Source organism: Neodiprion virginianus, chromosome 4, assembly GCF_021901495.1.
Source record: "Neodiprion virginianus isolate iyNeoVirg1 chromosome 4, iyNeoVirg1.1, whole genome shotgun sequence".
Taxonomy (NCBI): Eukaryota; Metazoa; Arthropoda; class Insecta; order Hymenoptera; family Diprionidae; genus Neodiprion; species Neodiprion virginianus.
In genome coordinates this window covers 3,258,208-3,402,386 of record NC_060880.1, presented here as the reverse complement: position 1 = coordinate 3,402,386, position 144,179 = coordinate 3,258,208, and the positions used below count along the sequence as shown (strand labels likewise).

General features: G+C 40.6%; 4 protein-coding genes and 1 long non-coding RNA gene across 6 annotated transcripts; all 5 read left to right on the top strand.

Moving 5' to 3' along the window:
* Positions 1-42,056: 42,056 nt before the first annotated feature.
* LOC124302418 (uncharacterized) lies at positions 42,057-46,474 on the top strand. Its single transcript, XR_006907706.1, has 2 exons — positions 42,057-43,523; positions 45,449-46,474. It is a non-coding gene; the product is annotated as an uncharacterized LOC124302418 (long non-coding RNA).
* Positions 46,475-54,456: 7,982 nt separating this feature from the next.
* LOC124302261 (uncharacterized) lies at positions 54,457-62,027 on the top strand. Its single transcript, XM_046758211.1, has 8 exons — positions 54,457-54,635; positions 54,842-55,038; positions 55,106-55,297; positions 55,384-55,644; positions 55,870-55,923; positions 56,008-61,532; positions 61,625-61,747; positions 61,828-62,027. The coding sequence occupies exons 1-8, from the start codon at positions 54,616-54,618 to the stop codon at positions 61,891-61,893; spliced, it is 6,438 nt and encodes a 2,145-aa protein (XP_046614167.1). The 5' UTR covers positions 54,457-54,615; the 3' UTR covers positions 61,894-62,027.
* A 185-nt stretch (positions 62,028-62,212) lies between these two features.
* Positions 62,213-64,673, top strand: LOC124302263 (tubulin--tyrosine ligase-like protein 12). Its single transcript, XM_046758212.1, has one exon. The coding sequence runs from the start codon at positions 62,546-62,548 to the stop codon at positions 64,394-64,396; it is 1,851 nt and encodes a 616-aa protein (XP_046614168.1). The 5' UTR covers positions 62,213-62,545; the 3' UTR covers positions 64,397-64,673.
* A 1,802-nt stretch (positions 64,674-66,475) lies between these two features.
* On the top strand, positions 66,476-132,553 carry LOC124302016 (uncharacterized). Its single transcript, XM_046757754.1, has 8 exons — positions 66,476-66,541; positions 117,694-117,994; positions 118,526-118,620; positions 126,331-126,437; positions 126,652-126,941; positions 127,039-127,216; positions 128,068-128,237; positions 128,453-132,553. Exons 1-8 carry the CDS (start codon positions 66,495-66,497, stop codon positions 132,551-132,553), a joined length of 5,289 nt encoding a protein of 1,762 aa, XP_046613710.1. The 5' UTR covers positions 66,476-66,494.
* A 1,154-nt stretch (positions 132,554-133,707) lies between these two features.
* On the top strand, positions 133,708-139,026 carry LOC124302506 (L-threonine ammonia-lyase-like). 2 transcript variants are annotated; one of them, XM_046758749.1, is made up of 6 exons: positions 133,708-133,745; positions 136,228-136,347; positions 136,453-136,811; positions 136,891-137,053; positions 137,374-137,666; positions 138,214-139,026. In XM_046758749.1, exons 1-6 carry the CDS (start codon positions 133,710-133,712, stop codon positions 138,578-138,580), a joined length of 1,338 nt encoding a protein of 445 aa, XP_046614705.1. In that variant the 5' UTR covers positions 133,708-133,709; the 3' UTR covers positions 138,581-139,026. The 2 variants fall into 2 exon arrangements, with proteins under 2 accessions (XP_046614705.1, XP_046614704.1); XM_046758748.1 differs by lacking the exon at positions 133,708-133,745 and adding an exon at positions 134,231-134,531.
* The last annotated feature ends 5,153 nt before the right edge of the window (positions 139,027-144,179 follow it).

Below are 144,179 nucleotides of genomic sequence, written 5' to 3'. Positions count from 1 at the left end.
ATATAAATATCTGCAGAGCAGATCGATATCGGGTGATCAAGTTTTTGCGGTTTATACCTCTGGCCAATAATAAACGGGAAATCGAATTATAAATGTCAACAGACGTTTCTTATTGTTAAACCGTCGTATAGGGGGGGGGGGGGGGGGGAGAATATCAATATAATCTAGCGTCCAATTATCGTCAAGCGACGTTCGTTTGTTCGACGCGCGCGATAAATCAAACATAATTACGTAAGTAGATCGTTGTTTCTCGGTCACATCGTTTGTCAATGATGATTCTCCATGTGTGCGTGTGCTGTGCGGATTTTAGAAAGTACATTATACATAACTGTCTAATCAGGCCTTAGGAATCGATGCAGGGAGAAGTAAGAAATCGCGAGGTATAGAAAAAGTGGAAATAAAAAATTGAAAGAGCACGAAGATCGGACGGAGCGTAATGAATGAAACACTTTATTACCTGCACAAATGTATGTAAATGTATGTATTATATATATAGCGTATAGATTATACATACCTGTTTATAATCATGTAAACGAACGCGATTAGACACGTTGATCGATTTACGTACGTATTTACACGCATACACGCATACGGAACGTGATGACGACGATGATGACTGGCTAAATTCAATTTCCTGCAACGCGTAACGCCGTTTCGCCTTTCTTTTCCGATGTCATTCGATATCTTCCAATCGATTCTTATATACCCGTGTATAATATTCCATCTTTATTCTATAATACAGTCTTAACTTTCAATTTGAATCGCGTCGTCGATGCGGCTAATTGGGAATCTTTGAAAATAATTCTCTCGAGAACCTTATAAAATTCATATAAAAAAAATAAAAAAAAACATCATCTTCCCAGCTTCATTTCTCTTGTAAAAGAAGCAGTAAAATTTACCCGCTGTCGTCACGTTTCAATGGTACATATAACAATATCTTACATGTACATATAGTAAAAGCTTGACGAGTCACGTTACAACGTTTATTTTAAAACAAAGTCTAAAATAAAAAGAACATTCATTTACCACTCATTTAATTCTTTCTCCTCCTTCATTGATTCTCTACTCGGTACTCGGATATTATTTATTCTACTTTCTCTCCGTTGCTCTTCTCACCGTGATATTTCTCTTCATTTCTTTCTCTCTCTCTCTCTCTCTCTTTCTTTCTCTCTTTCTCTCTCACGTCGAACAAAAGCCGACCTTTCGTCGCGCATACAAGAACACACGCATAGCCTCCTCCGCGAGTTGCGGTCATTCTATTATCACATTTGGCCATCGAGTCGCAGAGGGACTAATTAAATTATCCCCGCGTCCAACGTCGCGAGTTATACGCACACGAACGTATTACTGTATAGCAGTCGAAAGGAACCCCTTATTGTCTTTCAATGGGCAGTCGCAGGTATTTCCTTTTTTCCCTTTTTCCCTGCGACGCAATTTTTTTTTTTTTACAACAATCGAACCGATCGATTCGATTAAAAGAAAAATGAAGCATAATTTACAGGGTAAGAGAAGTTGAGAAAGAAGCAAAAACAAAACGTCGAACTTTTCGCCAGCATTTATTCGCTACCTTGTTGCACACGTTTTCTATTCATTCAGCTCATTAATTGTTATCGCGAGATCATTAGTTTTTTTTTATTTTTTTTTTTCTTCACGTCGCTCTTTTAGACCCGCAAAATTTTTACGTTCCTTTTTTTTTATTTTTTTTTTTTTTATTTCCCGTTGTTTCACAACCGCAACGTCACCAATTTTCTCTCATTTCTCGCCGTCGCCTAATTAATAATCATGCTCTTTGTACGATCGCTGCAAAATATCTATTACAGTATACTTATCGTACCCATAATAATATACTGTCGATCATTCGGAGTTTATTTAACACGCGACACGATGTCTGTTTGCAATGTAATTAATTCACGTATATTGCAGCGTTATGCTAAAAATGGGCACATGTGTGTATCTTACACATGCACGCGCGTGTACGCGTGTGTGGCAACGTCGTTATGACGACTCGAGGAGACCGGGTATATTATTTTCACGTGCTGCTGCAGGTTGATTAATGTGGCGCCATGCGAGGACAGAGAAATTATACACACGCGTAACGGCATGTGTGTGCGCACGTACGTACGTTTATTAAGTTTCTTCGTCGTTTCGAAAGTCCCAGCGATTTAACTAATTAGTGTGTTAATTTAATGTCGCACCGTTATACACGCACGCACGCACACACACATATATATATACACACACGCGTGTATATACCGAGGCGTTTTATTGTATATGTATTTGAAATATTCCGGGAGCTCTTTGGAATCGTGCATATATATATATGCCTATATTATGAACACTGATAATTATTGTGGTAGCTATACAGTGAGGTTGTTCAATAATTATATATATATATATATTTTTTTATATCATGAAAAGTTTTCTTCCTTTCTTATGCGTATATTTATTATTACGCGTACGTATGTTATAATTTTGACACCTGTAGATGCGAGGAATTTTGAAGTCGACCAAAATGGTTGTATTATCGTGTTACGTCGATGAAGTAGCTGGAAGACAGAATGATGGGGAAAAAATGGAAATTTTGAAGAAGAAGAAGAAGAAGACAAAAAAAGGAGGAAATTTAATAAATAAAACGTCGCGACCTGTCGCCATCGCGGTTTTTTATATTTACTTATTACATCGCTACTACAAACGCGATATAAAGCAAAATTTTTGAACACGGTAAAAGAAATCTTCTTCACATTTGCACAGAAATTACGCGTGTGAACTTGGCAGCTTGTAATATAACCGCAGTGATTCTTACGGCATTCAATACAGTTCTACGGTACCTGATATTTTGTTAAAAAAAAAAGAAGCAGCTCGTATTCACGATTACGACAATAGTTGAGACCATTGCAGTCCCGTAAATCAATGTATAAATATTCGTAAACAATTTTGAAACAATAAATCTAGATAATCGTGAGATGGTGATGCAAAAATGCGCGTTCTGCACTTTACGGAGATTTTATATGACAATTTAAATAATAGTTCTCCTCACTGAGAGAAATTTTTAGTTCCGGTTAACGCTCAGTCTTTAACTATTTTCATTTTTTACCACAATCGAAAAATATAGTTCTGGGTAGAAAATGAAAATTCGTTTTCCAGCTGTTACCGGAAAGTCTAGTATGCGTTGCTATTCTTTCTCATTACGATCGCTGTTGCTAGATTTTCTTGCAACTGTTGCGATAATTTAACGCTTGTGCAACGATAAATTGGCGTTAAAGCCTTGTTTAATTAAAAAAGTATAGTAAACCTCAGAAACTGATTTTTCGTTGCAATAACCAAAAAAGGATCGACGATGGCGCAAAATGGTTAGGCGTACCTCGTTTTTCGTAGTTCCAACAATATTCGAACAGTTTTTTTAACGATACCTGTTTTGCTGAAATTTGCTAGTTACTATAACAAATGAAATTTTTGTCAGTGCTGCAGAAAGGGTGAGAAGAGTTTCGAACTTCAGCCTTTTCTAGATAGTTTTAAAAAAGAAAAGTAAAAATTTTCAAGTTTGTGAATAGATTGTGCGGTAAAGCAACGGATGACCGTGAAATGCAGTCCTATATATAATAATACGTGATATAATTCTGGTATTCCTTCGTGAGTTTGAAATCGAGTTCTGGTCTCTCGTAATGTTTGAATAATTATTAACAATTTTTTTTTTATCAACATCCCAAGTGGTATACCACTCCGGTAATGACACACCTTGTTTTTACTTAAATCATGGTCCTCGCCAACAGAGAGAGAGAGAGAGAGAGAGATTGTCAATTTTATTTTAATTTTTTTTTACTTTTACCTTGCGTTCTGCTTTCTACTGTAGAACTATATTATTTATTGTTACTTTTACGTAGGCGTTCGAAAATCGTGATTGGCGAACTATTTATAAAATTATCTAATACGCCGATTTCAAATACTTCCATTTTTCGTTCCAGTTATATACAATGTAATTATCGTTGCATTATCTCGTTTCTAATTATGTCCTAAATAATCTCATGCACATATATATATTAACATCAGGGGAAAAATCATTATTTCGCAATTTAAAATTACTCTGAAAAAGGTGACGTTTTTCAAATGAGAGCAGGCTTTGTTTATCATGCTTTACAAGATATATAGCTGATCTTAAAAGATGCCAAGCAACGATTTTTTTTCTAAACATGCATGTTTACGGCAACGTTACTAACTTCATTCTCATATATATACATGTGTGCGTGTGTGTGTGTATTTATTTCCATTCCGCAGTTTAAATCGATATTAACGATCACTCTCAGGTTATTATAATGTAGAATTCGAAATATTTAAATCACATTTTGTACGCAAGTACCTAAACATAAACTCTTTTACATCTTCTTCATAATGGCAAAGTTATAGTGGATTTTATATTATACACCGATTCCGAATTGTCCAACTTGATCTCCTCTTTAGCAGAATTCTTTTTTTCCGTTTCTTTTCTTCGTCTGTAGATTTCTCGTCGTCGCGTGGTAATTTTTCGTTTCTCTTTCACGTCCGTACATAATATTTCCTTAACAATTTTTATATATGTATATACACACACATATCTCTGAACATCGACGTTAGTTTTCTCTTATAATTCCTGCAAGCGAGAAGGCAGCAGAAGAAGAAGAAGAAGAAGAAGAAAAAGAAGAAGAAAAAGAAATGAGAGGATAGAAAAATGTGCTTTTATATAATCACCGCGCCGGGCTGAATCTCCTCTTCCTCCTCCTCTCTTCCTCCTCTATCGCGGTATTAATACCGGGCAATAAATAAGAAGGAACGTCGCGCATCGCGGAGAGGAGAGGAGAGGAGAGGAGAGGAGAGGAGAGGAAATGGGTGGGTACTAACCGGGATTCCGAAACGTTGGCACGCCGGTCTCTCCTCTCCTTCTCTCCTCCTCTCATTCTCTCCTCCTCTCCTTCTCTCCTCCTCTCATTCTCTCTGCCCGTATGCCGCTGCACACGTACCATAAGTTTCTACCTTATAACCCCACCGGCATATATCTTCTCTCTTAAGTATTCAAATAGTTGCTTATGTATACCTATAATGCCGTAGTTTACATGCAGGTGTCGTCATGTATGAGAGAAAGTGAGAGAGAGAAGGCGCATAAAAATCCTCCACGCTTACAAAATATCGTGTGTGTGTGTGTGTGTATATATATATATATATATATATATATATATATATAAATAAATAAATAAATAAATAATAAAGGGACCGCGTTCGTTTATAATAATTGCAGCGATAAAATAAAATAATGTGGCATGGAATTAAACAGCAGCAGCAGCAGAAGTTTGGATTACGAAGTCGTTTCGTGCGGTGCAGTTCGGAGATAAAATGGATAAAGGGGATGCAGGACTGTCTGTTCACATCTTACCGGGCAGCATTAGATTAAGGATTGATTTTCTAATACTGTCAGGTAAAGATGTCGTCAGAAATCCGATTTCAACGCTGTCGTCTCGATAATTAATTATATCATCGATTACGTTGCAATACACCTGCCTTAAATATGCAGTATAACATTTCACGGTGAACACACGTAAGTGCAACGAGAAAATATATCGCCGACGATGATGATGATGATGATGATGATGATGATGATTTATGAAAACTCGTTTCTCTACCGCGTAAAGAGAAATGCTAAAAGCCTGTGGATGTATGGAATTTCTCTTTTGAAATAACGAAAGATTTTGGATGAAACGTGCGTAAAGAATTTGTGATAACATTTAACCGAATCATTGATATCCGTAAACAGAAAATATATGTGCAAACACATGTATTCACGAATCGAAAATGGACGCAATTTATTTTTAGCGACGTGTCGCCAGTTATTTGGAGTGAAAAACAGGCGAACAAATCATTGTAAATTTTTGTGGGTGTATCATATTTATAGATCTGTATGTATAAAAATCCGTGCTGATATAAAATGTGATGTTTATCGTCGTTGGAAGAAGAATCTATGATACTTGTATATGCGTCGTTGATTCTACTGAAATAATTAATTAAAATCGCGGTTTATTACATTCGAAAAACAGGGCGACAAATATTCGATTGTCTAATTGATTGTAAAAAAAATAAGGAGGAGAGGGGGTGAAACATAAAAAACAACAACAACAACAACAAAAATAATAATAATAATAATAATAATAATAATAATAATAAACACTACGCAGAATTGTTTTTACACAATTGTTATAATATATATCCGATCGAAGAATTGCTGGGAAAATAAAAAATTGCAACGGTGAAAATGCTCAACTTTTTTTCTTTTTTTTTCTTTCTTTCTTTATCGTTGATTTTTATCATTGACGTTTTTTATCGATCAGCCGAACGCAGGCAACTAATTGATACGTGTCACATACCAATAAAGTTGTTGTTTCATATTTTTCTTCATCTCTTGGTATATTTTATAATGTTTGAAATTTCGTACCGATCGGATTACCGTTTCCCTTAATTTCTATCAACATTATATACAACGTATGTTATAAATGCTGTTTTGATCAGCGATCCGAGTGACGTATGAAAAAGACCGCTTTTTAATTTTCTCAACTTTATTTTTTCGGTCTTTAGCTTTGGGATCGTTTTGTTATAATTATTATACACAGCCTACACGGTAAAAGGAAGACCTTATACTTTGACTTTGTTAAATCTCAATTTGAACGATGAATATAAATATCTAGAAAAGATAATTAATCTCGACGCTCGTATAATAAGACGAGATCTCAGCTGCCGTATTACGCCCAAAGGAATGTGAATTATATTATACTTATCTCGCGTGAAGCGTCGCGTTGGTCTTACCTAACGGCTAACATCTAAGACGATGCTTTTTGTTTGTTTTTTTTTTTTTTTTATATATTTTTTTGTAGAAACGAGACGGAAACTCTCTACATAGAATATTTAGTTCAACTAAAGGAGTGCATAAAAATTAATAACATATAATATGTCGAGTCTGCGTTTGTAACGAGTTTCGTAAGTTTTGTGCTTTACAGTTATTACCTGCACTGAGAAAAATTTTATTTGTTACAGTAACTAGAAAAATTGAGTAAAACAGGTATGGTTAAAAAAACTTTTCGAATTACGCAAAAACGAGGTACGCTTAAACATTTTGATCTTTCGCCGATCCTTTTTTGGTTATTGCAACGCAAAATCAGTTTAGGAGGTTTACTCTACTTTTTTAGTTAAACAAGGCTTTAGCGTCGATTTATCGTTGCACGAGCGTTAAATTTTTGCAACAGTCGCGAGAAAATATAGTAACAATAATCGTAATGAGAAAGAATAGCAACGGATACCAGACTTTCCGGTAACAGCTGGAAAACTAATTTTCATTTTTTACCTACAACTATAATTTTCGATTGTGATAAATAATGAAAATAGTTGAGGATCGAGCGGTAAATGGAATTAAAAATTTCCATCTGTGTACACGCGTTATATTATTATGTAGTGAAGAATTGATAAGTAAGAAGGCAGCTTTATTGTATACAACATGACATACCTGTACGTTTATTATGTAATTGAAGAAAGCGGCATTAGCGATAAGTAGGTGTATAAAATTGTTATTATTATCGTCATAAAAACACCTCGTTATCAGTCTCAAGCATTGTGAAATTATACCGAACAATCACGGAGTCTTGACGATAGAATTAAAAGATTTTTTTCCTGCTAGTCATTTATCACCACGAAACGTGCGGTAAATAATTCGAAAATCGCTGGGTCGTTTGTGTTTTGTTATTTACCGGGAAAACCGGGAAAACTCGGGGAATTTCTAAAATGAGACGGGAATTTTGAATTTCTTGATGAAATAAATTCCTTCTTATACCTACCGTAATTGATACGAAACCTCCTTTCGTTTTTTTTTCTTACCGAAAATCGCTGGCTGTTGTTTGTAAATTAATAGTCGGACGGTAAATTAATTACAAGGTAATATTTAATATATTAGTATTAATGTGCAAAAAAATTGTCATTAATCAGCGGCATATGTCTTGGAAGGTTGCTGAAAACCTGGAATAGTCGGCTTCCAAAAAGCGTACGAATCCTGTTAAAATACGGAATAATCTTGACTCTGTGTATAACTATAGTTGTAATAAATATCCGTCGAGTCTAATTCGATTATTGAAATAATATTAATAACAACAACAACAATAATAATAATAAGAACGAAAGAAAACGAAGGGGAGAAAAATAAGAATAGAAAATTGGTCAATTAGCCGCTTATTCAATCGTCGTCGGCCGTGCAGCGACCGTCAAATCGAGCCAATAATAGAATTATAATACGCGCTGCCACCTTACCGCTATATATACATGTCTTTATATATATATATATATAGAGACGCATTGAACATATATATCCGTGTACGTATATAGATTACAGAACACCGCGTTGGTGATCCAGTGACGAAACATGATCAGCGTTTTCACAATCAGTTCCGCGCCGTCGATTCCGATCTTGTATCGATCCTATCCGATCGATCCGAAGCAGGGATTGATTGAGAAAAATTGTCTCGGAATTTTTTTTTTTTTTTTTTTTTTTTTTTTAATTTCTACAAAAATTTTTTTACCACGCGTTACCTCTTCTTATTAATAACGCTATTCTTTGAGACCACGAGTCCATCCGTCGAATCAGAGCCAATGCTGTTGTTACAATTACGGTAAATTATGATCCAGTTTTTCGTCAGTTTGTACGTTGACTCAATTTTTGTCATTTTGTAAGAGGGAGAATTTTTTTTTTTTTTTTCCCCCCGTATAATTTGAATAAAATTGGTTGAGAAAAGAGAAAGAAAAAAAATGAAAAAAAAAAAAACGAACGGACGAAACGAGACAAAAAAATGGGGAAAAAATTGAAAACCGCGAAAACCGCGAATTTTTTTATTTGACAGAACAGTGCTTCGATTAGAAAAGAAAAGAATGTGGCGTTATTAATTTGAAAACCGTGAAGAAGATATTTTTAAAAACAAAAGGATGAAAAAAAAAAAAAAAATCACACAACAAGAAATTGAAAACACGAAAGTTGACTGACTGCCGCTTGCTTCGCGCTAGGTCTGAGGAGGATATCTGCCACGCCGACAACAAACAGACGGCAGCTGCCTCTTCCTACTTTTCCTCTTTTTCCTCTTTTTCCTCCTCCTTCATCTTTTCTTTCTTTTCTTTCTTTTCCTTATTTTCCTCCACCGTTAACGAACGAACGAACGAACGAACGTGGAGAGCAAGGGAACGAACAGAAACGAAGCGCTCTGTTTAATTTAAAACTTTTTCTACCGTTAGCTGTATATGTGTGTATACATATATATACATATATGTATATATATATTTATACATGCGTATTTTATACATTTAGTGTATGTATATACCTTGCACTACCACACGTACTTAACATTCGTCGCCCGGACGACGACGACGATGACGAGGATCGCTACCGACTATCTGCTAGCGTCGCGATCAAGATGGCTGACAACACGCACATATGCATACATTCATATATGTACATGTGTATTATACATATATATATATATATATGTATGCCGCGACGTCTGGACCGAATATCTCTTCTCACTTCTTTCTGCTCGAATGCGATTAGATGTATGTATTATAATGTTGTATTGTATATTGTGTACACATGGTGCAGATAATTTTTGAAATACGCTGTGCACGATTGTGATGTGATTTTTTTTTTCTTTTTTTTTTCTTTTTTTTTACGAATATAGCGTAATTTGTCGTCGCAGAATTATGGTAATGCTAGTTTCACGCTTTGATTAATATTTTGTATGTATAATTAATTGCATGTAATTATACGATTATGAAAATTATAATGTTTTTCTGTCTGTCTTGTACTGATGTGAGAGAGATTTTTAGTACCGGTTACCGCTCGGACCTTGACTATTTTCATTTTTTACCACAATCGACAAAATATTGTTTCAGGTGGAAAATGAAAATTAGTTTTCTAGCTGTTACCGGAAAGTCTAGAATCCGTTATTCTTTCTCAATACGATTATTGTTACTAGATTTTCTTGCAACTGTTGCGAAAATTTAACGCTTGTGCGAGAATAAATTGACGTTAAAGCCTTGTTTAATTAAAAAAGTAGAGTAAACCTCGGAAACTGATTTTGCGTTGCAATTACCAAAAAAGGATCGACGATGGCGCAAAATTGTTAGGCGTAGCTCGTTTTTCCAAATTTCAACAATATTGAAATAGTTTTTTTTAACGATGCCTGTTTTACTCAATTTTTCTAGTTACTGTAAGAAATTAAATTTTTGTCAGTTCGAGCACGGAGTTGAAATTCCGAATTTAAAAAGTTACGAGTTTAATGCTGGCGAAACTTGGAATAAAACAAATACGTACTTCCACTTTTTATCCTACGACGATTCTGTATTTCCGCTTATCCTACATCTGGAATTTTACCATTTGATATTTTGAATTTTATATAAATATATATATATACACCTATTTCCATGCTTTCTATATTCTTAAACTTCATCATTCATTCATACATTAATTACAGTTCTTCATCCATTCGTAGAAATGTAAATCTAACGCCAAATCTTTTAAACTCTGGTGTTTTTCGCCAACGAATTTTTATCATTTTTTCCTCCTCTTCCGTCTCACATTGAGAAAAGGAAAAAAAAAAGATACAAAAATTAACGAGTGAATAAATAAATAAATGTATACACATTTGTTTATACCTGCCATGCGTAAATGTACGATAATGTAATAATACGTGATGCGTGTAAGGTACGAATGTAACGCAGTAAAAATTCTCAAGTTCAAGTTGCAGGTTTGTCGATGTATAATTTATGTACAAAAATAGATCTAGTTTGAAATTTTCTATTGTTTGTTCGGTTTCAACCGCCAGCGACAGCTGCTAAAGAACTTGCGACGCAGATGATACCAACACCTTATTATTTTAAACATTAATACCTGCCATACCTGTTTTCTGCAAATGTCGATTGCTGTTTCTAAAAATACAAGTTTTATTAACCCTACAAATCGCGTAATATTACGCGTATAGTCGAGTTCGTTGTCTAATGCACGTTAATTAATTGTAAATTGTGGTTTTTTTTTTTTTCTCACGTCATGTCAAATTTTCATTTCTTCCGCGTGAGTAATAAAAGAAAACTTAGTTTTATAAGATGAAGTTTGTTTTCGTAGGAACTAGAACGATATATTGTACATTTACTGTAAATAACAATTAAACAAACTTCACTTTTATTACCAAAAATAATAATTAATCACGGGTGAAGAATTAAAAAAAAATTCTCTCCAGTTTATACTTAAATGAATAAATTTTGATTCTACACATCGAATGATAATCAAAATCTTCATTCGTTACTCACAAAGTTTGCTTTTACTTATATAGTTTATTTTTTTTTTACATTGATAAATACGAAAGCAAACTTTACAAGTAACAAATGAATATTTTGGTTATTTTCCGATGTATAGAATGAAAATTTTATTATTTAAATATCTCGGAAAAATTTTGTACTCCGATTTCTGTCGTCGCAAAATTTTACAAAAATAAAATCATAGCTCGTATATTTACACACACACACACACACGCAAATATACGAAATAGAAAAATTAATTCGGAAAGCTTTGAAATTTTTTTCCACTCGTAAGAATTAATCTCGTTTCTTCCTCAACGTTACACTTTTTATCTCCATGCACCAAGATTTTAATTGACTCCGTCTCTTATATTATACTCCGTCATAATGGTGCGGGTATAAACGACCGAGGTCCACTACAGTCGAGATCCGGAGTACGTGCGACGTGTACGTACTTCCGGAGTCGAGCTGGCTGCTCTGGTAGGACAATTAATTGACGTGAGAATAGCCTCGGAACGTCGGAATCATTCGTCCGGTGCATCGCGTTATAATACCCACGACGCAGGCCTGCGAGATATAATTTTTAAGTTGACCTTAAAGTAATAATGCTTCGTTTTTTTATTTTTTTCATTTCATTTTATTTATTTATTTTTTTTTTTCGACCGTACGTCGAGATTTAGTTTTTGTCGAAAGATACGAATGTTTACACAGATTTTCTGAACAAATTTTTAGTTATTCAAATGAAATATAATTAGTTTTAAACAATACTGAAAAGAGATTAAATAAATCAAAGAGACTTCTGTTCAAGCTTTTGTTTTCACCCTTTTACTTACGTAGCACTGAATATTGTTAAAATCACCGTAAATAAAAACTAGTGATTGTGGATAGATATTTAAATGTAAACACTGGAAATTGTGGGGGGGGGGGGGGTGAGAAAAATTGTAGCAAACGTTTATCAATGGTTCTTTCTTCTCGTCGACGACGTTTAGTTTAGAATTAGTTATAGCAAGCAAAAAATTTTTTTTGTTTTTTTTTTTATTTTCACCACGTACACTTTTCCAATTTATACCAGATTTCATTGAATCAAATTTCAACCATCTCGCAGAGATAAACGATCGCTTACAAAAATTCTCTCCGTAATAATAAAAGTAGGTAAAAAGAAACTTTGTCAAATTTTATTCCCTCGCACTGTTCTGAAGTAATGTTAATTATAAAATTTCTACAGGATCGTAGAGAACAAAAGAAAAAAATGAAAAAATTAACGGTAATATTCGACCAAGCTTATTATTATTACGGAAAGTGCATTTTTAATATCTCGGTGAATATCAATTTCGATATTACGTGGGATGTAAATACTTGTTTTTTTATTTCATCACTCCGCAATAATCATAATACTAATAACAACAACAACAACAACAACAACAACGACAGTAACGATGATCAATTTTTTTTTTTTAATTCTTCACATTCATTAATTTTTCTATATCTCGTTTATTTTTATATTAATGAATTTTTGCGCACTCTCTTTTCAAGTGCTTTGACGCTGATCGCCAACTATCTCGCACTGGCGGTCTAATTAAGACTAAATTACTACATCATCATCACGAACGCATTTTAATTCACTCGCAGTCTCTGACCAACTAATTGCAACTTTTTACATAATTCGTCCTGCAAATTTTTGCTCTCGACTATGTAACGTTCGTTTACGTTTATGTATCAACGTGCGATTTTTTTTTTACAGCCTTTGTTTTTCTTAGATCCAAAATCCGCGATCATTTGCATTTTTTTTTTTTTTTTATATAATTTTCACCATCGAATCCCGCTTTGGGGTTTGATTTTCTTTTCGCTTGACAAAAAAAAAAAAAAAAATCGTCCGTCAGAAATTTTCTCTCCTAGCTGATATTCCGATATTCGGAGAGAAAACCAATCGACTGTAGAAATTTCGTTGACAGTAATTAACACATGCAAATACGCAAAATAGAGGCACAGGTAGAGAGAGAGAGAGAGAGAGAGAGAGAGAGGAAATAGAAACTAGTGAAAGCGGGTGTATATTATGCATGGTGTATTTATAATTCATATATACGTATAAATTCATACGATATTATATAACGTAGACGTAGAATTTGAATTCTTATACGTATATCTGCTAAACAGGCACAAGTTGGGCGGGAATACATTAAATGTCAAATATTGACGTAGCTGCGTTTTACCGCAGTTATTATACCTATAGGCTTTAATATATACACACATATATATATATATATATGTGTACGTATACTGGTTTGAAAAATTTTTCAATAACGATTGCGAAATTCATTCGATCTCTCTGCGCTCGGCAGCAGCAGCAACAGCAGTTTGTTCTTCGATTGCAAAATATACCCTATAACGTACGTACCCAGACGTATAAAGTATTATAAAGAATTTTGCTGCCGTCGAAGATCCTCAATCGTCCCGAATAATTTACTATAAAAAATAATTTACACAATACAACGCGGTGCGGTTATTTAGAAAATTTCGTCACTCGCGTAATTGTTTTCAAATTTTATTATCACTGAATAGCTTGTGAATGGATAGATGCACGGTCTGCGATTTACGTTGAAACGCGGAGATCAAACGGTGAAGATGATGATGATGGTGATTATGGTTATGACGATAATGATGACGATTATTCATTACGAAGTAACCGAACCTGACGTCTGCAGATGCAGTTGTGAAAGTAACAACTTTCGCGAATTATAGGCACACATGAGTATATATGTATATGTATATATATATACAGAAAGAGAGAGAGAGAGAGAGAGAGAGAGAGAGAGAGAGAGAGAGAGAGAGAGAGAGAGAGAGAGAGAGAGAGAGAGAGAGAGAGAGAGAGAGAGAGAGAGAGAGAGAGAGAGAGAGAGAGAGAGAGAGAGAGAGAGAGAGAGAGAGAAGATCGTAACTATACACAAGTGGTTGAATTGCTTTTCACCGCTATAAGACAGATATAAGAAAAATTGAAAAAAATGTCTTGAAAAAAAAAAAAAAGTGAAAAGTCAACCGAGCGCGATCTTTCACATAATTTAAAATGCTTGTCTTTAAGACACAATCTTTCCTTTAACCCTTAAAGAAACTTTTTAAGGGTTGACACGGTGGAAAATCGCAATTTATTTCTTTTCCGAAACGCCATAATATACACGTGTATGTATGTAAAACAAAAAAAACGGTGAATTTGAAGAGAGAAGATAAGAGAAGGATAAGCACAAAGAAAAACGATTTTAGCTGCAATTCTTTTTGCTAATATTTTACACACGTACGCGTATAATGTACTCATAATACGCTTAGCGCTCTGCTTGCACGTGTTTGAGAAGGAATAAGAGAGAGAGAGAGAGAGAGACAGAGAGGGGGAGAGAGGGATGGAATCCAGAAAGAGAAAGATGCGTGTTTGAGAGGGTGGCGTATGCGCTCAGTTTTTCTTATTCCATTCCCGCTGCCCGATCCTCTCTCTCCCTTTTTCCCTACTTCTTTCGCTCTATTCCCTAGGGAAACATGTGGAAGCCACATGCTTGCAAGCTCCGGGGGTCTGCCCACCCCCCGCTGCTAAGAAACCAGCATATTCTTCCTTCGTCCTGTTACAATATCCTTGACGGGCGTTTTGTACTGAAATTCAAATTTTATGCCGACGGAATTGGCTAGTCGAGTTTCAACACTGTTGTCGGTATTTTTTTACTTTCTTGCGGTTTACGCGTTTCAGATATATTGCGAAAATTGGGAAATTACGATTTTAATGAAATTTTAATCATTGCGATAATCCTACTCATTTCACCCTCGTCGTTTGTTTCATATTACACGGTTTACTAAATTTGAGACAATTTTTAAGTAGCGACATAATACTTTTTTCTTCCTGAACACGAATCGCTCCAATAACGTTACGTTGCGTAAATTGAACATGAATGAAATCGCGAGGTTGAATAATACCTGAAATTGAGTCTCGTCGATGTTTTATACAGCGTATTATTTATCGAACAAAGTACATTTTTTTTTTCTATCTTTTAGAACGATGTGTCGAAGAATATCAATTATTCGTTAACACGAACGAAACTTTGCTGCCTTTCAGGCTTTCCAAAACTCGTTTCAGTTTATCGGATGATGTAGGACAGGAAATCGATCGTAATCGTGAACGCAGATAATTGAGAAATCTGTATACATTCAAATGTGAAAATTGTAATTTGTTATTCTTAGTTCGTTGATTAGTTTTCAAATTCATTCGGAATATGAGAAGCGCCGCCGTCGTACAGACCGAAAAAAAAAACAAAGCAAAGTTAACTCCTGCGAAAGAAAGAAAACGAATTTTTTGACGAATAATAATTTTTGTACGAACAAATTCAAATAAAAACTTTAATATTTTCCGTATTTACACGACGATTTTCAGAAATTCTATATTACATAATTATACAAACACAATCGAATGTGCAAAAGTTCAAGCATAATTATTTTATATTCATTGAAATCGATTTAAATTTCGTATAGAAAACTGTTCTTGATTGTTGATTAACTTTGTGAAGAGAGAGAGAGAGAGAAAAAGACGAAAAAAATTCATCGACTCCGTTTCTAATTCATTATTTTTATATATTATATTTTTATATATTAATTGTGCAGCGCACGTCCGTGCGTGAAGAAAAAATAAATGCAAATGAATAAATAAATAAAAAACACTCGACGTATCTCGCGGATCGATCGAAATAAGCTCGAATCGTGTGCCTGGCATTTTTCTCTCGGGTAATTTACTCGTCGAGTCTCCTTTCCCGACGTCGTACACAGATTATACACGTGTGCTTTTACAATACGCGTGTATTTAGCCGTGGGTGTGTATAATGTGGGACCTCCTCCGCCTCCTTCGCGTCGAGACGTCGACGTCGCGACATTTTACGAGTCGCGGAAGAGGAAAGCAACCGTGGACGCAGCCAGCCGGGCAGACCAGGAATCGTTGCTATTTTTACACGGTCTTATTGTTGAATCGGCAATCCTCCGCAGCCTCTGTGGTTATTTTTAATATCAAAAAATGTCTGTAAAAGTTGTGCAAGACGTTGGGGGGGGACATAAATTGTTGCAAAAACCAGAAAAAAAAGGATTTCTTGTTATCGTTCTCTTAAAAAAATTGAAGAAACAAATGCAGCAAGAAAAAATAATAGATCGAAGTTCGCAACGTTAACGTAACGATTTATTTTTAGGAAAAGTCATTGTTTCGCAATTGTTAGGATCGTCTGAAAAATTGAGTAATCTATTTTTAAATAGCAAAACATAGAACAATGATTCAAGTTTGATTATTTCCTTACGTTAACGTTGCCGACTTCAATTTGGTCAAAAAAAAATAAAAAATTCCTCGGAAAACAATCGCCTTGACATGTATAAAAAACGGCACTCGTGGATTTCTTTTCAATTATCCGTATTTAATTCGCAGATAATATGATGTACAAATTATACGGTACGTAACAAGTATATAGAATTAATCTAGATATGAAAATAATAATTAATATAGAGATTTGGGGTTATATCATAACCGTGAGAAACGCTAATTGCATAAAAAAAAAAAAAAAAAAATTCTATATTATTCGAGAGCCTGATTTGGCAAACAATTATCATTGGCGCAAATTCGATGAATTTTTTATTTTTACGCCCTGTCGAGTAAGGTGGTCGTAACGTAAGTTTAAAAAATTTATTAATTGGATACGTATTACATGTATGTACGTACATACATGATCATATTAATACATGTATATATATTCTCGTCAGAGATCTTTTATAATGCCAGAAGTCACGCGTCTGCTAGCTTCTTATTTATATATATATATATATATATATATATATATATGTATGCGCACATTATAGGCAAGAAATACATAGTGTCTCTTTGAAATACAGTTTACCGAAGCTAAGCAATGTCAGAAAATAAATAATTATCGTCCCGCGACGAACGCCATCTTTTTCACCGTGTATTCATTGTGTGATATGCGATGTGTGCAGCCATCAATTTTACACACATTTGAATCACGATCTGCATAATCGACGAATTAATGAGAATCCACGAAACTCGTCGCTGTACATCACGTGAGATGATCGCGAAATTTCACAGCGCGATTATTATACGTAGGTTGGTTATAAGCCGAAACTCCTGTGTAAGAAATAATTGGGGGGAAAAAGAAAATAAACAAATAAATGAAAAAGAAGAAACAAAAACGCCGATACGCAGGGACCGGAATTCAAATTTACGTTGGTAGTTAATCTCACGCCTCGAATTCGCCACCATTAAATGCCAGATTAAATCGAGACGAATTTCGGGAAACTTTGACCGTTTCACCTCAAACTTTACAGTTGTTTCTGCTTTTTATCTTTTTCCTTTTTTTTTTTTCTTTTTTTCTTTCATCTAGATATCCGTGACATTAAATAATTCCGGATAGGATTTTTAGTCTTGTGTAATGTTGTCGATTTTGAAGAGAATAATAACGAAAGGATAAAGAAGAGAAGAAAAAAAGAAAAATTTATAAAGGTGATGAATGAAAAAAAAAAAAAAAAAAATCTCGGGGAAAATTGTCTAGAATTTAGACTTTGGATGGATATTAAATTTATGTGCATACCGTGGCGAGGATTTCAACTGAGGAATTCGTATTTAACGAAGTGCCCGGAAAGACTCGAAATAGAAGAGAGAGAGAGAGAGAGAAGGAGAGTAATTAGTAGTTTCTAATATGAGAAAAGGATCGAGGTCTTCCTCGGTCCGACGCCGGGCAGAGAAGGTGCCGGCTTCGTACAATGTTGCCCTAAGTATTTTATATACAGTCTGTGGAGTTGTTTGACCAGCTGCTCAACGATTCCTCTCAAATATATATCCTCTCCTCTCCTCTCCTCTCCTCCTTCCGACGTTATAAAGAACCCCGTCCACAGTCCGCAGGACGGCATGTGCTGCAGCTATTAAGAGAGCCGAATCGAATAATACCGAATATTCTCCTTCGAAATTCATTCCGATAATTAAAACTATTTATACCTGGAAGTATTTATTGCCTAACCTTAGAAATGAAAAAGTATATTGATAATATTAGACGAAATGTAACGGGAAGTATTACATCGAATTATTAACAATGCCGTGATAACTTGGGCTGCAATAATTACTTTTGCAATTTTTACTTGGGCAAAAAATTTGTTAAAAAAACACGATACGAATTACAATTTTCGTTCGCAATTCAAAGAAAAAAAATACCAATTTTAATTGTAATTTGTAATTGGGCAAGAAAACGATACTGTTAATTTTGTAATTTTCACCTGGATGAACGAAATGATATTAATTGTTTTTCAATTCGCAATTGAGTGAAAAAAACGATACTAAATACAAATTCAAATATTTTGTCTTCTTCTATTTACAAATTAAGATTGTAGTTGATACCTTTATTTTTACCTAATTACAAATTGAAGAAGTAATTAGAATCGTTTATTTCGCCCAATTAGAAATTACAAAAGTAAGCAGAATCGTTTTTTTCTAACTACAATTGTAATTTGTAATCAGAAGAAGAACTTCGCTGAGTTACAAATCACTTCAGAAACTTTCTAATTTTATTTTTACTTTAATAATTTTACTAATTTTATAAACCACAAAATCCTTTATTAATTTGTAATCAGACTGTGATTAATTACAGAAAATATTCAGTGGTGCTCAACACCGGCCATAAGACAAGAATCGAGGCTTTCAATATTCCGGTTAATTTTCCAATACAAGAAAAAGTCGGTATTTTTACCGAATTTCCATCGACATTCCTTTATCGTGCACTGTTTGAACATAAAAAGATACGTCGATGATGAACCGAAATGACAAAGGCAGCAGGATTTGTCCAACTTGTCGCGCTGATCGAGAACTTTGCGTCATAAAGTACAACCTAACTAACAATAAGTAAGTAAGTAAGCAAGTAAGTAACCGAGTGAGTGAAAACCGAATGACACTTGTATTTGATTAACAGATGTCGCAGCATCTGCGGCTTATCGTTATGCGGCATGTTTCTAATCGCGAAATAAGACCGAGCCTGGTTTCGTGTGCACCGTTTCAAAAATAAAAAAAAAATAAAAAATCAAAAAAAAAAGACGAAATAATCGATCAATGTTTTTGGGCTCGATTAATCGACGCATGGATTATTATTAGTGGCAATTGCTAGCATCAAGGTACCTCGTATCTATAATTCGATTCCTGTCCTCGTGATCCTGAATCTTTTCTCGAATCATAAATACGTACAACTTGTCGCTCACTTTTTCCACGTATCTTTCGGTTTTTTTTTTTTTATTTTTTTACCCCTTTTGTCTTTTCAAAGCGTGTCTTTTTACACTTTGGAGCTGCCGCTGCTGCGCTACAGTCGCGATCGAGGAGGAGGCGAAACGTTGGCTGGACCGAATAGCGCGCCGTCTAAATATAGATGACACTTGTTTCGAGTAAATCAAGTCGGCCAAAGTCGAAGAGAGGAAAAAATTCAGTCGAATGAAGAAAGTAAAGGAGGATAAAGGACGCGTTGAACGGGAATGAAATCGCGTTTTACGCCTTTTTTCGACCAAGGATTTTGTACGGATAGAGAAAGAAAGGAACACAAAATGTGAAAGAAAAAAATGAAAAAGAAAGAAGGAAGGAAGGAAGGAAGAAGAGAACGAGACAGTTTTTAAAAGAATACGGTATTATGTATTTAACAACTGTACGCGAAGTGAAACATTTTTTCTTTTTTTTCTCTTTCGAATTGTTTCTGATGACGATAAGCTACTTTTGTCCAATTCGAACAGCGTCTCGCGTTATCGCGTTATCGTAAAAATTGATCAAACATTTGAAATTCTCTTTGATGCTTGTACGCTTATAAAATCAATCGCCAATTTCAACGATCGGCAATTGTTTGAACGGACGAATAAGGAGAGAGTGAGAGAAAAAGGAAGAAAAGAAAACGTAGCCAACGGTCTAAAAGGTTCGAATGTGTCAGACGACGAACGAATCGATCAAACAAGTGTTTGGTCACAATATTCTGCGTCCTTGGAGCCACGTGTCACGTGGAGAGAAAGGAAGAAAGAAAGAAAGCCAGGAAAAATGTATAAGGAAACGAAGCCAGAGAGAGAGAATGAGGAGATGTGGTGAAAATAATTGTTCCTCGACGAAGATCAATCACAATTCTAAGCAAAGCAGTTGCATATTTGTACGGATCAAATCAAGAAATATGAACCGGATAGTTGGAACAAAGTTATTGTGTCCGGTGAAAAATCCGTAACAAATTCAAGTAAATTTCCAAAACGTTTCCAGGGTGCAAAAAAAATTGAAGGATAGTTTCCGAGACTTTTGAAGGACGAGAAAAATTTTAGGACATTTTCAGGACCAAATGAACACCATGAATTCAAAAAACAGACTGTCCAGTCCATGGATGAAATTGAGATGTTGAACGGCTTGGGGGAGGATCGGTTTTTCGCTCTAAAAAATTAGATCGTACTTTTATATCACCGTGACGAATTTTCTACCGTTATTTTCATATCTCCCATGCATTATTTTACCCAAGCCAGCGTGATACCTCACCAGCTTTTTCTCGTGTCCTAAGAATAATCGGAATACCTATAAGCGGCTCGTCGTCCACGCCAGTCGCATTCTTGACTTGACTCTCAACCAAGTCCTGCAGTGTAATATACACACGTAGTTTATCCGAAGGCAAAGTGCACGCGTGTATTCGTAAGGGAATTTTTACGTGTGAAACTTTGGTTTGAACCTCGGTGGCGACGCCGACTAGAGTCACTCGCTCACTTTTACACTTAACCGTTATGCCTCGTGCATGCATGTTCTTTATGTACTTACACACATACGTAGATATTACGCCTCGCACGGATCGTGCCTAACTTTTGGCCAACTGTTAAAAAATAGGAAAATATAAACGGGATGGATGGAAAAGACAAGTGGATAACAGCGTTCTTCGGTTACGCAAATAGCGTCGAGTCTGTGACGTTCGTACCTGAAATTGTAATGTCGTATCTACCGAATATTGCATTCGATTTAGGAAAATATCTGCTGGACGTATTGTAACGGGACAATATATTGAAACTCGAAAATCGTCCGCGCATGCGCCAAATAGTTCAATCTCATTGGTCGGCGAAATCTTCCCGCAGCGATATTCTTGTCCGCGATGCAGGCGTGCCAACCTAAGCAAAATGTGTACGTTTGAATTTTCAAAGAGCGTAAGCGTTAAATTCCGATCGTTCTTTGAAGAATCGACTTTCCGACCCGACAACAAAACGCTTCCCAAACCTTTCCGAGTCGCTGCCTCGATTATTTGAGATTCTAACTTCGAAAATTCGTATCTACCACATCGCCGGCAGAAACAGTTTGGCAGCCGAAAACTCGGGATGGCAAGCCTGCGCGAAGAGCCGATAAAACTCGCGCATGCGCGGTTGATTTTCAAGTTTCAAGAGATTGAATGTATATGAAGCATGGTATTTTACATACTCGGTAATAGGTGAAGATATTGAATTCCGGAACTGCTGAACAGTCAAATAGTCGACTTTTCGAATGTCGTATTCGTGTTTTTTTCGAAAATTTACGAAATCCCGAAACCCCAACTAAGCAGAATTGAAAAAATTCATCTAACAGCTGGCATTACGTTTGTGAAGTGACACGAGAGCGCGGACGTGAGTTTGGAAGACGATTTAACGCAAGAACGTCTCGAAGAAATTGAACACACGGGAAAAAAGATTTACCGTTTAAGTGTAATTAAAAATATATTCCCTGTTCCTTCGTCCACTTTTTTTTTTCTTTGATGACACATAGACGATTGTCTTATACAACGAAATAATCTCAAATAAAAGAAGCATCGAGTTGACGAATTTCACAAATTCCAAATTTTCCGGAGCCTCGGTATTTCGTCCTTTCGGTATTCTGGCCCTTCCGCATTTTGCGAATCGAGATTTCACCTTTTCTGAACCTTGATGTTCGACAAATAATTTCTTTGATTTTCCACCCGTTCAAAGTATCAGTCGCTCTCTATTTCGAATTACGCAACTTTCGTATCTCTATATCTTCACAATCTGCGCTTTTTTCCAAACGGACTGTGCTCAAAACACTTTTTCACTGTTAAATGAGCTTTCGCGACGATAATTATTCTACCGACAATCCAAATTTCGGCAAACTCGTCATTCCTTATTTTAAAATTCGACTTGTTGGTCTTTCGGGGTTTTGACCCCAACCGACTCGCAGGATGGCGAGCTGTTAGTCCTGCGGGGCCTCGAGGGAGCGGTTGCCATGCGAGGACTCGCTCGTGTCGAGGACCTATCGTGCAGGACACGAGGCGAGCGACCGCGCCCTGTACTAGACTGTTGGTAATTGATTGAGGCCGCACCCTGTAGGGTGTTAGCTCGCGTTCACGAGCGAGCCTCGAGGGCAAAAGCCCGTATAAAATGTTGGGAAACACCCTTAGCCGGTATATTTTACCACAGTGTTATAGACTGATCGGTTCTTTGCTGCTGCCGACGTTCGTCACACCGCCAAAAACTAACCTGGAAACTGACGACGAGACGAAATTTTAACCCGACAATATTTTTCTAAAAATCTCCCAATGACGAGCTTTTTTTTTTATTGAATTTACTCTCAGTAATAACAACGTACCCACTTTTACACTGTTGAAACAGAAAAAAATTAATAAATTAGCGGTATGGACTGGTATGGAATATTTTTTTTTACGTCAATCCAACACCATTCACAAAAAAATTTTCTACAGTACCTAAGTAAAGTGTACCAGTTATTGAGACTGTATCAATTGTCGACCTTTTTTGGTTGCATCTGTTTGATCCTTAGTTCTAAAATGACCGGAAAACTAAATTTGCAGTGTCTAAATCTCGAGCAATTGGTTTTATTAATCGCGAAATTCGCGGCTCTTGCCTTGAATTTATAATATTCGAAAATAAAAAGGTTCAATATAATTGGGTACGAACGTGTCGATAACCGGTAGACCTTACCTCAGTTCACACCGGCAACTATTGGTCAATTTTTGACATCGCCAATTTTTCACACTCTACGTATAAAACGCAGAGGTATGTACGCGTAAAAATACCCATACAGATACCCGGCCTGTCTGTACGGTTATGGATATTATATCAGTGCGATTTATAACGCCACAGCTATGCCATTGGCTGTAAAAGCTGCGCACTCGCACCTCGTGAAGAGAGGATTGGAGTGTAGGTGTGTGGCTTTATCTGCACACTGCACAAGCCACCCTTTTCTCTCTCTCCCTCTCTCTCTCTACACCTTTCTTCCTTTTTCTCTCTCTCCTCTACCTCCACCTGTACAGCTTCAGCTCTAACTTGCGCACCTCGGGTCGGGTTGGTTGGACAGTCACGCTACATGGTGTGATAGCGCAGCATTAAACAACCCCCTGGCCAGCGGCATGGCACCCCGGGCGAGCTGAGTCAAGGTACTGCCTTCGAGATCTCAGATAGAGGCCATCCGATGCCCGTAACTAAATATAACGAGTCTGCTGGCCGAAGGTATATATGATGACTCCTTGATTAGTTACCCTTCGAAGAGCGAGGCTTGTCCGAATTTCTAGAGACGCTGTTCGATTATGTTTGCGATATTTCCCAGGTACGCTTGACTGATAATGAAACTCTTCGCACTTTACGCTCCTCTCTTGAGAGCGAAATTCAATCACTTTGTCCGGAAGTCTGTTGAATGAGCGAAAAGAAAATTGTTTGTTTTTTTTTTACACTCGATGCCTTGTACCGAAAGAAACTTCCATGCGAACACAACCAACGTCCGATCCTCGTCATTTTTGGATTTTTTTCAACATTTTTTCAGCAATTCTCTCAGCTCTGAAACAGTACCCTGAATTTTTTTTTGTTTTTTTTTTTTTGAGCTTCTTTATTCGACAGGTTTATTATTTGTAAACTGTGTTACTGATTTTGAAAAGGACCTTTCTTAAAATTCTCAAAAACTAGATTTTCTATTCAAAACATTTTAAGACCTGTTTCGAGATAGGCCGATTTTTCTTTCCATTCTATTTTCAGAGCTTGTAATTTTTTTGACAAACTGAAACATTGTTTAAACGGTTTGATAATTCTCAAAAAATTCTTACGACTTCTATTTTTACTTAAAACATTACTACACCTGTTTCATTATGAAGTTGATGAAAAAAAAGTTAAACGTACAAAAAAAAAAAAAAATAAAATAAAATCGGTCCACGATGGTACCGGTCGAGAAATGTGCTAAGGGAAGAATAGAAGTTTTAGGAATTTTTACGGGAATTTTGAGACTGTTCAAAGAGAATTTAAAAAAATGTCCATTTCAAAGTCAATTTCAATATTTATAAATAATTGAGCAATCGAATAAAAAATGTGAGTTGGGACAATTGCAGAAAATCTTTTAAACAAAATTAGAAATGTTTAGGGTCAGACGTTGGTCGTGTTCGCATGGAATTCCCCCATACATAGTTTTTTGTGCGTGTTTCGTAAATATATAATACGGCTATACCGTATAGAAACGGGAAGTTGAAGTTAGTAACGTCAACGTAACGGAGCATTGAGCAAAAAATCACTAATTAGCAACTTGAGAATAACTCTGAAGGTGTCAAGTTTTTAGAACGTTAGATTTGCATGATCTTCTTTTTTGCTTCAGACCCTCGTGAAATTAAAAAATACCGTTTTTCCCTGCAAATCGGATTGAAGAAATATGTTCTTACAATATATCGCAAGAATCAGGGAACTTGGAAGACTTAAATTTATTTCTATAACGTTTTCATCTATGCTACACGTAACAGTGACGAAAACAGGTGTTGAAAATAGTACTTGACATGTTTTCGATCCTCAATTTTTACGATATACACATTTTCTCGTCCCAACGTAGGAAAAATAAAAATTTTGCACAAAATTAGCGTAGGTACCGTAAAAACACTTTGAATTTAAACGCATCGGCAATGTTACGTATTTGTTGTCTATAATTCATGAACTTTGAGTGATACGTACATGCGTGCATACATCCCTAGATCATGACTTGCAACAATATTATCTGGAACAATATACAGTAACGCAGGTATATACATATTATACATATTTATATACGTACGTATACATACGCGCGACAAGTTCCGTGTGCCAACGGAAGATTGACCTTTGACCCGAGACTTTGCTCCTCGGCCGTGGACAGACTGCATCAAAGATTGGATGAAACGGTGAAGAAACATGACCTGCGCAGGCTAGAAGAATACCTCCCAGATTATCTAATTTTCTTTTCAAATGTACAACACAATATTCAGATCGTAAATGGTATAGATTACTCAATATAATTTATGTAAAAACGGCAGAAAAGAGGGTCTGACGGATAATTATCCGCTCGTTGGACGGTCGAGGCTACGAGATCACGATAAAATGATTTTACAGTCGCTGCCACCGATGTCGATGATACTTGAAGTGCGGACGCGGTTGCAGCTCGATAGTCTGCCGCACGTGGTGCGGTGTAAAATGGAGATTTATACACTGTTATATATTATACGACCGGCAGGCAATCGTCTTCGGGCGGAAAAGAATAACAACGCTACCGGAAATCTCCATACGACTTAAGGCTGACCCTTGGGGCGCCCCTGACTTGACTTCAATAAATTATATGGTCGAAACAAATGGCCGGGACCGAGTACCAGCGGCACTTTTGAAACGATTATTCCGTTCCTTTTCAACTCGCAATCATGTATCGGGTGGTAAGATTGCGTGGTATCGATGATCGATCATCTTACAACTAGTCCTAATCACCTACCTTGACTTCCTTCGACGATGGAAGAAGTGCGGACCTTGCGAATGACTCGATTGAAGGAGTCTTCGGAAATCAGTCACGGTTCAAATCAAAGACACGGAATTGTTCTCCAGGTAGTCGATATGCGAGGGGGTCAAGTTTGGGAGAGGCTGAAGTTGGTAACGTCAGGAGAAAAATGGTGAGTGTACAATTTCCGAATGACTTTCAAGGAGTTGGCTTTTCAGACGATCGTAAAGATGCGAAGTAACGATTTTTTGTAAACATGCATCGCTGGAGTAACGTTAACAACTTCACATTCGTAAGTCAGATTGGAAGCTGATCGGAAAAAGATGACGCGAGTGTTTCTCCGAAGATCCGACTTCTCTCGCTGCGGACACAAATCGAGGATAAGACCGACAACGTCCACTTCCCATGTCGCCGATGAATTCAAGAGAAACGTGTAAATCGCGTCCTTGGATAGTCGAGTCGTCGGATTTACGACGTCCGGATGCAGCATTCCACACACACACACATATATATATATATATATATATATATATATATATATGTATATCGCATAACCGATAACCAATCGTATGAGATACGATAACATCCACGTCTGTAATCGATGCGACAGTGTGCCAGACGCATGAAGAAGAAGAAGAAGAAGAAGAAGAAGAAGAAGAAGAAAAGTGGGTAAGTTTCCGAGTCCGGATACTCCGAGAAGAAGAGACACGTAACGTGGTCGTCGAAGCAGATCCTGAACTAACCATTCCGCAGGAGATAGCGAACGATCAGGCAGAGATAAAGGAAATGACCCAAGCCAAGGGAGAGAGAGATGAGCATACCTGCACGCACTGCACATGGACAAGAGGCGCACTGCGGTTGTTTGTCAGAGTCTTTTAACAGATTAGATACGTCCCATGCCTATTTAAATACATGTTAGGTTGGTATGCGGTTTGCGGATCACCCGTCAGGCTCTCTTATCTTGCGTATACACTTACCTACCTACCTACCTACCTACCTACCTACCTACCTTACGTATCCAACCATCCGCTCCAATGACGTCTGACTGACCGTGCGCCTACCGCATACTCGCTGCGGGCTTCGGACTAACGAACCTGAGAATGAGATGTGAAATCGAACGAGATCCTCCGGCCACCTTCGTTTTTGCAACCGTGTTACACCTACCGGCTTTTGCGGACAGTTGACAGCACACGGCGCACTTGCGTCGAGCCATTTTTTTTCCCTCTTTTCTTTTTTTCTTTTTTATTTATTTTTTTTATTTGCAGGGTTTCTACCGGGCCGGTCACACATCCGTAAAATCTGGAGAACCTGGAAACGTCGGGGTATTCAAAACGGGTCGTGGAAAAAACTAGAAATATCAGTTTTATGTCATAGTTGTTAGAAGTGATTTTTTGAGGCAACAAGTTTACTTTTATTCAATTCGTTTCTTTTTTTTTATGCCTTTTTTTTTTTTTGTTTCAATTATTATTGTTTCGGAATTGAAATTTATACCCACCTTCTCTCACATTCGTATTTTATTTTGTTTTTTACTTTCTTACCCTGAACGCAAATTTCACCGCGCTAAAGTTGTGAAGTTGTAAATTGATTTTCGATATTAAATAACCGTACTGATATAAAAAAAAGAAAAAAATCTAGCATATAATTCGTTCGATTTCGCTCCGAGATTATTGATTCTGTTTCATCATAAAAACAATTCTTATACATATCTACCGTAAAATGTATTTAAAAAAAAAAAACACTCTATTGATGTCGATGAAAAAATAACTACATCAAATTTCGCCGAATACGGATGAAGCGGGTATGGTTTTTTTTTAAGAAATTTTCTTTTTCTTAATATCGAAAAAAATGTACAAAGTTCTTCACCATTTTCAATCGATTTGAAAAGAAAAATTGATGTCGAAAATTTGAATACTTTTTAATCTTCGTTATAAAAAAAAAACAAATCCTTGTAACTCATAAATACCTTAATAGATTCAATAGTCTAGTGCAGTATATCCGGAATGAATTTTCTTCTCTTATTCCATTGCAAATCAGGAACTGAATAATAGTAAAATTTTCATGAGAATCCCGATTGATATCGAGAAAGATTTTATTACGGGAAAGAAGATTCTTTACTCTTTTCTCTTTCTTTTTTCTTTTCTTTTTTTTTCACACATCTGAAATTAATTTTTTTCCGCATCATGTACTCGCACTGTACATATCTATGTGTATACATATGTAACATCATATTATCACACGTTACGTGTTACGTATTCCGTTATGTGACATCAGACATAGGGTACGTCTGAGAAAAAAAGAAAAGGAAAGAAAAAAAAAAATAAACCACCGCATTACAATATATGTATGTCACAAAAATACATCGGAATGAATGTGTTGTTCATTGTATATACGGTATATTTATCCGACCTATCTCGATCTCGGTGATCGATAGATCTCGTCTGGATCCTGTCCCTCACATGTGAAGAGATACCCACAGCCTTACGTCTGATCGAATTTGTCACTCGAGTGCTTCCAGGAGTCATGCACGCGCTTTACTCCCATACCCACGCATCTCGATCGGCGTCCCCGATTCTGTACGAAAATCTCCATCGTCATTTTATTCCGCTTATTGGTTATGCACTGAAAACTGCATACGTCACTGCATAGGATGAAAAATCCATTTTTTGTACACACGTTATGCGTGGGAAATTTTTACCCGATGATGTGAGAAAAAATCACTAATAATTGTTGGGCCATTATTACGGTTGATATTGTTTTTTTTTTTTTTTTTTTTGTTTGTAATCGTGTTTTAAATTTCCGTGTTTATTAATAGAGATAATCGTGATATATTTATAATACTTATGAAAATTGCGTAGTTTGAGTGAACGAAAAATGGGGCGATACTATTCATCGTCATAAAAAAAAAAAGAAAAAAAAAAACGGAAGAATCTGTCGGTCCGTCCGACAAACTTGCGCGCGATGATCTTGAAAATTCTCAAACCGATCATACTTCGCAGCGAAGTGAAAAGCTTTTTGTAGAAAAATTAGAAAAAAATAATTTTAAAGAAGTAAAAAAAGAATTATCTCTCAACGATGATACAATTATTATTTTACATGTGTTGCGGTTAAACGCACGCTGATGCATGAATGAGTCGACTCATTGTCAGTGCACAAGATTCTCAGCGATGTCATACACATGTACGTATAACGGACTGACGGACAAAAAGAGGGTATAAAGAAATTGGAAGAAAGAGCTGCAGTATTAAGCCTCATCTGCAACTCTCGAGAGAAGCCGTCGCGTTACTTGCACCAGAGTTTAACACACGGCACACACTCCCAACTTTTTGCCCGAGGACCGAGGCTCTCGTCTTTCATCGAATCGGCCTGCTCGGAGTCTTTTCGAGATGCACGCAGACACAGAAGTCGTTTTTTAGGCCTCGGTTCCGAGCTGCAGGCAAAAAATGTTCATTTTTTTGTAATTAATTTTTTTCATCATTTTGCCGAACGGAGGCGGGGTCGAAGTTTCGAATTTGAAAAGTTTTGTAATTCGGAATTTCAACCCCCCTCCCCCTTCTTACCGAATACATATCATACTTTTCGGCTTTTTGGAACAGACGGTGATCTTCCGCATGGTTCGTCGGTGTTTTAAACGCCTAAACCGGCACTGGGCAGCGGTTAACCAATGGGAAGCGCCATAGGGGAAGGTCCGATTCATGCAAGTCAAAATAAAAATAAATTAACATTCCATGGAGATAAAAATCAGGTTTAACCATAGCCATGGCGGCTGCTGCTCACTCGAGGAATTCTCTCGTCGACTTTGCCTTCTCAAACTTGGATACGACCGACTCGACTCGACTCGATTTCACGATATACGTATTCGAACGCGTACAGACCGAGTCCCGACGTGTAAGATGTCGTCTAATTAGCATTGCATTTATGGAAAATCAACCTCCACCAATATCAACCATATGTAGGGTATACATACACACACACATATATATATATATATATTTATACCCACCTTTACTTACATATTGTAAAGCAGCTATACACAGTGTCCGTAAACTCGGGTTCTGTTGCCTCAAGATTTATTACAGATGCGATCAGATTTATCGCCGGATGTATATTTTGCTTTTTGAATTTTCAGGTTTGTATGGTTTGTTTTTTTTTTCAATTTTTTATTGTCCACTTCTTAGGTTTATTCACCGCATCTGTAATGTTCTCAGATCCGTTCGTCTCGTTATCCGTTTGACACCGGAAAAATTAGTCCAGTATTAAAATTAGTTTATACATATAGGTAATATAAATTTTATTTTCCATATCGATTCGTATACGAATAAATATCCGTTTTTACTTCACGCAAAGACGTTTTCATTGTCGTACAGTCAATAATTTCACAATGTATAATCAATGAAAATCGGAAGAAATTGTTTACCCCTTTGTAGAAGTAACGAGAAGTTTTTTTTTTTTATTTGTGCAAAGTACTTTTCCTCTTTTTCTCTTAAAAAAAAAAAAAAAAATAAAAAATTGATGCAGTGCAGCTGAGAAATTATTACAATTGTAATACACTCGAGGGGATTCATATTTCTCTCTCATTTGTCAATATACAATTTGTGACATCTGTAAGGTTAATAGGAATAGTGGTGTTATACGTATCGATTTGATATACGATGTGTAATAAATTGAAACCGAAGTGACCGCGAAGGGCTGACAATTGAATAATGTATCGCGTGCGTTATTATTCTTGAAGTATTTTATAATTCACGATGCACGTCTGCAGTAAACCGAGCTGCAGCAGCTGCAGCATGCGGTTCGAAATATGTATAGGATGGAAATTGTTTCACCATATAGAATAAGCATTTCATACGTTTTTTTTTTTATCTATTTTTAATAACTTACCTTTGTTCTCATTTTTTTCCCCCCCACCTTATGTGACTCGTTGAAATTCGTTTGCATATTTACAGTCGAGAGGTCGGAAGAAGTACGTTTAACATCCCCAATAATAATAATAATTGAACAAAGTTGTTGAAAGTTTAAACGAACCGTGTACAAAAGTGCGTTTTTTTCTGATCGTTTCTTTTTATTCTAAATGTTTTCAATCCCGGAGATCCTTCTCGATTTCTTTCTCTATTGCACTTTTCCTTACTTGTCAAACACGTAACTTCAGAGAGTCCAGAAACAGCGCCATCTTTGTTCAATCGAGTAAATATAGCGTTTTGTAATTTTCGTCAGTCGGTCCTCGGACTAGTGTAATAACTAAACACATGCGTACCGTATACATATATAACAGCGTACACGTACGTGACTAACGTACATACCTGTACCAATCCGTGTAAAACAAAAATAGGATGGAGATGAGAGAGGAAACAATAATATTCCTGCGAAACGCGTTTCGTCGGATTTCTGTAATCCGGGTTAAAAATTAACGTACAATATTTTATTTAAGGTGTTTCAATAGTTGTGGATAAAAGTTCCTACCCTTCATGATAATAATAATAATAATAGTAATAATAATATCATCGCGAAACGTTGCTTAGATTATTGGGAATGGATCAATGAATAATTGGATATAATTATTGGTAAATTTTAAGCGGTTTCTTGTGTTGAAATTTTGTAAAAAAAAGAAGCCTGTCGTATACTTTTCATCTCGTTTGACGATCTCGTGGTCGGACGATCGTGCATTGCAAAGGATAGTGCACGCACGCGTTGGCGAATGTTACGACGATACAGCCTCGAAAGCCCGATTGAACAGAGTGTCGGTCTTTATCCAATCAGTTCAATGCCTGCCCGCGTTCTCTTCAATTTAGCGATTATTTATAATCTGCCACGGAGCCAATTTTACCCGCGAGTCACTGTCACCTCCTAGTCCTAGAGAGCCAGAAGTATTCCTCTCGAGAAACTGATTCTCGTTAAAAAAGACACTTTTTTTTAACGATCCGATCATTCTTTCCCGCTCCTTGCATGTTGCGTAATTTTTTGCTTCTTTTTTTCTTGCGATGATAAACGAGTCTTAGAATCTGCCTAATTTTTGCCGATTCGTAATACGAATAGATCATTTTGCGGTTGGATTTTTCACTACAGATCGGATCAAGAAAAATTTACATGTAACGCCGAGGCGCTGGAAAAGTGAGAGATCTCTTAACGTTTTTACATTTCGGCGCTGCAGACATTGTATGCATGTATGGGGACGGACGACTGCGAACCGGTTTCAAGTTGTTACTTTGCTCGCGATTGGTATCCCTATACCCAGAGTTCACCGACCTTTCGACCGAATTCTTCCGATTCTGCACCTCCGAAGTTCCGAACTCCCGGATCGGCTGGTTAACGCGTTTCCGGTATGACTGGAACACTCTTTTATTCCATACCCAACACATTCCTCGAACCTCGATTGCAATTCATGCCCGATTTGCGGACAGATTTCTTGATACCGATTTACGATTATTTCTAGATTGTTGGTTGTATCTGAATTTAAATTTTTCGGTACGGTTTGAGGTCTACAAATAGATCGGTATGACTAAAAAGCTCCCTTATTCCATCCCCAGCACATTCTTCGAGCCTCGTCCAATTCACGCCCGATTTTCGCTCACATTTCTTGATAACGATTAACGATTATTTCTAGATCGTTAGTCGTATCTGAACTTAAATTTATCGGCATGTTTTTTAAGTCTGTACATCGATCGAAGATCGGTATAATAATCGAAATCGGTAAATTTTAGATACCGATTTTCACCGCTAATTCTCTTTACCTAATCGTCGTGCATGAAAATGGAGACAAATATGATCGCGATAATCGGGCGACTCGAATCGTAGATCGAGATCGGATGGAAGAGGGGAAAAAGTATAGCATTACGCGCGTGTGAGGATCGGTTCCGAAGTGTGTGCAGGGTGGCGATGTCGGATGGATATAAGGCGGGGAGGTGTTACCTCGGTTCTTGGGTTGCCGATCGGCGTTATGATACGCCGGTATGATTATCGTCGTCCATACATGTGTACAACGCGGGTGAGTATTCGGATGGGATGGAGGTTCGCCAGGGATCGGGGAGAGGCGAATGCATGATGAGAGGAGAGGAGAGGAGAGTGTCTTGAGTACGAGAGACGGCCAACCGAGAGTCGAAGGGCTGACCAACCGGTCTCGCGATCGCGGTCCATGGCTGGTTTACTCAGTCAACGAACTCTCCAGCTTCACGTGACACTGACCCCACACCCAGGGTAAACGTCCCCATACACCATCCTCACTCGAGGATTATTAATTTGGCGCCATATCGTGCTCGACTGATGAAAAGTTTTTCAAAAAAAGCTCACCGATTTCCGCAGAACCGATCAGTTTTTAATTTCCCACTTCGAGCCTTCGATCGTTGGCTGCAAATAGTCATGTGTAGAAGATTCAGCCTCCGCTGCAGGATTGAAAATAACTTTCAATTTTCCACCACAGTTCTTGATACCGATTAACGATTATTTCTAGATCGTTAGGTATATCTGAACTCAAGTTTGTCAGTATATTTCCGTGTCTGTAAATCGATCGAAAATAGGTATATAAATCGAAATCGGCAACCTTCAGATACCGATTAAGGTAAAAAAAAAAAAAAAAACAAGTTTTAGAAAAACTTCTGAAATTTCGTGTGCAGGTAGAAAAAAAAATTTACTACTAACCGATTTCTCGATTTCTCTTCTTTCTTAATTTCTTTTTCCCAATACTTTTGTTCGTTCTCTGATCTTGACCTCATCAAAGCCATGTGATGATGACGACGGTATTGAAAATTATTGCGCACAAATCGTCATGCAACAAGTGCAATATTTTAATAATCGTTATGTAAGGAGGTTACAAAATTGAATCTGACACGGTATAGCAAAAACTTGAAGCAACTTAATACGGCGTGCAGATTAATCGTAACAAGCGAGTCACGACGATGAGAACGACGACGACGTCGACGACGACGATGATGATGATGATGATGACGATGATGATTTTTCTTACTCTTCCTCTTTTTCCTCTCCTCTCCTGCCTCTGGGTGAGAATCGAGTCGAGTTTAATATCCACCTGCGAAGATCGAAGGGCGGCAACGCGTTTACGCCGCGGACGAGCAACTTCGCTCTAAACAAGTTTGCGCGTATTTTTCATTTTGCAATACGCCGCGTACGTAACGCAGAAATCTATGCACCTTCAACGCGAATAGGTATAACGTAATATTTGCGGCTCGGCGATGCCGCGAGGAGGTTGGAAAACTCGATAAATTATGTTAATTAAAATTATAAATAACCGGTAATTATATAACTGAACGGCGTCGCATATCCGTCTCATGTGAAACCTCAGCGAATTTAGCCTCGGGCTTAGCGCCATTATCACGATCAGCATTAGGTATCCTCATTACATTTAATTTTGATTTTAACGGGAATATCTCGATATCTGTTATTGGTCCAAAGTTGGTACTTTGAGTTTTCGAATTCACCGTTCTTTGGCGGTTTATGCAGCAAGAAATTTAACGGAATTACCTAATTACTAACCAAGCTGTACGTTTTCATAGACCGAATTTGACACTCGTAATCCTGTAACGGTGTTTTTTTTTTTTTTTTTTGTTTTTTTTTTCTTCCTATTTTTGGAGTTAATTGTTTTTTCTTGTGGGCTTATTTTCGGAATTCCTGTCCTTGTTAAGATAGTGAATGTTAGAAATCGGTTATACTCGGCGTTATTTGAGGCATCGTCAATTAAGATCAAGTTCATCAAGATTTCTGCATATCTGCGTACAAGAAATTATATATTATATTATACTCGATGGATATTTTTTTGCAAGATATTTTTATTCAGGTGAAAATCACGTACGTGTAATAATAATAATAATAATAATAGTATGTTATAAGCAGTTATTACAGAGTTTTAAATGGGCTTAAAATTGGCAATGTTTCAGCTCTCGAATATCATTTACGGGTGTATAGGTATATACGTACACGCATATTATGATAACAACAATGCTTTCCACTCGCAATTTGAAGAATTTTCCATACAAATTCGACATACGACGAGATGTACACAAGGACTGACGTTTCACGTCGAAAAAAAATCGCATAAAAATGAATAAAACAGTGAAGAAAAAATGGCGTACGACGGATTAAATTTGGGGGCAACTTTTACATCGTAATTACGTACGTATGTATGATTATTTTTTATGTCCTTATATTGTTGTATTTTTTTTTTTTTTTTTGAGCAAAAAAAAAATTGAAAGCAAAAACTACCCCAACATACGCAGTGAAAATAAAAACAACTCGGATTTTCCCGTTACATTTTCTTGAACACCTGTAAAATTTTCCGTTCGATAGAAAATCTCACGGCCCGATCGCTGCAGAGGGTTGATGAATATTGGAAAGGGCGGGAATTAATGATATCCAGTCGAAGCGATACGCATCGAGGGTCGTCAAAGGTAAGAGGTCGAAGGTGAAGTCGGTTCGGGTCGCCCAAGGGCCTCGGTAAAATGCAAATGAAGTTATACCGGCGCATTATTCCTGGCCCGGCTACGCCTGGTCGATACTTATTCGCCACATACGGAACAGGTTCGCGAGCCTTTCGAGCCCTCAGCCTTTGGGCCGAAGGCCAAGGAACGGAAGGGAAGGGAACGGAACGGTCAGCGATGGCCAAAGTGGGACGCACGCAACCCGTCGTCCAGCTCTTATCAGGGCAGCGACTCGCCCCCCCCCCCCCCCCCCCTAGATTTCTCACTAATCACCGTCCCGACGTTTATTTTTTTTATTTATATCATCCCCCCCCCCGTTTTTGTATACCGAGAGTTACCGGTGGTTATTGCTTTTTTTTCCTTTGTATCACTATAACGCGAAGAAATCTCTGAGATATATATTTTTTCGCTAATTTCCAACTTCCCGTTTCACCGTTTTCATGGCAATCACCCCGAAACTGAAAAGTTGAGTTTTCACTAGATCTCAACGTTTTGAAGTTTGGAGAATCATATCCAATCGTTTTCAGACGGACGTCTCTGTCTGTGTGTATGCGCGTGTATGTTTGTGATAAATTTTTTTTGACCGACGATAACTTGTTTGACATAATTGTTATCTGAATCGACGCGGTTTTTTTAAACTTAAAACCGATTAGATTTTGACTTTGATCTGTTCGGTACTTTTTTAATTATTTAAATATCAAAATTTCAAAAAAATCGATGAATGGATTTGAATGAAAATTTGTACCGCGATGTTTTTTTGGTCGATAATCACGAATCTAAGGTCAGATTTGATCCAAGGACTTTGAAATCGTTAGCCACGAATCTGAATATATAGTTCGAAATTCGAATTGGATATTTTTTTTTTTTTCTTTTTCTCTGTCTACTTGAAATTCGCAGTGCGAGAACGGAAAGTTCTAGGACTTGCTCATGGCCAGTCAAAAGCCGCTGGTTTTATATGTAATACAAATGTTGTAGGTATGTTAAATATCGTTCACACCGTTATATCTGGCAGATTGTTTGAAAATAATTCGATGGTTTTTCGTAGTTTTGTAATAAGAAATATGTTAAAAATAATAAATAAAGAAAGTGTTTGACACAACTTGCCGAATTGCATCCATATCGTTGGCGATCAAAAAATAGCAATAACGCAGAATTTACTGTCGAGAAGAAAGAAAATCTGTTTCAGTGAGTTTGTGGAAAATGTGCGTCTTCGGGATAAAATCCCGATCGATATCGATAAGTTTTTGTTTACAATTTCAGTACTCTTTGTTTTCGTATTTTTTAAAGATATCAAATTTACGTAGCTTACGAACAAAGTAATTTGATAAATTCTCGATGCGGGATTATCCGCAGGTGATAAAATTGTGAAGAAAAAAAGTAAATAAACTTATTTTCTGACCAATCTTCTTAAATCCGGCTTTAAGAAGACGGCAATTATTTTCCAGAGCTTCTGAAATTGAACATATCGAAGCGTGGGCATTAAACTAGCCGATATAAACGTGCGTTCTTTTTTTTTTTTTTTTTACTTATCCCGAAAGCAGGGTGAAGGCTCGATTTAATTCGGAGTCTGACAGCGCGTTGCATATACATATAAGGAGTGATTGATTATATTCCGTGCACACATGTTAATAAAAACACGATTGTGAAACCATCGGAGTAATGGGTCCCTGTGTATACATATATTATGTAAAATTGTAACCGTATACAACGCGATTACATGGGATTGGCTGTCAACATTGTGAAGTGTACGATAGGTTGCACCCATGTTATAGAATCTGCCCGATTCCCTCGCCGATCGCCGTTCTGTAAACAATAAATCCATTAAAGTATTAACGGTAAACCGAGGTATTCCATTATCTGGTAGTTGAAGGCGGGCGGCTTTGACCAGCCGAAAAAAATGTCCCATTATCGAAAAACCATCGTTATTCTGGCACTGAATCCAATACCGGTACCCATTTATCTCGTCTAGCCTCTCTAGAAGATCTGATTCGAAAGTGAGAATAATTTTCGACCATGCGACTTGTGCAATTATTCCTATAACATACGATTTTCGAAATTTTAACGTCTTTGAGCCAGTTGTAAAAAATGTTTTTGCAGTGACAAAGTACAAGTGTCTTGAAAAAGAGCAAAATGTGTATACAAAAAGCACTTTTCCGAACCGCCCTGATATATTCAATAATAATAAAAATAATAATAATAATTTGCACTTTGAGTGAGACGAAAAAGTATCTAAGATAAAAATCAACATTACGCATCCGGGTTTTTATTATGTGCACAAAATGCAGTAAATTTCGGATTACAGTTGGGTTGGTATTTGTGTATGTTGTTTTATTGTTTTCTAAGCCCTTCTTTTTTGCCGGTAAAATGTTCAATTAATTTAATTAACATCCGCGGTTCAGCGAATAACTTAATTCCGTACATTGTATCGACTTTTTGCAGCTGTTACCAACCACGCGATATAACCTACACGCGTGATATAGGTATACATGTGCAGATACGTACGAGGCCGATGTTTCTCGTGTATTACATGCATACAGACAATTTTACTTTCCCGCTGCAGGCCTAAGGCTCAGAATGCTAACCAACAAGCTGCCATCCCAATTTCACTCTTCGCATAATGAAGGGTATCAACTTGTACCGACATGAATGAATATTATTATGAAATAAATAAATATATATATATATATAATGTATATGCTGACGTGTTTCTACGCTTCAGTTATGAAATTTCTGCAGGTCAATCGACAATGATACAATATATTATACACATATATATATATATACCTAATGTATAACGTTGATAACGAAATGAAATTTGAAAGTAAAGAAAATTGAGCGAAGGGTGTAAGGATTGTGAGAAATTATAAAATGCTACAGTGAATTCTTAGAGACGTGTCGATATATAAAAATAGTAATAATAATAATTGATGTTAGTATTATTATATTCTGCGGTTTGTGGGTTCGCTGATTACGAATCCGAAATCAGATTTCGAAAATTCAAGATGGCTGATTCGATACATTGAACGAAAATTCGAACTTTGATTGTATCCGGTCAAAAAACTTTATGCAGGGGTTTTCGGGCTCGTTGATTGGATTGGCCGTACGATATTTTCAAAATCTGATCTCAGATTCGTAATCAGCGACCTCAAAAACTCCTGGACAGCGTTTTTTCTACGGATTCGATCGAGTTGGAAATTTTGAATCTTTCAAATTCGATATCAGATTCGTAATCACCGACCTCGGACTTGTAATTTATTGAAATAATAATAAAAATTCATAAAAATAAGAATAATCCTTGCTGCAGGTTAATACCTACATGATATTGAAAAGTTTCGACTCGCGTTGCAGCCGGTATAAAGTATAAACCATAAAATATTCGGGGTAACGCGCGCGGCGTTTCCTCCGTAGGTTTTTTCAACCAAAGGAAGCAAAGGTTAATCAGGCACCGACTGTCATTGTGAGTATGCAGAATAGCGTAAGAGTCGCGAGGGCACCTTGTAAATATTCATTTTTTAACGCGGAAACGCGATGATCCGATGGCCCAGCTGGTGACTCGGCTATAGTTGATCATGCCGGTATTTTTACGGGGTAAGGTAGAGAAAAATTTTCAGCGTCAAAAATCGCCAGTATTTACCCTAACTTTGCCGATGTTCTAAAACATTTGAACAATCAATTTTAGTCTGGAAAGCTGAGAGAGCTTTCTCTGCTACCCTTAAACAATGCCTACAGAAATTTTTTATTCATTATATTTTGATTTTGATTTTTTTCAAATCTTTCATCAGGTTCCTTCGGAGGGATTATTAATCCAAGATCGAGGGGATTGGCAAAAACGCGACGTCGAAAAAAAAAAAAAAGAAAAGAAAAAAAAAGACGTCTCACCACGATAGCTATAGTTATTATTCTAGGGATAAAATGGTTTCAACCGCGAATTAAAAATGGCGTTGCGAAAATTCCTCAGGTCCGCCCTCGTTGCCGGGGGTAACGGGTTTTGCGACGGCTCGTTCGAGCGGTAGGGAAAGGAAAGGAAAGGGGAATTGGGGGCGCAATGCGCCACTCGCGATTTCTCCCGCCATAATGCACATCCGCAATAATCCGCCGCCTGCACGCGAACCCTCGAATTGTGCACGCCTTGTACATACGGTATACCAACACGCAATTCCGCAAGGTGCATACAAGTAATGCAGCTCATGGCCGAAGGGGCGACTCGAACCCTGCTATTTTTTGCCCTTTCATTTTAATTCCTCTTTCCCTTCACTCTGTTATACATATGTACCTACTTCCTTTTCGCTTTTGCCATGCGAAACATAGCGTACAACACGTGTCTAAATATATATAATATATATAAAATTATACATATATGTATACACATGTGTGTGTGTGCGAGCGAGTAAGGCTGCAGGCAGCCCTTTTTGCCCGTGCAGTTGAAATTGCACCGCGTTGGCTAGTCGCTCGTTGCAACGGATCCGGACGGACGCGTTTCCTATCCGTTCCGTTTGTCGTTTGCAAAATAAAAAAAAAAAAAAATTTGCTCCAACTATTTTTATAAATTGTTTTGTTTTTGATTTTTTTTTTCTCTCTCCCTCTCTCTTTTTTTTTTATAATCTTCTCATCGCACACTCGGTATCCTCAGTTTCACTTACGTTAGATCACGTTGTTGTTTAACGATATACTGTAAGCATATATTTGTCAACAAAGAGGAGGGATCCCGCAACTACATATATCCGGAATCGGAGAGGAGATGATATTTTACATAAATATCGATTCGGAAGACAAATATAATGCGCGTATTATATAAGTATTATAATAATATGATTTGAATGAGTTACGCTCTAATCACGTAAGTTGAAATTTTTTCTACTTATTTTATTTATTTATTATCTACTTTTTTTTTGTAGAATTTCACACTTGTTCAGCAATCATTAATTTATGATCGTGAATACATATGTATATTTTTTTTTTAATTTGTCATTGGCGGAAGACTTTTTGTACCGCGTTTGTTCGACAGGTTTGTTGCTGATTGTATTTTGCTATATGCGGAATTATGGTGAATTTTTTTTTTTATCTTGCGTTACCGGATCTTAACACTTTGTTGCGAATTGATTTTATTATGTTAATATAAGAAATTCTGCTAATTATAATTTCACACAAACAACAAACTTGCACGGTTTAAATTCGTTGGATTTCGTCTTCCAAAAGAAGAAAAAAAAACCAAAGTAAAAGAAAAAAAAAATATTGAGCTTAAGTTTATCCTCTTTTCTTCATTGGCTTTTTCTTCCTCTACTTCGACGAAATTAACGCTCGTTTTTCGTAGCTTGTCGAATGCGTCAGGTCCTTTTCTAGTAAGTAAAGTAGTAGACAAGCATTCAAAGTTGAACAACAATGTCGAAAAAAAATACGAACTAACATCAGAGCTAGGTAAAAAGGTTCGGATAATTCAACCTCTACACATGTGTCGTATATTATAAAAGTATAAATTGCGTTTTCGTTTAAAGAAATGATAAATAAACGAATGAAAAATTTCTTCACCGTTACGGTGAAATGAATGAGAACTTAATTCATTCAATTCAGTTTATATATTCACTGTTCACGCTACGAGACTTGACTTCTGACGGCTTTTTGACCCGTCGCGTCGGTAACTATACAATATTCTATTTGCACGGGAATTCGAGTACCGGAGGATGTTCAATTTGTTATAAGAAACACCATTTCTTACCCTTTTGTAATCACCTCTGTTGGGCACCCGGTTAATTCTTTTCTTCTTATATTCTTCTCATTTATCAAACACTCAGGGACACTTGCGATATATATATTTTTTTCTCTGTATCTATTTTCTTTCATCTCGATCGTCGTTCTTTACCTTTATTCACTCTTCTGTGAGAACGTGTCAAAAGCAAGCTGTAGCTGCTTTTGTATACGTGTATTATTATCACTGTTATTATATACTTTTTACTTTCTTTCAGTCTTTTTTATCCTCTCGTTTACTTAAACGACAATTTTTATTTTCTCTTCCCTCTGCAGGCCGCAAAAAGAAAGTCGTAATCTCAGATATTACGGAAAATTGAAGTGAAAAATTGTACCAGGCGCTGTACAAGGCCAGATAAATATTGTCAATAAATTAACAATAAGACTTCAATTGACACGGAATTTAAGGTATACAAAAATTTTACTGATGATATTAATTTTCATTGCATTCGTTTTTTTTCTATAATTACATGAAAGAAATCAGAAAAAGTTTTGACAGGATATTAATTTCTATCGTTCTTATTTTTTTTTCTTTTCATTTCTACGGTCAAAAGTTTCGACGATTATGTTTCACACGTATGTGTAAAAGTAGCCTCATTTATGCAGAAGTAATTTGCGTATAAAATTTTAACCATGCATATATATCGCTTATGAGAAACTTTCCGGAGTTTCTTTATTTCACGAACCATGTTATGATGTATTTTAATTAAGACTGGTATTACGCAGCCTGATTACGGTCTTAAACAAGATAAGAAGATCTACGTTCAGTTATACATACACCGAATACGGTGAGTTAATTACTATTTTATAACATACGATACGGTGATAATTTTCAAAACTTGTGATATCGTTGAACCAAGTGTTCGATCAATGATGAAATAAAATTGACGAGAAGAGAAGAAACAGAAAAAAAAAATGTATAACCGTTTGAAAGTCCGTTGTAAGAAATAAAACCGATATAAATTATACGATTAGAAGTCGAAACGATTGTCGGATAGAGTTGGAAAAAGTTGAAAAATAAAAGTAGGAAATGTATATAAATCAGTAACGAACTTGATGATACTAGGAAAATAAAAAATCATTAGCCCTAAATCATCGAAATGTTAATTAATTATCTGCGCAATATAGTTTCAATTACCTACACTTGTACGTATATTCGTGTCACGAGAGAATTTTATGGCCGATGGCATTTTTAATTGTTTGTTTTATACGTGTAAATGCCACGAGATAAATATATTCTGGTCGATGGCACATTTTATTTCTTTATTTGTTTCTTACTCTGTTTCGTACAATATCTAGAACCGTGCCACGAGTAACGATGCAATTGGTCGATGGCAATGCGTTGAGCGATTGAGTTTCTGCATGTTAGAAAATGGCTAAAAAGAATTTAAAAAAACACTGATTCCAACCCTCTGCCGACACGATTTTCACGATACCGTAAAGAAAAAAAAAAAAAAGAAAAGAACAATAATTAAACACTAGTAATAAAATTAGAAATATGAACTACAATTTCTACAGTAGTTTCTTATACGTATTTAAATATTCAGTCACCGATTTTTTTGACTCGTGGCTAATTATTATGTAACGAAGAACGAACGCTTTATCCTCTATTTTCTTTACGTCACATGAGTGGCGACACTCGAATTAATAATGTGTGCCAATCAAAGGAAGCCGGTATTTCTCATAAACGATAACTCTTCACTCCAGTAGATGGAGTTATTTTTAACGTTTTGCGAAAAGTATACGTAATCGCGTATTCGTATATTGTGCATACAAATAGGGTATTTATTTTATTTCATTTTGTTTCCTCTTATTTTATTTCATTTTTTCCATCAGAATTTCGAGATAAGGTTGGGTCAAGTCTGCAAGCTATGCTGCTTGTAATACATTTAATATGTGTAACGTAATACGTAAGAAATATGCTGTAATACCACGAGATTGATATCCGCGAGTCGATGGCGCAATTTCTTCACTCCTATTCGTTGGAAATAATAATCTTTCAAGATTTCTTGCTCTCGTCATGATTTAATATGCTTTAGGAAAAAAAAAATCCTCAGATGTAGGTTACGTGAATAATTCATAATTAGTTCTTACGAATTACGAGGAGCATGCAATTTCTGTTATGTGGTATTTAGCCAGTTGATAAATTTTTATTCTCAAACTAACGAAATTTCTTCTTTCTTCTTTCTCGATTTCATGCACCAATCATACCGTCGACGAGTTGATCGATACGATTCTTGATGGAGACGATAGAAATTATGGTAAGCCTTAAATAAATATTAAGCCGAGTCCAAATCGTGGCAGTAGACATATAATTCCGATTCTACGTACAGATTCCGATACCGACATCTTACCGACATTTTTAGCCGCTTTACAGGTCAGACAAACCCTTTTTTCAAACGCACATTATCCTCGCACTGTTCAACTTTATCGATCATCGGTAAAATGTCGGTATCGGAATCTGTACGTAGAATCGGCATTAACATATCTACTACTCGTGGATTTATCCTTTGGATAACGATTGCAATGATCCACCGACGTGTAGAAATTGCGATACTGTAATAAATGAGATCGATTTTCAAATGAAATATGTTGAAATGAAAGTTTTTCGAGACGCAGAACGAGATGAGAGATTTTGCGCTATTTACGAGTATCCGTGATGCCGCATGCGCGAGCTTCTAGATCCCCTGTAATCTCCGTAAGTTGGCAAGGGTTATCGGGTGATACGAAAGGGCGACGCGGGTCTTTGGAAGCCAGCGAGTAAACAGCCTATCTCATTATTATAACCACTCGGATAACAACTCTTATTTTATACGTATATTATATAGTTTATGTAAGCTGTCATCTCTCGGACCAATTAAAAATTTTTGATCTATACGTGTAATTATAACGTGTTTATGCGTACGATTATACGTGAGACTAGATGTGGATCGCATGGATATTAATTCGAATTTATGTACTCGGAGCCAATTATTATTGAGACGCACGGCTGTTATTCTTTCTCTAGGCGTTTCAATCTTGAATCTTATCCCTTGCTTCAACTTTCATTGTGAATAATAACGAAACTCACCGATTATTATTCAATGAAGATGATGAGGTGCTGTAGAGAAAAAATCAAGGCAAAACTCAAAATAGAGCTAGAGAGAAAAAGAGAGAGAATTAAGGATAGAAATGGCATTGAATAAATTCCGTAAAATATATAAATTGAAGAAGATTAATTGGAAAGATAATTTTAATTACAGTGGTTACAGTGGCTTAATATGTTTTTTTTTTTTTTGTACTCCAACTCAAAAATACAGTTTTAGATACAGGGTGAAAATTAATCACCAGTATGTACACCTAACTATATTTCCTCCAAATTCGAACAATATTTAAGCCGTTATTGTTACGATGCCCGTTTTAGTGGAATTTTAAAAATAATGATCAGTCGCCATCCTACAGATGGTCGATAAATCATTGAATTCAAAATTCATTACGCAGTATTGATCGAAAATGACTCAACTATGAAGACAAATTTAATCGCGTTAAAAGAACGCCCTGTATATATACAGAATAATTATCTAACAGCTGATTGGTCCGCCGTCTGTTACAATGTAATGCGCATGCGCCAAGATCCAAGAGCAGTTGTTTGCCAGGGTGACCAACCATCGTGAACATGACCTCAAAAATTTTGAATTTAACGGTTTGCGTATGCGCAATACGTTGTAGCAGACGACGTACTCTGCATACAATACCTCGTTCATAGGTTACAATTAACCCATTCGCTTTATTGCACACTATAGTCTACGATCTCGATTTTCGTTACTTACAATTTTCGCGAGAAATACCGCACGCATCAAACAGGGGTAAACTTGTCTAACAAATCAAGTGCGACTATTTATATCGCAGAATTGTTCTCGCAATGGGAGAAAAGCGCAGATTTCGAAAAAGAAAAACTCAATTTATAAAACATGCCCAAAACATCTCAATATCGTGCAAAAAGTATTTCTTTACTCAAACAAAGGAATCCCGAGTCAGTATTTTCGTATCAAATTGAACGGTTTAGCAACAAGTTTATCACACAATCATCGAACCATACAGATATACGTACAACTTATTCGACGTTTTACGCAAGGAACTTTTCGCTGAAGGTAAAAAAGGTAACGATTTTTTAACAAGACAAATTTTTTTTTTTTTAAACCAACAGCTTTTCGAAGAGCGTGAAAAGCCGAGGGGGAACGCGACGCCGGGGATAAAACAGCGGCGGTAATTCCGGATGAAGCCGGTGCGGAGCACCTGCCAGATCATCCGGACATTTCGACGGGTGGTTGCAGCTTGGATGCAGCCGGCGCAACGACTCTCTTCTCTCCGAGGAGATGCTGGTGCAGCTGAGCAGCTAAGATGTGACGTCACGGTGGCCGCCCGGTCTCGGGACTAATATGGCAAACCGGTCAACCGGTCTGACGATCCCCGGTTTCGAACCAGCTCCTCCTTCACCGTCTGCCGGATAACTGTTCAAAAAGATCGGAACCATCGCGCGGCATCGCCTGCTTGCTCTTTAACGTCAATTTTATTTTTACTTTTACGTAATAATTGCTCGATTTCGGGTTTGTTGCTAGACATCGCATCCTGAGTCGTGAAATGTTACACGATCGAAGGATGCCTACGACATTTTTTATCTTAACAATTATCTTTTTCTTCTTTCAACAAAAAATTTCCTCGATCATTTTTCGTTACATGGTTTTCGAGTCTTACTAGTTCAACCGTTGTTACAGTATAATTAATTACTAGTGCGGTATTGTTCAGCCGGAATTGGAATTACCACTTTTCTCAGACTCATTTTTTTTTTTTTTTTTTTGAATATAATTGAAACACCTTTGGCTGGCAATTGTTCATTAATATTACATTTTGTATTTCTTCTCGTAGGAGGTAGAATGTATAATGAGCTCCGTTTTTTTTTGCATAGTCTCAAGAACTGTAATAAAATTTGAAGCCAGATATCTTGAGTCTGAAAATTCGATTATCAATATTTCGGAAAATAATCACAATACGTGACTGGGAAAATGTTTACACATTGTACATATAATATTTTCACTATTTTTTATTCAAAATTGATTCAGACCGTTTCCATTCACGGATAACACTGTTGTAATAATTTATTTATAAATAACCTAGAACCTCAAGTTACAAGTACGAGGGAATAAAATGTTAATAAATTTGAAGAAAAACCGAAGCAATCGGTTATTTTCAATTCTTTCGTTGTCCATCTTTGTTAAGCCGATGAATAATTTCTTCTCCCGCAGAGTTAATCATTGGCTCATGCTCTGCCAAGTTGGCAATAAGGATACGGAGGCCAGGATAACGTCTCGTTGGGACGTTGATCCCTGCGGAGAAAAAACATATTGTACACACGTGGGTACACACGTATAGCTATAAAGAGGTGTGCCTAAGGTAGTTGCATTTTCATTCACGCTGCGTCTCGGACGACGGGTTGAATAATTTTTTTTTTTTTTTTTACTTCACATGTTTGTTTTTTTCAAATTCATCTTTTCTTTACATAAGTGAAAAGAACTAAGGCACGAGAGAAAAGCGCGATGAAGAAGAAGGGGCTTGCAAATTTCAACGTACGACAATCCCAATCATGCTGATAAACGGCACCGTATCGAAATATTGCGCAGTATTCGCGGATAAAACGGAATTTCGTTTCTCGAGTTATAGAAACTTGAATCTCCCCTATTTTTATGGAACGAAAATTGCCGAACGGAATATACTGAAATCTGATATCGAAAATGCATTATTATTATCCAAGATGTAATTTATCGATTGAAAAAACATTTCATTGTTCTAGAAGTAAACTTAATTATATAATTTTTTTTTTTCTATCATCCCTGGTACAGGGTAACGGGTTATATTCAGCTTCAACTCCATGATGCGAATTTCCGCCATCTTCCGGGATCCGGAGGGTTGGTCCATAGGGATGCTGTGCGATCCTCCCCGCCTTCTCTTTGATTGGAGAGCTGCGAGGGGATCAGAATATGGAGTCCCTGCTTCATCCTTCTCAATTCCAGTACAGTCACTGTATACGGCACATGCGTACGGGAAATTGTAAGGACGAAATGGAGAGAAAAAAAAATGGCGAGATTCGGTCGAAGTGAAATTTCGATGCAATTTTGGAAAATTCTCTGCCACGTTGGAACGAAAAAAAAAAAATTCACAGCGGCAACTGTTCAGAGAATTCTGGAAAACCTGGAATTGTCATGGTACAAAAAATGGTCGCAAATTCTGGAATAGTCAGAAAAATGTCAGAGATTTTTGCGGAAAGTTAGAAAATCGTATACTATATATTTTTCTCGTATAAACATGTCCCACAATTTTTTTCTTTTTTTTTCTTCAAGTTTTAGGTACATTAAATCGGATACAAATTTTTTACCATCGCCGGAAGGTTGTCTTCAAACTTTGAATATTCCTAAATATTACCTTACTTCGTACTTTTTTTTTCAATTTTCTATTACCAATTCATCCGAATTGGTGAGGGAAAATAACAAGATTTTTTTTGTGGAAACCTTGGAAAAGTCACGGAATTTCGTGGTGGAGATTTAGTGGCTACCGTGAAAAACCATTGTATACCTGCATCCCCGATGTTTCTTATCTTTTACCCATGAATCCGAAGGCAGTTATTTAGTCGTCGAATTTCCCCAGGCACGAATGTGTATATGTGTGTATAACACACACGATATCACGCGATCTCATTTAGACCATCGGGAAACCACACAACGCCTACATAAACGTTCAAATTATTGGATGGTTATATCAGGGGCGTAATAAATGTGGTGTTGCAATAGTTTCGCTCTTTTATTCTCTTCCGTGCAAGTTGCGAGCCGACTATTAAGGATTATAATTATGTGTTTCAATCGTCCGACTGAAGAGTTAGGAAAAGAGATGAAAATCTGTTTGGAAAATCTCCAGTAGTGTGATTTAAAAATCACAGTTTCGCATTACAACTGTATAATACGGTGTAACGGATGTAAGATATTTTCAATGACTTTTGAAAGAATTTTTGAAGATCTGAGTCTGGAAATATTGGAACGGGGTTAAACGGAAAGTCTTAGTTTAATCGTTTTGAACTTTCTAATTGCATAAAACATTTTCACAAACTGTGAGTTTCTCGTCTTATGCTATTCGAATTTCTTCACATTTGTGTAGTACTGGTTGAAAAGTCGTTAATTAATTTCTATGCATTCATAATAACACATTATTAATCTTTGACTCAAGCGCTTTAAGCACGAGAATCGTTTCGATTGTTTCTTATCTTTTCTTTTTTCAAACCTTCGAATCTATTTGAAATACTTTAAGAAATGACGATACGATCGTGCCGTCGTTAGAAAGTGGATTTCGCTCATCTATGACCAAACGAATATCGCACAGAGTTTTAATCTACATATTTCTCCGCGAGGTGGGGTTTGAGGTTATGTGTTTCAAACAACTCGATTACCGCCGTATGCGTCAATTTATCGTTCCCAGCTGACCAGAGTCCACTTCCTATCCCCTGAACGACCACATGCCAAGATATTTAGAATCTAAACCGATCTTTTACGAGAAAATTAACGATTCCAGAGGGAAATTGAGATAGGAATTGTGGTTTTAGGCGGCAAACATTGAACAGGAAAGAGGCGATAAGGATTGGACGATACGCCACTGCAATTGGAAGAAACGAGGGAGTCGTTTCGACTCGTTAACGAATCGAATAAGGAGCGTCGACGTCGGTTGCGACTAGACGAGGACGAGGCTGTCGCAGGGCGCGGCTTCGCTTCCTTCGGACCGTTTCAGGATCAATACCTCAGCCACCGTTCCAAGGCTCCGCGAGTCTCGCCCCGAATCAGCTCCGAACCTACAGCCGGCTAATACCATTCGTTAGAGGAGTTGTAACCCCTTTAGAAAAAAAAAAATAAAATAAAAATGTTATCGCCGTTTCTGATCCGTATTGCCGGTTCGTTTCCGATTCGTAATGCCCGTTTACGCCTCGGGGAAACCCTCCAGTGACTTTGTCACAGTTAGCGATAGCCACTTGGCTAAGAATAATCGATGCAAAAAAAAAAAAAAAATAATCGAACATGACTTGATAGAATCGGTAAAAATCAATCGATTAATCGGTCATTTCGTATTTTTGTGAAACGGTGAATTTGAAACCAAAACAGTTTTTTCATCACTTGCAGTTTCGTTTAAAATTTTTTTTCAATTTCGATTGTGAGGAAAAATGATCGAGTCGGTCGATTAATCGAGTTTGAAAAATTATCGAATATACTCGATTGATTGGGAAAAATAATCGATTTAATTGAAATCCGATTATTTTTAGTCATTATTAACCGTCACCCGAGTATCTAAAGCTCGCTGAAATCGGCTTAAAAGTTCGGTTTACCGACTTCGGACTGTAGTGAGATACAATTCGGAGAACGCATTGCTTAGGACGTTGGTAATTATCAGGTCGTTAGTCAGACAGGAAACCAATTACCTATTATCCAGTCGACTAAACCACTGGTGAAAATAATATCTACGTCGAACTAATGAGAAAAATTGCAGGTCGTAGAAAAATCTGGAAAATAGCAGAAAATCTGAAATAAAAGCGTCAAAGATTGGAAAGAATCGTGAAAAATTATAAAAATCTACGACTTTCTACGAAGTATCATAAAAATGACATATTGGGCAGTAGATTGAATTTTTTTTGGTTCTTCCGTTGAATTTGGTAGACAACTACCAGAATTAACGGAAAATTGTTAATATCTACGACAACATTCCATTGGCAAACCTGGTGAAAATAATTTCCATGCAGCTTTAATTGATCGTTTTTCCAATTACTCGATCAATCGACGGTTTAGATTTATCCTTCTTTCGATTAATAGATCAATCGAAGTTGCATCATAATAATTCTGCGGGTCAATCGGTACGTGGATCGAAACTGTCGATTCATCGACTAATTGGAAAAACTCAATTCATCGATTAATCGATCGAATCTCACAATACTAGTCAAACGAAAATACAGTTCAGTCCCTTTTTCGTAAAACGAAAATTCCATTCTCTGCAGTCGTGAAATTTTTTAAATACCGCGCAATGATTCCATGATTATTAATTAATTACAGGTTTATTCGATCCGTTGCGTCTGTGATAATCTTACTAGAATTCATTCAATCTCGAAACAATTATTTGATTCGATTTCGGTATTTGAAAAGGAAAAACATTGGTGTGTATCCTCAAAAAAAAAAAAATTGAAAATCTACTTTTGGTCATACAAATACAGCTCCACGAGTGATGTATCAAATGACTCTACGAACGTCTACGTACGACACGAGTATTGCAACAATTTTTGTATCGTTGTTTCATTGTACAAGATTAGAAACGCCAACTGTAAAACCACGTAGAAAAACACACAGACGGACATTATTACGTCCATATACATGACATTATAGGCATACTTCGTATGTTTTCAGACGTACGTTGAGGTGTGCAGTGTGTCGACGGAGCGTCTGTGCTATGCGAGATAAGAACGCGTGCGCGTGTTTCCGTCGCCGGAAGCGCAATCTCAAATAATATAATGAATACGTACAAGCTACGCCCCTGAATATTTTCCACCAGCTCTCTCGGGAGGCGTAGAATTAAAGAGGGAAGTTACATGAAAGGGCTTTAAGTGCGATTTGAGAATAAAACAAAAATAAACGAAAAAAAAAACAACAAACAAATAGATGAAAATAAATAAATAAAAAGTTGGAAAACATTGTCTCTGGCACTCGCGTATTTTCTAATGAATTTCCATTCCTACGCTTGAATACATCCCTATGATTAATAGACGCCGTTTAATTATCAGCTAATTAGTCAACCCTCCGGTAATGCGTTCTCTGCATTTATAGGTATAACGTAACTACCTGCGAAGATTAATTGGTATCTGGTTGTGTGGCATGACATCGTCGCGTTAACGTTGTGTATTTTTTTTTTTTTTTTGTTTTTTACTTCTATTCTTTTCCCTCTTTTTGTGTGGACACGTAAACTCTTTTCGTTATCTCTCATTTTCCAAATCGAGCAATAAAATATTGGGAACGAACGGTCAATGTGTAGTTACGTGAAAAAGAAAGAACGAAAAAAAAAGGAAACAAAAAAAGTGAAATCCAGTGATTATTATTTTACAACATATCGAGAACACGTTAATTTACTATACCTGTACTACGTACGAAAATGCTGAATATTTTTCATCGATTTCCCACCGAGTTATATTTGCACCTGCACGACACGCGCGTATTAATAGCCGCAGGTGATTTCTTTCTTCGTTTTACAAAGTCGAGTACGTTCAGTTTTATAAAATTAACGTCTTCGGTGATAAAAAATTCATGCAAGTATTTTCATTATAATTCCTTGGGATATAAATACGCGATCGAGGTAGAAATTTTGTGTTTCAATATTAAGAATATAAAAATATATTAATGAAAATTTAATACACCTACGTCAAAGATTTTCCACCTAACAGATGATTCGATTCGATTCGATATTCTATAATTGATCAGCGTATAGGTACATACGCGACGATCTGAAACGCAAACGGTACGAATAAATCGGCCGACACCGATTCAACGTGAAAAGATTGACGAAGAAAGAAAAAGAAAATAATAATGAATAACACGTTGAAATATCTCGTTTTTTACGTATACAAAAGTCGTACTTTGTAGCCTACGCTGCCTCCGCACTTTGCCCGATGCAGCCAGCGTGTTCGTCAACAGCCGACAGTGTGCAGTTGGCTATTTTTATTTCAAACAGAGTCCGCGATGGAAAAGCGAGACTCTCTCTATAAACGGGAGACGATTCATTGATCCGAACAAAGATAATCGTGTGATACGTGATACACGACACGCATCAGCGATACGTGTCCACTGCGTATGACAGAAAACCAGTCGAACGACGTGATAATTCGTTTATCAATAATGCAATTTCATTTCGCAAAAACGCTGCCCCGACGACACTGGAACATGGATAATAATTGCATGTGCGTGAAAAATACGACGATTACAGTGGCAACCGATGATCGCTCGATCTCGATCACAAGTTTAAACCTTCTCTATCATCCTTCTCTCAGAATTCCGTTCCAGCATCGATCGGGTGTGATTATATTCGCGTCGAAGTTAATTTGCATCTTGATTACTAGCTTGTTCGGAGGACGGAGAGTTGCGTATATATATATATATATATATATATATATATATATATATATATAAATATATACAGGTATATAATACAGCTACCGAGTAATAAAATTCTCGCAAGCTGGTTCGAGGAAATAAAATAAAAGATCGTATCTTCTTCTTCTTCTTCTTCTTCTTCTTCGTCTTCTTTTTCTTTTTCTACTTCTTCTTCTCTCCTTTCTCCTCGACGAATTCGTTCGTGTGGTGAGAACCATAAGCAGGTGTATGTATATGCAACATATACGAAAGTTGCATGTAAGTATAGATTTGGCAACGCTGCGGGGCGCATATTTCACTGTCAGAGTGTTTACAATAAAATTAACTCCTACTCGCAAAGAATAAATGGAATATGCGTTTAGCATGACAAAAAGGCTGCCGATGGAAGCCTTGAGAATGCCGAGCCTCCAGTTTAATGTACATTCGTGCATATTATACCTACACAACACACAATGTTATAATCCTGTACGTATCGGTGTGTGTGTGTGTGTGTGTGTGTGCGGATTCGAACGGTCGTCACACTTGCGAAAGTAAAAAGTTTACGGAGATTTCTCAATTGGAGAAAAAAACACGCGAATTGACCAACGAACAACGAGGCGAAATTGATTTTTTAGCAAATTCTGAAACGCGTTCCTCGTCTAAATTAATTTATTATAACACACACGACTACGTTTTTGTCACAATTATGCATAACTGTACAACAATAATGTAGAATATGTATGCGCACGTTGTGCCTGCAATTTCACAACGTTTGATTAATTGCTCTTAGCTTTTATACACGAATACGTACATTATATCTTATATATATACATATATATAAGCCGTATATATGATATTCGCATTCCCGTTATTCCCTCCGTCGGACGAATTTATCGCATGCGGTGCGCGATGTGCGAAAAAAGCTGAAACAAGAACGAGAATTACTAAAGAGAGAGCAAAAAAATAAAAATTAAAAATGGATAAACCGCGTTAGTATCGTATCGAAGAAGTTTATTATTACTGCTTGTGGAACGCTGACAATGTGATTTGTTTTTTATTTTGCAATATCGGTATACGGCTACGAGATTGTGTATATTCAATATATTAACAGTTTTAGGCACGGATAATATTTCTGTATTTTGCGCGTAATATTTGTTGATGAATATTTATGCCGCCGTTTTTTTATTTTTATGTTTTCTCATTCGGACTTGCAAAGTATCAGCTTCTTTGTACTTGTACAACGCATGTAATTGCAATTGTATTTGTGATTCACCATCTCGATTATATGCGTTTCGCATACACGATTAATCGCTTTGTTTTTAATACAGCTGCATTCGCAAACTTCCGCATGTTGTTTATCGCATGAGATGTAAAAAGAGAGAGAGAGAGAGAGAGAGAGAGCGAGTGAGAGAGAGAGAGAAATGGAATAGTTTGCCGTTGACTGTGTGCAGAAAGCGAAGTCGTCGATGTGCAACATTGTAGCATATGCCATGTACTATAATTGAACGAGGAAGAATTTATCTCAACCAATCTGTATAATTGGATGCTTGCATTTATCCAATTTAACAGTGATTCTCGGTAAATTGAAGAACACGGTTTGTTAAGGCCGTTGAATTTTCCATTCGAAAATTGATCCGTTGACACGGAGTTTGGGAAGAAAATTTGATTCAACGAAGAGTAGGAATAAATAATTATCGCAGTATAGTAATATTGTACTCGTTTGAATTCTAATTTGAATTGCTCAATTTTCACTAAACGTTGTTATGAATATGTTGCAAGGTTCAACGATTCGCGTAAAGACTCGAATCACGTTCTTTTAGTCTCACCGGACAATGTCCAACGCGTTATATAACTCGAATATCGCAGGTTTAATTTAAAAAGAATGTTAGTTCGTTATTCATTGTTAAGGAGCAGCACCAGTCAAGCTGAAATTTGAATTAACAGTTTCAGCGCCATTGCTCGACACCTCGATTAATGCAATCCGAGAATAAAGTCGGTAAGGTAGATCCCGGCATATCGAGAGGAGCAGAAAAGAAACGGAAGAAAATGTCAATACATGCGACATGATCAACCCAAACCAGCCCCGGAACAATGTCTCGCCAAAAAATAATCGATAGAAATGATATTTTAAACGGTGAAGGTTGATTGGTAGATATAATGATAGCGAGGTAGTTGAATTATGCCAAGAAAGGAGAACACGTAAGTTGTATTTACTATTCGCCTAACCTCAAAACACTTTGGCATCAATTCTTCGGCTGGATAATTACGAACTTTATGCAAGTTGGAAACTTTCGTTAAAAATTCGCCCACCACAAATTTTCAACGGTATCATTCACTCGATTCACAAACGGTAATTGAGCATTATTGGTGTCATTTTTTTTCATACGCATCATCGGCAAAATCAGCAAGGCGAGAACATGGGAGAGGGACAGGAGAGAGCGTATGAACACTTACTTCAAAACACTTGGCGATCTTTTGCCGCCTCATCAGGATGGCAGGAAACGGAACAAAGTCGATATTCTAACTCACGCGGCAAAATATATAAAAGAACTTCATGGGCGGATGGAGGAATTGTTTCACGCTCATGCCTCGGACGTACACAGTGAGTCGACGGTTATAGCTTTGGGTCTTCTCATCTCTTTAATTTGTTCTTGTTTACTTTCTCGTAGAAGAGGAGCTCGTGCGTCTGAAAAAACTTGTCACTCAACTATTTTCACGCACCCAACTGCTTTCCACGTTGCTGAAAGAGGCTGGGATATCTATTCCAGCTGAGCCGGCCATCGAAAAGGTATCGGCGTTCAAATGGGTGAACAGAATTGGTGCCGAGGACATTGAGAAACTTTTTCCAAGGGTAGAAGAAAGTGAGTAATCTTTTACTACATTTGTCGTGAATTTCAGAATGAAAATTGAAGATATTTTTGATCTCTGTTTGTCGTTTTTCTTACAGAAAAACGCTCCAAGAAAAAGAAAGAAAAAATTGCCAGAAACAAAGTGCCTTCTAAACGGAAATCTATCGTTTCATCCCAGTCAAAGTCGAAAATTGCATCAAACGATAATGCGGCATCAAAAAATACTGATCATAAAATTGAGGATCAAGAGAATCGTTTGAATACCTCTAACAAGGATAGTAAACGGGCCGATGATGAGGTGGACAGTGACGCTCCAGATGGGGGACCAAAAACGAACGTTCCTGCCACCACCAGTTCAAGTGAGTAGGTATGACGATGATGAGAGAATTACGGGAGTTGATTCTACATATCAATGTCCAATCACCTGATATATTATCGCTTGGTCAGACTGTGATTCACGGGACGGATGTAAAGGCGGATTATAAAAAAAAAATGAATTTTTAAGATTATTAAAAAGAACATTACATTGAATAATTTTCAGACTTGCCCAATCATTCTTTTTTACTCTATTCGTCTCTCATTAGGTCAGAGTACAGAGGCTAATAATACTCCTCCGAAGCGTCGTAACAATAATTCTGGTAAGTATAGTTTGTTTAAATCATGCTTTCATATTAGGGACAAAATTTTGTATATGGTGTAGCAGTAGTTTTTATCTGTTACAGGAGCAAAAAAAGTAGGTTCACACAAAACGGTGAAAAGAAAAACCAAGACGAACCAGCAGAACAAAATTATCAATCAACCTGTAGCGAACATAACTTCTGGAACGCTCATACTGTCTCGCGGAAAAATAATGCCGGTTGTAACACCCATAACTCCACTGGCATCAAACATAATTGTCAACGGTCAATCGCAATCGACGAATCCGATTATTTTGAGCAATGCGCAACCAAATCAAATGATCGTTATGCAACATCTACCAAATCCTGCTCATAATTCAGTCATTCCTGTGTGTAATCAGACTCTTATCAATGCCGTTCAAAAAGTTACGTTGAATCCTGTTCCCAGCATTCAAACCAACATCATCGTTAGTTCCCAAGATTGGGTTTCGAACGTTAAGAGCATAATTCATGCAACGAAAATCAGTGGAAGAAAAAGCATTTTACCCAAGGGCAAAGAAATTACGAAAACAACGATGACTTATAAGGTTCCTATTCCAGCCGTTCACAAAGAGAAATCAGACAGATCTAAGGATGTCGTAAATCGGAAAGATGCAGAAGCGAAAACGAAGATCAAAAATGCTGCCAAGGGTGCTAAAAACCAGCAAAGTTCTAGTAAATCCGTTAACGTTGAGGAAACTTCGAAGGCGAATACGAAAAATCACAATTCTACTAACACCAACAAAGAATTGTCTGGATCAATTCCGTTGAAACGTATTTTGAATACGAAATCTACGAACCAAGATGAGCCTGATAGTAAGAAATTAAAAAGCGTAGATGGTTCCGACGATATGAGCCAAGACGAAAATAACATGCAAACTAAGAATTCACAAGTGAACAACTCAGTTTCTACTTGTGAATCTATTGAGAGTCTTCAACATGTTGTACAAAAAATAGGCACTGAAATGACCGATGGACTTGCAAAAGATGACACGCCTACATTTGAAATCCACACTAATAAATCTAATTTAAATACAAATAGCGAATCACCGAATAATTCTAGTAAACATGAATATCTCCCATTGTCTTCCACCAATGAAAATTCCAGTACTTTAGAAACAGCTGAACCCAGCGTTTTATCAGCCTGCTCAAATTCAGGCTCGTTAACCGCTTTGAAAGAAGCTGATAGTGCAATCATAAAATCAACAGATTCATTGAATGCTGCAAGCTTAGGAGAAGCGCAAATTTCAACCCGGAATTGCCCGATGCCCAGTTTGAACGATGTTATAGCGGCGACCAGATTCTCTGAAGGAATGACGGTATCTACAGATTCTTCTGCGACGAGGAATGAAAAGCTCGAAGTATCGCCAACAAATGTAGGGGCGTCTGGATCCGCTGTCGCGATATCATCAACTGGATGCGAAGGGAGTGAAAGGAAAGGAGCTGAAAAAGAAGAAACAGTTTCTGAAAATGTGAAGTCTGTCTGCAATCTTGGTACCAGATTCGATAGTCTACTTCAAGCGAATGTTAAGAGACCAGATATGGTTGAAAGCATCCCGACTCTAGAAGCTAGCAAAATTATATTGAATCTTGATACCAACACTACGACGACCTTGAAACCAGAAGCAAATTCAATTCCCAAGTCCATCAACGCAGCTCTGTTAAACGAGGACGACAACTTGCAAGCAAATAAAATTGGTAGTTTTGCTAAAGACGAGGGACTAAAATCCCTGTCATACAGTGCTGACAATAGTTTCATTCCAATCAGTAGAACGGAAGCGCTGCACTCGGACTTGTCTAACGACATATTCGCGTCATTGCAAGTTCCATCAAGTTCTCATCATCCAGAATCTATATCTCCAACTGCGGCATTTCTGATGGCTTTTCCTCTCGTTTCGAGTCTAAACGGAAAGACTGAAGTGCTGGAAGAAGAAATGAAAGAAGACTTTAAAGATCGTAGTCAGACACCACCGATGCTTTTGCAAATCGGTGCCATGGAGCCTAATAGCTTCAAGCTCAAGACGAGTGCGGCTATTGTGTTGAAAGAAGGCGCAACTAATGCACAACATGAAGTCATAGAGGGTGAGAAGAAAATTGTGAGTTCGCATGTCGTATCTCAGCAGGCAACAAGCACCATGCAAAAGTCGATGACTGAGAATAACAAGGAGGTGGGGAATTCGTCAAAAATTACTAATGAACAACCTGATGTTAAAGAGAGTCAGAATCTTGGCGGAAATTTGGAGACGCATGATAAGAGAACGCCTCAATCGATGGAAGTTGAGCTGCCAAAGTCAATGCCGAAAATTATACGCACCGAGAATGTTAAGGAGCAGTATAAAATCGTCCAGACATCGATACCGTTATCTTTAACAACTCCTGTCGAGATGAATAACACCTTTGCATATACATCCCCGACTTCAACGACAGTTTCCTACAGTGCTGCATCGGCGATAACAACTTGCGCACCTGCTCAAATTCAATCTTCCCCTGTCGTTCACCATAATAGATCTGTGACAAAGAATACACAAAATATCATTGTACCTGTTGTAGCTAGCGCTAGTTCTGTGTCGGATTCTTCGACTAATTTGGCCGAAGGAATTAATTCGAGATTTCAAGTGCCTGCGGAATCTCATACCTCGATTCCTGTTTCTCGGTCAAAATACGATTTACGTCCGCAATATACGGCGACGCAAAATTTCATACCAAATTATACCAATCTGAGTAGGAATATGGAACTACCCCAATATACTCCGCCAACGTTTACCAGTTCCGTTCATAAAACACCCCAGAATTCGCTGGGTAATGTGTGCGGAATTACAAATGTTTCGCAAACGTTGACGCAGTGTCACGTTATGCCTAAAAATCATACGTCCTCTCAAAATCTGCACATAAATTACCCTGTTCATAACAAAGAATCGCATGTTGCTACGAGCACAGATCAAACTCAAAACTTGAGCGACTCTCTACGATCGAAACAACAAAATCAAGATCACAGACACGAGACCTATCACACAAAAAAAGTTGAGACAGAAAACTTTGGACAAAATTTTTCATTCACCAAAGATAACAACGTGGTCAATCCGCAAAATCAAACAGTTCAGGGTAATTCGAATGCAGTGATGTTCCAAGATAAACACTCAACTACTCAGACTTACATGCCTTACAGTAAGGATTCGAAGAAAATTACTGGCAGCATGGTTCCGACTGTGTCTAGTGGGAAACTAATTTTGGAAAATACGGTTCATTACCCACAAAATTCTATGGTTGTAGCGTCGAACTACGAGCAAAGCACTGTTACGGATAATAATATGAAATCAACGACAACGGTTGCGCACAATTCATCAAACTTTAGTATATTGTCATGGACAACGTTTTCTCCTGCCGGAGGGAATAATAATACAATGCATTATGAACAGGGTCAAGTACCAGCTGATACTACAGAGAATAAAACGATATGCGAAAATTTTGGCTACGTTCCACTGCATAAGGAGAATGTTGGCTTTACTAACATGCTGCCTGAGTTTTCAAATGACGCTGGATTGAACGTGAACAAATTGGGAAACAAGCCGATGGTTCAGGCGCAAAAACAGCCATTCATCGATCAACCAAAGTCTCAGAACATTCAAACAACATTGGCTCTGCAGAAGCAGAATCAAAATCCGTCTGCGGATTACAAATTTAGTAACGAGAATAAAACAAAAGCTAAGTACACGATCGAAAATAATTCTATGCAGTCCATTTATGCTAACATGGAACAACAGGCGAAACATCAAACGATACCTAACAAACAGGAGAAGTCAAACTATCCGATGCCTAGTTATAATCCGCAAGTATTATTTAATGTTCCAGACACCATGCCTCAAGTGAAGTACTCTACCGAAAACTACACTGGGGCCAACTTTAAGTACACAGAAAAACCCCAGCAGAATCAAAAATATCAGCCAGCTGGTCAGAGCCATGCTGTTCCTGCCCCATTGGAACAAACAAATTCAATTTACAAGCAGAGTCAGAATGGTAATAAGTCGAAAGCACAGCAAATCCGGCCTCCAGTTAATTGGATGATGACACCAGAAATAAAACACAACACCAATATATCGGATATAATTTTGCCACCAATAGGAAAAGAGCTTGAATATTGTCAGAACAATTTGTTTGCCCAAAATACGAGCTACAATCAAGGTGCTACCAATCAGTTTTACAACAACTACGACGTAACTCACAGCTTTCCTAACATACCCGTCTTGCAAAACGAACCAAGGAAGGTTGACACTTTTTATTCGGAAGATCAACCCTTCTCATGGTCACCTAATAAAAATACGCACGTTCCAGAGCAGACCCAGACCGTTAAACCTATCGATCAGCATATCGTACCATCTACGCTGCCAACTTTGGTAGGTGATTTAGCGTTGGGTACAAATATACCTGAGAAGCAAAATTTCCTTTTTGGGCAGATGCCAGCCAGGCTTCCAACCGAACACAATAAAGATCTGCTGAAAGAGAAGGAGTCGAATGCTACTCGTGAATTCCATACTATATTGAATCCTCAAAACGGGCAGCAGGTGCCACAGGGAACCTTTTTGTCCGTGAGTCAGCTGGTAGAGCACGAGAAGGCTGAGAAATCTCAGCAAGCTAGAAAACATCAAAGAAAGAGCACGAGTCCTCGCGGTAACGGTAAACGCCAATTGGACATTAGAAAGCAAGGACCGAGCGATCAACTGCATCACGAAGATCCAAAATCTAGCGTTCAAACTTTCTCCGAGCAAAATTATCAGCAAAAGTATCATCAGAACGATGCTCACTGGAGGAATCGAAATTGCAAGAGTAATTATACAGCTGAGGCATTAATCGGGACCAACACGAACGTGCAGGACGATAATCAGCAGGATAAACACGCGTCTATAAAGTTCACTCCGAACTATGCTCAAAATAAATTCTCAGGCGCATTACCCACTGACACTATGATGCCGATTAATTACTTCTCAAATGCCGATGATGGCAGTAATTATGGTCAAACTAATCAGAACTTCAACTCGTATGCTTATTCTTCGAACGCAAACATTTATCCAACAACTAATTTCATAACTAGTATATCAAATACGCCGTCTAGCTACATGATGCCTCTGCACGAGAATTCGGACTACTTGGAACCAAATTCATTCCTACTGCCAAATGCCTCCGCTTCTAACACCCTAAAGTCCCAGCACTATACAAGCAAGCATCAGAACTGCGATAAACGGTCGTATTCTACTCCCAAAAGAAGCAAACGAAAACCGGAAATAACACAGAATATAGAGTTTCCAATGCCTGGAATTAATTCACCGCTGGAGGATTATCACCCCTCATTCTTGTCGCACGCTAACTTGTACCAAAATCCACCCCAAGCAAATATATACCCAAAAGCTGTGAATACTAATTTGCCTGGATTGCCAATGCCTGGGAACCAGAACGCTATTGGCTCTGGTGAATTACCAATGAATTCGAATACCGCAAGAGGAACCACCTCCAACAGTCCCATGGTTATGGCACATCCGTCTGGCACTAGCCTTACCAATTTCAACTTGAGCACAATCTTTCCCGAGATCAATGACAAGGTATGCAATCAATAGAGAGATTCCTCATTCACTTGCTTATTTATATTTGCTCAGTTTCACTCGTTCAGCGTTACATTTTCCCTGTTTTTTAGGTTCAGGTTGCAGGGTATAAACCGCCAAATAGTATGCTGCCTGGTTTAACGCAGCCAACTGGCCACACGTCAAATTATACTCAAAGATCAAACTACTCTAATTCGCTGGGCCATGTTCCCCAGGTATAAGATTACCTTTTGAGACATATCTCTTGGCTCTTCCTTTACCCTCTTGGTTCTAATACCGACTCTTTTATTTCCAGGTTTCTGAATCAGCTCAGTTCCCCAACAACATGACACCCTCGTCGAGTGTGCACTACAAAAATTGATACGTAATTAATTGATTGTGCGTATGGAACTTGGGAATGTGAATACGCGGACTAATTTTTAACAGAAGCAATAATCCTGTTACTTTTGTACAAATGTATATATCTATATATTATATAAACTTAGAATATAAGAACAATAATTTGGAAAAGAAGAGTTAAAGCGGAACCCCGAACGGTGTTAAACAACAACGAAAATACGTCTATTATTTTATACCAATAACAAAAATACTCCTGAGGCTTAAAACGTGTTTTCAAATTCAAAATTAAATTCTCCTGTTCCATAAATCGACGTTTGAATTCACCAACGGAAATCCATTTTCAAATTGCGCGCGTCTCGCAAACGGACGATTCTACTCCACTGTTAGTATGTGTTATTCGTATATCTAAAAGCACGTGAGCTTAACAGACGACGCGAAGTCACGTGATATTTTCAGCCGGCAGCTGGGTGTTATCATTACATTACCTAGCGCGCTTGAGGCCGGTAAAAATACAGCAGAAATAGAAACTAGTTAAGGTGTTTTTCAAACCGGGTAAAGAGTGTAAACAGTCCTAAATGAAGACACACCCTAACCACTGAGTTCCACCACCATCCATACTTCGTTAAAAATAAAAAGAACCTAATCAAGGAAAGAAAATAAGGTAAAGCCAAGTCATGGATGGCATTGGTCTGTATCACACATTTCTACAGATCCACCGACCCCAGCTACAATCTTCAGGAGTACCGGAAGTATTCTGGGAAATATTGTTCAAGAAGCTGAAAGGCCAGGTCTTCGACTCTGGGATGATATTTCAGCTGGCGAGAATCGACTACGAGGAAATTGAGCGACCTCCGACAGAGCCGGTCTGGAAGTTGTTCGTGTCCTCGGAGAGCACCGTTTCGGCTAATAATCCGGAGAACATTTACCTGATCGATCATGCGTGGACTTATAGTACCGACTCAGCCAGACAGAATCTGCTTCAAGTTCCTGGTTTGCTGGATCGAATGTGTACTCTGATGGGCCTGGATGCAGACGAGTCTGTCAATAACGAAGAAAAGACGGAATACGTCCTGCGTGAGATGTGGCGATACAATCAAACCTATGCTCTGCGAGACGCAGCCAGTGTCGAAGACCGCATGCCCGTTTGGTACATCATGGACGAGGTTGGATCTGCCATCAACCATTCTGATCAACCCAATTTTCGCACTGTTCCATTTCTCCACGTTCCAGAAGGTGTTACTTACACGCTTTTATATCCGCTTAGGGATGTGGAACCGGATGAAGAGGTCACCAGAGATTTCGTCGAGGGACAGACTAACGATTCGATCACTAAACGTGCCCTGCTTCTACCGTGGCGGAAGGACGATAGCTTCGTTGACGAGGATTTCACTCATATAGAACCTGGCGATGATTATTTCCTCGAAGGACATGTCAGGGAGACTCTGGCGGAGGTCAATACTGCGCCTCAGCTAAACCCAGGAGAAAGAATCAGGGTCTATTCACAGTACAATCTTGTCAAAGAGTTTCTGACCAATCCTTTGTTCGAGATAGTGGACAGTGAGCAAGACGCCAATGTTTTATGGCTCACTTCTCACTTCAAAGAGTACAACGAGCTTAGCACCGATGCTCCTAATGTATTTGTTAACCAATTTCCGTTCGAAAATGTTATTACTATCAAGGACCTGCTGTGCGTTGTCTGCAGAAGACAGGCAGACGCCAAGAAGTGCGACTTTGATACACTTGAAACTTATCCGATATGGTTGCCGACTACTTATAACTTGAGAACTGAATTAGTCAAGTTCGTTTCTTACTTCGAAAGGAGACAAGCCAAGGGACTGGACAATCACTGGATCTGTAAGCCTTGGAATTTGGCCAGGGGTCTGGACACTCATATAACGAATAACTTGTATCAGATATTGCGGCTTCCCAGCACCGGTCCAAAAATAGCCCAAAAGTATATATCGGATCCAGTTTTATACTCCCGACCTGAAATAGGAAGAGTTAAATTCGACGTCAGATACGTAGTATTATTGAAGTACGTCCAACCATTGACCGTGTACGTTTATTCAAATTTTTTCCTCAGATTTGCGAACAAAGAATTCGCCCTCAATAATTTTGATCAGTACGAGCAGCACTTCACAGTAATGAACTACGTCAACGACAATACGTCTCTGCATCATGTAAAGTGTGCTGATTTTATTCACGAATGGAAAAAACAGTATCCCAAATTTTCTTGGCGAAACGACGTGGAGAAAAAGATCCTCTCAATGTTGAAAAAGGTCTTTCAGGCTGCGGTTGCGGAAAAACCGCCTCGCGGAATTGCCCACAATTTGCAAAGTAGGGCACTTTACGCTGCTGACATAATGTTGGAATGGAGGGACAAAGAGATCAACCCAGTATTATTAGAAGTTAATTTTACGCCAGATTGTAAAAGGGCTTGCGATTATTATCCAAATTTCTACAACGATATATTCAAACTTCTATTCTTGGACGTTGAAAACCCGACTGTTTTCCACAAGCTGTAAACCTGATTATCGTATCGCTTATTTTCATTACCAATATTCGATACCTTCAGTGTTCAAATGTACTGAATATTTAATATCGTTACTATTTTTCCAGTCATTAATTTACTTTGTATATAATTGCCTTGCGACATTTTTGTCATAATTAATTGTCAGTTTTGGATTAATTGAAAAATGTTGTAAGAATGACTTTTTAACACTTTAATTCATTTCGTGCCTAACGATCAAACGTGTATTCATATTTTGTACACGAGTATAACAACTGTACCTACGTTAATAAATCGTATGGATATGGAAGACGTGTAGTTTAACTCCTGTATCAAAATATGCTACTTTATCCTGCAATTAATAATTTTAATATGCACTAACGTATCCCTGTGTAAACCACAATCCGGCAGGAAGGGATACAGAGATAAAAATACGACGCTTTCAACAGTAGCAGTCTGCTCAATTTCACTATCATTTTAAATTTATCACTCTTGTCAGTATCAGTTATCCGGAGAAATATCAAGATATGTCTGCAGAGATACGAGCGACTCGTTCATTCGGTCGGATCAAAGGATCGACAGCTGGATCACAGCATCGCGTTTCATTTCGCTCTCATATCTTCTTGATCAATCATGATTACGTAATATCTACTTTTACAGTGCCTAGAGTTCTTTTTTCAAAAAATCTCAATCACATCTTAATATTCTTGATTCTTTAAAGCTTTTATTCACACGGAGCACCCGGCCGGAGGGTTTTAAGCGCAACAAAAAAGCATAAATCAGGGAACCCTTCTGTACGCGGTGCACTTGCCCTCGGTAATCCGAAGGACAAAAGGACCGAAGAATAAAGCACCTCTCCCTAAAGACTAAAAATAACTAAGCACTTCAAAGGACCGCGGGTAAGCTCTATGCTGTCTAATGTAACGGGGCCCAATTAGAAGCACGGAGTTGAGCTGCTCACTGTGATTTCAGGGTGGCCAGCGTTTATCCAGCATCATTATGACTCGTGTTAATGTTCACGTGTACGGACAGCCGCTCCTATTCTTATCAATTATTATCATTTCAAGCCCATGCTCCGTGTGCCGATTACTTTCCACGTAGCGTTACATCTTGATTACTTAATTGAAATTCATTAGAATTAACTAAGCTTGCCTGGCGAATGTGATTTATACAATTTTCTACGTATTGGGTAAGGGAAATTGGGTCATTTCGTAAAATTGTAAATACGCATATTTGCTAGTGAAAATTTGTATTTTTTCAGTAAATAATCTACAAGCTACTAGAATTTTTAACAAAAATTGACAATTCTTTGCAAAAAACTACGCATGTAAAACTACAATTTTGGATGAAGTAATACGAAATGTTCCAATTTTCGTGAAAATTCTTTGCTGAAAAATTGCGATTCATCTAGTTCTGTAATCTACAACTATAATATATCATGAATTACTAAAAGCGAGCTTGCAGAAGCTTTGGATCTTCATCGATGCAACTTATTCACGATCATTGAAACCGAAAAATTGCACTTTTCAGCAGTCTGATTATAATCAAACATTGGTTTTGTGTTCTCTCAGCACCTCTAAGAACTATAAATTGTTCAAACTACACGGTCCTAGGAAATATTTCTGACCAGATTTCGATCAGAGAGCCGCAGGTAAATGCGTGAGTTCAGCGTCGGTCTAATTAGTTGTAACTTTTTTACCACGTCTTTGCATAAGCTTAATTCCTGCAAACTGAGTGACTGGCGGTTCTTGCATCCATTCTACCGGTCCGGGTGGTGCAGCATCAGCGTCTGCATCTCGCCTGAAAGCCAAGCCTGGGTTGGTTCTGGTCTGGAGACGGGTTGTGAGTATTTTCATCGCCTTAGTGCCGCACGTGCACCCGGTCGACGCAGACGTAATTTTCTGGTCCCAGTGTCGTTTCGCTGCTTTCTTTATGCTGGTATCGCGCTACGTGTCTTTCTCCGAACTGTTTTTTCCCCTCCCGATGAAATTAAAGTGACATGACTACTCGTGGTGTAATTGCTTCCATCGGGCTTCCCGCCTCTGAGACGAAGTCTCAGATTCTTCAGGGCTCATCGGTCCAACTTCAAGGTTGATCGCTAGCCCTCGATCACCATGGCGAACATCAAGGTCGCCGTTCGGATCCGGCCCATCTCCGAGAGGTAGGTTCTGTTCCTTTTTCCGAGTTTATTAGTTAAAGCGTTAGATTTTTTATTGGTTCGTACCAGCGGAGCTTATGGCTTATTTTCGGTCAATTTGCGCAAGGTTGACGGACTGTATAACCCCGAAGGAACGCCGCGGATCAGTTCCTATATATAGGCAACGGCTGCTATGTGGTAAATGCGCCTGGCGCCGAGAGCCGCGTTGAGGTCGTGGAAGAAGTACGGGGACCGGAAGTACCTCCGGTAGAAAAGAAAGAGTTTTTCCAGCCGTGGAACGGGAGTTAGTCGAGTAGCGGGGAACCCCCGCATGTTTTTCTTCAGTACTCTTTAGAGGTTTTCGTTTATTACATTAATTGACTCTCCTAGCTGCGATAGAATTCGTATTTTCGAATTGAAATTATCATACCTGTTAAAGGTAATGGAAACAAATTTTAGAATGAATAGAAACGACATCATCTACTGATCTGAATATCTTTCGAAGGTTTAGAATTGAAATAAATTCAAATAGCCATGAAGAATATTGGGCACAGTTGGAGTTTTTCTTCCATATCATTTAACTTAATCGTTAGTCGCGATTTGAAATCTTAAAAATTTTACGCAAAAATTGCAATACATCCATAAGAATACTAAATGCGATTATAATCGTTGAATATATTGTTGAACTGTTTTTTGCGAGTTATTAACAGTTGCATGATAATTAACGTGCGTAGTAATTTGGAGAGAGAGAGAGAGAGAGATTTAGACTAACTACAATTGACAATTAGTGTAAAGCGATAGAAATGTTGTTTTCCTTAGTTTTACCAGTAATTACTTTCCAGGTAACAATAAGACGCGCTATTTCTTGTTTGAAAGGATTATATACTTTGTAATCGAATAAATTCTCTCCTTGTGTAGAAAGTCTCAGGGGTTGGAGGCAAACTTACTGGGGGAGAAAAAGTCACGCTTCTTAGCGTGGCGCAATGTCTTGTACACAGCGAGTACCTTAAGGGACCAGGGCATATAGCGAAGCCGCGATGACACACGACTCGACAGCTTAACGACTCCAACACGAACGACAAGCGACATCCGTTCTAGAAAAACAGCCCTAGTCCCTAAGAGTTCAGCGACGCGACTGTCACCGTGACACCGACTAGACACAAACGACCAAGTCCAAATATACAAATCTCCACAGCGCCCGTAACCTATAGTCAAAGCCCTGTAATATACATGGGTAAGTATATATCCAGCACACGCTGATCGTGGCGCTTAAGGCTCTCATTCAACTTTATTCCACTCATTAATGTCCCGAATTGTATAATTTAGGGAACTTTAAGTGCCTGATCATAGGCAACACATTTACAACCACGTGAGTTACACTTTGCACGCCAAATTTTTAGCTTTTCGAATTTTCATCGGAGGCAAAGAATTGCCATCTACTCTTGCCATCATTTTCTTGATTTTGTAATCATGCTCGTTGAAAGGCAAATACTGCAAGCTGTACTGTTCTTAAAAAAAAATTGCAGGCGCAGGTGCAAAGTGCGAAAGCGGCCATCTTGATTATGCGACTGTGTTCGAAGTGAATATTTTGTAAATACAGTTTCGTAACCGTAATATTTATATTCTTGGCTGATCGTTGCAATTTTATGTGAAACATTGGAATCTGAGGCATCGACAATGCGCGGAATAATACCGTTCATAACAAGGAATGCTCAATTTCGTAATTATTCGTGATTGGAAATAATCGTTCTAGCTGCATCAATTAATCTAATTAAAGAAAAAGTCTTCGTCCATTGACTCTCACGATAAGACGTAATCTTACAGTCTACAGAAAATAAAAACAACGAAATGTAATTGTTATTCGAATTATACTTCCAAAATTGTGTTAAACGTATGACCGAAGATATAAAGTTGAGTACACCATGCGAATTACTTCCACAGTCGTAAACCTTGGCTTTGTCGTGAATAAAACGAAAAGTCAGAAAGTGTCGTGTACTCGAAATAACTGTACCGCTGGCGCTTCTAACCTCGGGGTTCAAAGTGAGGCAGTTTATAATGGTGTTATGGTAAGCAGGCTTTACTGGTTGAGAAAATCTTAATTTCACGTGACGAAACAATATCTGACTGTTATAATCACGGAACGACTAACCCGCTGTGGTAGACAAAGATACTAAATTTATGGAGCTGGAGTTTTTCCGAAACGTATTATTCGTAATGAAGACAACAGCCTGAAGTAACCGCGTCGGCTGATGTACAATTCTTGTATATAAATGGTTGAACATGCGTAATGTGGGAATGCAGCAAGATTGGATTAGGAAGAAATGTATGAATAAAGATAAGGCTGAACACTCGCTCAGTGATTTACGTAAAATGAATTTTAGGGTAAGGTGATTGCGAGATGTGAAAGTACATTTGAAGGTACAAGGAAATGGTATGCAATGCGAATTGCGGAACCGGAGGCACAGAATGGAACTCTCGCCTCACTGCAGTCAACAAAACAGAAGAAACGACCAACAGGAATTAAATACGTACCAGATTTTTGTGGATCTGGGAGAGGAGAATCAAAACTTTGGCTACGAGTGAACAGTTTTAGATTATTTAATAGTCCTTAATTCCAATACAACTGTTCAAATGTCAGTGTACAGTAATTTCATAAGTTAAAAGATAGTATTTAACTAGAAAACGATTAGCAGTGCGGAGAGATAATTCAACAGTACATGGCATATCTGACAATTGTACCACATAGGAAAGTGCAATATACGTTGACTCAAATAAAACATCCGACATTTTAAATAAGGTAGATATTATTGTAGTTTGTGAGTATAGATTCAGTTCCGACCTGCAAACAGGTGCAATGCAGCTCTGCAGAATGCGATATGTATAGCATTGACTCCTGTACTATTTTATGTAACGACATCTAAAATCAATAAATGAATAAAAAAATTATTGAATATCTCTGAATTTCTTTCGCGATTGTTCAACTGATGATCGTGCAATCTACTACATGTCGTTCTTGTAATCCTCCGTCTCCGAAGAGCCTAAAGGGCTGAACCAGCAGACACTCAGGTTTCAAACCCTTCAAAATTTGAACACGAATTTTGACGATTTTGACTGCACCTGGTATGAAGTCTTGGTTAAATACGCAGTTTGGTGGGTTTTCTGAGTTCCTGGGGGTGCGATAAGTCAAATTATTAGCATGCTAATCGAATCTGAGACGAAAAATCTCCGGTAAAAAATTTGGCAAAAAAGTAAGGCTAACCCCTTTGCATTTTTGGCGAAAATTTTCGCGATTTTCGAAAGTGCTGGAATAAATTCTTTCGTGCACTATTCCGACGTAATTTTGCTGGAAAAAACGATTGAGCGCAGCCCCAATACGCTGCGAGCAACGTATCAAGAGTTAGAGCCAGAAAACGAGAACCTGAGTTTTCGACATTTTTCAGCCGGTGCTTTTTCCATCGTAACTTCATCGCTGTTGATCCCAGGCTACTTTTGCTGCGTTTTCTGAGTTCCTTGGAGTCCAATTGGTCGGGAAAGAGTCATACGAATCAATTCTGAGACAAAAAATTTTTTGGTCAAAAAAAAAGGAAGGTTAACCCCTTTGTATTTTCGGCGAAAATTTTCGCGATTCTCAAAAGTGCTGGAATCAATTAATTGTGGGACTATTCCGACGTAATTTTGCGAGAGAAATCGATTGGGCGCAGTCCCAATACGCTGCGATCAACGCATCGAAAGTTACAGCCAAAAAACGAAAACCTGAAATTTCGACATTTTTCAGCAGGTGCTTTTTTCCTCGTATCTTCTCTCCCGTTGATCCCACGCTCCTTTTGCTGCGTTTTCTGAGTTCCTTGGGGTCCAATTGGTCGGGAAAAAGTCACACGAATCAATTCTGAGACGAAAAATTTTTTGGTCAAAAAAAAAGGAAGGTTAACCCCTTTGTATTTTTGGCGAAAATTTTCGCGATTTTTCAAAGTGCTGAAATAAATTAATTGTGGCAATATTCCGACGTAATTTTGCGAGAGAAATCGATTGGGCGCAGTCCCAATACGCTGCGATCAACGCGTCGAAAGTTACAGCCCAAAAACGAAAACCTGAAATTTCGACATTTTTCAGCAGGTGCTTTTTTCTTCGTATCTTCTCTCCCGTTGATCCCACGCTCCTTTTGCTGCGTTTTCTGAGTTCTTTGGGGTCCAATTGGTCGGGAAAAAGTCATACGAATCAATTCTGAGACGAAAAATTTTTTGGTCAAAAAAAAAAGGAAGGTTAACCCCTTTGTATTTTTGGCGAAAATTTTCGCGATTCTCAAAAGTGCTGGAATCAATTAATTGTGGCACTATTCCGACGTAATTTTGCGAGAGAAATCGATTGGGCGCAGTCCCAATACGCTGCGAGCAACGTATGAAGAGTTAGAGCCGAAAAACGAGAACCTGAGTTTACGACATTTTTCAGCTGGTGCTTTTTCCATCGTAACTTCATCGCTGTTGATCCCAGGCTACTTTTGCTGCGTTTTCTGAGTTCCTTGGGGTCCAATTGGTCGGGAAAGAGTCATGCAAATCAATTCTGAGACGAAAAGATTTCTGGTCAAAAAAAAAAGAAGGCTAACCCCTTTGCATTTTTGGCGAAAATTTTCGCGATTTTGAAAAGTGCTGGAATAAATTCTTTCGTGCACTATTCCGACGTAATTTTGCGAGAGAAATCGATTGGGCGCAGTCCCAATACGCTGCGATCAACGCATCGAAAGTTACAGCCAAAAAACGAAAACCTGAAATTTCGACATTTTTCAGCAGGTGCTTTTTTCCTCTTATCTTCTCTCCCGTTGATCCCACGCTCCTTTTGCTGCGTTTTCTGAGTTCTTTGGGGTCCAATTGGTCGGGAAAAAGTCATACGAATCAATTCTGAGACGAAAAATTTTTTGGTCAAAAAAAAAAGGAAGGTGAACCCCTTTGTATTTTTGGCGAAAATTTCGCGATTTTCAAAAGTGCTGGAATAAATTAATTGTGGCACTATTCCGACGTAATTTTGCGAGAGAAATCGATTGGGCGCAGTCCCAATACGCTGCGATCAACGCATCGAAAGTTACAGCCAAAAAACGAAAACCTGAAATTTCGACATTTTCCAGCAGGTGCTTTCTTCCTCGTATCTTCTCTCCCGTTGATCCCGCGCTCCTTTTGCTGCGTTTTCTAGGTTCCTTGGGGTCCAATTGGTCGGGAAAGAGTCATACGAATCAATTCTGAGACGAGAAGATTTCTGGTCAAAAAAAAAAGAAGGCTAACCCCTTTGCATTTTTGGCGAAAATTTTCGCGATTTTGAAAAGTGCTGGAATAAATTCTTTCGTGCACTATTCCGACGTAATTTTGCGAGAGAAATCGATTGGGCGCAGTCCCAATACGCTGCGATCAACGCATCGAAAGTTACAGCCAAAAAACGAAAACCTGAAATTTCGACATTTTTCAGCAGGTGCTTCTTTCCTCGTATCTTCTCTCCCGTTGATCCCACGCTCCTTTTGCTGCGTTTTCTGAGTTCCTTGGGGTCCAATACGTCGGGAAAAAGTCATACGAATCTATTCTGAGACGAAAAGTTTTTTGGTCAAAAAAAAAAGGAAGGTTAACCCCTTTGCATTTTTGGCGAAAATTTTCGCGATTTTTAAAAGTGCTGGAATAAATTAATTGTGGCACTATTCCGACGTAATTTTGCGAGAGAAATCGATTGGGCGCAGTCCCAATACGCTGCGATCAACGCATCGAAAGTTACAGCCAAAAAACGAAAACCTGAAATTTCGACATTTTTCAGCAGGTGCTTTTTTCCTCGGATCTTCTCTCCCGTTGATTCCACGCTCCTTTTGCTGCGTTTTCTGAGTTCCTTGGGGTCCAATTGGTCGGGAAAGAGTCATACGAATCAATTCTGAGACGAAAAATTTTTTGGTCAAAAAAAAATGGAAGGTTAACCCCTTTGTATTTTTGGCGAAAATTTTCGCGATTCTCAAAAGTGCTGGAATCAATTAATTGTGGCACTATTCCGACGTAATTTTGCGAGAGAAATCGATTGGGCGCAGTCCCAATACGCTGCGAGCAACGTATGAAGAGTTAGAGCCGAAAAACGAGAACCTGAGTTTACGACATTTTTCAGCTGGTGCTTTTTCCATCGTAACTTCATCGCTGTTGATCCCAGGCTACTTTTGCTGCGTTTTCTGAGTTCCTTGGGGTCCAATTGGTCGGGAAAGAGTCATGCGAATCAATTCTGAGACGAAAAGTTTTTTGGTCAAAAAAAAAAGAAGGCTAACCCCTTTGCATTTTTGGCGAAAATTTTCGCGATTTTGAAAAGTGCTGGAATAAATTTTTTCCTGCACTATTCCGACGTAATTTTGCGAGAGAAATCGATTGGGCGCAGTCCCAATACGCTGCGATCAACGCATCGAGAGTTACAGCCAAAAAACGAAAACCTGAAATTTCGACATTTTTCAGCAGGTGCTTTTTTCCTCTTATCTTCTCTCCCGTTGATCCCACGCTCCTTTTGCTGCGTTTTCTGAGTTCTTTGGGGTCCAATTGGTCGGGAAAAAGTCATACGAATCAATTCTGAGACGAAAAATTTTTTGGTCAAAAAAAAAAGGAAGGTTAACCCCTTTGTATTTTTGGCGAAAATTTTCGCGATTTTCAAAAGTGCTGGAATAAATTAATTGTGGCACTATTCCGACGTAATTTTGCGAGAGAAATCGATTGGGCGCAGTCCCAATACGCTGCGATCAACGCATCGAAAGTTACAGCCAAAAAACGAAAACCTGAAATTTCGACATTTTTCAGCAGGTGCTTTCTTCCTCGTATCTTCTCTCCCGTTGATCCCGCGCTCCTTTTGCTGCGTTTTCTAAGTTCCTTGGGGTCCAATTGGTCGGAAAAGAGTCATACGAATCAATTCTGAGACGAAAAGTTTTCTGGTCAAAAAAAAAAGAAGGCTAACCCCTTTGCATTTTTGGCGAAAATTTTCGCGATTTTGAAAAGTGCTGGAATAAATTCTTTCGTGCACTATTCCGACGTAATTTTGCGAGAAAAATCGATTGGGCGCAGTCCCAATACGCTGCGATCAACGCATCGAAAGTTACAGCCAAAAAACGAAAACCTGAAATTTCGACATTTTTCAGCAGGTGCTTCTTTCCTCGTATCTTCTCTCCCGTTAATCCCACGCTCCTTTTGCTGCGTTTTCTGAGTTCCTTGGGGTCCAATACGTCGGGAAAAAGTCATACGAATCTATTCTGAGACGAAAAGTTTTTTGGTCAAAAAAAAAAGGAAGGTTAACCCCTTTACATTTTTGGCGAAAATTTTCGCGATTTTTAAAAGTGCTGGAATAAATTAATTGTGGCACTATTCCGACGTAATTTTGCGAGAGAAATCGATTGGGCGCAGTCCCAATACGCTGCGATCAACGCATCGGAAGTTACAGCCAAAAAACGAAAACCTGAAATTTCGACATTTTTCAGCAGGTGCTTTTTTCCTCGTATCTTCTCTCCCGTTGATCCCACGCTCCTTTTGCTGCGTTTTCTGAGTTCCTTGGGGTCCAATTGGTCGGGAAAAAGTCACACGAATCAATTCTGAGACGAAAAATTTTTTGGTCAAAAAAAAAGGAAGGTTAACCCCTTTGTATTTTAGGCAAAAATTTTCGCGATTCTTAAAAGTGCTGGAATCAATCAATTGTGGCACTATTCCGACGTAATTTTGCGAGAGAAATCGATTGGGCGCAGTCCCAATACGCTGCGAGCAACGTCTGAAGAGTTAAAGCCGAAAAACGAGAACCTGAGTTTACGACATTTTTCAGCTGGTGCTTTTTTCATCGTAACTTCATCGCTGTTGATCCCAGGCTACTTTTGCTGCGTTTTCTGAGTTCCTTGGGGTCCAATTGGTCGGAAAAGAGTCATACGAATCAATTCTGAGACGAAAAGTTTTCTGGTCAAAAAAAAAGAAGGCTAACCCCTTTGCATTTTTGGCGAAAATTTTCGCGATTTTGAAAAGTGCCGGAATAAATTCTTTCGTGCACTATTCCACCGTAATTTTGCGAGAGAAATCGATTGGGCGCAGTCCCAATACGCTGCGATCAACGCATCGAAAGTTACAGCCAAAAAACGAAAACCTGAAATTTCGGCGAAAATTTTCGCGATTTTGAAAAGTGCTGGAATAAATTTTTTCCTGCACTATTCCGACGTAATTTTGCGAGAGAAATCGATTGGGCGCAGTCCCAATACGCTGCGATCAACGCATCGAAAGTTACAGCCAAAAAACGAAAACCTGAAATTTCGACATTTTTCAGCAGGTGCTTTTTTCCTCGTATCTTCTCTCCCGTTGATCCCACGCTCCTTTTGCTGCGTTTTCTGAGTTCCTTGGGGTCCAATTGGTCGGGAAAAAGTCACACGAATCAATTCTGAGACGAAAAAAAAAGGAAGGTTAACCCCTTTGTATTTTTGGCGAAAATTTTCGCGATTTTCAAAAGTGCTGGAATAAATTAATTGTGGCACTATTCCGACGTAATTTTGCGAGAGAAATCGATTGGGCGCAGTCCCAATACGCTGCGATCAACGCATCGAAAGTGACAGCCAAAAAACGAAAACCCGAAATTTCGACATTTTTCAGCTGGTGCTTTTTTCCTCGTATCTTCTCTCCCGTTGATCCCACGCTCCTTTTGCTGCGTTTTCTGAGTTCCTTGGGGTCCGATTGGTCGGGAAAAAGTCATACGAATCAATTCTGAGACGAAAAGTTTTTTGGTCAAAAAAAAAAGAAGGCTAACCCCTTTGCATTTTTGGCGAAAATTTTCGCGATTTTTAAAAGTGCTGGAATAAATTAATTGTGGCACTATTCCGACGTAATTTTGCGAGAGAAATCGATTGGGCGCAGTCCCAATACGCTGCGATCAACGCATCGAAAGTTACAGCCAAAAAACGAAAACCTGAAATTTCGACATTTTTCAGCAGGTGCTTTTTTCCTCGGATCTTCTCTCCCGTTGATTCCACGCTCCTTTTGCTGCGTTTTCTGAGTTCCTAGGGGTCCAATTGGTCGGGAAAGAGTCATACGAATCAATTCTGAGACGAAAAGTTTTTTGGTCAAAAAAAAAAAAAGGCTAACCCCTTTGCATTTTTGGCGAAAATTTTCGCGATTTTGAAAAGTGCTGGAATAAATTCTTTCGTGCACTATTCCGACGTGATTTCGCGAGAGAAATCGATTGGGCGCAGTCCCAATACGCTGCGATCAACGCATCGAAAGTTACAGCCAAAAAACGAAAACCTGAAATTTCGACATTTTTCAGCAGGTGCTTTTTTCCTCGTATCTTCTCTCCCGTTGATCCCACGCTCCTTTTGCTGCGTTTTCTGAGTTCCTTGGGGTCCAATTGGTCGGGAAAAAGTCACACGAATCAATTCTGAGACGAAAAATTTTTTGGTCAAAAAAAAAGGAAGGTTAACCCCTTTGTATTTTAGGCAAAAATTTTCGCGATTCTTAAAAGTGCTGGAATCAATCAATTGTGGCACTATTCCGACGTAATTTTGCGAGAGAAATCGATTGGGCGCAGTCCCAATACGCTGCGAGCAACGTCTGAAGAGTTAGAGCCGAAAAACGAGAACCTGAGTTTACGACATTTTTCAGCTGGTGCTTTTTTCATCGTAACTTCATCGCTGTTGATCCCAGGCTACTTTTGCTGCGTTTTCTGAGTTCCTTGGGGTCCAATTGGTCGGAAAAGAGTCATACGAATCAATTCTGAGACGAAAAGTTTTCTGGTCAAAAAAAAAGAAGGCTAACCCCTTTGCATTTTTGGCGAAAATTTTCGCGATTTTGAAAAGTGCCGGAATAAATTCTTTCGTGCACTATTCCACCGTAATTTTGCGAGAGAAATCGATTGGGCGCAGTCCCAATACGCTGCGATCAACGCATCGAAAGTTACAGCCAAAAAACGAAAACCTGAAATTTCGACATTTTTCAGCAGGTGCTTTTTTCCTCGTATCTTCTCTCCCGTTGATCCCACGCTCCTTTTGCTGCGTTTTCTGAGTTCCTTGGGGTCCAATTGGTCGGGAAAAAGTCACACGAATCAATTCTGAGACGAAAAATTTTTTGGTCAAAAAAAAAGGAAGGTTAACCCCTTTGTATTTTTGGCGAAAATTTTCGCGATTTTTCAAAGTGCTGAAATAAATTAATTGTGGCAACATTCCGACGTAATTTTGCGAGAGAAATCGATTGGGCGCAGTCCCAATACGCTGCGATCAACGCATCGAAAGTTACAGCCAAAAAACGAAAACCTGAAATTTCGACATTTTTCAGCAGGTGCTTCTTTCCTCGTATCTTCTCTCCCGTTGATCCCACGCTCCTTTTGCTGCGTTTTCTGAGTTCCTTGGGGTCCAATACGTCGGGAAAAAGTCATACGAATCTATTCTGAGACGAAAAGTTTTTTGGTCAAAAAAAAAAGGAAGGTTAACCCTTTTGTATTTTTGGCGAAAATTTTCGCGATTTTTAAAAGTGCTGGAATTAATTAATTGTGGCACTATTCCGACGTAATTTTGCGAGAGAAATCGATTGGGCGCAGTCCCAATACGCTGCGATCAACGCATCGAAAGTGACAGCCAAAAAACGAAAACCCGAAATTTCGACATTTTTCAGCTGGTGCTTTTTTCCTCGTATCTTCTCTCCCGTTGATCCCACGCTCCTTTTGCTGCGTTTTTTGAGTTCCTTGGGGTCCAATCGGTCGGGAAAAAGTCATACGAATCAATTCTGAGACGAAAAGTTTTTTGGTCAAAAAAAAAAGAAGGCTAACCCCTTTGCATTTTTGGCGAAAATTTTCGCGATTTTGAAAAGTGCTGGAATAAATTCTTTCGTGCACTATTCCGACGTAATTTTGCGAGAGAAATCGATTGGGCGCAGTCCCAATACGCTGCGATCAACGCATCGAAAGTTACAGCCAAAAAACGAAAACCTGAAATTTCGACATTTTTCAGCAGGTGCTTTTTTCCTCGTATCTTCCCTCCCGTTGATCCCACGCTCCTTTTGCTGCGTTTTCTGAGTTCCTTGGGGTCCAATTGGTCGGGAAAAAGTCACACGAATCAATTCTGAGACGAAAAATTTTTTGGTCAAAAAAAAAGGAAGGTTAACCCCATTGTATTTTTGGCAAAAATTTTCGCGATTCATAAAAGTGCTGGAATCAATCAATTGTGGCACTATTCCGACGTAATTTTGCGAGAGAAATCGATTGGGCGCAGTCCCAATACGCTGCGAGCAACGTATGAAGAGTTAGAGCCGAAAAACGAGAACCTGAGTTTACGACATTTTTCAGCTGGTGCTTTTTCCATCGTAACTTCATCGCTGTTGATCCCAGGCTACTTTTGCTGCGTTTTCTGAGTTCCTTGGAGTCCAATTGGTCGGGAAAGAGTCATACGAATCAATTCTGAGACGAAAAGTTTTTTGGTCAAAAAAAAAAGAAGGCTAACCCCTTTGCATTTTTGGCGAAAATTTTCGCGATTTTGAAAAGTGCCGGAATAAATTCTTTCGTGCACTATTCCACCGTAATTTTGCGAGAGCAATCGATTGGGCGCAGTCCCAATACGCTGCGATCAACGCATCGAAAGTTACAGCCAAAAAACGAAAACCTGAAATTTCGACATTTTTCAGCAGGTGCTTTTTTCTTCGTATCTTCTCTCCCGTTGATCCCACGCTCCTTTTGCTGCGTTTTCTGAGTTCTTTGGGGTCCAATTGGTCGGGAAAAAGTCACACGAATCAATTCGGAGACGAAAAATTTTTTGGTCAAAAAAAAAAGGAAGGTTAACCCCTTTGTATTTTTGGCGAAAATTTTCGCGATTCTTAAAAGTGCTGGAATCAATCAATTGTGGCACTATTCCGACGTAATTTCGCGAGAGAAATCGATTGGGCGCAGTCCCAATACGCTGCGAGCAACGTATGAAGAGTTAGAGCCGAAAAACGAGAACCTGAGTTTTCGACATTTTTCAGCTGGTGCTTTTTCCATCGTAACTTCATCGCTGTTGATCCCAGGCTACTTTTGCTGCGTTTTCTGAGTTCCTGGGGGTCCAATTGGTCGGGAAAGAGTCATACGAATCAATTCTGAGACAAAAAATTTTTTGGTCAAAAAAAAAGAAAGGTTAACCCCTTTGTATTTTTGGCGAAAATTTTCGCGATTCTCAAAAGTGCTGGAATCAATCAATTGTGGCACTATTCCGACGTAATTTTGCGAGAGAAATCAATTGGGCGCAATCTCAATACGCTGCGATCAACGCATCGAAAGTTACAGCCAAAAAACGAAAACCTGAAATTTCGACATTTTTCAGCAGGTGCTTTTTTCTTCGTATCTTCTCTCCCGTTGATCCCACGCTCCTTTTGCTGCGTTTTCTGAGTTCTTTGGGGTCCAATTGGTCGGGAAAAAGTCATACGAATCAATTCTGAGACGAAAAATTTTTTGGTCAAAAAAAAAAGGAAGGTTAACCCCTTTGTATTTTTGGCGAAAATTTTCGCGATTTCTAAAAGTGCTGGAATAAATTAATTGTGGCACTATTCCGACGTAATTTTGCGAGAGAAATCGATTGGGCGCAGTCCCAATACGCTGCGATCAACGCATCGAAAGTTACAGCCAAAAAACGAAAACCCGAAATTTCGACATTTTTCAGATGGTGCTTTTTTTCTCGTATCTTCTCTCCCGTTGATCCCACGCTCCTTTTGCTGCGTTTTCTGAGTTCCTTGGGGTCCAATTGGTCGGGAAAGAGTCATACGAATCAATTCTGAGACGAAAAGTTTTTTGGTCAAAAAAAAAAGAAGGCTAACCCTTTTTTTTTTTTTTTTTTTTTTTTTTGATAACGCTGGTAAAAATGCCTTATGCACACCCTGGAGCTTCGCGCAAGAAGCTTCATGGTAGTGTGGGACTCGCACCCACTAAAAAACCAGCGGCCACTCTGGTACGAGTAGGGGGGACTCCCCGGAACCGCGCGAGGCATAACCTCAGGGATCCCCCCGGCACCTTCGCGGTTACGCGCGGACCTTACTTCAACGCCTATCCGGGAGTTGCGCCTCCCGGCTCCCCCCCGCTGAATCCTACGCTCAGTGTCCTCTTGCGAAGGACGACCCTGCCCGCTGGTGGGGCATCTTCTGTAGCCGCTACGACGAGAGCTCCGCTTAACGGAGCTGTCAAGCGAATGGAGACCCCCACTCGGTGCTCGATGTTCGCGATAACGAGCGCCCTGCCCTTGCGGATCCGGGGGAAGATGGATCCGGCACGACCGTCACATCCGCCGTCCCCGGGCCGGGGGACGAAGAGAGAGAGGCAGAAGAAGAAGAAGAAGAAGAGGGGGCAAGGCCGGAACGACCCTAACGTCACCCTACCGCCTAGCGTCTCACCTATCCTGGCACCAGATTCCAAGTTGCCCTGCACCCCTCCTCTCCCCTCCACCCCCGAACCACGACCCCGACCCAAAGGACCGGGCTGAGGTCGACCGGTGTCCCGTCCCGCAAATCCGTTTGGACCCCTGCCCGTGTAGGTCCGAGCCTACGTCATGCCCACGCTTACACGCGAACCACCCCCATTTCTCCCGCTCAAGCGGGTCGCGCGGTGCACGCTGCGCCGCGTTCGCTGTCGTAACCGCTCCCGCTGTTCCTTGGCCGTCATGACCCGCTCCGCGAAGCTAGCCACCGCCACCCATCCCTCTTTCGACCCTACCATAGCCCTGATCAGGCCAGGCGGTGTCAGATCCTCCCCTACGGCGCGCTTTAGGGCATTCCTCTCGTCTCTCCACGCGGGGCACGCCTCCACCGTGTGGCTCACCGTGTCTTCCTCCAGCCGGCAGTACCAGCAGGTCGGCCTCTCCGTCTTCCCTATTCTATATAAGAAATCCGCGAAGTACCCGTGGCCTGTCAAGACTTGGGTCACACGGAAAGTCATGCTCCCGTGTGCCCTGTCGAACCATCCCGTCCAGTTCGCTAGGATAGCTAACCTCAACCTCTCGCTGGGGAGCCCCGCACTTCCGAGGTCCACCCTCCATTGCTCGCGGGCTACGCGCAGTTCCTCCTCCCTAATCACTCTGACCATGCTCTGGGACCACGTCCTGGTCGACCGCAGTTCACGCACTCTATCGAATGTGCGCTTGTACGCATCAGCCACTAGATATAGTGGCGGGGTCCTGGCCAGCATCGAAACGGCCACGAAGGAGGCCGTGCGATATGCCGCAACTACTCTTGCGCATATCCTTCTCTGGCACCTCGTAATTACTCGCTGGATGTACTTTGAGGACCTCGCCACATCCCCCCACACCGGAGCGCCGTACATTATTACCGCGAATAGAGTTTGCGCATAAAGCCTACGCCTAGATTCGGATGGCCCCCTCAGGTTTGGCATCAGCCTCGCTAGTGTCCTCGTGACACCCCCTAGCCTAGTCTCCATGGACGCGAAGTGCGCTTTGAACGTCAGGCCGGGATCCAGTGGCACCCCCAGGTACTTCATGGACCCCGACAGTAGCACCCTCTCCGCGCCAACTCTAACGTCTGGGGTGTTTGGTGTTTCCCCCCTTTTCACGCGCCAGAATAGAACAGCTTCCGTCTTGCTCGCCGCCACCGTGAGGCCTAGGCCCGAAATTCGCCGGACTACCCTGGCTACCATCGCATTTGCCAGTGCTACCGCTGTGGATGGATCCCCAGCGGAACTCAAAATCAGCGTGTCATCCGCGTAGCAGACAGTAACACAGTCTGCAACCCCCTCCCCCCGCAGAACCTCGTCGAAAGTCAAGTTCCATAGCAGGGGGCCGAGGACCGAGCCCTGTGGGACCCCGGCCGTCACTGCCAGACTTCTCAGCTCCCCATCTCCGTTTGTGTATTCCACGTGCCTGTCCCACAGGTAGGAATCCAGGACCCGTCGAAGATACTCCGGAACCGCTTTGTCTTTAAGTGCGTCCCTTATGGACGGCCATGGCAAACTATTGAATGCGTTGGCGATGTCGAGAGACACAGCCACCGCGTAGCCCCCCTTCTCCGTGGCGTTTTCCACGAATCGTCGCACCCTTAGCAAAGCATCGTTCGTGGATCGCCCTTCCCGAAACCCGTACTGGTCCTCGGACAAGCGCGCCCGAGGATTCCCCTCCAGGCTAACCCCTTTGCATTTTTGGCGAAAATTTTCGCGATTTTGAAAAGTGCTGGAATAAATTCTTTCGTGCACTATTCCGACGTAATTTTGCGAGAGAAATCGATTGGGCGCAGTCCCAATACGCTGCGATCAACGCATCGAAAGTTACAGCCAAAAAACGAAAACCTGAAATTTCGACATTTTTCAGCAGGTGCTTTTTTCCTCGTATCTTTTCTCCCGTTGATCCCACGCTCCTTTTGCTGCGTTTTCTGAGTTTCTTGGGGTCCAATTGGTCGGGAAAAAGTCACACGAATCAATTCTGAGACGAAAAATTTTTTGGTCAAAAAAAAAGGAAGGTTAACCCCTTTGTATTTTTGGCAAAAATTTTCGCGATTCATGAAAGTGCTGGAATCAATCAATTGTGGCACTATTCCGACGTAATTTTGCGAGAGAAATCGATTGGGCGCAGTCCCAATACGCTGCGAGCAACGTATGAAGAGTTAGAGCCGAAAAACGAGAACCTGAGTTTACGACATTTTTCAGCTGGTGCTTTTTCCATCGTAACTTCATCGCTGTTGATCCCAGGCTACTTTTGCTGCGTTTTCTGAGTTCCTTGGGGTCCAATTGGTCGGAAAAGAGTCATACGAATCAATTCTGAAACGAAAAGTTTTTTGGTCAAAAAAAAAAGAAGGCTAACCCCTTTGCATTTTTGGCGAAAATTTTCGCGATTTTGAAAAGTGCTGGAATAAATTCTTTCGTGCACTATTCCGACGTAATTTTGCGAGAGAAATCGATTGGGCGCTGTCCCAATACGCTGCGATCAACGCATCGAAAGTTACAGCCAAAAAACGAAAACCCGAAATTTCGACATTTTTCAGCTGGTGCTTTTTTCCTCGTATCTTCTTTCCCGTTGATCCCACGCTCCTTTTGCTGCGTTTTCTGAGTTCCTTGGGGTCCAATTGGTCGGGAAAGAGTCATACGAATCAATTCTGAGACGAAAAGTTTTTTGGTCAAAAAAAAAAGGAAGGTTAACCCCTTTGCATTTTTGGCGAAAATTTTCGCGATTTTGAAAAGTGCTGGAATAAATTCTTTCGTGCACTATTCCGACGTAATTTTGCGAGAGAAATCGATTGGGCGCAGTCTCAATACGCTGCGATCAACGCATCGAAAGTTACAGCCAAAAAACGAAAACCTGAAATTTCGACATTTTTCAGCAGGTGCTTTTTTCCTCGTATCTTCCCTCCCGTTGATCCCACGCTCCTTTTGCTGCGTTTTCTGAGTTCCTTGGGGTCCAATTGGTCGGGAAAAAGTCACACGAATCAATTCTGAGACGAAAAATTTTTTGGTCAAAAAAAAAGGAAGGTTAACCCCTTTGTATTTTTGGCAAAAATTTTCGCGATTCATAAAAGTGCTGGAATCAATCAATTGTGGCACTATTCCGACGTAATTTTGCGAGAGAAATCGATTGGGCGCAGTCCCAATACGCTGCGAGCAACGTATGAAGAGTTAGAGCCGAAAAACGAGAACCTGAGTTTACGACATTTTTCAGCTGGTGCTTTTTTCCTCGTATCTTCTTTCCCGTTGATCCCACGCTCCTTTTGCTGCGTTTTCTGAGTTCCTTGGGGTCCAATTGGTCGGGAAAGAGTCATACGAATCAATTCTGAGACGAAAAGTTTTTTGGTCAAAAAAAAAGAAGGCTAACCCCTTTGCATTTTTGGCGAAAATTTTCGCGATTTTGAAAAGTGCTGGAATAAATTCTTTCGTGCACTATTCCGACGTAATTTTGCGAGAGAAATCGATTGGGCGCAGTCCCAATACGCTGCGATCAACGCATCGAAAGTTACAGCCAAAAAACGGAAACCTGAAATTTCGACATTTTTCAGCTGGTGCTTGTTTCCTCGTATCTTCTTTCCCGTTGATCCCACGCTCCTTTTGCTGCGTTTTCTGAGTTCCTTGGGGTCCAATTGGTCGGGAAAGAGTCATACGAATCAATTCTGAGACGAAAAGTTTTTTGGTCGAAAAAAAAAAGAAGGCTAACCCCTTTGCATTTTTGGCGAAAATTTTCGCGATTTTGAAAAGTGCTGGAATAAATTCTTTCGTGCACTATTCCGACGTAATTTTGCGAGAGAAATCGATTGGGCGCAGTCCCAATACGCTGCGATCAACGCATCGAAAGTTACAGCCAAAAAACGAAAACCTGAAATTTCGACATTTTTCAGCAGGTGCTTTTTTCCTCGTATCTTCTCTCCCGTTGATCCCACGCTCCTTTTGCTGCGTTTTCTGAGTTCCTTGGGGTCCAATTGGTCGGGAAAGAGTCATACGAATCAATTCTGAGACAAAAAATTTTTTGGTCAAAAAAAAAGAAAGGTTAACCCCTTTGTATTTTTGGCGAAAATTTTCGCGATTCTCAAAAGTGCTGGAATCAATCAATTGTGGCACTATTCCGACGTAATTTTGCGAGAGAAATCAATTGGGCGCAATCTCAATACGCTGCGATCAACGCATCGAAAGTTACAGCCAAAAAACGAAAACCTGAAATTTCGACATTTTTCAGCAGGTGCTTTTTTCTTCGTATCTTCTCTCCCGTTGATCCCACGCTCCTTTTGCTGCGTTTTCTGAGTTCCTTGGGGTCCAATTGGTCGGGAAAAAGTCATACGAATCAATTCTGAGACGAAAAATTTTTTGGTCAAAAAAAAAAGGAAGGTTAACCCCTTTGTATTTTTGGCAAAAGGTTTCGCGATTCATAAAAGTGCTGGAATCAATCAATTGTGGCACTATTCCGACGTAATTTTGCGAGAGAAATCGATTGGGCGCAGTCCCAATACGCTGCGAGCAACGTATGAAGAGTTAGAGCCGAAAAACGAGAACCTGAGTTTACGACATTTTTCAGCTGGTGCTTTTTTCCTCGTATCTTCTTTCCCGTTGATCCCACGCTCCTTTTGCTGCGTTTTCTGAGTTCCTTGGGGTCCAATTGGTCGGGAAAGAGTCATACGAATCAATTCTGAGACGAAAAGTTTTTTGGTCAAAAAAAAAAGAAGGCTAACCCCTTTGCATTTTTGGCGAAAATTTTCGCGATTTTGAAAAGTGCTGGAATAAATTCTTTCGTGCACTATTCCGACGTAATTTTGCGAGAGAAATCGATTGGGCGCAGTCCCAATACGCTGCGATCAACGCATCGAAAGTTACAGCCAAAAAACGAAAACCTGAAATTTCGACATTTTTCAGCAGGTGCTTTTTTCCTCGTATCTTCTCTCCCGTTGATCCCACGCTCCTTTTGCTGCGTTTTCTGAGTTCCTTGGGATCCAATTGGTCGGGAAAAAGTCACACGAATCAATTCGGAGACGAAAAATTTTTTGGTCAAAAAAAAGGAAGGTTAACCCCTTTGTATTTTTGGCGAAAATTTTCGCGATTCTTAAAAGTGCTGGAATCAATCAATTGTGGCACTATTCCGACGTAATTTCGCGAGAGAAATCGATTGGGCGCAGTCCCAATACGCTGCGAGCAACGTATGAAGAGTTAGAGCCGAAAAACGAGAACCTGAGTTTTCGACATTTTTCAGCTGGTGCTTTTTTCTTCGTATCTTCTCTCCCGTTGATCCCACGCTCCTTTTGCTGCGTTTTCTGAGTTCCTTGGGGTCCAATTGGTCGGGAAAGAGTCATACGAATCAATTCTGAGACGAAAAGTTTTTTGGTCAAAAAAAAAAGAAGGCTAACCCCTTTGCATTTTTGGCGAAAATTTTCGCGATTTTGAAAAGTGCTGGAATAAATTCTTTCGTGCACTATTCCGACGTAATTTTGCGAGAGAAATCAATTGGGCGCAATCTCAATACGCTGCGATCAACGCATCGAAAGTTACAGCCAAAAAACGAAAACCTGAAATTTCGACATTTTTCAGCAGGTGCTTTTTTCTTCGTATCTTTTCTCCCGTTGATCCCACGCTCCTTTTGCTGCGTTTTCTGAGTTCTTTGGGGTCCAATTGGTCGGGAAAAAGTCATACGAATCAATTCTGAGACGAAAAATTTTTTGGTCAAAAAAAAAAGGAAGGTTAACCCCTTTGTATTTTTGGCGAAAATTTTCGCGATTTCTAAAAGTGCTGGAATAAATTAATTGTGGCACTATTCCGACGTAATTTTGCGAGAGAAATCGATTGGGCGCAGTCCCAATACGCTGCGATCAACGCATCGAAAGTTACAGCCAAAAAACGAAAACCCGAAATTTCGACATTTTTCAGATGGTGCTTTTTTTCTCGTATCTTCTCTCCCGTTGATCCCACGCTCCTTTTGCTGCGTTTTCTGAGTTCCTTGGGGTCCAATTGGTCGGGAAAGAGTCATACGAATCAATTCTGAGACGAAAAGTTTTTTGGTCAAAAAAAAAAGAAGGCTAACCCTTTTTTTTTTTTTTTTTTTTTTTTTTGATAACGCTGGTAAAAATGCCTTATGCACACCCTGGAGCTTCGCGCAAGAAGCTTCATGGTAGTGTGGGACTCGCACCCACTAAAAAACCAGCGGCCACTCTGGTACGAGTAGGGGGGACTCCCCGGAACCGCGCGAGGCATAACCTCAGGGATCCCCCCGGCACCTTCGCGGTTACGCGCGGACCTTACTTCAACGCCTATCCGGGAGTTGCGCCTCCCGGCTCCCCCCCGCTGAATCCTACGCTCAGTGTCCTCTTGCGAAGGACGACCCTGCCCGCTGGTGGGGCATCTTCTGTAGCCGCTACGACGAGAGCTCCGCTTAACGGAGCTGTCAAGCGAATGGAGACCCCCACTCGGTGCTCGATGTTCGCGATAACGAGCGCCCTGCCCTTGCGGATCCGGGGGAAGATGGATCCGGCACGACCGTCACATCCGCCGTCCCCGGGCCGGGGGACGAAGAGAGAGAGGCAGAAGAAGAAGAAGAAGAAGAGGGGGCAAGGCCGGAACGACCCTAACGTCACCCTACCGCCTAGCGTCTCACCTATCCTGGCACCAGATTCCAAGTTGCCCTGCACCCCTCCTCTCCCCTCCACCCCCGAACCACGACCCCGACCCAAAGGACCGGGCTGAGGTCGACCGGTGTCCCGTCCCGCAAATCCGTTTGGACCCCTGCCCGTGTAGGTCCGAGCCTACGTCATGCCCACGCTTACACGCGAACCACCCCCATTTCTCCCGCTCAAGCGGGTCGCGCGGTGCACGCTGCGCCGCGTTCGCTGTCGTAACCGCTCCCGCTGTTCCTTGGCCGTCATGACCCGCTCCGCGAAGCTAGCCACCGCCACCCATCCCTCTTTCGACCCTACCATAGCCCTGATCAGGCCAGGCGGTGTCAGATCCTCCCCTACGGCGCGCTTTAGGGCATTCCTCTCGTCTCTCCACGCGGGGCACGCCTCCACCGTGTGGCTCACCGTGTCTTCCTCCAGCCGGCAGTACCAGCAGGTCGGCCTCTCCGTCTTCCCTATTCTATATAAGAAATCCGCGAAGTACCCGTGGCCTGTCAAGACTTGGGTCACACGGAAAGTCATGCTCCCGTGTGCCCTGTCGAACCATCCCGTCCAGTTCGCTAGGATAGCTAACCTCAACCTCTCGCTGGGGAGCCCCGCACTTCCGAGGTCCACCCTCCATTGCTCGCGGGCTACGCGCAGTTCCTCCTCCCTAATCACTCTGACCATGCTCTGGGACCACGTCCTGGTCGACCGCAGTTCACGCACTCTATCGAATGTGCGCTTGTACGCATCAGCCACTAGATATAGTGGCGGGGTCCTGGCCAGCATCGAAACGGCCACGAAGGAGGCCGTGCGATATGCCGCAACTACTCTTGCGCATATCCTTCTCTGGCACCTCGTAATTACTCGCTGGATGTACTTTGAGGACCTCGCCACATCCCCCCACACCGGAGCGCCGTACATTATTACCGCGAATAGAGTTTGCGCATAAAGCCTACGCCTAGATTCGGATGGCCCCCTCAGGTTTGGCATCAGCCTCGCTAGTGTCCTCGTGACACCCCCTAGCCTAGTCTCCATGGACGCGAAGTGCGCTTTGAACGTCAGGCCGGGATCCAGTGGCACCCCCAGGTACTTCATGGACCCCGACAGTAGCACCCTCTCCGCGCCAACTCTAACGTCTGGGGTGTTTGGTGTTTCCCCCCTTTTCACGCGCCAGAATAGAACAGCTTCCGTCTTGCTCGCCGCCACCGTGAGGCCTAGGCCCGAAATTCGCCGGACTACCCTGGCTACCATCGCATTTGCCAGTGCTACCGCTGTGGATGGATCCCCAGCGGAACTCAAAATCAGCGTGTCATCCGCGTAGCAGACAGTAACACAGTCTGCAACCCCCTCCCCCCGCAGAACCTCGTCGAAAGTCAAGTTCCATAGCAGGGGGCCGAGGACCGAGCCCTGTGGGACCCCGGCCGTCACTGCCAGACTTCTCAGCTCCCCATCTCCGTTTGTGTATTCCACGTGCCTGTCCCACAGGTAGGAATCCAGGACCCGTCGAAGATACTCCGGAACCGCTTTGTCTTTAAGTGCGTCCCTTATGGACGGCCATGGCAAACTATTGAATGCGTTGGCGATGTCGAGAGACACAGCCACCGCGTAGCCCCCCTTCTCCGTGGCGTTTTCCACGAATCGTCGCACCCTTAGCAAAGCATCGTTCGTGGATCGCCCTTCCCGAAACCCGTACTGGTCCTCGGACAAGCGCGCCCGAGGATTCCCCTCCAGGCTAACCCCTTTGCATTTTTGGCGAAAATTTTCGCGATTTTGAAAAGTGCTGGAATAAATTCTTTCGTGCACTATTCCGACGTAATTTTGCGAGAGAAATCGATTGGGCGCTGTCCCAATACGCTGCGATCAACGCATCGAAAGTTACAGCCAAAAAACGAAAACCCGAAATTTCGACATTTTTCAGCTGGTGCTTTTTTCCTCGTATCTTCTTTCCCGTTGATCCCACGCTCCTTTTGCTGCGTTTTCTGAGTTCCTTGGGGTCCAATTGGTCGGGAAAGAGTCATACGAATCAATTCTGAGACGAAAAGTTTTTTGGTCAAAAAAAAAAGGAAGGTTAACCCCTTTGCATTTTTGGCGAAAATTTTCGCGATTTTGAAAAGTGCTGGAATAAATTCTTTCGTGCACTATTCCGACGTAATTTTGCGAGAGAAATCGATTGGGCGCAGTCTCAATACGCTGCGATCAACGCATCGAAAGTTACAGCCAAAAAACGAAAACCTGAAATTTCGACATTTTTCAGCAGGTGCTTTTTTCCTCGTATCTTCCCTCCCGTTGATCCCACGCTCCTTTTGCTGCGTTTTCTGAGTTCCTTGGGGTCCAATTGGTCGGGAAAAAGTCACACGAATCAATTCTGAGACGAAAAATTTTTTGGTCAAAAAAAAAGGAAGGTTAACCCCTTTGTATTTTTGGCAAAAATTTTCGCGATTCATAAAAGTGCTGGAATCAATCAATTGTGGCACTATTCCGACGTAATTTTGCGAGAGAAATCGATTGGGCGCAGTCCCAATACGCTGCGAGCAACGTATGAAGAGTTAGAGCCGAAAAACGAGAACCTGAGTTTACGACATTTTTCAGCTGGTGCTTTTTTCCTCGTATCTTCTTTCCCGTTGATCCCACGCTCCTTTTGCTGCGTTTTCTGAGTTCCTTGGGGTCCAATTGGTCGGGAAAGAGTCATACGAATCAATTCTGAGACGAAAAGTTTTTTGGTCAAAAAAAAAGAAGGCTAACCCCTTTGCATTTTTGGCGAAAATTTTCGCGATTTTGAAAAGTGCTGGAATAAATTCTTTCGTGCACTATTCCGACGTAATTTTGCGAGAGAAATCGATTGGGCGCAGTCCCAATACGCTGCGATCAACGCATCGAAAGTTACAGCCAAAAAACGGAAACCTGAAATTTCGACATTTTTCAGCTGGTGCTATTTTCCTCGTATCTTCTTTCCCGTTGATCCCACGCTCCTTTTGCTGCGTTTTCTGAGTTCCTTGGGGTCCAATTGGTCGGGAAAGAGTCATACGAATCAATTCTGAGACGAAAAGTTTTTTGGTCGAAAAAAAAAAGAAGGCTAACCCCTTTGCATTTTTGGCGAAAATTTTCGCGATTTTGAAAAGTGCTGGAATAAATTCTTTCGTGCACTATTCCGACGTAATTTTGCGAGAGAAATCGATTGGGCGCAGTCTCAATACGCTGCGATCAACGCATCGAAAGTTACAGCCAAAAAACGAAAACCTGAAATTTCGACATTTTTCAGCAGGTGCTTTTTTCCTCGTATCTTCCCTCCCGTTGATCCCACGCTCCTTTTGCTGCGTTTTCTGAGTTCCTTGGGGTCCAATTGGTCGGGAAAAAGTCACACGAATCAATTCTGAGACGAAAAATTTTTTGGTCAAAAAAAAAGGAAGGTTAACCCCTTTGTATTTTTGGCTAAAATTTTCGCGATTCATAAAAGTGCTGGAATCAATCAATTGTGGCACTATTCCGACGTAATTTTGCGAGAGAAATCGATTGGGCGCAGTCCCAATACGCTGCGAGCAACGTATGTAGAGTTAGAGCCGAAAAACGAGAACCTGAGTTTACGACATTTTTCAGCTGGTGCTTTTTTCCTCGTATCTTCTTTCCCGTTGATCCCACGCTCCTTTTGCTGCGTTTTCTGAGTTCCTTGGGGTCCAATTGGTCGGGAAAGAGTCATACGAATCAATTCTGAGACGAAAAGTTTTTTGGTCAAAAAAAAAAGAAGGCTAACCCCTTTGCATTTTTGGCGAAAATTTTCGCGATTTTGAAAAGTGCTGGAATAAATTCTTTCGTGCACTATTCCGACGTAATTTTGCGAGAGAAATCGATTGGGCGCAGTCCCAATACGCTGCGATCAACGCATCGAAAGTTACAGCCAAAAAACGAAAACCTGAAATTTCGACATTTTTCAGCAGGTGCTTTTTTCCTCGTATCTTCTCTCCCGTTGATCCCAAGCTCCTTTTGCTGCGTTTTCTGAGTTCCTTGGGATCCAATTGGTCGGGAAAAAGTCACACGAATCAATTCGGAGACGAAAAATTTTTTGGTCAAAAAAAAGGAAGGTTAACCCCTTTGTATTTTTGGCGAAAATTTTCGCGATTCTTAAAAGTGCTGGAATCAATCAATTGTGGCACTATTCCGACGTAATTTCGCGAGAGAAATCGATTGGGCGCAGTCCCAATACGCTGGGAGCAACGTATGAAGAGTTAGAGCCGAAAAACGAGAACCTGAGTTTTCGACATTTTTCAGCTGGTGCTTTTTCCATCGTAACTTCATCGCTGTTGATCCCAGGCTACTTTTGCTGCGTTTTCTGAGTTCCTTGGGGTCCAATTGGTCGGGAAAGAGTCATACGAATCAATTCTGAGACAAAAAATTTTTTGGTCAAAAAAAAAGAAAGGTTAACCCCTTTGTATTTTTGGCGAAAATTTTCGCGATTCTCAAAAGTGCTGGAATCAATCAATTGTGGCACTATTCCGGCGTAATTTTGCGAGAGAAATCAATTGGGCGCAATCTCAATACGCTGCGATCAACGCATCGAAAGTTACAGCCAAAAAACGAAAACCTGAAATTTCGACATTTTTCAGCAGGTGCTTTTTTCTTCGTATCTTCTCTCCCGTTGATCCCACGCTCCTTTTGCTGCGTTTTCTGAGTTCTTTGGGGTCCAATTGGTCGGGAAAAAGTCATACGAATCAATTCTGAGACGAAAAATTTTTTGGTCAAAAAAAAAAGGAAGGTTAACCCCTTTGTATTTTTGGCAAAAGGTTTCGCGATTCATAAAAGTGCTGGAATCAATCAATTGTGGCACTATTCCGACGTAATTTTGCGAGAGAAATCGATTGGGCGCAGTCCCAATACGCTGCGAGCAACGTATGAAGAGTTAGAGCCGAAAAACGAGAACCTGAGTTTACGACATTTTTCAGCTGGTGCTTTTTTCCTCGTATCTTCTTTCCCGTTGATCCCACGCTCCTTTTGCTGCGTTTTCTGAGTTCCTTGGGGTCCAATTGGTCGGAAAAGAGTCATACGAATCAATTCTGAGACGAAAAGTTTTTTGGTCAAAAAAAAAAGAAGGCTAACCCCTTTGCATTTTTGGCGAAAATTTTCGCGATTTTGAAAAGTGCTGGAATAAATTCTTTCGTGCACTATTCCGACGTAATTTTGCGAGAGAAATCGATTGGGCGCAGTCCCAATACGCTGCGATCAACGCATCGAAAGTTACAGCCAAAAAACGAAAACCTGAAATTTCGACATTTTTCAGCAGGTGCTTTTTTCCTCGTATCTTCTCTCCCGTTGATCCCACGCTCCTTTTGCTGCGTTTTCTGAGTTCCTTGGGATCCAATTGGTCGGGAAAAAGTCACACGAATCAATTCGGAGACGAAAAATTTTTTGGTCAAAAAAAAGGAAGGTTAACCCCTTTGTATTTTTGGCGAAAATTTTCGCGATTCTTAAAAGTGCTGGAATCAATCAATTGTGGCACTATTCCGACGTAATTTCGCGAGAGAAATCGATTGGGCGCAGTCCCAATACGCTGCGATCAACGCATCGAAAGTTACAGCCAAAAAACGAAAACCTGAAATTTCGACATTTTTCAGCAGGTGCTTTTTTCTTCGTATCTTCTCTCCCGTTGATCCCACGCTCCTTTTGCTGCGTTTTCTGAGTTCTTTGGGGTCCAATTGGTCGGGAAAAAGTCATACGAATCAATTCTGAGACGAAAAGTTTTTTGGTCAAAAAAAAAAGAAGGCTAACCCCTTTGCATTTTTGGCGAAAATTTTCGCGATTTTGAAAAGTGCTGGAATAAATTCTTTCGTGCACTATTCCGACGTAATTTTGCGAGAGAAATCGATTGGGCGCAGTCCCAATACGCTGCGATCAACGCATCGAAAGTTACAGCCAAAAAACGAAAACCTGAAATTTCGACATTTTTCAGCAGGTGCTTTTTTCCTCGTATCTTTTCTCCCGTTGATCCCACGCTCCTTTTGCTGCGTTTTCTGAGTTCCTTGGGGTCCAATTGGTCGGGAAAAAGTCACACGAATCAATTCTGAGACGAAAAATTTTTTGGTCAAAAAAAAAGGAAGGTTAACCCCTTTGTATTTTTGGCAAAAATTTTCGCGATTCATAAAAGTGCTGGAATCAATCAATTGTGGCACTATTCCGACGTAATTTTGCGAGAGAAATCGATTGGGCGCAGTCCCAATACGCTGCGAGCAACGTATGAAGAGTTAGAGCCGAAAAACGAGAACCTGAGTTTACGACATTTTTCAGCTGGTGCTTTTTTCCTCGTATCTTCTTTCCCGTTGATCCCACGCTCCTTTTGCTGCGTTTTCTGAGTTCCTTGGGGTCCAATTGGTCGGGAAGGAGTCATACGAATCAATTCTGAGACGAAAAGTTTTTTGGTCAAAAAAAAAAGAAGGCTAACCCCTTTGCATTTTTGGCGAAAATTTTCGCGATTTTGAAAAGTGCTGGAATAAATTCTTTCGTGCACTATTCCGACGTAATTTTGCGAGGGAAATCGATTGGGCGCAGTCCCAATACGCTGCGATCAACGCATCGAAAGTTACAGCCAAAAAACGGAAACCTGAAATTTCGACATTTTTCAGCTGGTGCTTTTTTCCTCGTATCTTCTTTCCCGTTGATCCCACGCTCCTTTTGCTGCGTTTTCTGAGTTCCTTGGGGTCCAATTGGTCGGGAAAGAGTCATACGAATCAATTCTGAGACGAAAAGTTTTTTGGTCAAAAAAAAAAGAAGGCTAACCCCTTTGCATTTTTGGCGAAAATTTTCGCGATTTTGAAAAGTGCTGGAATAAATTCTTTCGTGCACTATTCCGACGTAATTTTGCGAGAGAAATCGATTGGGCGCAGTCCCAATACGCTGCGATCAACGCATCGAAAGTTACAGCCAAAAAACGAAAACCTGAAATTTCGATAACTTTCAGCAGGTGCTTTTTTCCTCGTATCTTCTCTCCCGTTGATCCCACGCTCCTTTTGCTGCGTTTTCTGAGTTCCTTGGGATCCAATTGGTCGGGAAAAAGTCACACGAATCAATTCGGAGACGAAAAATTTTTTGGTCAAAAAAAAGGAAGGTTAACCCCTTTGTATTTTTGGCGAAAATTTTCGCGATTCTTAAAAGTGCTGGAATCAATCGATTGTGACACTATTCCGACGTAATTTCGCGAGAGAAATCGATTGGGCGCAGTCCCAATACGCTGCGAGCAACGTATGAAGAGTTAGAGCCGAAAAACGAGAACCTGAGTTTTCGACATTTTTCAGCTGGTGCTTTTTCCATCGTAACTTCATCGCTGTTGATCCCAGGCTACTTTTGCTGCGTTTTCTGAGTTCCTTGGGGTCCAATTGGTCGGGAAAGAGTCATACGAATCAATTCTGAGACAAAAAATTTTTTGGTCAAAAAAAAAAAAAGGTTAACCCCTTTGTATTTTTGGCGAAAATTTTCGCGATTCTCAAAAGTGCTGGAATCAATCAATTGTGGCACTATTCCGACGTAATTTTGCGAGAGAAATCGATTGGGCGCAGTCCCAATACGCTGCGATCAACGCATCGAAAGTTACAGCCAAAAAACGAAAACCTGAAATTTCGATAACTTTCAGCAGGTGCTTTTTTCCTCGTATCTTCTCTCCCGTTGATCCCACGCTCCTTTTGCTGCGTTTTCTGAGTTCCTTGGGATCCAATTGGTCGGGAAAAAGTCACACGAATCAATTCGGAGACGAAAAATTTTTTGGTCAAAAAAAAAAGGAAGGTTAACCCCTTTGTATTTTTGGCGAAAATTTTCGCGATTCTTAAAAGTGCTGGAATCAATCGATTGTGACACTATTCCGACGTAATTTCGCGAGAGAAATCGATTGGGCGCAGTCCCAATACGCTGCGAGCAACGTATGAAGAGTTAGAGCCGAAAAACGAGAACCTGAGTTTTCGACATTTTTCAGCTGGTGCTTTTTCCATCGTAACTTCATCGCTGTTGATCCCAGGCTACTTTTGCTGCGTTTTCTGAGTTCCTTGGGGTCCAATTGGTCGGGAAAGAGTCATACGAATCAATTCTGAGACAAAAAATTTTTTGGTCAAAAAAAAAAAAAGGTTAACCCCTTTGTATTTTTGGCGAAAATTTTCGCGATTCTCAAAAGTGCTGGAATCAATCAATTGTGGCACTATTCCGACGTAATTTTGCGAGAGAAATCAATTGGGCGCAATCTCAATACGCTGCGATCAACGCATCGAAAGTTACAGCCAAAAAACGAAAACCTGAAATTTCGACATTTTTCAGCAGGTGCTTTTTTCTTCGTATCTTCTCTCCCGTTGATCCCACGCTCCTTTTGCTGCGTTTTCTGAGTTCTTTGGGGTCCAATTGGTCAGGAAAAAGTCATACGAATGAATTCTGAGACGAAAAATTTTTTGGTCAAAAAAAAAAGGAAGGTTAACCCCTTTGTATTTTTGGCGAAAATTTTTGCGATTTCTAAAAGTGCTGGAATAAATTAATTGTGGCACTATTCCGACGTAATTTTGCGAGAGAAATCGATTGGGCGCAGTCCCAATACGCTGCGATCAACGCATCGAAAGTTACAGCCAAAAAACGAAAACCTGAAATTTCGACATTTTTCAGCAGGTGCTTTTTTCCTCGTATCTTTTCTCCCGTTGATCCCACGCTCCTTTTGCTGCGTTTTCTGAGTTCCTTGGGGTCCAATTGGTCGGGAAAGAGTCATACGAATCAATTCTGAGACGAAAAGTTTTTTGGTCAAAAAAAAAAGGAAGGTTAACCCCTTTGCATTTTTGGCGAAAATTTTCGCGATTTTGAAAAGTGCTGGAATAAATTCTTTCGTGCACTATTCCGACGTAATTTTGCGAGAGAAATCGATTGGGCGCAGTCTCAATACGCTGCGATCAACGCATCGAAAGTTACAGCCAAAAAACGAAAACCTGAAATTTCGACATTTTTCAGCAGGTGCTTTTTTCCTCGTATCTTCCCTCCCGTTGATCCCACGCTCCTTTTGCTGCGTTTTCTGAGTTCCTTGGGGTCCAATTGGTCGGGAAAAAGTCACACGAATCAATTCTGAGACGAAAAATTTTTTGGTCAAAAAAAAAGGAAGGTTAACCCCTTTGTATTTTTGGCTAAAATTTTCGCGATTCATAAAAGTGCTGGAATCAATCAATTGTGGCACTATTCCGACGTAATTTTGCGAGAGAAATCGATTGGGCGCAGTCCCAATACGCTGCGAGCAACGTATGTAGAGTTAGAGCCGAAAAACGAGAACCTGAGTTTACGACATTTTTCAGCTGGTGCTTTTTTCCTCGTATCTTCTTTCCCGTTGATCCCACGCTCCTTTTGCTGCGTTTTCTGAGTTCCTTGGGGTCCAATTGGTCGGGAAAAAGTCATACGAATCAATTCTGAGACGAAAAATTTTTTGGTCAAAAAAAAAAGGAAGGTTAACCCCTTTGTATTTTTGGCGAAAATTTTCGCGATTCTCAAAAGTGCTGGAATCAATCAATTGTGGCACTATTCCGACGTAATTTTGCGAGAGAAATCAATTGGGCGCAATCTCAATACGCTGCGATCAACGCATCGAAAGTTACAGCCAAAAAACGAAAACCTGAAATTTCGACATTTTTCAGCAGGTGCTTTTTTCTTCGTATCTTCTCTCCCGTTGATCCCACGCTCCTTTTGCTGCGTTTTCTGAGTTCTTTGGGGTCCAATTGGTCGGGAAAAAGTCATACGAATCAATTCTGAGACGAAAAATTTTTTGGTCAAAAAAAAAAGGAAGGTTAACCCCTTTGTATTTTTGGCAAAAGGTTTCGCGATTCATAAAAGTGCTGGAATCAATCAATTGTGGCACTATTCCGACGTAATTTTGCGAGAGAAATCGATTGGGCGCAGTCCCAATACGCTGCGAGCAACGTATGAAGAGTTAGAGCCGAAAAACGAGAACCTGAGTTTACGACATTTTTCAGCTGGTGCTTTTTTCCTCGTATCTTCTTTCCCGTTGATCCCACGCTCCTTTTGCTGCGTTTTCTGAGTTCCTTGGGGTCCAATTGGTCGGAAAAGAGTCATACGAATCAATTCTGAGACGAAAAGTTTTTTGGTCAAAAAAAAAAGAAGGCTAACCCCTTTGCATTTTTGGCGAAAATTTTCGCGATTTTGAAAAGTGCTGGAATAAATTCTTTCGTGCACTATTCCGACGTAATTTTGCGAGAGAAATCGATTGGGCGCAGTCCCAATACGCTGCGATCAACGCATCGAAAGTTACAGCCAAAAAACGAAAACCTGAAATTTCGACATTTTTCAGCAGGTGCTTTTTTCCTCGTATCTTCTCTCCCGTTGATCCCACGCTACTTTTGCTGCGTTTTCTGAGTTCCTTGGGATCCAATTGGTCGGGAAAAAGTCACACGAATCAATTCGGAGACGAAAAATTTTTTGGTCAAAAAAAAGGAAGGTTAACCCCTTTGTATTTTTGGCGAAAATTTTCGCGATTCTTAAAAGTGCTGGAATCAATCAATTGTGGCACTATTCCGACGTAATTTCGCGAGAGAAATTGATTGGGCGCAGTCCCAATACGCTGCGAGCAACGTATGAAGAGTTAGAGCCGAAAAACGAGAACCTGAGTTTTCGACATTTTTCAGCTGGTGCTTTTTTCTTCGTATCTTCTCTCCCGTTGATCCCACGCTCCTTTTGCTGCGTTTTCTGAGTTCCTTGGGGTCCAATTGGTCGGGAAAGAGTCATACGAATCAATTCTGAGACAAAAAATTTTTTGGTCAAAAAAAAAGAAAGGTTAACCCCTTTGTATTTTTGGCGAAAATTTTCGCGATTCTCAAAAGTGCTGGAATCAATCAATTGTGGCACTATTCCGACGTAATTTTGCGAGAGAAATCAATTGGGCGCAATCTCAATACGCTGCGATCAACGCATCGAAAGTTACAGCCAAAAAACGAAAACCTGAAATTTCGACATTTTTCAGCAGGTGCTTTTTTCTTCGTATCTTCTCTCCCGTTGATCCCACGCTCCTTTTGCTGCGTTTTCTGAGTTCTTTGGGGTCCAATTGGTCGGGAAAAAGTCATACGAATCAATTCTGAGACGAAAAGTTTTTTGGTCAAAAAAAAAAGAAGGCTAACCCCTTTGCATTTTTGGCGAAAATTTTCGCGATTTTGAAAAGTGCTGGAATAAATTCTTTCGTGCACTATTCCGACGTAATTTTGCGAGAGAAATCGATTGGGCGCAGTCCCAATACGCTGCGATCAACGCATCGAAAGTTACAGCCAAAAAACGAAAACCTGAAATTTCGACATTTTTCAGCAGGTGCTTTTTTCCTCGTATCTTTTCTCCCGTTGATCCCACGCTCCTTTTGCTGCGTTTTCTGAGTTCCTTGGGGTCCAATTGGTCGGGAAAAAGTCACACGAATCAATTCTGAGACGAAAAATTTTTTGGTCAAAAAAAAAGGAAGGTTAACCCCTTTGTATTTTTGGCAAAAATTTTCGCGATTCATAAAAGTGCTGGAATCAATCAATTGTGGCACTATTCCGACGTAATTTTGCGAGAGAAATCGATTGGGCGCAGTCCCAATACGCTGCGAGCAACGTATGAAGAGTTAGAGCCGAAAAACGAGAACCTGAGTTTACGACATTTTTCAGCTGGTGCTTTTTTCCTCGTATCTTCTTTCCCGTTGATCCCACGCTCCTTTTGCTGCGTTTTCTGAGTTCCTTGGGGTCCAATTGGTCGGGAAGGAGTCATACGAATCAATTCTGAGACGAAAAGTTTTTTGGTCAAAAAAAAAAGAAGGCTAACCCCTTTGCATTTTTGGCGAAAATTTTCGCGATTTTGAAAAGTGCTGGAATAAATTCTTTCGTGCACTATTCCGACGTAATTTTGCGAGGGAAATCGATTGGGCGCAGTCCCAATACGCTGCGATCAACGCATCGAAAGTTACAGCCAAAAAACGGAAACCTGAAATTTCGACATTTTTCAGCTGGTGCTTTTTTCCTCGTATCTTCTTTCCCGTTGATCCCACGCTCCTTTTGCTGCGTTTTCTGAGTTCCTTGGGGTCCAATTGGTCGGGAAAGAGTCATACGAATCAATTCTGAGACGAAAAGTTTTTTGGTCAAAAAAAAAAGAAGGCTAACCCCTTTGCATTTTTGGCGAAAATTTTCGCGATTTTGAAAAGTGCTGGAATAAATTCTTTCGTGCACTATTCCGACGTAATTTTGCGAGAGAAATCGATTGGGCGCAGTCCCAATACGCTGCGATCAACGCATCGAAAGTTACAGCCAAAAAACGAAAACCTGAAATTTCGATAACTTTCAGCAGGTGCTTTTTTCCTCGTATCTTCTCTCCCGTTGATCCCACGCTCCTTTTGCTGCGTTTTCTGAGTTCCTTGGGATCCAATTGGTCGGGAAAAAGTCACACGAATCAATTCGGAGACGAAAAATTTTTTGGTCAAAAAAAAGGAAGGTTAACCCCTTTGTATTTTTGGCGAAAATTTTCGCGATTCTTAAAAGTGCTGGAATCAATCGATTGTGACACTATTCCGACGTAATTTCGCGAGAGAAATCGATTGGGCGCAGTCCCAATACGCTGCGAGCAACGTATGAAGAGTTAGAGCCGAAAAACGAGAACCTGAGTTTTCGACATTTTTCAGCTGGTGCTTTTTCCATCGTAACTTCATCGCTGTTGATCCCAGGCTACTTTTGCTGCGTTTTCTGAGTTCCTTGGGGTCCAATTGGTCGGGAAAGAGTCATACGAATCAATTCTGAGACAAAAAATTTTTTGGTCAAAAAAAAAAAAAGGTTAACCCCTTTGTATTTTTGGCGAAAATTTTCGCGATTCTCAAAAGTGCTGGAATCAATCAATTGTGGCACTATTCCGACGTAATTTTGCGAGAGAAATCAATTGGGCGCAATCTCAATACGCTGCGATCAACGCATCGAAAGTTACAGCCAAAAAACGAAAACCTGAAATTTCGACATTTTTCAGCAGGTGCTTTTTTCTTCGTATCTTCTCTCCCGTTGATCCCACGCTCCTTTTGCTGCGTTTTCTGAGTTCTTTGGGGTCCAATTGGTCAGGAAAAAGTCATACGAATGAATTCTGAGACGAAAAATTTTTTGGTCAAAAAAAAAAGGAAGGTTAACCCCTTTGTATTTTTGGCGAAAATTTTTGCGATTTCTAAAAGTGCTGGAATAAATTAATTGTGGCACTATTCCGACGTAATTTTGCGAGAGAAATCGATTGGGCGCAGTCCCAATACGCTGCGATCAACGCATCGAAAGTTACAGCCAAAAAACGAAAACCTGAAATTTCGACATTTTTCAGCAGGTGCTTTTTTCCTCGTATCTTTTCTCCCGTTGATCCCACGCTCCTTTTGCTGCGTTTTCTGAGTTCCTTGGGGTCCAATTGGTCGGGAAAAAGTCACACGAATCAATTCTGAGACGAAAAATTTTTTGGTCAAAAAAAAAGGAAGGTTAACCCCTCTGTATTTTTGGCAAAAATTTTCGCGATTCATAAAAGTGCTGGAATCAATCAATTGTGGCACTATTCCGACGTAATTTTGCGAGAGAAATCGATTGGGCGCAGTCCCAATACGCTGCGAGCAACGTATGAAGAGTTAGAGCCGAAAAACGAGAACCTGAGTTTACGACATTTTTCAGCCGGCGCTTTTTTCCTCGTATCTTCTTTCCCGTTGATCCCACGCTCCTTTTGCTGCGTTTTCTGAGTTCCTTGGGGTCCAATTGGTCGGGAAAGAGTCATACGAATCAATTCTGAGACGAAAAGTTTTTTGGTCAAAAAAAAAAGAAGGCTAACCCCTTTGCATTTTTGGCGAAAATTTTCGCGATTTTGAAAAGTGCTGGAATAAATTCTTTCGTGCACTATTCCGACGTAATTTTGCGAGAGAAATCGATTGGGCGCAGTCCCAATACGCTGCGATCAACGCATCGAAAGTTACAGCCAAAAAACGGAAACCTGAAATTTCGACATTTTTCAGCTGGTGCTTTTTTCCTCGTATCTTCTTTCCCGTTGATCCCACGCTCCTTTTGCTGCGTTTTCTGAGTTCCTTGGGGTCCAATTGGTCGGAAAGAGTCATACGAATCAATTCTGAGACGAAAAGTTTTTTGGTCAAAAAAAAAAGAAGGCTAACCCCTTTGCATTTTTGGCGAAAATTTTCGCGATTTTGAAAAGTGCTGGAATAAATTCTTTCGTGCACTATTCCGACGTAATTTTGCGAGAGAAATCGATTGGGCGCAGTCCCAATACGCTGCGATCAACGCATCGAAAGTTACAGCCAAAAAACGAAAACCTGAAATTTCGACATTTTTCAGCAGGTGCTTTTTTCCTCGTATCTTTTCTCCCGTTGATCCCACGCTCCTTTTGCTGCGTTTTCTGAGTTCCTTGGGGTCCAATTGGTCGGGAAAAAGTCACACGAATCAATTCTGAGACGAAAAATTTTTTGGTCAAAAAAAAAGGAAGGTTAACCCCTTTGTATTCTTGGCAAAAATTTTCGCGATTCATGAAAGTGCTGGAATCAATCAATTGTGGCTCTATTCCGACGTAATTTTGCGAGATAAATCGATTGGGCGCAGTCCCAATACGCTGCGAGCAACGTATGAAGAGTTAGAGCCGAAAAACGAGAACCTGAGTTTACGACATTTTTCAGCTGGTGCTTTTTCCATCGTAACTTCATCGCTGTTGATCCCAGGCTACTTTTGCTGCGTTTTCTGAGTTCCTTGGGGTCCAATTGGTCGGAAAAGAGTCATACGAATCAATTCTGAAACGAAAAGTTTTTTGGTCAAAAAAAAAAGAAGGCTAACCCCTTTGCATTTTTGGCGAAAATTTTCGCGATTTTGAAAAGTGCTGGAATAAATTCTTTCGTGCACTATTCCGACGTAATTTTGCGAGAGAAATCGATTGGGCGCAGTCCCAATACGCTGCGATCAACGCATCGAAAGTTACAGCCAAAAAACGAAAACCTGAAATTTCGACATTTTTCAGCAGGTGCTTTTTTCCTCGTATCTTCCCTCCCGTTGATCCCACGCTCCTTTTGCTGCGTTTTCTGAGTTCCTTGGGGTCCAATTGGTCGGGAAAGAGTCATACGAATCAATTCTGAGACGAAAAGTTTTTTGGTCAAAAAAAAAAGAAGGCTAACCCCTTTGCATTTTTGGCGAAAATTTTCGCGATTTTGAAAAGTGCTGGAATAAATTCTTTCGTGCACTATTCCGACGTAATTTTGCGAGAGAAATCGATTGGGCGCAGTCCCAATACGCTGCGATCAACGCATCGAAAGTTACAGCCAAAAAACGAAAACCTGAAATTTCGACATTTTTCAGCAGGTGCTTTTTTCTTCGTATCTTCTCTCCCGTTGATCCCACGCTCCTTTTGCTGCGTTTTCTGAGTTCCTTGGGGTCCAATTGGTCGGGAAAGAGTCATACGAATCAATTCTGAGACGAAAAGTTTTTTGGTCAAAAAAAAAAGAAGGCTAACCCCTTTGCATTTTTGGCGAAAATTTTCGCGATTTTGAAAAGTGCTGGAATAAATTCTTTCGTGCACTATTCCGACGTAATTTTGCGAGAGAAATCGATTGGGCGCAGTCCCAATACGCTGCGATCAACGCATCGAAAGTTACAGCCAAAAAACGAAAACCTGAAATTTCGACATTTTTCAGCAGGTGCTTTTTTCTTCGTATCTTCTCTTCCGTTGATCCCACGCTCCTTTTGCTGCGTTTTCTGAGTTCTTTGGGGTCCAATTGGTCGGGAAAAAGTCATACGAATCAATTCTGAGACGAAAAATTTTTTGGTCAAAAAAAAAAGGAAGGTTAACCCCTTTGTATTTTTGGCGAAAATTTTCGCGATTCTTAAAAGTGCTGGAATCAATCAATTGTGGCACTATTCCGACGTAATTTCGCGAGAGAAATCGATTGGGCGCAGTCCCAATACGCTGCGAGCAACGTATGAAGAGTTAGAGCCGAAAAACGAGAACCTGAGTTTTCGACATTTTTCAGCTGGTGCTTTTTCCATCGTAACTTCATCGCTGTTGATCCCAGGCTACTTTTGCTGCGTTTTCTGAGTTCCTTGGAGTCCAATTGGTCGGGAAAGAGTCATACGAATCAATTCTGAGACGAAAAGTTTTTTGGTCAAAAAAAAAAGAAGGCTAACCCCTTTGCATTTTTGGCGAAAATTTTCGCGATTTTGAAAAGTGCTGGAATAAATTCTTTCGTGCACTATTCCGACGTAATTTTGCGAGAGAAATCGATTGGGCGCAGTCCTAATACGCTGCGATCAACGCATCGAAAGTTACAGCCAAAAAACGAAAACCTGAAATTTCGACATTTTTCAGCAGGTGCTTTCTTCCTCGTATCTTCTCTCCCGTTGATCCCACGCTCCTTTTGCTGCGTTTACTAAGTTCCTTGGGGTCCAATTGGTCGGGAAAAAGTCACACGAATCAATTCTGAGACGAAAAATTTTTTGGTCAAAAAAAAAGTAAGGTTAACCCCTTTGTATTTTTGGCAAAAATTTTCGCGATTCTTAAAAGTGCTGGAATCAATCAATTGTGGCACTATTCCGACGTAATTTCGCGAGAGAAATCGATTGGGCGCAGTCCCAATATGCTGCGAGCAACGTATGAAGAGTTAGAGCCGAAAAACGAGAACCTGAGTTTTCGACATTTTTCAGCTGGTGCTTTTTCCATCGTAACTTCATCGCTGTTGATTCCACGCTCCTTTTGCTGCCTTTTCTGAGTTCCTTGGGGTCCAACTGGTCGGGAAAGAGTCATACGAATCAGATCTGAGACGAAAAATTTTTTGGTCAGAAAAAAAAGAAGGCTAACCCCTTTGCATTTTTGGCGAAAATTTTCGCGATTTTGAAAAGTGCTGGAATAAATTCTCTCGTGCACTATTCCGACGTAATTTTGCGAGAGAAATCGATTGTGCGCAGTCCCAATACGCTGCGATCAACGCATCGAAAGTTACAGCCAAAAAACGAAAACCTGAAATTTCGACATTTTTCAGCAGGTGCTTTTTTCTTCGTATCTTCTCTCCCGTTGATCCCACGCTCCTTTTGCTGCGTTTTCTGAGTTCCTTGGGGTCCAATTGGCCGGGAAAGAGACATACGAATCAATTCTGAGACGAAAAGTTTTTTGGTCAAAAAAAAAAGAAGGCTAACCCCTTTGCATTTTTGGCGAAAATTTTCGCGATTTTGAAAAGTGCTGGAATAAATTCTTTCGTGCACTATTCCGACGTAATTTTGCGAGAGAAATCGATTGGGCGCAGTCCCAATACGCTGCGATCAACGCATCGAAAGTTACAGCCAAAAAACAAAAACCTGAAATTTCGACATTTTTCAGCAGGTGCTTTTTTCTTCGTATCTTCTCTCCCGTTGATCCCACGCTCCTTTTGCTGCGTTTTCTGAGTTCTTTGGGGTCCAATTGGTCAGGAAAAAGTCATACGAATCAATTCTGAGACGAAAAATTTTTTGGTCAAAAAAAAAAGGAAGGTTAACCCCTTTGTATTTTTGGCGAAAATTTTTGCGATTTCTAAAAGTGCTGGAATAAATTAATTGTGGCACTATTCCGACGTAATTTTGCGAGAGAAATCGATTGGGCGCAGTCCCAATACGCTGCGATCAACGCGTCGAAAGTTACAGCCAAAAAACGAAAACCTGAAATTTCGACATTTTTCAGCAGGTGCTTTTTTCCTCGTATCTTTTCTCCCGTTGATCCCACGCTCCTTTTGCTGCGTTTTCTGAGTTCCTTGGGGTCCAATTGGTCGGGAAAAAGTCACACGAATCAATTCTGAGACGAAAAATTTTTTGGTCAAAAAAAAAGGAAGGTTAACCCCTCTGTATTTTTGGCAAAAATTTTCGCGATTCATAAAAGTGCTGGAATCAATCAATTGTGGCACTATTCCGACGTAATTTTGCGAGAGAAATCGATTGGGCGCAGTCCCAATACGCTGCGAGCAACGTATGAAGAGTTAGAGCCGAAAAACGAGAACCTGAGTTTACGACATTTTTCAGCCGGCGCTTTTTTCCTCGTATCTTCTTTCCCGTTGATCCCACGCTCCTTTTGCTGCGTTTTCTGAGTTCCTTGGGGTCCAATTGGTCGGGAAAGAGTCATACGAATCAATTCTGAGACGAAAAGTTTTTTGGTCAAAAAAAAAAGAAGGCTAACCCCTTTGCATTTTTGGCGAAAATTTTCGCGATTTTGAAAAGTGCTGGAATAAATTCTTTCGTGCACTATTCCGACGTAATTTTGCGAGAGAAATCGATTGGGCGCAGTCCCAATACGCTGGGAGCAACGTATGAAGAGTTAGAGCCGAAAAACGAGAACCTGAGTTTTCGACATTTTTCAGCTGGTGCTTTTTCCATCGTAACTTCATCGCTGTTGATCCCAGGCTACTTTTGCTGCGTTTTCTGAGTTCCTTGGGGTCCAATTGGTCGGGAAAGAGTCATACGAATCAATTCTGAGACAAAAAATTTTTTGGTCAAAAAAAAAGAAAGGTTAACCCCTTTGTATTTTTGGCGAAAATTTTCGCGATTCTCAAAAGTGCTGGAATCAATCAATTGTGGCACTATTCCGACGTAATTTTGCGAGAGAAATCAATTGGGCGCAATCTCAATACGCTGCGATCAACGCATCGAAAGTTACAGCCAAAAAACGAAAACCTGAAATTTCGACATTTTTCAGCAGGTGCTTTTTTCTTCGTATCTTCTCTCCCGTTGATCCCACGCTCCTTTTGCTGCGTTTTCTGAGTTCTTTGGGGTCCAATTGGTCGGGAAAAAGTCATACGAATCAATTCTGAGACGAAAAATTTTTTGGTCAAAAAAAAAAGGAAGGTTAACCCCTTTGTATTTTTGGCAAAAGGTTTCGCGATTCATAAAAGTGCTGGAATCAATCAATTGTGGCACTATTCCGACGTAATTTTGCGAGAGAAATCGATTGGGCGCAGTCCCAATACGCTGCGAGCAACGTATGAAGAGTTAGAGCCGAAAAACGAGAACCTGAGTTTACGACATTTTTCAGCTGGTGCTTTTTTCCTCGTATCTTCTTTCCCGTTGATCCCACGCTCCTTTTGCTGCGTTTTCTGAGTTCCTTGGGGTCCAATTGGTCGGAAAAGAGTCATACGAATCAATTCTGAGACGAAAAGTTTTTTGGTCAAAAAAAAAAGAAGGCTAACCCCTTTGCATTTTTGGCGAAAATTTTCGCGATTTTGAAAAGTGCTGGAATAAATTCTTTCGTGCACTATTCCGACGTAATTTTGCGAGAGAAATCGATTGGGCGCAGTCCCAATACGCTGCGATCAACGCATCGAAAGTTACAGCCAAAAAACGAAAACCTGAAATTTCGACATTTTTCAGCAGGTGCTTTTTTCCTCGTATCTTCTCTCCCGTTGATCCCACGCTACTTTTGCTGCGTTTTCTGAGTTCCTTGGGATCCAATTGGTCGGGAAAAAGTCACACGAATCAATTCGGAGACGAAAAATTTTTTGGTCAAAAAAAAGGAAGGTTAACCCCTTTGTATTTTTGGCGAAAATTTTCGCGATTCTTAAAAGTGCTGGAATCAATCAATTGTGGCACTATTCCGACGTAATTTCGCGAGAGAAATTGATTGGGCGCAGTCCCAATACGCTGCGAGCAACGTATGAAGAGTTAGAGCCGAAAAACGAGAACCTGAGTTTTCGACATTTTTCAGCTGGTGCTTTTTTCTTCGTATCTTCTCTCCCGTTGATCCCACGCTCCTTTTGCTGCGTTTTCTGAGTTCCTTGGGGTCCAATTGGTCGGGAAAGAGTCATACGAATCAATTCTGAGACAAAAAATTTTTTGGTCAAAAAAAAAGAAAGGTTAACCCCTTTGTATTTTTGGCGAAAATTTTCGCGATTCTCAAAAGTGCTGGAATCAATCAATTGTGGCACTATTCCGACGTAATTTTGCGAGAGAAATCAATTGGGCGCAATCTCAATACGCTGCGATCAACGCATCGAAAGTTACAGCCAAAAAACGAAAACCTGAAATTTCGACATTTTTCAGCAGGTGCTTTTTTCTTCGTATCTTCTCTCCCGTTGATCCCACGCTCCTTTTGCTGCGTTTTCTGAGTTCTTTGGGGTCCAATTGGTCGGGAAAAAGTCATACGAATCAATTCTGAGACGAAAAGTTTTTTGGTCAAAAAAAAAAGAAGGCTAACCCCTTTGCATTTTTGGCGAAAATTTTCGCGATTTTGAAAAGTGCTGGAATAAATTCTTTCGTGCACTATTCCGACGTAATTTTGCGAGAGAAATCGATTGGGCGCAGTCCCAATACGCTGCGATCAACGCATCGAAAGTTACAGCCAAAAAACGAAAACCTGAAATTTCGACATTTTTCAGCAGGTGCTTTTTTCCTCGTATCTTTTCTCCCGTTGATCCCACGCTCCTTTTGCTGCGTTTTCTGAGTTCCTTGGGGTCCAATTGGTCGGGAAAAAGTCACACGAATCAATTCTGAGACGAAAAATTTTTTGGTCAAAAAAAAAGGAAGGTTAACCCCTTTGTATTCTTGGCAAAAATTTTCGCGATTCATGAAAGTGCTGGAATCAATCAATTGTGGCTCTATTCCGACGTAATTTTGCGAGATAAATCGATTGGGCGCAGTCCCAATACGCTGCGAGCAACGTATGAAGAGTTAGAGCCGAAAAACGAGAACCTGAGTTTACGACATTTTTCAGCTGGTGCTTTTTCCATCGTAACTTCATCGCTGTTGATCCCAGGCTACTTTTGCTGCGTTTTCTGAGTTCCTTGGGGTCCAATTGGTCGGAAAAGAGTCATACGAATCAATTCTGAAACGAAAAGTTTTTTGGTCAAAAAAAAAAGAAGGCTAACCCCTTTGCATTTTTGGCGAAAATTTTCGCGATTTTGAAAAGTGCTGGAATAAATTCTTTCGTGCACTATTCCGACGTAATTTTGCGAGAGAAATCGATTGGGCGCAGTCCCAATACGCTGCGATCAACGCATCGAAAGTTACAGCCAAAAAACGAAAACCTGAAATTTCGACATTTTTCAGCAGGTGCTTTTTTCCTCGTATCTTCCCTCCCGTTGATCCCACGCTCCTTTTGCTGCGTTTTCTGAGTTCCTTGGGGTCCAATTGGTCGGGAAAGAGTCATACGAATCAATTCTGAGACGAAAAGTTTTTTGGTCAAAAAAAAAAGAAGGCTAACCCCTTTGCATTTTTGGCGAAAATTTTCGCGATTTTGAAAAGTGCTGGAATAAATTCTTTCGTGCACTATTCCGACGTAATTTTGCGAGAGAAATCGATTGGGCGCAGTCCCAATACGCTGCGATCAACGCATCGAAAGTTACAGCCAAAAAACGAAAACCTGAAATTTCGACATTTTTCAGCAGGTGCTTTTTTCTTCGTATCTTCTCTCCCGTTGATCCCACGCTCCTTTTGCTGCGTTTTCTGAGTTCCTTGGGGTCCAATTGGTCGGGAAAGAGTCATACGAATCAATTCTGAGACGAAAAGTTTTTTGGTCAAAAAAAAAAGAAGGCTAACCCCTTTGCATTTTTGGCGAAAATTTTCGCGATTTTGAAAAGTGCTGGAATAAATTCTTTCGTGCACTATTCCGACGTAATTTTGCGAGAGAAATCGATTGGGCGCAGTCCCAATACGCTGCGATCAACGCATCGAAAGTTACAGCCAAAAAACGAAAACCTGAAATTTCGACATTTTTCAGCAGGTGCTTTTTTCTTCGTATCTTCTCTTCCGTTGATCCCACGCTCCTTTTGCTGCGTTTTCTGAGTTCTTTGGGGTCCAATTGGTCGGGAAAAAGTCATACGAATCAATTCTGAGACGAAAAATTTTTTGGTCAAAAAAAAAAGGAAGGTTAACCCCTTTGTATTTTTGGCGAAAATTTTCGCGATTCTTAAAAGTGCTGGAATCAATCAATTGTGGCACTATTCCGACGTAATTTCGCGAGAGAAATCGATTGGGCGCAGTCCCAATACGCTGCGAGCAACGTATGAAGAGTTAGAGCCGAAAAACGAGAACCTGAGTTTTCGACATTTTTCAGCTGGTGCTTTTTCCATCGTAACTTCATCGCTGTTGATCCCAGGCTACTTTTGCTGCGTTTTCTGAGTTCCTTGGAGTCCAATTGGTCGGGAAAGAGTCATACGAATCAATTCTGAGACGAAAAGTTTTTTGGTCAAAAAAAAAAGAAGGCTAACCCCTTTGCATTTTTGGCGAAAATTTTCGCGATTTTGAAAAGTGCTGGAATAAATTCTTTCGTGCACTATTCCGACGTAATTTTGCGAGAGAAATCGATTGGGCGCAGTCCTAATACGCTGCGATCAACGCATCGAAAGTTACAGCCAAAAAACGAAAACCTGAAATTTCGACATTTTTCAGCAGGTGCTTTCTTCCTCGTATCTTCTCTCCCGTTGATCCCACGCTCCTTTTGCTGCGTTTACTAAGTTCCTTGGGGTCCAATTGGTCGGGAAAAAGTCACACGAATCAATTCTGAGACGAAAAATTTTTTGGTCAAAAAAAAAGTAAGGTTAACCCCTTTGTATTTTTGGCAAAAATTTTCGCGATTCTTAAAAGTGCTGGAATCAATCAATTGTGGCACTATTCCGACGTAATTTCGCGAGAGAAATCGATTGGGCGCAGTCCCAATATGCTGCGAGCAACGTATGAAGAGTTAGAGCCGAAAAACGAGAACCTGAGTTTTCGACATTTTTCAGCTGGTGCTTTTTCCATCGTAACTTCATCGCTGTTGATTCCACGCTCCTTTTGCTGCCTTTTCTGAGTTCCTTGGGGTCCAACTGGTCGGGAAAGAGTCATACGAATCAGATCTGAGACGAAAAATTTTTTGGTCAGAAAAAAAAGAAGGCTAACCCCTTTGCATTTTTGGCGAAAATTTTCGCGATTTTGAAAAGTGCTGGAATAAATTCTCTCGTGCACTATTCCGACGTAATTTTGCGAGAGAAATCGATTGTGCGCAGTCCCAATACGCTGCGATCAACGCATCGAAAGTTACAGCCAAAAAACGAAAACCTGAAATTTCGACATTTTTCAGCAGGTGCTTTTTTCTTCGTATCTTCTCTCCCGTTGATCCCACGCTCCTTTTGCTGCGTTTTCTGAGTTCCTTGGGGTCCAATTGGCCGGGAAAGAGACATACGAATCAATTCTGAGACGAAAAGTTTTTTGGTCAAAAAAAAAAGAAGGCTAACCCCTTTGCATTTTTGGCGAAAATTTTCGCGATTTTGAAAAGTGCTGGAATAAATTCTTTCGTGCACTATTCCGACGTAATTTTGCGAGAGAAATCGATTGGGCGCAGTCCCAATACGCTGCGATCAACGCATCGAAAGTTACAGCCAAAAAACAAAAACCTGAAATTTCGACATTTTTCAGCAGGTGCTTTTTTCTTCGTATCTTCTCTCCCGTTGATCCCACGCTCCTTTTGCTGCGTTTTCTGAGTTCTTTGGGGTCCAATTGGTCAGGAAAAAGTCATACGAATCAATTCTGAGACGAAAAATTTTTTGGTCAAAAAAAAAAGGAAGGTTAACCCCTTTGTATTTTTGGCGAAAATTTTTGCGATTTCTAAAAGTGCTGGAATAAATTAATTGTGGCACTATTCCGACGTAATTTTGCGAGAGAAATCGATTGGGCGCAGTCCCAATACGCTGCGATCAACGCGTCGAAAGTTACAGCCAAAAAACGAAAACCTGAAATTTCGACATTTTTCAGCAGGTGCTTTTTTCCTCGTATCTTTTCTCCCGTTGATCCCACGCTCCTTTTGCTGCGTTTTCTGAGTTCCTTGGGGTCCAATTGGTCGGGAAAAAGTCACACGAATCAATTCTGAGACGAAAAATTTTTTGGTCAAAAAAAAAGGAAGGTTAACCCCTCTGTATTTTTGGCAAAAATTTTCGCGATTCATAAAAGTGCTGGAATCAATCAATTGTGGCACTATTCCGACGTAATTTTGCGAGAGAAATCGATTGGGCGCAGTCCCAATACGCTGCGAGCAACGTATGAAGAGTTAGAGCCGAAAAACGAGAACCTGAGTTTACGACATTTTTCAGCCGGCGCTTTTTTCCTCGTATCTTCTTTCCCGTTGATCCCACGCTCCTTTTGCTGCGTTTTCTGAGTTCCTTGGGGTCCAATTGGTCGGGAAAGAGTCATACGAATCAATTCTGAGACGAAAAGTTTTTTGGTCAAAAAAAAAAGAAGGCTAACCCCTTTGCATTTTTGGCGAAAATTTTCGCGATTTTGAAAAGTGCTGGAATAAATTCTTTCGTGCACTATTCCGACGTAATTTTGCGAGAGAAATCGATTGGGCGCAGTCCCAATACGCTGCGATCAACGCATCGAAAGTTACAGCCAAAAAACGGAAACCTGAAATTTCGACATTTTTCAGCTGGTGCTTTTTTCCTCGTATCTTCTTTCCCGTTGATCCCACGCTCCTTTTGCTGCGTTTTCTGAGTTCCTTGGGGTCCAATTGGTCGGAAAGAGTCATACGAATCAATTCTGAGACGAAAAGTTTTTTGGTCAAAAAAAAAAGAAGGCTAACCCCTTTGCATTTTTGGCGAAAATTTTCGCGATTTTGAAAAGTGCTGGAATAAATTCTTTCGTGCACTATTCCGACGTAATTTTGCGAGAGAAATCGATTGGGCGCAGTCCCAATACGCTGCGATCAACGCATCGAAAGTTACAGCCAAAAAACGAAAACCTGAAATTTCGACATTTTTCAGCAGGTGCTTTTTTCCTCGTATCTTCTCTCCCGTTGATCCCACGCTCCTTTTGCTGCGTTTTCTGAGTTCCTTGGGATCCAATTGGTCGGGAAAAAGTCACACGAATCAATTCGGAGACGAAAAATTTTTTGGTCAAAAAAAAGGAAGGTTAACCCCTTTGTATTTTTGGCGAAAATTTTCGCGATTCTTAAAAGTGCTGGAATCAATCAATTGTGACACTATTCCGACGTAATTTCGCGAGAGAAATCGATTGGGCGCAGTCCCAATACGCTGCGAGCAACGTATGAAGAGTTAGAGCCGAAAAACGAGAACCTGAGTTTTCGACATTTTTCAGCTGGTGCTTTTTCCATCGTAACTTCATCGCTGTTGATCCCAGGCTACTTTTGCTGCGTTTTCTGAGTTCCTTGGGGTCCAATTGGTCGGGAAAGAGTCATACGAATCAATTCTGAGACAAAAAATTTTTTGGTCAAAAAAAAAGAAAGGTTAACCCCTTTGTATTTTTGGCGAAAATTTTCGCGATTCTCAAAAGTGCTGGAATCAATCAATTGTGGCACTATTCCGACGTAATTTTGCGCGAGAAATCAATTGGGCGCAATCTCAATACGCTGCGATCAACGCATCGAAAGTTACAGCCAAAAAACGAAAACCTGAAATTTCGACATTTTTCAGCAGGTGCTTTTTTCTTCGTATCTTCTCTCCCGTTGATCCCACGCTCCTTTTGCTGCGTTTTCTGAGTTCTTTGGGGTCCAATTGGTCGGGAAAAAGTCATACGAATCAATTCTGAGACGAAAAATTTTTTGGTCAAAAAAAAAAGGAAGGTTAACCCCTTTGTATTTTTGGCGAAAATTTTCGCGATTTCTAAAAGTGCTGGAATAAATTAATTGTGGCACTATTCCGACGTAATTTTGCGAGAGAAATCGATTGGGCGCAGTCCCAATACGCTGCGATCAACGCATCGAAAGTTACAGCCAAAAAACGAAAACCCGAAATTTCGACATTTTTCAGATGGTGCTTTTTTCCTCGTATCTTCTCTCCCGTTGATCCCACGCTCCTTTTGCTGCGTTTTCTGAGTTCCTTGGGGTCCAATTGGTCGGGAAAGAGTCATACGAATCAATTCTGAGACGAAAAGTTTTTTGGTCAAAAAAAAAAGAAGGCTAACCCCTTTGCATTTTTGGCGAAAATTTTCGCGATTTTGAAAAGTGCTGGAATAAATTCTTTCGTGCACTATTCCGACGTAATTTTGCGAGAGAAATCGATTGGGCGCAGTCCCAATACGCTGCGATCAACGCATCGAAAGTTACAGCCAAAAAACGAAAACCTGAAATTTCGACATTTTTCAGCAGGTGCTTTTTTCCTCGTATCTTTTCTCCCGTTGATCCCACGCTCCTTTTGCTGCGTTTTCTGAGTTCCTTGGGGTCCAATTGGTCGGGAAAAAGTCACACGAATCAATTCTGAGACGAAAAATTTTTTGGTCAAAAAAAAAGGAAGGTTAACCCCTTTGTATTCTTGGCAAAAATTTTCGCGATTCATGAAAGTGCTGGAATCAATCAATTGTGGCTCTATTCCGACGTAATTTTGCGAGATAAATCGATTGGGCGCAGTCCCAATACGCTGCGAGCAACGTATGAAGAGTTAGAGCCGAAAAACGAGAACCTGAGTTTACGACATTTTTCAGCTGGTGCTTTTTCCATCGTAACTTCATCGCTGTTGATCCCAGGCTACTTTTGCTGCGTTTTCTGAGTTCCTTGGGGTCCAATTGGTCGGAAAAGAGTCATACGAATCAATTCTGAAACGAAAAGTTTTTTGGTCAAAAAAAAAAGAAGGCTAACCCCTTTGCATTTTTGGCGAAAATTTTCGCGATTTTGAAAAGTGCTGGAATAAATTCTTTCGTGCACTATTCCGACGTAATTTTGCGAGAGAAATCGATTGGGCGCAGTCCCAATACGCTGCGATCAACGCATCGAAAGTTACAGCCAAAAAACGAAAACCTGAAATTTCGACATTTTTCAGCAGGTGCTTTTTTCCTCGTATCTTCCCTCCCGTTGATCCCACGCTCCTTTTGCTGCGTTTTCTGAGTTCCTTGGGGTCCAATTGGTCGGGAAAGAGTCATACGAATCAATTCTGAGACGAAAAGTTTTTTGGTCAAAAAAAAAAGAAGGCTAACCCCTTTGCATTTTTGGCGAAAATTTTCGCGATTTTGAAAAGTGCTGGAATAAATTCTTTCGTGCACTATTCCGACGTAATTTTGCGAGAGAAATCGATTGGGCGCAGTCCCAATACGCTGCGATCAACGCATCGAAAGTTACAGCCAAAAAACGAAAACCTGAAATTTCGACATTTTTCAGCAGGTGCTTTTTTCTTCGTATCTTCTCTCCCGTTGATCCCACGCTCCTTTTGCTGCGTTTTCTGAGTTCCTTGGGGTCCAATTGGTCGGGAAAGAGTCATACGAATCAATTCTGAGACGAAAAGTTTTTTGGTCAAAAAAAAAAGAAGGCTAACCCCTTTGCATTTTTGGCGAAAATTTTCGCGATTTTGAAAAGTGCTGGAATAAATTCTTTCGTGCACTATTCCGACGTAATTTTGCGAGAGAAATCGATTGGGCGCAGTCCCAATACGCTGCGATCAACGCATCGAAAGTTACAGCCAAAAAACGAAAACCTGAAATTTCGACATTTTTCAGCAGGTGCTTTTTTCTTCGTATCTTCTCTTCCGTTGATCCCACGCTCCTTTTGCTGCGTTTTCTGAGTTCTTTGGGGTCCAATTGGTCGGGAAAAAGTCATACGAATCAATTCTGAGACGAAAAATTTTTTGGTCAAAAAAAAAAGGAAGGTTAACCCCTTTGTATTTTTGGCGAAAATTTTCGCGATTCTTAAAAGTGCTGGAATCAATCAATTGTGGCACTATTCCGACGTAATTTCGCGAGAGAAATCGATTGGGCGCAGTCCCAATACGCTGCGAGCAACGTATGAAGAGTTAGAGCCGAAAAACGAGAACCTGAGTTTTCGACATTTTTCAGCTGGTGCTTTTTCCATCGTAACTTCATCGCTGTTGATCCCAGGCTACTTTTGCTGCGTTTTCTGAGTTCCTTGGAGTCCAATTGGTCGGGAAAGAGTCATACGAATCAATTCTGAGACGAAAAGTTTTTTGGTCAAAAAAAAAAGAAGGCTAACCCCTTTGCATTTTTGGCGAAAATTTTCGCGATTTTGAAAAGTGCTGGAATAAATTCTTTCGTGCACTATTCCGACGTAATTTTGCGAGAGAAATCGATTGGGCGCAGTCCTAATACGCTGCGATCAACGCATCGAAAGTTACAGCCAAAAAACGAAAACCTGAAATTTCGACATTTTTCAGCAGGTGCTTTCTTCCTCGTATCTTCTCTCCCGTTGATCCCACGCTCCTTTTGCTGCGTTTACTAAGTTCCTTGGGGTCCAATTGGTCGGGAAAAAGTCACACGAATCAATTCTGAGACGAAAAATTTTTTGGTCAAAAAAAAAGTAAGGTTAACCCCTTTGTATTTTTGGCAAAAATTTTCGCGATTCTTAAAAGTGCTGGAATCAATCAATTGTGGCACTATTCCGACGTAATTTCGCGAGAGAAATCGATTGGGCGCAGTCCCAATATGCTGCGAGCAACGTATGAAGAGTTAGAGCCGAAAAACGAGAACCTGAGTTTTCGACATTTTTCAGCTGGTGCTTTTTCCATCGTAACTTCATCGCTGTTGATTCCACGCTCCTTTTGCTGCCTTTTCTGAGTTCCTTGGGGTCCAACTGGTCGGGAAAGAGTCATACGAATCAGATCTGAGACGAAAAATTTTTTGGTCAGAAAAAAAAGAAGGCTAACCCCTTTGCATTTTTGGCGAAAATTTTCGCGATTTTGAAAAGTGCTGGAATAAATTCTCTCGTGCACTATTCCGACGTAATTTTGCGAGAGAAATCGATTGTGCGCAGTCCCAATACGCTGCGATCAACGCATCGAAAGTTACAGTCAAAAAACGAAAACGTGAAATTTCGACATTTTTCAGCAGGTGCTTTTTTCCTCGTATCTTCTCTCCCGTTGATCCCACGCTCCTTTTGCTGCGTTTTCTGAGTTCCTTGGGGTCCAATTGGCCGGGAAAGAGACATACGAATCAATTCTGAGACGAAAAATTTTTTGGTCAAAAAAAAGGAAGGTTAACCCCTTTGTATTTTTGAAAAGTGCTGGAATAAATTCTGTCGTGCACTATTCCGACGTAATTTTGCCGGAAAAAACGATTTAGCGCAGTCCCAATACGCTGCGAGCAACGTATCAAGAGTTAGAGCCGAAAAACGAGAACCTGAGTTTTCGACATTCTTCAGCTGGTGCTTTTTCCATCGTAACTTCATCGCTGTTGATCCCAGGCTACTTTTGCTGCGTTTTCTGAGTTCCTGGGGGTCCAATTAGTCAGAAAAGGGTAATACAAATCGAATCTGAGACCAAAAATTCCCGGTCAAAAATTCGGCAAAAAAGTAAGGCTAACCCCTTTGCATTTCTGTCGAAAATTTTCGCGATTTTGAAAAGTGCTGGAATAAATTCTTCCGTGCACTATTTTGACGTGATTTCGCGAGAGAAATCGATTGGGCGCAGTCCCAATAGGCTGCGATCAACGTATGAAGAGTTACAGCCAAAAAACTGAACGTATCCTCATGTAATCAATATGCAAGTCAACCTTGTTCAATATTGTGTGACTAATATTCAGTAGAATCGTGAAGCATAAAGTCATATTTCCACTCGACTCCTAATCGATAACATTTTGCTACATATACCGATCGTGCATAGTCTGTAGTCGTCCTATCCCACATCTGCAGACTTTAAGCTCAATCTCAAATTAATCTGAAGGTATCTTTACAGCCGCAAAATACACGACGTTCTGAATATCTCATTTAATCGACGAGGCTTCAGTGATTGATATATGTGTTTTCCCTATTGATTCCCAGAAAAATGAGTTTCCGAGCCTTGGAATCCGAAAAAAGGAACTACGTCCGCCAACTCCTTTATCGTTCTTGCAACAAAAATTTATTACATCTTGCATGCTCCAGGCTAAGTTCAATCGTCTGACGTATATATGTCATACCAACGTAATTGCGGAGGACGAAACAATTCAAAATAGTCCTCGTCCGCCTAGTTACTATTTCTGTCATAACGATACAATATCCAAATAATCTTATGCACATCGTACTGTAAATCGGTGCCATCATTCCAAACTCAAGTCTGATTTATGTAAGCAAATATCTCGGGTGACGTTCAAACGAGTTTGCAGCGTAAATCTGGAATTCGACATTGTCTGATTCTGTTGTACAATCGCGGTCGAGGAGACGTATAAATTTGACACATTCCTCCATATTCAACAACCTTTCTCACAATTTTCTATTCAAATGTGTATTTTTCGTCACAGTATACAATTCAAACGCCTCATCGCGAATAAACTTATGTAATTTTATAATACAAGCGCCTTATCGCAGGCAACGAAATGTAAATTTTTTCGCCTTATCACTGGCAACTGGTCTAACTGCTTCCAATCTACATACGCAGGCGCCTTAACGTGCGCCTAGCAAGGAAATTTAATTTCAGGCAATATTAGCCATTTCTACTTTCTACGTAGCATACATAGTATTTGGTAAAGCTAGGAAGATCGAAAATTGGAAAACTTTTGTCGTATTCTCCCAGCTCTTCACCAGTTGATGATATTTTCGACGTTGTTTCGCAAATTCCTGAGGATCTCATAAGTAGAAAAAGACATACAAACCCTAATCTGAGAGTCAATGTTTGTCATAAATTATCTGTAATTGAGTAAAAATTGGCATTTTCATAAGAAAAAACTACTAATATATTATTTGCAGATGATTCCGTAATTATGCTTTATTAAAATTGGAGATAGGATGAATAAATTGCAGACGGTCATGAGGTATATCTTTTTATTGAGTTTAACCATTTACATTCCATAAACATATTTCGAAAGACTTTGTATTAGAATGTTTCTAATCAGTGATATTTTCGAAAATCAAGACTTCGAACAATTCATCTTCCATTATTTTACTTTCGCATGTTTGAAATATCGATATATCGGTCATTCCAAATATTGATCCATCCAAGTTTTGGCGCCCACCCTAAAGAACATTCTCACTTGTGATTACACTCAACACTCTCTTCTTTATCCCACGACACTGACTCTATTCGCTATCGCAATTACTTCTCACAATAAATTATACCTCTTTAGAAACTTGTTCACAAATCGAGATTGCCACAGATTCCATGGTACTCAAGTAGCACGGAATTTCGATGATTTCTCGGATCCAAAGGTGAAATCTCGACCTTCTTTCCCACCGGGATTCCCGTTCCTACCTGCAACATAAAGCCTATCATAAAAAAAAATCCGCTCCATTATCTCTATATTCCGAAATCTTAAAAAGTGTGCATTCTCCAATCCATAGGGAGATGAGCCTAACCGGATCAGAGATAGTGGTTCACACCGACGGGAACGAGGTATCACTGACGAACCTGAAAGTCTCGGCGAGCAAGGCTGGCGACAGTCGAAAGCGGACGAGACGCTACGGTTTTGACTACTGTTTCAACTCCGCCACCCTGGACTCCGAAGGACACGCGACCCAGGAGAAGGTCTACGAGAGCCTCGGCACTTCGGCTCTGGACGCGCTATTTTCCGGGTTCAACGCCTGTCTTGTCGCCTACGGACAAAGCGCGTCTGGCAAAACGTACACAATGATGGGTCCCAAGGTGAGCGAATTTGGTGGATCGCTATCAGGGAGGGGGGGGCACGTGGAAAAGGAAAAGTCAATCAGATCAGTAGTTTTCAAGTTATCGTGCACGCCAAATCATCGTCCCAAATTAATCAATCCATAATTACTGTGATAACCTATCTCTGATACAAAAGAAAATTTGATTTTCTTCGCTTAAACTTGCAAATAAGATAACCCTAAAAATTTGGAAATGGTCGATTGAATGGTTCCGTTAAAAAAAAATTCCTAAAAATCACCTTCATTTTAGCGAATCACACAGGTCTCCCCCCTTATAAAATGATGGTCATACCGTCGCCCAGTTTGCACAAGCTGCAAAAGCGTTGTATGATTTACCCGTTTAATTCGAAATGTGATAAAAAGGATAATTGGTACGATCAGCGGATCGATGGAGCGCGGAGTAAACGACGCGGTCGGTTGATTAAAAGTTGAATTAGCTGGCTCGCACGCCGAGCGTAGGGCGCTGATGGAAAAATGCATAAATAACGGCTTGTCGAATTATTTTCAACAGAACGACCCTGGTCTCACGCCCAGGCTCTGTGAGGGCCTTTTTTTCCGGATATTCGAGGAGCAGCAGAAGGGAAATTACTACGATACCGCGGTCAGGTGAGTCGGCTGTACAACTTTTTAGAACTTTTTCCTCCGTCATTACGACGATTCGGAAGGGTTCCAGGTCGTCAATCAACCTGCACCGTCGGCTCCCCTATTTTTAAACTAGTTTTAAGCTCGTGAGTTTCTCCGACTCGTAGATTCAGAGAGAACTCGGAGATATTGAGGAGAAACTTTTCAGTTCAGGCTTACCGTTCAATTTCTGCAAATTTGATTACCGTCAAAGAGACATGAATCACGAGGGTTTACTTTTCTTGGCTTTACGTTATACACAGATCTTGTAATTAATGTGGCTGAAAGGTAGTCGAATGAGATAAAATTAAAAAATTAGGGAGGTTGTTGCAGAAAGTTAACTAGGAAAAATAAGCGGGCAAACACCGCTACGCTGAGAGTGGAATTTCGCTATCTAGAGAATTAATAAACCAGTATTAAAATTAATATAAATTTTCATCGTACGGAAAAGTTTGTTCTCTATGGAGGCTAACTTTACTCCAGAGCAACGAAATTCGAGAAACTCAGTGTGTAACGTGTAACACCTATCGCGTGAAAATCAGGATTCGTTGAAACGTGTTCCCGATATTATCTCGCTTACCGGATTAATGGTACAATTAATCCGAATATACCACTTTGCAGAAAAGTTGAACGCAAAATTTGTCATTTACGATGCAGTGTGGATGCACGTGTGTAGGTGCAACTCTAACCACGCAGCTCGAACGTGTCGAACTTTGGTACACCCGTCAAACTTTCGCAATAATACAGGGACTCGGGAGAGCAAAGCGAGTGGAAATCGGTTGCAACGTGCTCTTGATGTTATCTCGTTCCGAGAAATTTACTGCATTAATAAGTGAAGAAATGCATTCCAGGCTCCCAAACTTTCAGTTCAAGTTGTCGACTCGGTTGTTACAAAACGTCAGTCACGATTCCGTATCGACAATATTGCAAAAAAAAACTTTTTTTTTTCTTCTCTTTATGTGTAATTATAATAGATTCGATGCTCTTGATTCGAAATATAATTTTAAAAAATATATACCACGTATACTTGTCATTTAATGTTTTTTTGTTTTTTTAAATAAAACGTTATCTTTACTTGTAAATTATAACTAGACATTAATCATAGCAACAATATTTATAGAAAAAAAGTTACAAAGTTGAAAAGTTTAGGCATCAAAATCGTCAGAAAATCCATCTACTAGGATAACTCTAGTTGTTTTGTAGTTTTCTTCTTTTTCATATCATAGATTGGAGTTTAGCTGCGAATCGACCAACAAAAATCTGGAAGCATTCCTTCTGACCATTTTCCGCTTTATCATTTCTTTATGTCCAATATATCCTGGATTTAGTAATTAAATAGATTGAAGTAGTGTAAATACAAAAACAAAACAAATTCAGAATTTTTATCAATAAAAGAAGAAGAAAAAATCATATCGTGTAATATATACGTGACAGAAAAAAATGGAGAGCAGATGTAGATTCGGTATATTGAAACCTTCGTACGTGTGATATAATTTGGTTTTATTTTTTGAAAGAGGATTCCGTTCCAGACCTGTGTTATCACACTGAAAAATACGTGCTCCCTCGCTCATTAAAATTTCCAACTCGTGATAATGAAGCGTGCAAAAATGAGCGAAGTTCAGACACGTGTGCAGCACACGCAAATCCCGTCTGCTGCGTAAATTACGACGCGGAATATCGGAGATTCCCGATAATAAAGCTCGACGCTTTCAGGGCTCACGCTACGTTCCTCTGCAACTTCTCGGGTTACCTGCAGTTGCGAACGATGCGAAACAGCCTTCGTCGCGTAATAGACGTGCAGCTCTGTAATTCCAACCTCGTTTTGCCGCTTCCCAGCTTTACGCTTTCGGTCAAGGTCCCCCGTCGAGCTGTCACGATTGCAATTAATTCGTCCTATTATCGTCAGTGTTACTCAAAAGCTCAGGACGCTTCCAACGATTGTGTTCAAGTTCACGTAAAGCGGCTGAGGGAACAAATATAGAAAGATGAAAAAAATCAGAGGGCCACGATATCGAATTTTTAAAAAAGCGAAAACCTTATATATAGAATTTAAAGATGTTGAAAGTCGAAGTGTGGAGAAGTAAAAGATTATGAGAGTCAGAACATACAATGATAATATAGAATCGAATGCAGATTCTCGATTTTCATGTTCCACGATTCGACCTTTCTATACTTTGCCATTCTGTATTTCTACTGACTATGGTTTCTATTTTCTGTACTTGATCCTTTCTCATTTTTATATTCTACGATTGAAATTTTCGCGTCTATCTAAATTTGATATTCTGGTTCTCCTATGAGTCTGTAAATCTAGTTTTTTTACCCCTACCCAGTAGAGCGTATCGGAATCCCCCCCCTCCTCCGATCAATTTTATTGCACGGGTACTTGCACTTATCGAAATCAATAAATGAAAATTCAGCTAATGTATCCAAGGCGAAATGATAATAGTTTTGCAAAAACGTTTACCCATATTCCGAAGAAGACTCCAATTTTTTTTTCTCTTCAATCACTCTGAAAATTCACCATTCTGTACGTAATTCCGACAATTTTTGCAGAGAATTTTGCGACCGTGCATGCGAGTACAGATATAGAGAGATATTCTAACGAGAGTTAGATCCGATTCGGCGGAGTTTTGTGCCTGGATATTGGTGATTTTCCTTAAAGACCACATAATGCGAGCAATGATCCTCGGGCTGTAAAGATACCGGGGCGAGGCGTGAACTCGGTGAAAGGAGCGGCAAGGTGGCGGGGAATTGGAGACCGAGAATGTTTCTAAAGGCTTAGTACCTCGCGGCTCGCAATCCTAGACGGACGCATACCCTTATTGGGGGTGAGGTGGCTGTACAAGTAATAAAATATCCGCGAAAAAACGGTGCCTCGTTTATTTCACAGGTGAATATTAGTCCGAAGCGAAATTATTTCACACGTAATTGTGCACCCCCAATTCTAAATTAATTTGTTGTCAATTTGAATATCACGGATTTTTAGTTCGGTTGAAACGCACCTTGAAAATTTTTGTTTCATGGATTTTTTTGATACGAATATATTTTATTTGAATATAAATATATAATTTTGGTACTTTACGCATGGCCTTGGCCCAAAAAAAATATTACTACAGTTAAATTGATTTTCGTTTTGATGAAAAAAAAAAAAAAGTTTTCAATATAACTTTGTATTCAAACTTATTTTCTGGATGCATGTGCGGAACAACGGTTCGTGGAGGAATGTAACTCTAATAATAATTGGAATTCTGAGAATGATTGCACTGCAAATAGTATCTACCGCAAAATTGCGGTACCATTGAACAGTGAATATACATACCTGGCCAATAGTTGAGGTGGGGTTGATTTGTCTCGGTGCAGTAGAGGAGGTTCGATATCGTTCCACCAATTTCCCCCTCGCCGATGACGAGGGTGCGCATTTGGACGAGAATTTATAAATGCTAATGGATAGTGTTAATCAGGCTTTTATCACAGTCTATTAATACCGAATGAACGAATATCGTACCGCACTCCCTCACGTCATGGCTTTGGATTTGGGAAAGGGATGCGTGCGGCGGACATTCATTCGACCGTACACTGCAGAAATCGGAGCCAGCGACGCGTGCGGCACTCTGATGGATTGTAATATATTTATCCGGGCAATATTGTGGATGGATGGAATGAAATAGTATTATTAAACATTTGGTTGAACGGCCGGATACTGCGGACGTGTACCGGCCTATACACAATGCGAAATACCGCGCTCCATTCGAAATATCGACAAACAATCCCGACGGCAACGATAGACGGTCAAACAAAGGGGGTTTCGAACCGCGGACTGCCGGGTATGTCAAATTGCATTACACCAATCGGATCGCCGGGAGCGCGAGAGATATGAAGCTGTAATCTCAATGACGCGACATTTCAGTTTTAAATCATCGATTCCGAACGGATCGACTGACAACCGCAGAAATAACGCCGTCCGATAAATTCATGTTTGCAATCCGCTCCCGCGGCTCCCTTATATAACGTACACTTGGCTTCAGTGATTCTGAGACGGGTCATTTTTGGACCCGTTAGTTACGTTGGCAATGGAGCATCCGATCGCAGCGCCACTGCCATCTTTTATAAACGTAACGCAACCCATGACTGTCAAATCTAACCTAAAATTACAAAATTCTACGGTGATGATCTTTGTGAACACAACATAACTCGTGACTGTCGAATCTAACCCCAAAAACACAAAATTCGACGGTCATGGGTTATGTTATGTTTACACAGATTGGGCCTGTTTCGCGACAGACCGATGGTGGCGCTGTTAGCTGATTCTGCATTGCCAACATAACCGACTGGTCGAAAAAATTAGCCGTTTCATAACCACTGACGCCAAATGTACGTATAGGACTTACATATTGCGGTATTCGGTTTTCACTCCTCGGAATCCTGATTCGAAAGCAAGTACCACTGTCTAACACAAACTAGAACCATGGTTCTTTGTGGCATAAATGATTTGTATGCATGTTGAATTTTTATATCGTGAAAGTGATACCTGGTATTTTTTTGAGCTTTTCTAATGACCCAGTGAACAGCATCTCATTCCGCAGTGAAAACCACCTGTGCATATGCAACGCGGTTGTTGGGGCGAAGCGTGTTTCAGCTGGCAGGAAGTTTGAATATAAACGAATGAGGCTGCGTGAGGTATATATAATAACGCTTCTGTGTACCGAGGATTCGTTAACTATGTGAAAATGAGCCGGTAGCAGGAAATCCGAGATTTGTGGATAAATAATAACGCCTTGAAATTAGGTTTGCAAAATTTTGCAACCTCATTTATAATCCGTGGGGCGATTGCAAACATACAATTCTAGAGTGAATTTAATCCGTTTTGTAATTCGGTGTAATTCAGCAATTACAGAGAATCGGCCGGTGGATTGATCGATCGAAACTGTGCATTAGGGTAAAATTAAACCTATAGCAGCTCTATCGATCAATCAACCATAAGTAATGCGGCCGGGTTCATAGTCAAGATCGCATTTCATCAATGGTTCAAAACGACGTTCAATACACTGAGCAGAAATTTTATTTACCGTTAACAAAACCTAACAAAATAAATGTTTTGTTATTATAGTCAAATTTTAATTCAGCTAAATAATGATCGATAGAAATTTGTTAATAGTTAAAAAAAATCATCATTTGGCTCGACTAAAGTTTCATATTAATAACGAAACATTTATTTGGTTAATTGAAAGTAAATGAACTCGTTTCTCAACGTATTCACTCGCCTCACGTTAAGCGTATAAGCGCAATGCCTTGATGCAAAAATTGTAGGTACATAGTCTGCTGAATTCTGAACATCATCATCGAGTATCCTCTTGATGCTCTTCAACCAGCGGGCCGTGCAATCAGAAGGTGTAAGACCTCAGGGTAGTCGGTCAGAATTAGTTGGGGTGGGTCAGTTAACCCGGCGGGCTAGAGGGCTATGTATAGAAGTTTCCGTACCGAGTTTAACTTCGGTCGAGAGTTTGTTTCTCTTTTATTTTCTTGTTTTTCTTCTTTTTTTTCCGCCCCCCTTCCCCCCCTCGTCTTTTGCGCCGTGCCGTGCATGCGCCTCGGCGGCATTGGCAAGTAGTTTTATAATCCCTGGTACGATGCAGTTTCTGCCTCCCGTGTTGAAAAATCTCCATCCAGCTCCCACCGCCGTGGGATCGATTCTTATTCCCGAGACCGGCGTAATACCCGACAGACACGAAGCCCCGGGGTGTCAGTCGTCTGCGCGTTATGCCTCACCTGGGAGCCGGCGAATAAGGGTGAAGACCCACCACCCTCCGAGTTGAAGCCGGGCTTTCGACTTCCCGATTTTCAAGCATCGATATCGTTGAACAGAGACGGTCGAAAGCCACTTGAAAAGTTTCACCGATCAGCTTTTCAGAGAGCGTCCCCCCCCCCCCCCCACCCCCCCTCTTCCCTCTACTCTTTCACAAAATACATGATCGTTAATACTTGGTAGGGATTTATATATACGTTAGGGTGATCCTTATTTAGAGTGTTATCAAATTTTTGCCGTCCCACCCCCCGAATCAACTTCAAATAATTTAGAAATAATTACTCAATGTTTTTAGATTCTTACCTCAACTCTAAGATGGTTCGCATTGTTGATTTAGGGGGTGGGGCGGCAAAAATTCATCAACAACATAAATAAGGACCACCCTAAATATACACATAGTTATGTTACTCGATGTGAAAAAGTTACCTGGGAGCTGAATGTATGATTTCTCGTTTGTTTACTCACTGTCAGCTAGGTATTTTGGAAGTATTAACTGATTCTCGAATGAAACCGTTCAAGAATCAATTTCAGGGTTGGTCTCGTATACCTATACAAAGAATCCAAAGGGATGAATATTGATACTAGTGTACAAAGCATATTGCTGAGCGATTGAACAATGTGAACTTGTTCATCAAGGAACCGATCATTTGTGTATCAGAAGGTCAGAGCCCTGGGCGTATTTTTTTCTGGCCTGAAAAATCGAGTCTCTTCGTGAAATATTTACTACTCCAAATTGTGTCTGGTCTGAAATTTTCACACTGTCGGGAATGGGAGCTGGTGACCTTGGCTACCACGTTATCCAATTTTCTGGCAAAGTGGCGCATTACACGCGTAGAGTTGCTGGTGGAAATATATGGAAAGTGTAAGTCGCAGGTACGCGGTGCATCACGCGAGCGTTCTAAAGCACGTCGTCGTAAGCGCCGGCTTAGAATCCTGTGAAATGTTAGGAACCCGGGTCGAGCTACGTTAACGCGTTGTATCAGGGCCGCGTGGGAAAGTACCACGTGGCACGAAGCTGATCTCCAGAGTTCTCCTCCCCTGACTCCGACCCTTGGTGCATCAAATCTCATTTTCACCAGGTTCTCAGTCGCGTGAATCGATGCGAGTGCGTTCTTTTGATTCGCGTGATTACCGCTCGATTTGCAGGAGCAAATATAATCGTTAATTGTCGTTCCGATTAACCCTTCGTTGACACCCCGGGTCATTTTGATCTGGGCGAATTTTTCATTGAATGCTCACTTTTCCATAATTGAAGATTTGCAATAATTTTTTTAAACAATTACTTTTATATATTTAAAACTTCAATTTCTGCAGATGTATTAAGGAATGTTTGGAATATATATCTGAATTTTTAAATTCATATTCGACTAAAGGGTTGTTAATGGCAGGTAGATGAAACACCATCCGGGTTAAATTGACCTGGGGTGTCAAAATCTTGGCCAGAAGTAAATGTGTTAAAGAAGGGTTAAACTTGCGAATGGCGATCGATTGATGGAAGAAAGTACTGCCGAAGGAATACACTCATCGTAGCAATTTCTCGGATGCTTCCTCGTGGTTACCGGGAGTCAAAGAGTTTCTGACTGTCATTCATCGATTCAGATGCTGAAACTGTTTTTTGCGGTTGTGCCTCCTCGACGATGCACGTATCTGGTATTCTATAATTAATCTATTCCTGGGGCCAAAACATTTTATAACCGTGAATCGACTGGAAACAATGCAACCGTTCCTCGAACGTTGGCTTGTAATTTGGGAGTCGAGGACGCGACATTTATTATTAATTTCTCATCACTAGACGCAAGACGTGCGAAGATACTGTAGATTATTTAGCTCGATAAGGTGATTAAAGTCACAGTAGGTGGTTAATAATTACTTGTATAACCTTCCGCCTGCAGCTATCTCGAGATCTACAACGAGAGGGTGAGGGATCTGTTGAAACCATCAACGAACTCCAGTGGGCTCAGAGTTCGCGAACACCCTAGGCTGGGACCCTACGTTCAAGGTAACAATAGTCCATACTTTCCACGATTTGTTTCCCCTCGTCGCGGTGAGTGCTTTTGCGGCTGAAGCAGCCTGTACACTTTAAAATATGGTGGCGATGAGATAAAATACTGCAGAACAATTTAAGTGGTCAATTCGGAAATTCGTCATAAGGTATTAGTGTTAGATTGACGAAGTAGTTGGAACAGGGTGAAGGATGCGGGTGGTTTTCGCAGGACTAACTCGTCAGACGGTGTCAACGCTGGGTTCGTTGATGTCGTGGGTAGAGGAGGGCACAAGAGCGAGAAAGACTGCGTCAACGACACAGAACGCGACGAGCAGCAGGAGCCACGCGTTACTGACGGTGTCTTTGACGTCTAGGTCCGAGAATAGCAACTCTACTGCGGGAACCAGCAGTGGCCTAGAAAAGAAGCAGCACAGCGGTCGAGGGGCTCGACTTCACTTGGTGGATCTGGCCGGTAGTGAGAGGGCCGGAACTAGTAATTACGGTCTCCATCGGCTCAAGGCTAGTCTATAAACTAGTATAAAGGCGTCCAATTGCCCCGTTTACCCGTCCAAGCGCGAGTAAATTTCCACGAAAATAAAAGAGATCTGCATTTCAGGAGGGTGCGAATATCAACAAGAGTCTCGTGGCCTTGGGGAATGTGATATCAGCACTCGCGGAGAGGGGCGCCACCAGAAGTGGTCCTGGACGGAGGTTCATACCCTACAGGGACTCCGCGCTTACCTGGCTCCTCAAGGATGCTCTCGGTGGCAATGCTACGACCATCATGCTCGCCAGTAAGTCCTTTCGGACTTCGTTGTATCGGGTTCCAGATCGATTAAGTGATTAACCGTTACCTGGGATAAATTAAACAGCTCAAATTCAATCAGATTTCCGCTTCGCCAACTGCATGTGTATTCATGCTCCAATGTCTACAGGATTGTAATTCGTTTGACGAATCGTTTTACAGATTAGCTTACACTCGGTGATTGAATAAATTCCGATAGAGCGTGGTAAAAGAGTTGAGAAAATCGTATGGAAATCGGTAAATACTATAATTTTGTAGAAAACTTTTAGTTACCATTTCTGTAATACTCTAGAATTAAACGGATAAATTAGGTGTGATGAAACCGTAGGAACCTATAGAGCAGACTGTCTACCATTTCATCCGGAAAAAAAATACTAAGATTCCTTTAGTACAATGCACTAAAAGAACATTAGATGGTACATGTATAGAATACACCTAGTATGCACAAAAAGTGAGTCAACTCGAGTGATACCGTACATTAGTTGTAGCTATTGTTGATCAAGTAGTTCCGACATTCTCGACTTCACTACAGAGAAAATACTTTACTGAGAATAAGAACCACAGAAGCTCTTGACTACTCAGTATAAAACCATAATCAAGTATTAATGCATGAGAACTACGCACTATAAAAATTAAACGCAAATTATTTAAATGGAAACTTTCAAGAAGCGACTATCAGGCATGCAGAGAAACGTCACTTGATCTTATGACTGTGAAACAAACGAATAGTAAGATATATTCCAATCTAACTCATGGCGCGTCTCTATCTGTATGATGAGTAAAAGAAGGTTAGTTATACATGATACCTGAGATTTAACGATGTGTTGATTTGCTTTACAGCGATATCACCGGCCAGCGGAAGTTACAACGAGACAGCCCACACCCTACGCTTTGCCCACAGAGCACAGAGCGTGGTCAATCGTCCGGTGGTCAACGAGGATCCGGTGGCCAGGGTGATCAGAGAGCTTAGAGCCGAGATCTCGAGGCTAACGTCGTTGCTATCCGAAAAGGTGAGTCTTGTTTCGCTGTTACCTCTTCCTTGCAAGAGCCGCGTCTGAAATTATCCAAGTGAAGAGAAGGTGATACTCATTTTTGGAAATTTCAGAATACATAATTTGCTTGCAAAATAATACTACACGCGATCCAAGGATCGATAATGCTATGGAATACAAGTTTAAGTTACCCAGATTATGCTTACCAATTATTATCGTCTTCTGAAATGCAGGAGATCGGAGGGGAATCCGGCACTTCCTGCTGTTGCAAGCAGAAACTTGAAGCGGAACCGCTATTGGAGGATGCAGCGGGAGAAGAGACGTCCAAAGAGAAACCGGCCACTAGGAGCGAACCAAACGAAGTTGTTCACAGGACCTCTTCGCGGTTCGGTTCGGGGTTGACTCTGCATCGTAAATACAGCTCGGAGGAAAGCTTATCATCCAAACGTGCTCAGGACAAGTCAAGTTCTCCACCGTGTAGATTTGGCTCGTTGAAATCCTTGAACAGTTCGGAAGAGGTGATCGATCCTCAAAAGGATCAGGACCGCACGAGGATCTCGACCGTAAGTTACGATCGGGTGGATGCTTTGGCTCTGGTTGACATTCCCACTCTCGTCGCGGTTCTAATAAAGCCTGAGGATGACCAGAGTGGACCAGTACAGATAGAGGAAATCACAGGTGAAAACATCCTTGAAAGTTCGGTGGACGTCGACGCAGCTGACCTCGAAGAACTGGCATCGCGTTCCATCGAACACCTGGCCGAGAGAGTGGACGACTCCCTTCCAAGCTTCCTTGCGAAGGGAAACGAGGTGGGGTTGAAAAATTTTGTATTAGAAGAGGGATACGTCAAGCAGCCGAATGCTACGGATCCAACAGAAGACAAGAAGTCTGGGGGTTTGAACGTCTCGAAGAAGTTTGGCTCCTCGGAGAGTTTCGCTTCCTCTGGAAAGGGTGCGGCGAAGATTGGACTGGGTCAGAGGTCGTACACCAACCTGCAGTTGGACAAAGGCAAGTCCCAGGTGGGCGTTGTGAGCCTTGCAGGGAAGGTCAAGCGTACGTGGAGTCCTCGGGGCTCGATCACGCCAGGCTCACCAAAAAAGTTGGACTTGGACAAGGACGGTCAGAGACAGAGGTCGTCGAAGGAGGCGGGCCAGCAGAAGACTTGGAACAGCCTACCACGTAAGCAGGAGTGTGACAGTCCTAAGCGGAGGGTTAGCAAGGACGATTCCGTAGTGGCACCGGCCTTGAAGACGGCGAGAAAGGGTTCGGTTGGAAGTGAGGTGTCCTGCAGGACCTCGACGCCGATCCAGAGGACAAACAGGAGGGCGAAGATCGTTGCCGCAGTCACGGAGAGATTATATTCGGCGAAAAAATCATCTGAAGATACCCTGGCTGGTGGTCAAGGCGCGGAGTTCAAGTCACCGGAGAGCGCTGAAGTGAAATTGGCCAACGCGACGCGGATGAAGCTCCAGGAGATATCGCGGAAAATGTTGGCCAAACGGAGGAAGACCTGCGCTGACACCCAGACCGACGTTGCTTCGACAGTTCGTGTTAAGGACACTGCATCTATCACGGATGATCCCAAGGTGGAGACCAAGGATGTGGCAGTCGTCACTGACCTGAGTGAAGACTGCCAACAACCTGGAACTGAATATTTGCCAGTCTTTCCCGTCACCAGAGTCAAAGAGATGGCCACCTTGACTGAGAGGTTCGCCAAAACAGTGCGTTGCAAAGACGCTGGAGTGGTGACCGAGGAGTGTGACCTTGACGCAATGTCTGACTATGAGACTCTGGAAACGTGCGCCTCACGGAACCCAAGCTACGCGGAAAACTCGACCAATACAACACTGCAGTTTTCGCAGACTACATCTTGTACCGCGTCGCAAACTTGTCCCGAAGATCTTTTACACTGCTCGAAAAAGTCCGCTCATTGTCACAAAGGATGCGACAGTTGTCACGGTCTGCAAGAATGCTGTCACCAGGTCCCTTCAAATCCAGTTCCCTGCGGCGTGGAGCGCAGCGTGATTTGTATCACCTTACCGGATATGCTGAGCATCACTATAGAGTCACCGAATTCAATCGACTCTAAAATCGCAGTTACGGAAGCGAATGCTTCTTCGACGGCCGAGGAAAGGGTTTCAGCGAGGGTCAGAGACGAAGAAACACAGACCAAGGGTCAGAGCAAGTCTCCGCGCGTGGCAGCCGAGGATCTAAAAATGAGCCACATTCTGCCTGCTGAATCGTCACCGACTGTCGCGACGCGGTCGGCGTCTTGCCAGAGCGATGGAAGGACTTTCAGGATCGAGAATATCTTCGAAGATCCGAAGAGCTGCGTCAAGGTGAATGACCATGGCGTGGCAGCTGAACTGATGCCGGATTTGACCGAGCACGTTACTCCGAAGACATCGCTGAAGCTGACGAATTCCGTCGGAACATCTTTCGGTCCCGAAACAAGCGAGAGGAGCACCGAAATCGAGGGTGTCAATTTCTTCGACGCGAGAATTGCTCGGCAGTCGAGGCGAGACACTTGTTGGCGAAAGCTCAGGGCTGAAGACCTCAAGTTCTTTGATACCACGTCGAGGAGGCCACCTTTACATTCTGTCTTGACACCGGTCAGTGACGCCAAGTACAATTTCCTCAAACCCAGCGCAAAGCTCGAAGCTGAAGAGCTGAAGTCGCCACTCCTAGTCGCTAAAATGATTGCGAATAGCGGTATCGACGTCGATTCAAGCTTCTCTGACGATAGTCTAGACCCGGAAGAAACGAGCGGAAAGGGGACGTTGAGAATGGACGAAACTCTCTGCCCTCCGGACGTTGTAGCCCATACGAAAAAGGAGCCGTACGAGTCTCGTATCGAGGAAGACTTCGCTGAAGAGGTGATCGAGTTACCAAGGTCAATGGTATCGGTGGGCAACACGTCTCGGGTTCACGATTACGAGGCCCTTGTCTTGGGCAGAAACTGCTTCATCCCGATTGTCGAAGACTCGGGTGACACGAGTCGGATCGAGACTCCGGAGAGCGAAGAGGGTTGCAGAGGTAACCTGAAGAAGAGGGTCTCGTTTTCGAACTCGAAACCGTCCGGTCGGCCCCGTGGGAGTGACATACGCAGGCCGAAACCGATAATAAAGAACGCACTTTCGTCGGACAGTGATGGCCTGACGGACAAGAAACCGAATGCCTCGACGCCGCAGGACTGCAGCGCGAGCGAGGCCAGCTTCAGAGACGACATATCCTCGATTTCCGAAAGTTCGGAGACGGTCAGGTCCGCGCCACTCTATAACTCGGACGAAGAATCCGACGCTTTGCAGGCGAAGAGCCTTGACTTGGATATGAAGAGGGTCAGGTTCACGCCACTGGTGTTCGGCGAGCGTGGGGAGTCCGGGACCAGCGATTCGGATGGGTGCGAAAACGCGATGCTTAGTGACGAGGAGAGTCCCTGCTGCGACGCGCGGATGGAAGTGTTCGCTTCGTACCTCGACGAGGCCACCGCCTTCGTCCACAACATGAACACCATGAATGAGTTTTTCGGTGCGAGCATGACGTTACACGACGATCGAGACGAGGACTTTATCGAGTACCAGGGCCGGCGGGTCAGTCTAAAGGACGACACGGACGAGTACCTGAAGCAGGAGGAATTCGACGTCCCGATAGATTCGTACAGAAACTGTCTAAGGGGTATTGAGAAACTGGAAAACTGTATAGAAAACGCGGTCCAGCACGACAAGTTCCTATTCGGCAAGTGTGGCCTCAGTTTGGAGTCTGCCGCTACTAGCTTCAATCTAGTAGACCCAGGCCAGGCTCCGTTCCACCATCCGGAAAACCTCAGCTCCAGCTTCGAAGAGCTTGCCTGTGTCACCGACGAAGAGACGCCCGCTTCCAGTCCGAAAAAGCTCTCGAGTGACGTCGAGACCAGGATATTTCAGCAGCTGATGGAGGCGACGAGTCCCCGTCGCCTCGCCAGGTCGGCGAAGCCCTACTTTCGGCGATCCACGCGGGTCTCCGATCTCAGGGTGAAGAGTCCGAGGCCACGAAGAAGGCACCACGACCCAGAGGAACCGAAGGTCCTGCGGCGGCCCGGCGACCTTGAGGTTCCAAGGTGTTTTCTCACGGTTCCAGAAGCAGGGAGAGACTCTTCCGGTAGGGAATATCGTAGCGATGGTGGGACCAGCTCGAGCGATCCACTTGGTGCTAGTTCTGAATCCATCGACACCGTGGCCAGCGTTAGGAACGGGTTCAGGTACCCGGGAAGCCCGAGAGCGAAGCTGATGCAGCTGGTCAGTGAACGCCGACAGATTGTTCATCGTAGCAGAAGCGAGGCACCGAGTCCACGCTAAGATGCTTCCAGATCATTCCCTGCAAAGGCACAGAAAATGAGCCGGGGTTGTGAATTACGTTGTTTATTCGACGAAGAAAAGATTTGAGTGTGGCTCGCTCAAAACACGTTTCCTGCACAATCTGCGTTCCGGCGATATGCGAGAATTTGTACAGAATAATGAGATTATCTGTTGCTGAGTTCAAATACTGCTCGATGTATAATGTATCTGCTATTCACAAATTTGTGCCTTACTTTTAGATTATCATATTATCTTATGTTTGTGTGTTTCTGACGAATAAAAATTATCTCTGTATGCTGCAATTTTGTCGAAAACTTTCAAATGTAATGATATTATATTTTAGGTTTCCTCAGATTATGAATTTATAGTACGCTATATTTGTACGAAATCAGTGTCACTCAATTTATCGGAGACATTTTGTTTCTTAGAGATATTTACGATAATATCACAGTGGGGTCAGTAGTTCAATTTTTAACCACAAATTCAAACACTTCAAGACAACGATCATACACGGTTGTTGTGTAAGGTCCAGAGAAGTTATCTTGCTATAAAATGTGATAAATTCTATTTTTACCAAGCAATCTGTTTAAGATTAAATTAACAAACATGAACACAGTCAAGTTTGAGTCTTCAATGTAGCGCAACTCCGATTGTTACTACCGACCATATTTTGTTTAAGGAAATTCACCGAGTATTATGATTCACACAATGATGCAGCAATGATTATAGTCAAATTCGATCCAGAATGTGCATTCTGGCAATGAAATTTATTTACCCTCTTGAAAACCAGTAAATCTTTACGGTATTACAGATTTGTCGCTGTAAAATGTCAGCACGAAGAAATTAGTAGGTGAATATTCGATGATCAAGTAAGAGCCACTTGAGCTTACATTTAAGATAGATTTAAGATCTACACATTTGGATGGGGTCAAAGCTGGGTCACCTATACATGTGCGATGACCGAATTTCAACTAATCATTACAGCGAGACTTACAGAATAGTGCAATGTGGTTTCTTTCCAGTTTTTTCTGGCTAGATATCAGAGAGCGAGGTCATTGATTCGTAGTCGTTGGTTGGATTGCGTTTTTTTATTGAGTCACTGACTGACGTCCGGCGAGAGTGACTGTTTCAATTTTACTCTGACCACAGTATAAGAATGGAGCACAGAAAAATTTGGCGCCAGGCTAATGTGGTAAGTGGACTTGACCCTTATAATCAGACGATTTCTAACGGTTTGCAAACAGCGTTTAGTGTAATGGGAATTTTCCGTGCTTGCTTATTATTCCACAAATAATTCTTCTCAGCGAATTTATCTCCATCCACGTGTTTGCAGTTGCTTACATATTCACGATCAATAGTTATCATAATTACTGGCAATCTCGTCTCCGTTCGATCAAGTCGCGACTTTTCACTGTAGTTGAAAAAAACACGCGTTGAGCCCGAGAATTTTATGGCGGATTTTCGAAAAAAATGCTGCCACAGTAAACCGTGTTGCGAAATAATGGTTGATAAGGTCAAAGTCGATGCGGCGGTGGTGAGGCGTGTCGAGGCTATGTATACGTATATATATAATGAAAATGTTCCGTCCGAGAAACAGCCGACGACGATAAGTGACCGCCACGTGACACAGCACGTGCTGTTGCCGAGTGAAGCAAGTAACCCGCCCCCATTCGTAAGTGCAGCAGTAGTAAAGTTTCTCGACAAGAGGAGACTCGAGCTTAAGGTCACAAGGTTCGCGATTATATTCGTCGGAGGCAATTTTCCATAAAACACGTATCCCGCGCAGTATCTCGTCTGAAGTTCAGGTTATTAGTTGTTCAATAACGTAATTAAAGTTTACCTACGAAGATTGAAAACAAGGTGCGAGATGAGGGATTTGAATAAGCTTCCAAGTCAGCCTCTTAACTTGTTTGCTTCAAATGGAGTTAACAAGAGTTACTCGAGCACTAGCAACATTTCCGTCTCCTCGATTTCTACGGTAAGTTATCTAATTCCCTTATAATCTTCATCAAACTCTACTGCAGGGCGAGGGTGTTACACGGGATAATTTAGGATTGAATTTTATGTTCAAGTTCCGTACCTTGTGAAAAATTGAAGTAAATAATTTCATCCATCACGCACTCGTTTTGAACAATGCACTTTAATCGGTTGTCACATCTTCGAACGCGAATTAACATTACCAATAATGGGTTTTCGATTTATCGGTTTCACGAAAGTTTAACACAGTTAAAAAGTATAACACTGAGATTCATATTTCACAAAGTATTGTAAACAAAAAAAAAATGAAATTACATTGAATAATAACAACAGTCCTGTGACAGTTTCAATGACTAACGTTCAGGCATTCGATACTTTTTGTGGTTCACATCCATATTCCAAGGTTGACAACATTAACCGATTCTGCGAATTTATCATAGCAACATTTATCACAGAGTTGATCTTGAAGACCAACAACGTGAATCGTAGACTTTAAGGGGGGAAACCGGTTTATGAGGTCGAAATTTTGCTGTTTTTCATGATTTTTTTTAACCAGAAAGGAATAATCACAAAATGTTTAAACTTGGAGGATATTTTATTTATGTTTTCAAGTACACTTTGAAATTTTTTCAAATGATTTCCGCCGGAAATAGTGGAGTTACCGCGTGCAGTCCATGGGCGATTGCCATCCGAGCATTTGGCTTGCGTACATCCCTGACGTCGCAATTTTTATCTTTTTTTTTTTCATTAAAAACATATTTTCTAAGAATATGAACCTAATTTTGATCAAACAAATTGAAAATTGCATGTTTTTGAGGTGTTTGAACACAATGTCATGTTTTTATACTATATTTTTTCATCTTTCTTGCACAAAAACATATATTTTTAATAACAATATAATCCCCGAATTAGGTTCATATCACGTGGAATTGAATAAAGAATATCTACACCAAATTTCAGAACGATTGATCAATAACTTTTTGAGCTAGAATGTACGCAAGTCGAAAAAAAGTCGTTTCGAGAAAAACGCGTTTGAAATAAAATGTGGCGAAAACGAGAAATTCAAGGCAATAATTAATTATAAAAAATGCTCACCGGTTAATCAGCTATTCCAGCGTCATATAGCAATCCCTCTTCTTGCTCATATGCGTCATTCTATTATTCAATAGTACAGCGGTATTGAGGCAGGTAGCTGGAAAAGAAGGGCCTGGGCGACCGCTCCGTTATAATTACCGAGCGCTTCTTCACAGAACCGACGGGCGGTCACTTAAGTGCTCATTGCATTCGAACTAATGGGAATTTTGCTTTGAAATTTTGACCACATATTCTTGAATAGTTATACTAACGATTCGTGCAATAAAAAAAAGACGATTTTTCGATCGGTCTAAACTGGGTTCCCCCCTTAAGCAAAGAGAGACTCGTGTAAGTACCGATTAACGGTTTTTTGACTCAGCACGAACCTTTGACCCAATATACGCGCGTTATCAGTAATGAGCGTTGAGTCATTGAGTCAATATGTGCGGTGACAAAAGACTATCGACGTTCCATATTCTATCATAATAGGGAGATATGGCACAGCAGGAGTATTTACGTAAAATCAAGGAACTGAAGAATTACTAACTGAATATTGCTTGGACTTATCGCAGTAGATCAATGGTTTTACGCCCGCATATACGTACAACGATTTGATTTTACAGGGAGATGAGTCAGTCTTTGACCCTTACTGCGTCGAGGGAAATCCGCAAAAAATCACCTTCGAAGACGTGACCTCAGCCGCGTTCAAAATCAAGTCGGGGATAATCAACACACCATGTGCGGTATGTGAATATCACTGTATATCGAGCAATCGGAAGTCTTCGATTCGCTTCCAATTGCACAAACATCATTTTTCATGACACTCACCCGAAACCTCCGTCGAACAGAGATCCCGGCTCTCGGACTCCATGGGCATGGAGCTGTACCTGAAGAAGGACTTCCTGCAAACCACGGGAAGCTTCAAGGAGCGAGGCGCTCGCTACGCTTTGCTGATGCTCTCCGACGAGCAGAAACGTAACGGAGTGATATCGGCCTCCCTGGGCAACCATGCCTTGGCACTTTGCTACCATGGGGCAAAACTTGGAATACCGGTGACAGTCGTGATGCCGGCTGTGGCGCCGATCATGAAAATCGCGGCGTGCAAACAGCACGGCGCAACGGTCGTCGTCCAGGGTTCGGACATGGGTGAGGCCAAGCAGAACGCCATGCAGATCGGCAAGGAAAAGGGCCTCGTCTACATCAACGGGTAGGAACCATATTCCCGACTCAGTTTGGCGTCTATGTCCACTGTTACAAGTGTGATATGCGGTCTTTCCCTCCTCCAGCTACGACCATCCGCACATCATGGCCGGTCAAGGAACATTGGGATTGGAGGTCGTGGAGCAGGTTCCAGATATCGATGCCGTTGTCGTTCCCGTCGGAGGAGGAGGTCTCATCGCCGGTGTTGCACTGGCGATAAAAACCCTGCATCCGCATGTGAAAGTTATAGTAAGAATTGGAAGAATCAGAAGCATTAATTCCAACGTATCCTAAAATACAGTATAACAGAGTAGTTCCTTATTTGACATTTTTTTTTTTTTATAATGAGCCACTCGAAATATATGTGATAAATACTAAAAGAAACTGGTGGAAGTAGGAAAATATTGTGACTTCTAAATATTTTCATACTTTCTCTGGGTTTTACGGCAAATTTTTCGGGTGACACGTTAAAAAGAGAAAAAAAGTTAAAAAGTAATGAAACTGTATAATTCTTTCTCTCCAAAAGGCCTCTCAGAACCGCTTATTCACTTTTCACCGATTTTTCCCAGGGCGTCGAGTCCCACAGGTGCGCAAGTTTCACGGCAGCCCGGACAGCCGGTCGTCCAACTTACACACCGATCGAATCGACTCTAGCCGATGGTCTGGCCGTTCCTATGGTTGGCTACAACGCCTTCGTTACTGCCGATCCGCTGATTGACAAGCTAGTCGTCGTCAAGGAGGAGTGGATCGCCATAGCGATCTTGAAGTTGGTCGAAAATGAGAAGTGCATAGTCGAGGGTGCCGGAGCTACGGGATTGGCCGCCATTCTCGCAGGACAGCTCGACGAACTGAAAGGAAAAAGGTGAGGTGACACCATTTGAGTTCGCAACTAAAGATTCCAACATCTCTCAAGCAGCTCATTAGGAAAGTAACGGCTCAGTTCCTCCAACGAAGAGCTGAACGATGTTCCGATCGCCATCGTTTCAAATGCCACACCAACTTAGTAGTTTCCTAACTCATAAAACAATTTTGTACAATTTTACGAGCTCTTGGAATGTGATTTCTGGTAGTTCGAATGCATAATGTTCCTCACAGTACCTGTAAGACCGTTTTTCCTGGGACCCCGGTTTTCCCGTTTTCTGATACTCGATCCCGCAGGAAGATGGTAGGTATACGGCAAGGAGTAGCGATCCTTGAGAAACAACGAAGTATGGGGGTGGTGGTTCTTCGTCAGTCGTTCCATCCAGAGTTCGCGCGTCATTCCGTCGTCGTTTCCGGGCGTCGTTACGTAACGACCCGAAACGAAGTATAATCGTAAAAGTTAATTAACCGTTAAACGGGCCATCCCTTAGCCCGCACCTCTTCGAGGGCGTTGCTGCCTCACCTACATCGGTTAAAATCTGTTTTAGAGTGGTCCTCCCCCTCTGCGGTGGCAACATAGATACGACGATCCTGGGTAGGTGCCTGGAGCGTGGACTTGCCGCCGAGGGTCGCCTCCTCAAGTTTACAGTGACGGTGTCCGACCGTCCAGGAGGGATCTCCGAGCTCTGCAAGATGGTCGCCGACATCGGGGTGTCCATAAAAGACATCATGCACGAGCGGGCCTGGATCATGTCGGACATATTCAGCGTCGAGGTCAAGGTCGTATGCGAGACCAGGGACGCCCATCACGCCCGACAGCTACAGGAAATGCTCTACAACAACTACAGGAGGGTTGTTTTTGGCAACAGTTCCGAATTTTCAAACGGTGACGATCAATCCTTCACAGGATGCTAGATTGTAAACCATTTATGACGCTACCGCATGAGATTAAATGCGTTCAATCCGCGTTCAAACCGAAATCAAGATAAACCGTCGATAGTTTTTGAATCGCCTTGGACTGAAACGACATTGAGGAGGTGTATTATCGAAAAATGACTTGGCGTTGCGGCTGAATTATTTCTCTCGACGTTGACTCCAGATGATATGTTCAACGCTTACTTTAACTAAATGTGGATAAAAGAGGGCAACTCGTTCAGTTGTGTGAACATTGTAATGTGTAACTTTTATTTATTCCTATTTCTGATCTTGTGGTTATGGGCCAAACGTTTCTGTATATATTATACACTTATCTATAGTTCGCATAGCTGTAACGAAAGATAAAATTGTTAATCAATAATTCTGGGTATTATACATGGGGTATCTGGGTAAAAGTTTTGTTAATAAAAAATGTTTGATTAGTATTGCGGTTTTATACTTAAAAATTGATAGCCTATACTCCCTGAGAATGTGAAAAGGGGGTTTCTTTCTGTGGTAAAAAACCTCGGCAGGGGGTCTAAGTTTAATCCTAGATCCAAGAAAATAGTGGCTAGAGAAAATCTCTCCGATAAAAATCCCCGCAGGATAAAATCACCTATGACAGAAAAAACAAAAAAAAATAAAAAAATAAAAAAACAGATTAAATTAAATTGACGAGGAAAATATAAAATTCTGCAGTGAGAATTTTTTCAATGGGGGATTTTTTCAGGGGAGATTTTTAAAGAGGATACTGTGGGTGGTGAGCAAGAAAATTAATGCTGGCTATCATCCAACCTTGGATCGTTTAATAAGTCGAAGACGATGATCGGGGTCCCCGAGTAAGGTGGGGGAGAATTGGCTGAGTCGTAATAAATGTCATGGCGACTTTTGGTCGGGACATTGAATTAAACGAGTTTCAGCTACCGGTTACATTTCCTGAGGGGCAACCTGCGGAGCGGGGAAACCAGAACCTTGGTGATTTCGGTCACGTCGAGCCTTCTGGGTGCTGCGCAGCCAGCGCTCGTCACTCCGACTTGGAACAACCCGCACATCCTCTGACACGCTACATTTAACGTCGAACGAACTTCGTATCATAATTGGATGTATTAAATCCTGATGCCCGTGACAAGCTGGGATTAGTGCTTGCTCGATTGTGCCCCGACACCGCTGCCGACAAACTCGTCGCGTATCTCGCCAGCTTAATTCGTCGTTATACCAAACCCCAGCATAGCGGAACAACTGGCAGTCAAGCTCTGAATTTTTTACTTCCTACATTAACAAGGATCCCAGGTCAATCCCTCTGAATCGTTTTTTTTTTTTTTCTTTTGTAACATCTTATGGTAGACTAAAAACTGAGCGACCAAGAATAAATCAGGACATCAAAAGTCTGAAGAAAAAAGCTGAGGGTGTGCAAATAATTTGAAATCACAAATCGAATAGTGATACTTTTTTTAGCAATATCTTATGAATACGTAATTTAATTCGGTTGTTCACAAAAATGAACATCGATCGAATCACCGCGTTCATCAAACTCTCACTGTCGGCCCAGGGAGCAAAAGCAGCGACTATTTTCTAGGTTGAGCTAGGACTTAAGGGGGGAACCCAGTTTAGACCGATCGAAAAATCGTCTTTTTTTTATTGCACGAATCGTTAGTATAACTATTCAAGAATATGTGGTCAAAATTTCAAAGCAAAATTCCCATTAGTTCGAATGCAATGAGCACTTAAGTGACCGCCCGTCGGTTCTGTGAAGAAGCGCACGGTAATTATAACGGAGCGGTCGCCCAGACCCTTCTTTTCCAGCTACCTGCCTCAATACCGCTGTACTATTGAATAATAGAATGACGCATATGAGCAAGAAGAGGGATTGCTATATGACGCTAGAATAGCTGATTAACCGGTGAGCATTTTTTATAATTAATTATTGCCTTGAATTTCTCGTTTTCGCTACATTTTATTTCAAACGCGTTTTTCTCGAAACGACTTTTTTTCGACTTGCGTACATTCTAGCTCAAAAAGTTATTGATCAATCGTTCTGAAATTTGGTGTAGATATTCTTTATTCAATTCCACGTGATATGAACCTAATTCGGGGATTATATTGTTATTAAAAATATATGTTTTTATGCAAGAAAGATGAAAAAATATAGTATAAAAACATGACATTGTGTTCAAACACCTCAAAAACATGCAATTTTCAATTTGTTTGATCAAAATTAGGTTCATATTCTTAGAAAATATGTTTTTAATGAAAAAAAAAATCCTGACGATTACAGATAAAAATTGCGACGTCAGGGATGTACGCAAGCCAAATGCTCGGATGGCAATCGCCCATGGACTGCACGCGGTAACTCCACTATTTCCGGCGGAAATCATTTGAAAAAATTTCAAAGTGTACTTGAAAACATAAATAAAATATCCTCCAAGTTTAAACATTTTGTGATTATTCCTTTCTGGTTAAAAAAAATCATGAAAAACAGCAAAATTTCGACCTCAGAAACCGGTTTCCCCCCTTAATTGCGCAAAATTTTCTCCAGCTGATTTCAATTAATTATTTATAATAGTAGGAAAGAATCCAAAGTAAATGAAAATATCAAAAATAGTAATTAAGCTACTTCCACGTAAAAGCTGCCCCGAGAGTTGCATAAAGCTTATTGCAACTGCAGACGTCGTTGTTGTCGTCGCTCAATAAGTATAGCGAAAAAGCTCCGCGCAGCATTAAGTTGGTGCTTAAATTCCACCCCCCGCCTTAACAGTTTTCCAAGCTGAAGATGTAAATCACCGGGATAATAAACCGGCGTTATACGATCCGATCAGCGTTGTCGCCTCGGTGTAATTAGGGCAGTAAAACCGTTCGAGCTTTACGGCGGAATTTTATGCAACAATCCAATCATGCGTCTACGTGCAGAGCGCCAGGATCGCCGTTCCATCCCTGCAACGTATAGTATAAATACACGAGAGTTCAGCGCTAACGGTCTGCAGTTTAGGTAAAAAAAAAAGGGGGGAGGTGAACCCGAGATCGATGAAGAAAAAAAAAAATTTAATAAATAAATAAATAAAACTGATAATGAAAACAGGCATTGTGTATCCGTTTCGAAACAACAAAAAAAAAATTAAACAAACACTCAAGCCATGCAACGAGGTTCTCTCCTCTCACGCGGATTGCCAGCGAAGCTGGGCCATGAATTTACAGCGTTTAATATCAGCGAAATGAAGCACGACTTGCTCTGGGGGTGCGGCTGCCGCCATTTTGCGGCATCGATAAATCGCTTTTATTGCCGGCGAGCAGAGAGCGTAGGCTGCTGGTAGGTTTTCGGGTTCGTCTGGAAGCTCGTCGGGTTAAATCCAGCTCCTGCGGAGAAGAGCCGTATAGCATGTATTGCAAAAAAAAGGGACGAAACAAGTTTTTCGGCAAATTAAATCCCCGCGTATATGTTAATGTAAGCTTTAATATGAATATCGTCGGTTGCAAATCGTCGATCGATGCGGAAATGGCACGTAAAATGATATAAACAAAAAAAGAAGGAGAGGAAACCCGCGCGATAACGTTCCGCGAGTTTCTCATCCACCCCTGCAACCCCCCGTCGAAAGCTCCGTACATCGCAAGCTCGATTAAAGATTTACCGGAGCAACAAGTATCGCCGATCGGAGCGATACTTTATTATCCGTTCACGTCACGATTTCCAGACGCAGTTACACGTCACGGCAGCCAGTCGGATAGAGACGAGAACGAAATCTCCTTGGGGGGCTCCTCAGTCTCCCGGCTACTTCACCCACTGTCTAACCCTTCCGAATGAACGATTGCTTGCCAGTTTCTTATTCGCCTCGGACGAGAGACTCTAATTTATACCGATTCAGGGGAAAATATTTATCACCGAGAATTCGATCGAACGATTCCCTGGTGAAAATTTCTCTTCTCCTATTATTCTTCTTCTTCTTTTTCTTCCACTACTCAAATGGTCTACAGATTTTCGAACGAACCGGAACACTTCGATGTCAACTATTTTAGCCGTGCTCTTGTGCATTTCGCTGGGCCAATTTATTGGAGTATAACGAAGTTTATAGAGAGTTACAGCATCGGTCCAAGCACCGAATAAATGGGTGTCCTAAATTGAAACAGCGTCTATTTTGTCTCGTTTCGGTGCAGAAAAGAGACTGCCGCTCATTCTGACCTATCGGACGTCGCGCAGGGTTGAAATTCCGAATTTGAAAAGTTCCGAAAACGCCTAATTCCAAATTATTTGGTGGCGAAACTTGAAGTGAAGAAATCAAACTTTGAAGAAACAACAAAGTTTCGAATGGCTGGAAAGCCGATACGACGGGTCAAAGTTCCGAAATGCAAGATTCCGAAAAGTAAAGTTCCGATACAGAATAATTCTGAAAAATAAAGTTTCGATAGAACAAGATTCCGAAAATTAAAATATACTCACACAACATAGTTTACTCAAGGAGCGGGTGTAAAAGATGAGAAAAACCGAAAGTTAGAATGACCAGGATTCCGAACGTAAAATGTCTAAAATCCAAAACACAGTAAGATCAAAGCTGTGAAATTCCACTAAGCCAGAAATTCACAGAACTGAAAATCTTCGATCATTCGGAATTTCGATATTAAACTTTGACTTGTCGGTGTTACGCTCTTTCGGCCTTTTGTCCTTTCGGAATTTCGCCCTTTCAGAACTTTGATGGTTCGTCAAAATTAGACTTTTTTACTTCAAGTTTTACCACCAAGAAATTCGGAATTTGGCGATTTTGGAACTGTTCAAATTCGGAATTTCAACCTCGCCCCTTGGAGGAGACGTGAGACGGGGGGTGTAGCTAAAAAGCTGTATAACTGCCGACCCGCAAGCTGTTTATAAATTTGAAACGTCGTCGGAGGGATGGTGAAAAGGGGGTCGGAGGGTGAGGACAGGAGTCTGAATTAATGACAGAAAAACGCAGCGGGAAAAGCCTAAGCCATAAAGACGTACGCGTTGCGCGGTGTTTTGCCGCATAGCATCAGCGACGAGGCGGAAAAGTTCGGTTAAGATATCCAGGGCGGCATGTCGTCAGTTTCTTGTTATAACATTTTGTAGAGAAAAAGCTGCAGCTAAGCGAGTGTAAGGTAGATGTATATATGTATACACGGTTAAAGTACGAATGGCTTCTGCATGGGGAAGGAGGAAGGGAAGAGGGATGCCTAACGGAAGTAACGGAAGAAGGGGATAAATCCGCGGGAGACGTTTTATGAAGACAATAAAGTCAAGAGAAGCAAGCAACCAAGCAACCAACCAGCCAACCGTCCGACCGAGGCTGGGGTCGATTTTAAGCCGTTGTAAATTGTTTTAGGAGAACGACGACGACGCGAAGGAGTGGGAAACGAAAGGTAAAGGAATTAGCGATATAAAGACGGAAGACGTATAAATGCCGGGGAAGAAAAATAACCAAAGAACGAACCTTCCCCGACAGCCCGAAGCTTCTTCTTCTTCTTCTTCTTCTTTCTGCGGCCGAAGCAATTTTACGCCAACTTTTATTTCCAACCTACTTCCGCTCTTTCTATATACAAACGCGAGTCCCGGGCACGTGGGCGCCTTAAGCCCTCCGTCAAATATGCAGGAATGTAT

Bases quoted from the DNA above. Each gene is read 5' to 3' on its own strand.
- LOC124302261 (XM_046758211.1), top strand. From the start codon at position 54,616: ATGCCAAGAAAGGAGAACAC. The intron at 55,645-55,869 runs GTGAGTAGGTAT...GTCTCTCATTAG, and splicing joins TCCTGCCACCACCAGTTCAA to GTCAGAGTACAGAGGCTAAT. The intron at 61,748-61,827 runs GTATAAGATTAC...TTTTATTTCCAG, and splicing joins CGCTGGGCCATGTTCCCCAG to GTTTCTGAATCAGCTCAGTT.
- LOC124302263 (XM_046758212.1), top strand. From the start codon at position 62,546: ATGGATGGCATTGGTCTGTATCACACATTTCTACAGATCCACCGACCC.
- LOC124302016 (XM_046757754.1), top strand. From the start codon at position 66,495: ATGGCGAACATCAAGGTCGCCGTTCGGATCCGGCCCATCTCCGAGAG. The intron at 66,542-117,693 runs GTAGGTTCTGTT...TCCAATCCATAG, and splicing joins ATCCGGCCCATCTCCGAGAG to GGAGATGAGCCTAACCGGAT. The intron at 128,238-128,452 runs GTGAGTCTTGTT...TCTGAAATGCAG, and splicing joins CGTCGTTGCTATCCGAAAAG to GAGATCGGAGGGGAATCCGG.
- LOC124302506 (XM_046758748.1), top strand. From the start codon at position 134,421: ATGAGGGATTTGAATAAGCTTCCAAGTCAGCCTCTTAACTTGTTTGCT. The intron at 136,348-136,452 runs GTATGTGAATAT...TCCGTCGAACAG, and splicing joins TAATCAACACACCATGTGCG to AGATCCCGGCTCTCGGACTC. The intron at 136,812-136,890 runs GTAGGAACCATA...TCCCTCCTCCAG, and splicing joins GGCCTCGTCTACATCAACGG to CTACGACCATCCGCACATCA.